Raw genomic sequence first — 136,004 nt, 5'->3', positions numbered from 1 at the left:
GAAGATCATAGAATCAGAGAACGGTTGGGGTTGGAAGGGACCTTTAAAGGCCACCCAGTCCAACCCCCCTGCAACGAGCGGGGACGTCTTCAACTGGATCAGGTCACTCAGCGCCCCATCCAGCCTGGCCTTGGATGTTTCTCCCACCTCTCTGGGCAACCTGTGCCAGTGTTTCATCACCCTCGTTGTAAAAAAATTCTTCCTTATATCTAGTCTGCATCTCCCCTCTTTCAATTTAAAACCATCACCCCTTGTCCTGTTGCAACAAGCCCTACTAAAAAGCCTGTCCCCATCTTTCTTACAAGCCCCCTTTAAGTGAGTAGGTGATGCTGAGGATTAGAGATTGATACAAGTCTGAAAGGAATAAATTCGTTAGTGTTCCTATGTTGAGGCAAAGTGGATGTTCCTGTGCATATTTTTCCCTCTTAAAAAGCAGTGGGTGAGCATGTTGTCGTAATAAAATGCAAGTTAGCGTGATCTGTTGAGTTCACAGTAGTGTTACTGCCTCTGACTGGTGAACAAATACTGTAATGAGGTGCCCGTTCCCTTCGCTCGCAGGCTGTGATGTGCTGTAGATCCTGCCTGTCCTGTTGCCATCTATCTAACTGTATTGCAACACATTGCTATGAACCTAGAACAGTCAGTCTTACTCCAAAACCCATGCTTGAAGTTGGATTTCATCATTGGCAGCTAGCGAGCTGAATTTTCGTATTTTGGGGTGTAGTATGTTCTTCTATTCATGCTGCTTTAATTCATATTTGACTTGACTAAGTCTGCTGACCCTTGAGCATCAGGTCTGATGTCCTCTTTTCCCCCACTCAATAAGATCTGTCAAATAAGGAAAAAACAGAGGTGTGCAGGTGGTATTTTGTACATAGGTTAACTCCGGCGTAGGCGTTGGGCTAGCGCGTAGAGCTGGGCTAACGTAAAAAGCGAAATGGGTGACTACTGCGAAGGGTGGTGGGCCTGGCAGTGGCAGGAGGGAAAGGTGAAGCCAAGGCTGGGTGTTCGACCTTGGCAGCGCTTCATTTGAGCGTGGGAGAGGAGGATTTTGGAGGTGGCCCAAGTGGTACCGGGGTTGGGTGGTTAGCAGAGGATGGGTCAGTGCGGAGGGAGACTTCTCACCGGGGTGTGGAGGTGGCATCTCAGGAAGGTGAACTGATCTCCTGTCCCTTCTCTGAGGCCAAGAAGAGAGGAGTGGTGCAAAGGGGTGGGAAGTGGAAATTCTGAATCATTAAATCACAGGGCGAGATAAGCGGTCAATAAATGTCCTGCTGCTGGCGTGTTATGGAGAGCTTCGGGAGAGCTTTGGGAGTCTGCGCGCTGGGTTGTGTCCTGGGCTATACGAGAGGGGAGAATATCAGCTCTGCTGAGTTTCAGGTTGGAGCTGGGAATTTTGCGCGCAGCCTCTGTCAGTAACACTGCTGATGTTCCCCCCACCCCTCTGTTGCTGAAGCCAGATTTTTTCAAATGAGCATTCATTTTATGAAAGCTTCATCAGGAAGATGGCACGAGAGGCAGCTCTGCGAGTGCAGGTGGCCGGGTTTGGTGTCCCTGCTCTGACCTGGGCAGCTCTCTCAAGCTCCATCTCTTCTCCTCGGCAGGAGAACGCCCTGGGCACTGGCTGTTGGCTTTTTTTGAAGTGGATGAGTCCTTCGGTGTTTTTCCACAAGAAAAAAGTTTCTGTGGGGATTGTTTTTTGGTTTTGTTTTTTTGTTTTTTCCCCTGTGCAGAGTTAACCTTGTGCTAAGCATTTTTCCCCCCCCCCCCCTTTTTGAAATCAGATATTTTTGCATTTGGGCACCTCTAGTTAAAACCCGCACAAAGAAAAAGAACAAGCATATGTCTTGGTGGTACATGGAAGTAACCAGCTAAAGACATGGTTGACCCAGCTAAATCACTGAAGAAGATCTGAATGCTTAATTAAGCCACATGTTTGTATAATGTTAATGGTTCCGCCTGGTTTGCCAGATAACTCTGCTAGACCTTGAGTAAATAGCACTGGTACTGCTGCTGTCAGCAGCACGACGTTGTTGTTTGCTTCGTTTCCCCTTTTAGCATGGAGAAGTGTCTTCAAATGGCAGTGGAAGCACTCTCTGCTGGAACAAACCAGCCATCTCTCTTAAAGCCAGTGCAATTGTGACGATTTATACCTGCTGGATGTTTGTCCTTTGTTCATAAATCTCTTAGGAGCAGCCAAAGTGTAGCCCTTGCCTTTAATCATTGTTCCTTTAAGGCCCCTTAGAGCTGTTGATTGTAGTGCATAAACCATAATTTATTTAGATGCTCGTGGAAGGCAGTGTTTTCATAGACCTCGCTTCTGTAAAATGTCATCTACTTGAGAGGGACAGAACTGTTTGGGTTTTTTTAAACTCATTTGGCTCTTTCCTGTGTGCTAGGCTCAAATCTGGTTTTGGATGCTGATACTGCAGAGCCTTGCTGGGCTACGTATGCCCTGCAGAGGAGTGAGGATGCGCATTAAGCTCTTAATCACTTTTTTTTTCTCTCAGCAGATGGTGGCAGAAATCTAAGCCTCGACTCCATTCCGATGGGCTTGCCAATGTCAGACCCAACTGCCTGGACCACTGCGATGAACAACCTAGGGATGGCTCCCATGGGGATGACGGGACAGCCCCTCCTGCCTGGTATGTGCGCTTACCCAGACCCTGCCCACCTCTTCTTTCAAACACGTCTTTGAGAAGAACCTATTTCGGTTGAGTTAGATAAACGCCTACTGCGTGCAAAAAACATTAATAAGCTGCGTTTGAAATGCATTAATGTCCACAAGTGATTTATTTAGAGGCCAGTGTTTTAAAACTGATGTCAGAGGAAATGAGAATACATGGTTTTTGATGCAAACCATGGTTATTGTGGGGTACCTCTAGGTCCTCTGAGCAGGAGGAGGGTCCCACGCAGAGCGCAGGAAACCTGTGGTATTGGGTAACATGTTATTGTAAGCTGAACTGGAACTGCTCAAAAGGAAGGGTGGGAGGGAGATGAAGAGGAAAGCAGTAGGGCACTAAAATGGATACGGCAGAAATTAATGGAGGTGTTTGCTCCAGCAATGACCACCTTGTAGTCCGGAGTACGTGTGCGTGGGTGAGTCATCCTGCCCAGGGTCTGTTAAAGAGCTCCTGTAGGAACAGAGCTGTGCTGTACCTGGTTTCTCAGCAGTGCAGGATGCCTGTGCATCAAGATCCTGAAATTAAATTACTGTTGCAGTGCTTTATTGCATTAAGCGCTTGAGAATGATGCTGCCTGAATAATTGCGTGCTCACCTGGGAAGGGAGTGTCTCTGCTGGCAGCACTCTGCAAACCTATTTCTGCTCTTCTGGTGTAGAGCAGGTAGTTTGCTGTGCAGCTGATACTGTATTTAACTACCAGCATCGCTTAACTTGCCGTAAGTTTTGCGTGCAGTCTGTACTCTTCTGTTCCCTAGGCCTTGTTTCACGTTTGTCTTTGCTGTAGGGGTGGTGTTTTCATGTCATTCTCCTGCTCCCATGCTTCCGTCAAGTAAAAATCAACAGAACTCTGTCCTAGGAGAGCACACAAGTTCGAAGCCAGTCTCCTATTCCCTGCTGTAACAGTAGGGGAAGGCTGCTGAGTGCTGTTCGTTTTGATCCTTTTCAGATCAGGAGGTTTGCACCCAACACAAACAACTCAGCATGTTTTAGAAGGAGCAAAGTATTTTTTCTGATCTGGCTGCAAGAGAGCAGGATGCTCTGGTGAAGGTGGATCAGTTCCCAAGCACAGCGATGGCTTGAAGTTTAGAGCAGTTGTATCTATAGTATCTATTAAAGGTGAGAGACAGTGGAAGCTTGATGTGCTTTGAGCCATCTTTGCTGAAAGCTAGGTGGGACTAAAGTTTCAGGACATAGTAGAAAAATGTCTAAAATGCTTAAGAATTTACCAGCCAATTTCTGTTCCTACAGATGAAGTAAAGCATATAGTTGTGAGATGCTTTAAGAGGACTTCAGTGTCCAAAATGAATGCACAGCACCTTTCCCTCCATCCAGCTACTGCCAGCTCTGTATAAAAAAGGTTATCACAGCTTTCAGCAAAAAGTACCGGCCAGGCCTGATGTTTTTTGAACTCTTCAGAGTCCTTGAGGACTTTTTTCTTCTTTTTCTGTTCTTAAAAATGGAGACTGGCTCTTCTGAATCTGCTTTTTACGCCTCTCGATGCTGGCCTGTAGCCATGGGCTCAGCTCCGTAGCAGAAGCAGCTCTCCGCAAGCTGGCACGTTGTCTTACACGTTGCTGGTTGAGCAATAACCAGGGAGGCTCGCCACGAATCCAGCAACCACAGGCTCTCTTTGCCCTTGCATGTGCACTTTCTACTTTTCATTGTAATGCCGTAGTTCATTACCCTGCTGGGTCTTTTGCCTTCTGATAATGGTATTCGTTCACGCTTTTAGAAAGCTGTAAGTCTTGCTTAATCAGAGAAACACCCATCTTGGCTTTCTCCTTCCTCGGATTCCCCAAGCTCCTCTGCTCCTGCATTAAGGATTTTCTCTGATTGGCATCCGTACCCATTGCTGTCAGCTAACCTTGAAGCAGTAACAAATTACCAGGACAAGGTGAGACCGCTCTCATTGGCGTGAAGAATTATAAAATGTGAAGGGACTGAATTTAGAGGCTTGCAAAAGTTGTAGCAGTGGGTTCACTTGCCCGTCCTTGACATGTGGCCAGTAGCCCAGCGTGACCCCCGGCACCTCTGGCTGCAGGGCTGGGGAGAACAGACGTCCGTGCCCTGAGACAGCGGTTGTGCAGGTGCAGCCTCGGTCGCTCAGGCCAGCCCCCGTCACTCCTTGCAGCCCCTTTCCTCTGGAGTCGCGTACGCGCCGTGGTCCGGGGGTCGCGTGGCACCGTGGCAGGGAGCAGTAAGGCTGCCGTGCTGTGGAATGGGGCGCTGTCTAAGGACAGACTTGCATCGTTTTTAATTTTTTTTAAGACAGGTGAAGATATTACTTAAAATAGCTGAAACCAGTGCTGTCTGCCTGATCTTTTTGACGGTATCATCTCTGAAATCTACTAATGAAAGTTTAACTATTACAATTCTGCAACTTTGATGTCATGCTTTCCAAGCCAGGTGTCATAGACCAGGCCATCCCAGCGCCAGCTGGCCATGGATGAAGACACAATTCACACGTGTCCCTACATCCGTATTTTACAGCTGGCTACAGGAAGATTTGTTGTGCCTTCCTCTGAAACGCCTGGTTCGTGGCAGAGGATTTGCCTCAGATCCGTGCTTTCACTGTGACTGTTCACGTGTGACGCGAGACGAACGGCAGCACTCGCACCGAGTGCGAGGAAATCCAAATTAGGCAGGCAAAACAGCGTGCATAAACTGTGTAGAAATGTAGCCCCAGGTAAAATATTTCAAAATACAAAGGAAAACAAAATTCAGCTACCAAACTCAACCATCCAGTCTGGGCCCTAAAAGTTGTCTTGCGTCCAGATTACTGTGAGTAGTGGTTGTGAAGAGAGGAACACAAAAATGCTTGCCTGCCTTAGGGGTATGAATAGCATCTGAAATGGTGCCAGCATTCAAAGGAAAGTGCTGCCTCTGCACCACTCCGTTCTACCTGTTTGTAACTTTTGTCTGTGCCTTGCAAACTTAATTTTATCCGTCTACATCTGAAAGAAGCAGCCAGATTCAGAGGCTCTGTAGCGCTCAGGACTGCATGTTCTGCGGTATTTTGGGATTGCCTAGGTCTTCAGAGCTGCTTCTGCAAAGAGAGCCGTGGCGGCGGCGGGCAGAGACGGCGGCGTGCCCTTGCAGGAGGGAGCTCCTCCCGACATCTCGCCCCGACGCTACCAGCCGGCCCTGCCGCGGCGGCGTGTCCTCGCAGCGTAGCTGCTCTTCTCAAACTCGCGAGCCTCCCCAGTAAGGCACCCAGGCGGGCTGCTTCCCTTTTGGTTGCCTACAGGCATTGCTTCCCCAGCGTTCGCAACTTCTGAACAGATGAAATACCCCTCCTTTGACAGCTCTGTTCAGTTTTATTTGGCGTTGGAGGCAAATCTAAGAGCAAATTCAAAGTAAAATGCTACCGAGATACAGTCAGAGTGCTAACTAAAGCCTAGACACAAGTTAAGCAGGGTAAGGCATAAAGTAAGGTGTTTCCTTAAATGCTGCTGTGTGTTTTACCCAGAATTATTCTGGTACGGTCTTAGCTGCTGAAATCAGTACGCTTGTCCAGCCTGCAAGGTGATGCCCTTAACCCTGCGCCCCGAGCCGCCTGTGCCGCTGACCTGTTTAATGAAACCAAAGCGGGCAAGGTTTTGCACTGCTTCCATTTACACCGCCACAGGTTTCTGTATGTGGATAAACCTTACCGGGGAAGGTTTTGACATTATAAGGGAGATGGTGTCTACAGGGTGGAAAAGGAAGTAGTTTATTTGAACAGAGAGCATTTATTTGGCTGAGGCAATCAACAATGAAATAGTTTTAAAAAAAGTTGTTTTAAGGGCACAGATCTGAAGTTCTGGTGAGTTGTATTGCGATGTTGCCTCTCTGTTGTTGTTTATTCAGCTAATTTTCACTCCCTTAATCTCTTGTCCATTTAGATTTTGATCCTGCTCTTGGGATGATGACTGGAATCCCTCCGATCAACCCCATGATGCCAGGCTTGGGGATAGTCCCACCGCCCATCCCGCCGGACATGCCTGCTGTGAAGGAGATCATTCACTGCAAAAGCTGCACTCTCTTCCCACCTAACCCACGTAACTGCCTATTTATGGTTTTTCCTGTTCCTGTCTGTCTGTATAGGAACACATGTACGTGTGTGTGTATATATATACATATAAAAACTGTGGGTATGGGAGAAGAGCCGTGCCGTTGCTCTGGGGTGCGTCGCTGTGACCAGACGCTGGCAAGCAGGTGACAGAGCAATAGGAAAAGCCCGTTCTTGTCACGGAGTGTTTGCCGTTACGGTAAATAGCCTTTTCGGTTGTTAGATTGGTAAGGGCTGGGAAAGAAGCATTCCGGCCCCTGGATATTTGAACTGTAGTCTTCATGGCGTGATTCCTGCATGTATCACCGAAGGCTTCGAAGGCAGCGAGCTCTTGGAGGTGAGGGGACTGGATCAGCCAGCGTGGGCCGTGCTCTGGGTTGCGCAGAATGTGATGGAAGGAGAGTAGAGGCGGTGGGAAATAAGACAAAACTTTAAGAAACAGGCAGTCAGGGCTCAGCAACGAACTGTTGTGGCCATGCGCCAATCTGCCTCAACTTACGGCTGATCAATATTTTTTATTCCGGCAGCCAGCCAGGCGGGAGCCGGCAGCTTGTCAGTGTTTTACCAAATATCGCTGCGAGACGTGGTGCTGCTTTGGGAGGGTGGGCTGTTGCACGAGGGAGGATATCATAACGGAGCAGACCGCTTTCTTCCCACTTCATCATGCTTCCTTCGTCACACTTCTCTTGTTTCGCTTGCTTTCCTACTTGTAGGCTTTAAGATGCTTTCCTCAGTTGTATGTATCGTGAAAAACGTGAACTGTGCAAGCTGCTCTCAGGGTGGATAATGCGCAGCTTGGCACGAATTAGGTGTTGGGTCTGCATCACGTCTGGTCGACGCTGCCAAGGCTGACCAGCCCGGCTTCCCTGGCTCTGTGTGCTTTGCAGATTTAGGAGGGACCTTCAATATTCTGTTATACATGGGGCAAGGTTTGGTGCGTTCCCTGTTGTCCGCCTGGGAGGCTGGCAGGACAAGGCTGTGCTTGCGAAGGGCACGTTAGGCAAACGTGTGCCTTAACCCCGTAACTGTATTAATCGCAGCAGTGATCAAGTCTGCCTCCCCAATGGGAAGAAGATATGAACTCTGTGGGGAGAGTTTGTTTTGCTGGGATCTCCAGACTAGCTGGGGCTTTGCTCGCTCCTTGTTACACACCCGTCTGCAGCACGGTGAGTAATTGTGTTTGACTTGGAAAGCCAAAGGGCCCGTGACCCGACCTGTTAGCCGTAGAGCAGGGTGTCGGGCTGTGGCACTGTAGTGCTGTGTTACTCCTCTGAGCAGGCCAGTGGCAGTGGGAGGCTGTCGAAGGTTGAGGAAGGACAGAATTCTTGGCAAAATCCAGATTTAGTAACGTACAGGCTTCCAGGAGCCGGTGCAGGCTGTCAGCAAAGCTCCTGTCTGCAAAGCTGATGCCTTCAAGCTGCAGGGACTGGTTTCGTAGCCAACTTAGCGGGAGGAGAGGCTGTAGCTCTGGTGCGGTGTTCTCAGTGGGATGTGGGCTCATCTGGCTTCGTTCATCGCTCCCTGGACTGGCTGATTTGAGGAGCGGGAGGTGCTGGCACGGGGGAGAGGCAAGTCTCTGTGTTCTATATGAAGAAAAGAGGAAAGATGATCCACCCACTAACACATCTGCCTCACCGGGCTTGTTGGGAGGCTGGATTTCTCATCACAAGATATTTACTTGCTAAGCAGCCTTGGGAAATGAGTTAACAGCTTTCAGTGGCCTGTTTGTCCCCCAGCGAATGGAGCAGGGCACCCCGGCTTGGTTCCCACTCAGTGGGATCAGCAGGAGCTGCACAGTCACGGTCCCCTCGGCTGCTCTCTGCAGCCTATGGCAGAGCCTGGCAGCAGGTCTCGGAGGAATGCACGCGGCTTGGCAGCAATCATTGCCCCGGTCTCGGTGTTCCCGAGACCTCTGTGTGCTCCTGGCCGGAGCTCTGCCTGCAAACAGGGCATTGCTTGGCTTGTCATCTTCAGGGAAGACGAAGAAGAAGAAGTCCGGTCCCGTGAGCTGTGCTTACTGCCAGGGAAGCAGAGGGTGGGAAGCATTCCACCCCGTAAAGCATTAACAGTAAATTCTCAAGTATAAGATTGACGGATGTTACAAACTGGGGAGGGGAGGGCCGTAAGCGCAGCCTCAGGCACGCCTCCCCCGCCGTGCCTGCGCAGCCCAGCCGCGGCCCCGCGCAACTCTGTGGGTCCGGGTCAGCGCAGGACAGTCTTGAAATTACCAACAGGACAACAAGGACTTAATTTTTTCAGTGCTCTTCGCTGGAAAGAAGAGGCTTTCGTTACGCAGAGAAGCCACGGGAGGGGTTTGTAACCGTGCCTGTATATAATTCATAAGAAGGTGCCAGCAGATGGCACCCGAGCCTGGTGGGCTCCGGCGGTGGGAGTCTGTGGTGCTCCCCTGGCCAGAATTTTAAATAAAACTCTTGCCATGCCCAGTCTGATGATTCCTCTCTTAGTTCACCATCCCCAGAAGAAAACCTGTCTCACTGTCCTGGAAGCAGTTTTGGGTTGTTTTTTTTTTTGGGGAGTGGTGGTGGTATTGTTGTTTTTTTAAATTAAATACTGGTTGATGAGGCAGTTCAAGAATTTCGAACGCTGTTAGAAGGAAGATGCGCTGTTAGTCCCTTCCTGGCCTCCGAGCGCGTACCAAACCGGTGCATCTCTTCATGCTGGCAAACAAGGAACCGTCACAGAAGCACTCGGACACGGCTTTTGAGGTGCGTGTTCCTCCCGGATTTCTTGTAGCCGCACTCACGGTGGTTTTTCAGCCTAAGTTCTGCGTGCGCGGTGTAGGCTGAGCTCCCACCGGGCTGCTCCTGCACGCACGTCTCCTCCTGCTCCCCTTCCCCTCTGCTTGTACTCTCCCTGCTCTCTGCTTCTCGCCCGTCGTTGCTTCCAGTGATCCTGTGTCTGCTTTGAAGACCTTTCCCTCCCCTTCTCCTAACAAACTGCTCTTGACTTCGTCCAGACCGTGCGTTTCTGTGCCCGGCTGCCTGAGACGTGCTTGGTCCTGGTTCCCTGGGATTTCTGTCCTCTCCTGGTTCTCCTCCTGCTTTAATCCCTCCTGTCGTGTGGCCTTGCGAAGGGATGCAGTCTGAAATGTCAATTCCTCGCAAATATCTGTCAGGGATATTTGCTGGGGGGAAATTTCTCTCCCTCTGAGCCAGTCTAGCAGAAAATTTTAAAGGAACTCTTATTCCCATTGTTTTGCTAAAGATTTAAAAACACATTTTTTGCAAAACACAGATAGCGTGGGTTCAGCACCCTCTGTTACAGCTGTTACCTTGTGTTTCATGCACTTATGACAGACCTGAGATATATCTCTTGGTCTGAGATACGGTCTGTGCAAGACTGTGTTCATACCAACGTTAGACTGTGGAGATTGCTGTTGGGATGCGATCAGGGCTGGTAATTTAGGAACTTTGCAAGAAAAATGGATACTGATAGCAAAGTAGACAGAGGGAATGTTTGATAAGGTTATGAGGTGTACTGGAAAGGGGGTTAAACTTGGTTTTCAGGGAAAACCTAGCAGTTGTGGTCAGTGTTATCCTGAGAGGGGAACCTCAGCATCTCGTAGAGGTTGTGGGTCCTTGCTGGGAGCTGGTACCGGGCCGGCGAGCTTCTGGCCAGGCGCTGCCTTCCAGCGTCTGTCCTTGTGAAGCAGGAGTAGGGCGTTAAAGGGAACGGGCGGCGCGGGCGGCCTGGGGTTTACAGAAAAGGAGGATAAGGAGGTTGTTTCAGAAGGCTGTAGCAAGTCAGTGGTCAGGCTCGATGTGGGAACCAAAAGAAGCCATTTCTGAACAAAAAGAAAATAATCCTAAGAATTGCTTTTGGAAGAACTTTGCTGGAAATATGCCAAAGAATTAAAAGAATGTAATACAACTGTTTTGTTAAATAAATATGTAAGTAGTGTAATTCTGTGAACTTAACCAAGGGCGATCGATCTCGGCTCTGAAGTTCATTTAGGATTTTCCATATATTAAGAAACACCAGGTAATGGGTAATCCTTCGCGTGTGGAGCTGGGAGGGTCTCGCTGCGCTTGCCAGGTGGGCACCTGAGCATGGAAACGAGCTCAGGGCTGGAGAGGAGAAACCTTCCGCAAGCCGCAGCAGCCGCACGCGGTCTCTTGTGTGCTGCAGTGTTACAGGTGGGGACGTGAGCAGGCTCAGCAACCTGCTCCTGGCAAGCGAGACTTCGCTTTCAGCCCGCTTTTATGTTCTGTGGCTCATTTTAGCCGTACAGGTGGAAAAAAGCATTAATTCCTTCTACACCTCTTGGCTATACCTGTTTCTTTCATCTCTTCCTTCTGTAATATCTTTTTAGTCTAAATTTGGTTCCTGACATTCCCTTAACGTTAGTGCTTCTGTACCCTTTACAGCCTGCTGGATAGCTTTTTGCCCTTTGCGATCCTCCGTATATGTTTTATCCGTATTCTTTATGTTAGGACAGTCCTTTAAGCTGTGCTTGTATAGCACCTCCCATGGCCGAGGTTTGAGGTCCTGGCGCTGCCCGTGTGCTGCGACAGGAGCTGAGTGAGCCTTTGCTTGTGCCAGGAGCGTGCGTGGAGGGCTTCAGGCTCCCGAGATCCTTTGTTGGGAAACAGGCTGGTAAACGTGCTTGTTCTCGCACGGCACCGCCGCGGTGCTCGGGATCTGCTGCGTGGCAGAGCGGAAGGCAGCGTAGCTAGGCGTCCGTTTGAAGGAAGCCGGGAAGGTACGGTCGCCTCTCGGGAGAGATGGGCAGAGGAAAGGAACGTGCGCTGGCAAACCCCAGACTAACCTGGTCTGCTTTCTCCCTCTTGCTCTCTTCAGATCTTCCCCCTCCAGCAACAAGAGAGAGGCCCCCAGGGTGTAAGACGGTGTTTGTTGGAGGACTGCCGGAAAACGGAACGGAGCAGATCATTATGGAGGTGTTTGAACAGTGCGGGGAAGTCATAGCCATTCGAAAGAGCAAGAAGAATTTCTGCCACATCCGCTTTGCCGAGGAGTTCATGGTGGACAAGGCACTCTATCTTTCTGGTAGGTGTATTTCTGTCTCAGATGGCAGCTTAAAGTTCTGGGCCAGAGATGTAATGGCTTCTTTACAGTTCCAGTGATCGGCTTTGTTGCGATTGGAAGGTTTGTCTAATACTGTGTCACTTTGCCTCTTTTTCTGCTGCCATTGCATTTACGCTTAAATACATGGAAACAGCTCCTGACAGGACAGATAGCAATGCTTTGTTACCTCGGGTACTGCAAACCTCTACAAAATATCGGGATGAGGTACGATCAGAGTCCATCCCCATCTTACCTGGATAAATGTCCAGTTGATTCTGTAGATAATGCTTGAGGGTCCTATAAAAATTTGCAGTTGCTCTCAATTGCTTGTTAAATGGATATTGTGCTTGACTTTCATCGATATTTTTCCCTGTTAGTCATCAGAGCTGAAGCACCGGGGCTCCTTTTGCCTAGGGAGCGCCTGTTCTGCGTCCGTAGGGTTTGAAGAGGTTTGTTTCATGGAGGACGGTCGGCGTTCGCAGACCCTGTGCGGCTGGCCGAGCGCGCGCGTCCAGCCAAGCCCGCATTTGCTGTGCTGGCTACGTCTGCCCTGAGCAGCCTGGGCTCTCCACCCGACTCTTTACCATTCTAGAAGAATACAGTAATACTTTCTATTTCCATGCTAAAATCCCTTCCAAATTCATTCTTTCAGTATATTAACAGTGTAGTGCCTCCAAAGCCCGTACTCTCTCCAGAGGGATGAGCTTGTCGAGATAAGTGAGGGAAATGCTCTTTGCTGTTTAAAATAATGGAAACTTTTCTGTCGTCTGTTTTGACTGATGGTAAGCATTGCATCTCATTCCAGAGACCCTTGAATTGAGTTAGACTTGCAGTGCCCCATTAGTAAGAGCAGTGTCTCTGCGGTTGCCCCTGCTGCACAGCCAAACCAGCCTCTTTAGCTGCAGGTATTCTTGTAGTTCCTGCGCCCAAAGCCGTGATCGTGTGCGCAGTCATCGGCGTCCTCCACACGCAAGCGTTGTTTCTGGGTTTGTTCTTTGTACAACGCCTCTCTCTAGTTCTGATTGTCTTCCATACATCCCACCTGTGCTTTTCCTAATCAGAGGAGCATGTTTGATGTGAAACTGCAGAAAGGGAGTCCTGCAAACCGTGCTGCTGAGAAGGGTTCACGCGCAGTGGACGTGCACGTTTGCCGACCTTATTCCCGTTCCCGCTGGATGATGGGGGCTGCTCCAAAGATTACCGCCATCCATCTGCTGCTCTTTGCCGTCTCTCACCCCTCATTCTCCCCTTCCCATCCCCAACTTCTGAAGTTTGCAAAAGTGTGGATCCAAGGCAGTTCTGCCTTCCCCATGTGAACAACTGGGCTTCGTCCCACGGCCCAAGAGGTTGTGCACAGTTGCAGTTGCTGTTTGAGACCCAGTACCTGCTGGCATGTAGAGGAGGAGCGGCCCATGTAAGACCTTGCCCAGCACGTACAGAACACAGGCAGACAGCAGCAAGCCCCCGACAATGTTTCCTTCTCCAGCATCTCTCTCTGTGCACTAAACTCTCCAGTAAACTCTCCTGTTCAGGGGCTTTCTGGCTCTGTAGGAGGGAGAGATGGGCACTGGTGGGTGGTCGGAGTCGGAGGTAGGGCACCTGTCCTGTCTGACCGCTGTTCTCATCGCCGCCAGGCTATCGCATCAGGCTGGGCTCCAGCACGGACAAGAAGGATACTGGGCGCCTGCACGTGGATTTTGCTCAGGCTCGGGATGATCTGTACGAGTGGGAGTGTAAGCAGCGGATGCTGGCGAGAGAGGAGCGCCATCGCCGGAGGCTGGAAGAGGAGCGCTTCCGCCCGCCCTCCCCACCTCCCGTCGTCCATTACTCCGACCACGAGTGCAGCGTTGTCGCTGAGAAACTGAAAGGTGAGTGGTTGTGCGGGCCACGGCCACCCTTCTGTGCAGATGCTGGGACAGAGATTTGTGTTCTGCAGTGGCCATCTTGCTGAACTGCAGTGATGGTGCCATCTAGACCTTACTGAGCCCTCAGCCTGCACGCGGCAGCTCTCCTAGCCCTCTCTTTTTCAGAATCGTTTGTCTTTTTGTAAAAACGAACCCATACTCAAGTACAACAGTTTCTTCCTAACCATTTTTGTTCATATTAAAAGGACTAGTGTAAGTCCCAAGACCTTCTCTGAAGCCTAAGACCCATGTGTAGCCTGATTATTTTGGAGCTGGAGGGTATTTTCTTTCACGAAAGAGTACATCTGAATAGGCATATGAAGTTTTGCAGTAGGTTTCTAGCAGCTGGTCCTCTTCTTGTTGCACCTCAGTAGACGGTTTGCTCCAGCAACTTGGTGTTAGACTTGCCTTCCTTTGTATCGCCTTGTGTTCAGATAATGCCGTGCTTTCAAGAACTGCGCTTAGCTGCCTGAAGTATGTTGACCCTTGAAAGAGAGCGGTTTTGTAGTGCCGGGGAAAGGATCTAAAAGCATTGCAGGTGACCCTGCACTTCTGTGGTGTAAAGGTGTCCTTTCTTGCTGCAGACGACACAAAGTTCTTGGAAGCCATCCAGACCTTGCTGACCTGGATAGAGCGTGGAGAAGTGAACAGGAGGACCGCCAACAACTTCTACTCCATGATCCAGTCGGCCAACAGCCACATTCGCAGACTAGTGAACGAGAAAGCAGCTCATGAGAAAGAGATGGAAGAAGCTAAAGAGAAATTCAAACTTGCTCTCTCAGGGATTCTGGTTCAGTGTGAGTAGTGTTTCCGTGCTGAATGTTGGTTGTCTGTTGTCGTAGGGAAGACGTTTAATTTCTAGAGCCCGGAGAGGCCACACTAAAAGGGCTCCAGGAAAAGAAGTAGCAATCGCTTCTGTGCAGCTACAGTTAATTTATAAGCATCTATCGTTAACTTGGCAAAAGTTTCTTGTGGTGCTTTTTATTGGAGTAAGAGTCCACATCTGGGGGGAGGAGAGAATGAATTCTTATTTTTTTTCCTCTTTTAATTATAGTCTGTTAGTAGTTCTGTCATCTTTTTCAACTCCGCTTCTGTGCACAGACAAGGTAAGTTCCTGGTAATCTGGTGCCGCAGCGAAGTGTACAGGATTTATTCGCCAAAGGTAGGATGCAGCAGAGTGTTCCCAGCACCCCGTTCTCAGTCACAACTGAAAACCTGTTGCAGAACAGCAGTTCGAACCTCAGTGCTTTATAAACCATGAAATCAAGGAAGAGGCATGGGCTGTATTAGTTCCAAGATGTGATTTATAACAGTTCCTCAAACCATTCATTGCCTCTTACGCATCCTTTCCTTAATAAGTCTGAATATGGTTTTTTACTTTTTTTTTTTAAGAGTACCTTTCAGAGTACCTTCTCCGCAATTGTCCTGTCTCCGTGAGCCCCTTGGCTAGGTTGTGAACATTCTTAACTTGTGGTTTTATATCTAATAATTTTGGCTGTTGCTTGTTTGCTACTTGATTTTTTTTTTTTTATTTTTTTTCAAATTCTGTTCATGGTAAAAAATATGGGCACACGGTCCAGAGGGAAATACAGTAAGCACTGCAGAGTAAGTAGTAATAGACGGTAGCATGCAACTCCGGTCTATAAACACCCACTGCTATCTCAGCCACTCTTAGGTTAATCTAAGTAGCAGAGAGCTGATTTTATTTTCTGAGAATTACGCCTACTACAACATCAGAAGCATAAAACATAAAAGCAGGTAGATGTGCTTCCTGCTGTTGGGTGAGCTCTCCTCCAAGGAGGGGCACTTTGTATTTCCCAAAACCTCTGCAAATTTTCTAGAGAAATAGAAGGGAAAAAAATCTCAGGAACCAAAAAAGTTGATGGCTGACGCCAGAATCCCTGTTCTGTCGTATGCACGGGCGGGATGCGGTTGTGCGCAGGCTGTGGCACTGTTCTTCGGGACGGCACCCACCGGGCAGAAGAACATCCAAAGTGCCGGCTTTCGCAGTCGTACTTAATCCTCCCACTTAGAGAGCGAGCGCTAGCCGGGCGTACTTGTTACACTCATAGACAGCATTGCGCAGCGTATTTAAATATTTTTCAGCGCGATGTGTGCCTGCCTTTTTTCCAGTTGAGAGCAGATGCCGTTTTCCCAGTTGCTCGTTACTCTGAGTGCTTGACACTGGCCTGGGGAAGTCCACACTTTTCTTTCCAGGCACAGAGTCCCTTCCCTGAGCATAGCTTCAGCACAGTACAGTGTTATAAGAAAAGGTTAGCCAAACCACCTGCCTGATTCCACTTTTTTACTCCTTTACTCCTCTTGTTCGCCCTCTCTGGATGATATTCTGGCCTGATTTGACTGCTGATTTGATACTACAGTCGAGCAGATAGTGGCCGTGTACCATTCTGCCTCCAAACAAAAGGCTTGGGACCATTTCACGAAAGCTCAGCGTAAGAACATCAGCGTGTGGTGCAAACAAGCAGAGGTTGGTAATTTTTTATTGTGTTAGATCCTCCAGCACAGTCTCTTGCTTGTCAGGAAATTGATGTTAAGTTTGCACAATGCTCGCGTGGATAACAACACCTTAATTCACAGTGTGAGATGGGAATTACTCAGTCGTCCCTTGTGTTACAGGTAATACGTTTTTCTCTTGGTATTTGTGTTACTAGTCGCAATACATTGAATCTGTATGCTGATTGAAGTTGTGCGCAATAATAATAATTATTGATCTCTTTTCTGCTGTTTTTAATGTTAAAGCAAGAGGGATTTCTAGAGAGATGTCAAAAAAAAAAAAAACAAACACCAAACCAAAAAAACAAACCACCAAAACCCAAACCAAACAAACCAAAAAACAGAACACCCAACAAACCCTAAGCATCATCAGAGATCTGTTTTATCACATTTTTATTGACAGGCTTGAGAGGTGGAAGCAGTCTGGAAAACTTGAGGGAGAATGTTCTCATCTTTGTGTATTTATCCTCTGCAGCGACATTGCTAGCAAAATACGGGATTTAAAGGTGGTGATGAGGATGGGGGTGATAGAAGAAGGCATGTCACTCAAACTGCTCTTGCTGCAAGGGGAAGAATAGTTCTCAGTCCCTTATTTGGTCTTATCAAATCTTACTGGATTCAGGCACAGTGTCAGAAAAACAAAGCTAAGGTAAAGAGAGGCTGTCTCTTGGGAAAGTGGTGGTTTTGGGAGATGTTTGTCCTGGAGTCTGTGATGAAATACGTGCTGCCTTCTGTCACCTCTCTAGTAGGGATGTCGCATTGCTTGGCCGCATCTGGTGGTGGAGCCCATCTTGATGTTTGTCCGGCCCGAGGAAGACGGGAGGAGATAGCTGTGCTCCTGGGAACGTGGAGGGCCACCAAGAGTGGCGGGAGGGCCCCGTGGTGGCTTTCCTGGCCAGAGCTTGTCTCCCCTGCGGTCTCCCTTCTGTGTCCCTTCCCTAGAAAGGTTAATGCTCGCAGTGGTAACAGAAGTATTGTCACCCTGGGGTATGAATAGTTTTGAAGGAAAGAGCAAGAAATCGTATTTTTCTTGCTCATCAAGCTTTTAAAGTGGGGTGGAGCTCGAATCAGTTTTTACTGCTGGCAATAAAGACTTCTTTGAAGTAGCAGGACCCAGATCTGAAGTGCAGAAAAGAACTGCTGTGAAAAATCCCTGCCTTTTATCCTAATCCAGGGAGACACTGCTGTGTTTGGAAATACTCTTTATTCACTGCAGAAAGGCTAGCAGTTTGGAGCTGATCTTGTCATTTATGTGTCAAAAATAAGGCAAAGCAGATACTTTCTCATCTCGGCATAACCTTAAGAAGGTTTCCAGCCCAGTGGGTTGCCAGCATTCAGCAAAGCCATGCTGGGAATATCAGTCTGGATGCGTAAGATGGCAGCCGTGGCTGAGGGACTGGAAAGGAGTTGGGCGTTGGGCACCGTTGTCCAAGTGTTCCCGTGACAGATGTGTAACCAGCCGAGAGGGTCTTGTCTGCACGCACGACTGATTAGTCAGCTTTGGGCGAGAAATCCTACTCTGCCCGATAGCTTTGGATGTTCATTTTTCTTTGTTTCGGTTCCCTTGCTTGGAAAGCAAAGGTTGCTGGCTGCTGGACCTCGTCGTGTGGCTTTCCAGAGCCCTGTGCAGCCAGTAGTGAATGTGCCCTCTTGAGATGGGGAGAGGGGAGGCACTGCGTGAAGAAGTGCTTGCCTGGTGTTGCCCAGTAATTCTCTGGAAGATGAGTTTTTTGGTTCCCAGTTGTGGATTGCACTCAGTATTTCTAGCGTTCAGCCATCCTGCCGGAGCGTGCCTGTGTCTGTGTAGATGAGGTAGAGCTCAAAGTCTGGAGATGCTTGGTGACACCCACCCAGGTGAAGGCAGTGGTAAAAGGCAAGGGTATTCTGAAGTGCTTGTTTATTCCTAGGAAAGAGGACTCGTATGCAAGCCATAGAGTAGCAAAGAGCGAGCAAGAGTAGCTTTCAGCCACAGCGTCTTGTTCAGCTACTGTTTCAGTACGATGCTGAAATCCTGTTCAGCTACTGCTTCTCAAATCTCTCTTCTGCAATATGCAGGTGTCTGTCTCGCGAGTAGAGCCCCAAGCCGGCGAGCACAGATATTCTACCCAAATCCCCGCAGTGTGCCAGTCCGTCAGGCGCGTACACCGACTTCTGTTACGGATTTGGAGGCAAGGCTATACTAAAGTCGCCTGTGCGGCACATCAGTGCCATGCGTGGTATTCTGATGTGTCTGGAAGAAATGAATTCCACCATCGCTTCTCTCCTGACAGCACTCGGAACAGGGAAGAAGAAATGGCACGCAAATATTTTAAAATATTCCATTTCCAGTAATACCTTTGTGTTGGAAAATGACAGTGTTAATTAGTCTGGGTCGTTAGTCTTTAACTCTGTTAAAATACCATCGGTTTTTAACTGAGCCTGTAATAATGAGCGTCTAAAGAGAAACGTGTTAGTCTCTGAGGGGTGTTAGTTTGTGAAAGACGTGGGATTGTCTCAGCCAGGGCATGGAAATGAAAGCAGCAGCTCACTATATGCTTTCATGTAGGAGGGATCTCACAGGGTTGCTTTTGGTGAAACAGTAATTAATCCAGCGCTCTTGGGTGTTAGTGCAAGTTGTTTGTGATGTACGTTATCCTTATTTTCTAGTGTGTGTCAATGTTAATCTTTCATGAAATGGTGACGCATTGATATTCCAATGTATGTGTGACATTAACCAACAGAAAAAGGTGCATCAACTAGCTGATCAAGTCTCTCTCCATAGATCTCATCTGCAAAGGCATAAATGACAGATTTGAGATAAGAACGTGATTTATAGACGGGAGAAATTGCTTTTCTGGAAAGAGATTGTACATCTATCATTCTTGTTTCCATAGAGAAAGAGGTCACATATAAAAGCTATATGGGCTTTGCTTTCTTAACCTTCATAATATAGTAATAAAGAACATTGAACTTTGTCTGCAAAGCAGAAACATGATAAAGTTTTCTGTTTGGTTCTGTTAGGAAGTCTCATATGGCTTCTTACAAGATTTGTCTTCCAGACTGCTTGTGCCTAGAACCACAGAAGGGTTTGGGTCGGAAGGGACCTTCAGAGACCACCCAGTCCAACCCCCCTGCCGTGGGCAGGGACACCTTTCAGTAGATGCAGTTGCCCAAAGCTCCATCCAACCTGACCTTGAACACTTCCAGGGATGGGGCATCCACAGCTTCTCTGGGCAACCTGCTCCAGCGCCTCACCACCCTCATCGTAAAGCATTTCTTCCTTATGTCCAGTCTAAACCTGCCCTTGTTTAGTTTAAAGCTGTTGCTACAGGCCTTGGTAAAAAGTCTCTCTCCATCTTTCTTGTAAGTCCCCTTTATAGATTGAAAGGCCATCGCGGGGAGTACAAATTTAATGATACCCTCTCTGCACGTTATAGATTGAAAGGCTGCAATAAAGTCTCCCCGCAGCCGCCTTCTCTCCGGGCTGAACAACCCCGTCTCTCTCAGCCTTTCTTCCTAGCAGAGGGGTTCCAGCCCCCAGACCATTTCCGTGGCCTCCTCTGGCCCCGCTGCAACAGCTCCATGTCCTCCTTGTGCTGGGACCCCCGAGCTGGACGCGGGGCTCCGGGGGGTCTCCCCAGAGGGAGCAGAGGGGCAGAATCCCCCCCCTCGCCCCGCTGCCCACGCCGCGGGGGATGCACCCAGGAGACGGCTGGGCTGCGAGCGCACGTTGCCGGCTCACGTCCAGCTTTTCACCCACCAGCACCCCCAAGTCCTTCTCTGCAGGGCTGCTCTCAATCCCTTCATCCCCCAGCCTGTACGGATACCGGGGATTGCCCCGACCCAGGTGCAGGACCTTGCACTTGGCCTTGTTGAACCCCGTGAGGTTCAGGTGGGCCCGCTCCCCCAGCCTGTCAGGTCCCTCTGCTTGGCATCCCTTCCCTCTGGCGTAAATCTTCACGTGGCTCTGTGTTTTTCTCGGGTATCGAGTTCCTCATTACAAACTTGGAAAACAAGTCTATCCCAGCAAAGCCAGAAGTCGTCTTTCACCTTTAAGGTTATTTAACATCAAAAGTTGACAAGCTGGTGATCCGTGATCACCCTTAGGCTGGGTATATGCAGGCCACCTTCCCCCATAGCTGTGACCTGAGAAAGGTCTGTAGGGTTGGATAATACCCAGCCAGCGGCCTCCTGGTAAAAAGCAGATGATCGATCCTCCACAACGTTGGAAAACTCCAAATGACTGTGTTTTCCTGGGAAGTTTCCAGCTGTGATCTCCCCATGAGACTGCACTTCTGGGACTTTCTTTCCAAATCCCACCGAGTCAAACCTTTCGTAGTAGCTAAAGGAGGAGCTAAGGTTTTGTTTTATACCCGATAAGCCAGGCGGGGAGCCTGATTCAGATGATGCCTCTACTTTGAGCCCTAGTGCTCCTGTTCTTCCCTGCTTACTGAGGTTGCTTACTATGCCTGGGGTGGGAGCGCTCTCTCCGTTGGGAGCTGTCTTTTGTTCCAAGGTAAGTTCTCCCGGTGGGAAGAGGCTGTGAGAGCACTGGTGAGGCCTCTTCCAGGAGTACTTGCTGCTGGGCTCAGCCTGCTGGTCTCCCCCAGCTTAGGGCCTCCTCTTGAAGGAAGGTGGACCCACAAGATGCATCTTCTTGGTACAGCTTTGGCAGAATTTAATCCCGTGGATCACCGCATCGGAGAGAAGCCTGGCGGGCAGCTCAGGGAATGGGTATGTGTTGGGCAGTCGTCAGGCTAGGCCAGGGTTTTATTTTTATCAATGGTGACTTAAGGTGGTTTTCCCAGGTAGTGCCGGCAGGTCCTGTAGCTGCAGGCAGCTCCTTAAGAAGCCGTGGAAGCTCGAGAGCTGGTGAACCGCCACGCTGTGGTAGCTGCCAGCCAGCGTATTCCCTTGCTCAGGAAGGGCCGAGCTCAAGTTATTTGGCTTCTCCGATGCTTTCCCCTCTCCCGCAGGGCTGCCCTCGGGCGCGCTCGGGGCGCCGGTGCACCACGGCACAGCCCGCAGTGCAGCCCGGCCCCGCTGCGCGCGAGGGGCTTCGGGGCCGCTTCAGGCTTTCAGCTGCTGAGCAGAGTCAGTTCAAGACGATGGGAGGATTTCCCCCTGATCTTCAGCCCAGCTGCCGTTTTACGGGTGGTCTCTAGGGCAGGCAGCAGTTGCTTTGGAAGCGTAGCCAGCGCTGCCCGTCGCGCTCGGATCTGCCTTGTTCTTGCCCTTTCCCTGCTGCCGTTCCCGAGGTGTCCGTTCATCCAAGGTCGTTTGCCCTGTTGGCTGCTCTTGGTGGACGTGTGCTCGGTGCTGGCAAGCAGAGTTTTTGTAGATTTTACTCTAATGGCCTAAAACTTTCAAAGAGCTGGACATTAATTTTATTTCATAAGCAAATCTTCTCTCTTTTCTCCTGTGGCTGTTTCTGGGGTGCATAATCCAAGTGAAGCTGTGGTAAATTGACATCGGGTAGGGACACTTGGCCGCCTGTGCTAGCCTCTAGTAAGTATTCTTGACATCTCCATCTCCTTGAATAACTGACTGCTGTCTGAACGTCGCTTGTCCTGCGCTGCAGAGGGGATGGGGAGGCTGAGCCAGGCGTTTCCTTGCCTTGCAAACGGGCTGATGCGTGTCTGTGCAGAGCTCGCTCTGGTTTGGTCTGGTCCCAGCTCAGGCTGGTGCTGTTAGCTCCTGAGAAGATACGGCCTAGCGCCATTTCTCGCGGTTTGCACGGCAGGGCTGGCTTCGGTCAGGCGTACTTGTCGGTGATGGCTGAACCAAAGTACTGCTCGCTCACTCGGAGTGGGGGCGTCCGTCCCAGGCGCCGAGCAGGAGGGCGCGGGGCGGGAGCCCGGCGGGATGGCGTCAGGGACGGGTAAGAGCGGCACAGCCCTCGGGTGCGCGGGGCAGGGGAAGCCCGGGTAGCAGTTGGTGGTGGCAAGGAGTTACCGATCTGGATGTGTGCTGGAAGCAAGACGACGTGAGGTAGCGACCCGGCGGAGGTTACGAGGTTGGGCAGCGCTGAATGTAGGAGAGGCGGTGGGTGTCACGCAGGGCAGATGCGGGGAGAGGGTTCACCGAGAAACTACAGTGGGCAAGGGTAGGTGCCTGCCCTGGGGCAAAGAGCAGGAGGGAGATGGAAGAACTGGTAATACCAGTATCACTGACCGATTGACTTGTGCTAGATATTTTCCTTGATCTCATAGTCTGTGCCAATTTTTTTTTATCATTTCCCTTTTCTTCTGTCATGGATTTGCATTTTGCAGACTTAGATTTCAGCATCTTTTTATCCGAACAATCTGTTCCTTGTAATCTGTATTTAAAAAACCCCTCTACTTTCTGAACCTTAGGAAATTCGTAACATTCATAATGATGAACTAATGGGTATTCGAAGAGAGGAGGAGATGGAAATGTCTGATGAAGAAATAGAAGATCCATCAGAGATGAAAGAAACAGAAGAATCAGGTAAAATCACTTTTTACAGCTCATAAACGAAGTACTTGCCTTTGCAGTGGTTTCTCTCGGGAGCCCCATTCCGACTGTTCTGTACCCCAGAACTGTCACGGGCAGAGCAATCGCCCGCAGTTCTCGGGAGCTGTTCTCCTCCCGGTGCCTGGTGTGAGGTCGCCTGCAGAGCCGCTCTGTCCCTCGCGTTTCTCCTAAGCAATGTAGTTTGTCCCTAAACTGTCTTCTGCCTCGGAAAACTGTGAAAGGCCCATCTCTCCAAACATTTCTGCTAAAAACATCTAGTCTTTTCTTCCTTCTGGGCTTCCTTCGCTGAAATAAGCAGGAGGACACCTGCTTATTCAGGCACCTCCGCTCTCTCAGAAGGTGCCTTGCTGAGACACCTGCGCTGTCTCGGAAACTTCTGCTGTTCCCGAGCATTTCACTGGCAAATAGGCACAAATCTTGTTGACTGCAGGAGTGTTTCGGTGGCGTTTGGGTACGTTTCCCACCGCCGTGGGCTATGCTAGGGAGACTGTTTATAGGCTGTAAGTTGAAGGCTTTTCTTGCCCAACGAGGGTCCCGCCTCCCCCTCGTTGTTGCTGACCTCGGCAGTGCCGGCACAGGCCTGCCTGCGTGCGTCTCTCTCAGCTGTAGTCGAAGCTTAGAGAATCTCCTTGCCTGGCCCTGCGCTGTGTGGCCAGATGGTGCATGGGGGCAAAGAGTAGCCCCGACGGCCAAGTGACCAGGCAAAATCTGTCAGCTCTTTGCATTCATAAAGAGCAGGGGCTGGAAACTGCCTTTTTTTTTTGTCCAGATCCATTTTAGGGAGTTAATTCATTTCCACCTTGATTTTCTGATATGAGGAAAGCAGTTTTTGATTTACTGAATGTTGCCCGCCGTCCTTCTCTCTGAAGTGTGCAGCTGCGCAGAGCGGGGTCCAACACCCATTCACTGCCCGGGAGAACGAGTGGGGGCCATTCGATGAAACCCACCCGAACCCCCCCTCTTCCCACGCAGCACGTCCCGTCTGTCTTCCCTGTCCTCCCAGTACAGCGCGCGCGTCCCAGGCAAACCTACCTCCGCGCGCTCCGGCCACGGCCCAAGTGCCAGAGGTTAACAGCAAGGCAGGCTGTGCCCTCCACGTCATGGGTGTGTTTTGAAAGCTGTCTTTGCAGCCATAATGTTGTATAATTCCATTCCTGAATTTATCAAGCCCTGCGTGGACACCAGACTGATGCCGGTGTTTCATCCCATGACTTGGAGACATTCTTCTGGCTGAAGGTGCCAGTGGAGCCTGGCCCAGAGTCTGTCAGCTTTGCTGGTTAGGAAACCTGCTTCCTTGCCGGCGTGGTCATTTCACCCCAATAAGTCCTTTTGCTGCTTTTTGTTTTTTCTTCCAACTTAAAGACCGCATTCATCACCGAGAGGTGCTCTTGTCCAGAGGAGCTTGTTTTCTAAAGAGACGTCACAAACAGCGGTTGGGACAAATTCATTTTGGTACTCTGGATTTGTAACTGGGCGGTGGGGGGGAGCACCCAAGGGCTTCTTGCCCCCAGTTCTTTGCCTTTTGATCCCTGCCTGCCTTGTTCTCCAGCGCTGGTATCGCAGGTGGAAGCCCTGAAAGAAGAAAACGACAGTCTGCGCTGGCAGCTGGACGCCTACCGGAACGAGGTGGAGCTGCTAAAGCAGGAGCAGGGCAAAGCGAGCAGGGACGAAGACACAACCAAGGAGCAGCAGATGAAGCTTCTCCAGCAGGCTCTGCAGGGGATGCAGAAGGTGGGCCTGGTCTCTTCTATAGCTGTGGCCTTGCTACCAAGGCAAAGGAGCTGTGGTGTGGGGCAGAAACACAAGCAAGGGCGTTTTGTTTTTCAGTGGGATCAGAACTGGCAAATGGGAGCAACTTTCTGTCACTTCCAGTCTTGCCAAAAACCCCCAAACAACCAAACAGGGAAAACAGGGATTGTGTATGAACTGATAACCATGGAGTGCTTTGGGATGGAAGGGACTGTTAAAGGTCATCTAGTCCATCCCCCCTGCAATGGGCAGGGACAAGATCAGGAGCTGATAAGTCACATGGAGACAATCCATAGCTTATGGATTCCTTACGTGCTCTTTGCTTGGCCACACTGTGACTTCTGAAGTACCGAGCCTGTGCTTGCCCCCTCCGTAACCGTGTGAGGTCCTGGTTCCCAGCAGGAGCAGGAAAGTGGGAAATCCCAAGCTTGCTTTGACACCTTTTCTGAACTTCCCTGGGCCTTCATTCTCATGGAAATCCGTAGGGCATGTCTTGTTCTTTGGGATTTCCCTGGGCTGAATATCAAGCGGTTTGGGTCCTCGTAAACCTTAACAGTAGCCCTTGGGATATTAAGCCAGACTGATAACCAAGCATATAGAGCATATCACAGTTCAGGTAAGCACTTTGTTTAAAATAAGACCCTGCAGCAATGCCGTGAAGGCTGTGGTCATTCTCTGGATGAACCTGACGTGTGAACTGGTGGCACTGGTGTTTGTGATGTGGGAGCTGGCAGGAAAAGCCTTCCGTCGTCACTGTCAGCCTCCAGCACGGGAGGAAAGGGCGGGAATTGCAGGGCATAACTGGTTTCCCTTTTTGCAGGTGTCAGGTAGGCCAAGTTTCTCTTTACACCGCTGCCAGGATGAATGGTGCTGGGAAAATACTCTGGAGGAGCTGCCTTGATGAAAAACAATGCTGTTTGTTTGTAACCGTAATGAATAGGATTATGAATCTTTTTTCTTTTTCTTTTTTTTTTTCCCTTCTAGTTGAGGGAGAAAAATATTAAACAACTGATTAGGGGTGTTTTAAGCATGGTAGAAAGCATTTGCTGAAATATATATATATTTTTTTTTTTTTCCTGGTGTGTGTGTCTCTCTCTCTCTCTCTTTCTCCTGGTTTGACTTAGGAAAGCTGCTAGGCTAGTGCCTTTGCCATATTAGCGTTTAAGCTTTTCTCCTCCTGGTGACTTGATCTTGCCTGCTTCTGGGAGGCCCGGTGCTGTTAGCAGTCTGCTGAGCACTGTTTTCTTCTGGCTCTAATGGGACATCGATCACGCTTTTCCTCTGTCGCCTGTGTTGGTTGGTTTAGTTAGGTTTTTGTACTCGTCTTTTCCCTATGGACACATTCAAGAGTACAGATTTTTTTTCTGAAAGCAGACTGTTATGTCCACAACCACAGCTTGGTTCTCCTTGATAGACGCCGGGTTGGCCTTGAGGATTTCATCCCGCGCGCCCCCGAGGCTGCGGTGCAGCGCCCGGCTGCCTCCCGGGCTCTGCCGGCCCGGGGAGCGCACCGCCTGCTGCGGGGTGGCCGCAGGCACCCTGCGCTGCTGGGCTGATGCCCGGGCTGCGGAGCAGTCGTCGCGTTTTCCTGCAGCGTGGAATTGTGCAAATAGCAGCGCCCATCTCCTCGCCCGTAGCTGTTTCAGAGTATTTTCTTAAATTGGAAGACATCTCCGTATTAACGGGGGGCTAGAGATCTAGGAAGACTTTAAGGTGACTTCCCCAGGTCACTTGTTTCTGCGCTGCTGTTTCCCATGCACTGACTGTTTGCACGGCCGTAGCGTGAACCAGACCGGGGGAGAGGACGCGTGGGCTTTAACGCGGGTCAGGCCCAGCACAACACATGCTGTATTCCAGGGACAGTGAAGGTTTATTCCTCAAGGAATTGCTGCCCCATGTTTACAAAGTCATGCTTTTTTTGTATGCTAGTAGGCAAAGACGTTTCTAAGGTACATTGTAGAAAAGATTTCTCTGTGTTGTAACCTTTGAATTGTTCTGAATATGATCTGTCTGGTCTTCATGGAAAAGCCCTTATTCATTTTATATTCTTTAAATAGTAGGAGGTGAAAGGCAGGTTAAGAACTGAGTTTCTCTTTTCTCTTCCAGCATCTTTTGAAAGTACAAGACGAATACAAAAAGAGAGAAGCTGAGCTAGAAAAAGTGAGAGAAGACAAACTAAAAATAGAAACATTATTGGAAAACCTGAAGGAGCAGGTATGTGCCATCCCAGTGCTTCCTCATCCTCAGTAGTAAATGCAGTCCTTGGGTGTCGTGGTCCGTCACGAGCGCGGTGAAGGACAGCGTAGAAGATGCCGAGCCCTGGCTTAGGAGCAGTTGGCTTTGGAAGGCTAGAACAAATCACCTGCCAGATCGGGGGATGTCTATCAGTAATGAACTTGCTCATTGCTTCATGTACCAGTGGGACAATCTACATAAGCGACTGTTATAAATAAAAGATTAACGTTTTGTAGTATATGGTGGTATTGCAGCTGAAATGTGTTTTTCTGCAACCTGAGCTTTAAAAGATAAGAAAAAAGGTTCTCAATTATCAAACGTTGACTTTTAGATTTGCATTCTAGGGATGTGTTTTGATTTGACCTCCATAAAACACTATTGAATTGAAAGTTTTTGTCAGTGTTAGAATATTCTTGTGCTTGCTGGGTTTATTCTAAACAGAAACACATACTGCTGCTTCTCAGGTGTGATCCACTCTGTCTTTTGATTGTGGACCCATGCATGAATCTAAACTTGCTTGGTCCTCTCCTCTGTGGCGCAGTCAGGGTTACACGGGACAGCCAAGGAACATGGGGCAGCACTTCTCACTGAGGACCACAGAGCCACGTCCTCGGTCTTGCCTCCGATTTCCAATCTTTAGCCCCACCTTTTTGTGCCATGAGCTGGGAAGATAACGAATGTCTTTCTGTAATTAAAAATGGCTTCATACCCCAGTGATCTTCAGTGCAGGAGCTTCAGTGATACCAAAGAACAGAAATAACAGACTGTCGTCGGTAACCTTTCCTTCTCTTCACCTCTCTGTAGCAAACCATGGCAGATGAAGAGGACAAGGAGAGAGATGCAATCGACTGTCAAGGGAATGTAAGTCTAAGAGTTTCTTTTCTGCTACTTTAGTCAGAATATCTTACTGAGGGAAGTAATGCACCTCGCTGTAAAACGAGCAATTTCTTAAAGCTTGGTTTGTTGTGAAGTGTATAAGCGTGGTACATACAGATTGTCTCTATGTACAAATTAAAACCAAGTTAGCCGTTGCTGGCAGCTTCTGGCTGGAAGAACAGTAGGTATTTGCAGCACTGCGGTGTAGAAATGGGTTTTGGTGTGCAGGATAATTTGTTGCACTGTTATTTCAACTAGCCTTCAAAAAGATCTGTTGGGTCTCCACGGGGAAGCAGGCACTGCGTTTCCAGTATAACGCTACCGGCTGAACTGCAGCCCCTGTGTCAGCCTGAAGCTGTCTCCGTTTCCACAGTGCAGACCTTTACCTTCTCCTGCAGAAGCAAATTACAGCCTGCTTAGGCCAGGACTGGACAGTTTCAGGCCGGAGTAGTTGAGAATTGCGCTGGCGTAAGAAGCTAAGCCAGCCCAAGGGACCGTTTAATTCTATCTTTGTTATTGGCCCAAGTCCAGTCCGTTTCACTAGTGCCCGGCGGCTGTTTCCCGTTATAGCTGCCTGTAGCGCTCAGACCGCTGGAATTCTGCATAAAACTTAGGAATAAAAGAAAGTCTTGCTTTTAGTGCACCCACCAAGTCTTTGCATCACTGGCAGCCTTGTGTTTATTTAGGGGATAATAAATTATGCAAAATTCTGTTTTAATTCTCTACCGCAAACTCAAGTCAAGGACAGTCTGATCCTAAACCCCTTGCAGGCATTGGGCACTTGGTTAATTGTATTGCCTCAGTTTCGGCATCTGAAAAGTAAATATCTGTGTCTGGATTAGTCACCACAAGGCTTTCTTTCTAGTTGTTTTTTTTCTTTTATTGTTTACAATAAAGCCCTTCGAGAGCAGGTATTGTACCAGCGAACAGGGCCGTTCAAGTGTGTGTTGTGGCGTCTTGCTTAACTTCCTGGGCTTTTAATCTGACTTGGTAATTCAGACAGAGCAGCACGAACATAGCTGTGCTTTGTTGGAAGCATTTTTGCAAAAGAAGCAGTAGCTACAGCAATGCAATGAATGCAGTGACTCACAGAAACGAGCAAACGAAACCACGGAGCCTGCCCGAGCTGCTGCCCGATGCGTAAGAGTGCCTGCTGTGCTGCTGCTGTGTGGAACGGGCCCTCCGTTTTTTTTGCAGGAGAGCAGTACGTCCAGAGTTTGTGTGTGCAGCCAGGAGAAGGACTGTCCGGTTGAGAAGACGTTGAGCAATAGTCCAGTGAAATCTGAACGAGAAGTTCTCTTAGTTGGTAAGTTCTTTTGATGGGCTTGGTGACGATGCCGGAGACCTGAACTTCCAAGTGGCCTCGCAGCTCCCGCTGGCCACCTCTTGTTCCTTTGGTTATGCCGATGGAGGTGGGAGTCCTGGCACCGAGGAAAGCCTCGGGCTGTGGTGGGGTCGGGGTTTCGCCTTGTGCATTGCTCATGTGGGGACCTCGTGCTGTGCACCTTCCAGTCAAAACCACAGGCGTGTAAAGGGGGCTCGTGTGCAGTGACAGGCCAGGTCGCATGTGCTGGAGCACAAGTTGCTCTTCTGGGAGGCATCACTGAAGGCAGTAAGGTACGGAGGAGGGTCTGCCTTCATTCGGTTAGAGCCTAATCAGCCTCGCAGGATCCTCAACAGTGTCACAGGCTCGAAGACTTTAACCAGCGTGAGCACTGCAGCACCTCCCGGTGCGGATGGCATTTGTGGCCCCGCGCAGCAGTAAGGCACGCCGTTAGGTCAGGCGTGGTGTACCGTGGACCCCGAGCAGACGAGCTCGTCTGGCTTTAGAAGCTGTAGCTGGAGTAGGAGGAAGGGTGGAGAGGGGTGGCAGGGAGAGAAGGCCGGGCTCAACGGGATGAGAAATATTGCCAGCAGTTTCAAGCGATGCTCACGAAGGGATTGGTGACCTCTGATTTACAGCGCAGGTGTATCGGCTACCCTTTTTATTTCCGTTCCCCTTGCCTGTTCCTAGTAATATTGAAAAATAACCTAATGTGGCACGCTGTGACTTTTCAGCCCAAAGCACTGGGTAGGTGGGGATTTTCTGGAGCATTGAAAAGGAAGAGCAGAAGTCCTTGTCTCGATGGGACAAGGCATTTTCTTTAGTTTGTTGTCACTCAGGCAAGTTCTCCTTAGCCATCCCTCTACATCAGGTTTGAGAACAATAATAAATCATTTATTCTTATCGAGGTGGATCTGTTTGTTGCCAGATCATGGGCTGGTTTCTGCATTGAGAGGGAAGGGACTTTGGGGAAAAACAAAGGCACAGCCTTTTTCTGCAGATGATTTATCAGAAATGCAGGTCAGTGTTTTTGATGTACAGTCCTGGCCAGGAGCTGGAAAGGAGTCTCTTTGTGACAGGGCGCAGACTGGGATTGCTCTGTTTAACTGGGTGCTGCAAAACTGTTGGGATGGGACACGCGTGCCGCCGCTGCTCTCCCCGTTTCACCTCTGTCTTTTCCTGCTCCTTGACCTTTGACGGTACCGCTGGAGGAGAGCTCTGCTTTCCCTCTCCTTGGGCCTTGCATCCCCACAGGCGCGATAACCTCGGTGCGGGTCATCATTGGGCACGTTACCGGTACTCGGCAAGGAGCGAGAGCGGTGAGGGCCGTTGTGAGTGCTAACCAGCAGCGTTGGTTAGCTGCTGTTTCCTTTGCAGTCTGTGAGCCAAACCTCGCTGTACTTAGAGCCAAAAATGCCTGATTGGATCCCTCTGTGCTGTGCCGGTAGTAACAGAGAGCCGGTGTTGTCGGCTGGCTCTTGTCTCCTGAGAATGACGCTTATGGTGTTCTTTCCCCAGGAATAATTTCGACGTTTCTTCACGTGCATCCGTTTGGAGCAAGCATAGAGTACATCTGTTCCTACCTGCAGCGCCTGGACAGCAAGGTAGGTGCAGCAGCACGTGCGGTTCCCTGAGCCGGCCTGGGCGGTATGTTTGTGCCCTGGGTGCGTTCGGTCTGGGCGGCTGGTAAAGAGCTTCGCTCCCTCCCTGGGAACGGTGCGGGGGCTGGACCCTAAGAACTGGTGGCTTTTAACGGGATAATTTGCTGGAAGAGGTCAAGGGAAGGGGTGAACTCTCTGAGTCACAGAAGGGGTTGGGTTGGGAGGGACCTTTAAAGACCATCTAGTCCACCCCGCTGCCGCGGGCAGGGCCCTCTTGCAGTAGGTCAGGTTGCTCAGAGCAAGCCAGCGTCTGGCTTAGCCCTTACACAGCCTAACGTTAACCTAAAGACAGAGCTGAAGGTGATGTTCTTACGGCAGATGTTCAGTGTGATCCTGCTCGTAACTCAAGAAAACCCTTTGACGATAGCTGTATTTTGCAGCAGTGAATTCCATCTTCAAAACCTCCATCTAAAATGTATTTTTGTTTATTCTGTTTAAGTTTACTGCCTGTGTTTCCCTTATCCTTATGACCTCTAAGGAAAAGAGCAAACAAGCTGCCTCTTCCATACTGTTTATTAGCTTGTAACATCTGCTGTGCCACTGTTTGTGTATATTCTCTCTAAACTGAACAGTCATACTGTTTTTGTGTCTCTGAGCGAAGTTTATCCATATTTCTGATCTTGTAGCCCTTTGCTGGGCCTTTTCTGTCTCTGTTTTGGTACTGCCAGTGAAGTCCTTTTCAGGAGGGTGCTGTGCAAGGGCCCTATACTGCAAAAGCACGAGCCCTGAATCACAGTCCCTGCTGCAGGGGTCTGTGCTAAGTGGAGGGATCGAGTCCTGGGCGCAGGGGTGGAGGAGGGCAATAACGAGCAGCTCTTGTGCCGTTTCCTTAGCACAAGGAGAAGCTGCTGTTTCCCGCAGTGTTTCTGTGTACCGCTGGCCTCGGGCTCCTTGTCAGAGTAAACGGGGAGGGACTGTGCAAAGGCTTTTGAAGGTTCAAGGAAATTACATCTCGCTACTCTTCTAGACCCTTCTTCGGTTGTCTTCCCTAAAGTGCCCCGGGAACGGGAGGCTTCCTAGCATGGGAATCATCTCTTGGGTTTGGAGCTTTTTCAGCTGCTTTTGTTTATAACTTACTGTTTAATTTTCCTCGTTCTAAGAAAGCATGGCCCGCTGGCCTGTGTTTTCCAGGCTCACTCCAAAGACATATCTAATAATTTATCTTCTTGTTCTAGTTCTGAATTTGTGTATGAGGCAAACAGCTCCTTTATTTTCCTTTGGAGCTGCTAAAGAAATGCCATCATATTATTCATCTGACTTCTGGCACGTCCTCTTTGGGATCTACAGTGTAGAAAGGGGCTACTGGAAGTTTCTGCACTAGGTGGAGCAGAAGGGCCCTGGGAAGGGTGCATCCTTATTTCTGGAGTTTGTTATCTCTGCAGCCATCTCACGCCGAAGTGCGACGGTAGCACAACTCACGTCATCCCAAGATTGTCAGCGTGCCTGTTTGGACAGGACGCCTAGGGAAAGCCTAGATGTGCTTTAGCAACTAAATGTGTTTGAGCTTGAATATTGCCAGCCGTTACAGGGCTTCCGTAGCCAAAAGCATCTTCATCTTTAGTGACGTTCTCCTCCTCTTTTCACAGATTTGCACCGCAGAAGTGGAAGTCCTCATGACTCGCCTCCAGAACACGTTCAGGCAGGAGCTGAGCGGGGTTGGGGCCAGCCTAGAGAAAAGGTGGAAGTTTTGTGGCTTTGATGGCTTGAAAATGACTTGAGCTTTGACTTAACGCTGGAAACAACAGCAGGATAAGTACGCCAAGACAACCTGGGATGCCTCGTACCTCTGTTCACGATGATTATCTTGCACGCATGACGGACTCGGGTGGTGTAATATGTAAGTGAAACTGTAAGTTCAGAGCAGCACTGGAAGAAACTTCGAGTTCTGTAGCTTCTTGGATCAGTTATTTGTTAATGGGCAAGTGCTGTTCAATATATTTTGTGAAAAAAGTTCATGTCTGATATTTTTAAGCACGGCGTGTTGAGTATATGTTTTGCCAATGTTGTATGTGTTTTGTGTGCCCAAATCTCTCATCCTGTACCTTCTTTTTACTGGTAGGAACAGCCATAGACTGTCCTGGAGCAGCAACAAAGAAGCATTTTCTGGTTTCTAGAACCACCAAAAGGGGAGAAAAAGGCATTTTTTTAGACATTTCTATGATTAAAAACGGAGGTATGTTTAAACAGAAGAAGATGTAGATGGCTCGGAGTTCTCTGAGCCAAGCAATTGGTCCTTTTTCATGCTATTTTCTCTACTAATGGTTTAACTGTTAAGCTGAGATGAAGGCAGTGTCACTAGGAGCCAAGTGTGATTCTGGCAGTGCCACTGGTGGTCCGTGCATCGCAGAGTCAGCCTGTAAATAATTTTTTTACGTGGGAAGGGTATTTAATTTTCTGTTGACCTGGGTGGAGCAGAGAGCCTACATCAGACCTCTGTTTTAGTCATGGCTTACCACCAAATTTCTCCACCCACTTTGCTTTGGAGACCGAGCTTCTGGAGGTGCTACAAGCAGCACAGACTTTTCTCCTCCTCAGTCTTCCCAAAGGCTGTTCCTCGTGTTGTCAGTAAATGCCAGGCTGCTCCCCAGCCCTCTGCAGACGGTTAGCAAGATGTAGGGTGAAATGCCTGGGCCCATCGGCCCAGCCTGGCCGGGTCCCTCTGCAGAGCCGTCCTGCCCTCCAGCAGATCAACGCTCCCGCCCAGCTGGGTGTCTGCAAACTGACTGAGGGTGCCCTCCATCCCCTCGTCCAGATCATCGATAAAGATATTAGAGAGGACTGTCCCCAGTCCTGAGCCCCAGGGAACCCCGCTTGTGACCGGCCGCCAGCTGGGTCGTCGAGCTCGAGACAGCCGAACACTCCCTGACGCACAGGGCTACCCCGCCGCCTCTCCGTCCTTGCCAGTCCCTTCTGAGGAGTTCGTAGCCGTCCATCGCAGCCCTCCGGTGGCGTGAGCAGCCCGCCACGTTTCCGTGATGGCAGCTATATCGTAGCTCTCCAGCTGCACAACAGCTTCCAGCTCCGCCTGCTCGTTGCCCGTGCTGTGCACGTTGGTGTAGACGCGCTTCGGTTGGGCTCTTGACCCTCCTGCCTTTTTCTAGGGGAGAAGCCCTGATTCCTATGTGACTGTTCTCAGGTGCTTCCGTGCTTTCTAACGCTTCAACAGCCTCGCGCCTTTGCTGCTGCGTAGATCGTGGTCCCCTGCCCGCGCCGAGACGGCTCAGGTGCCGCGCACGTTGGTACAGGGACATTTCACGTGCGCTCCCGTGTACTCCGTGCATCGTGGAGCGGATGGAAGGACCTCGCTAGCACACCGTCCCTCAAACATTGGGGTGGTGCCCCCAGGCTTATCTCTAGCGAGCCTGGTTTTATCCCTTTTCCCCTTCAAATCCAGTTTAAAGCTCTTTCAGTGAGCCCTGCTAACTCCTGCGCGAAGATCCTGCTCCCCCTTTGAGACAGGCGTACCCCGTCTGTCGCCGGCAGCCCTGGTGTCCTGTAGACCCAGCCATGATCAAAAGACTCCAAATTCTGCTGGTGACGCCAGGCTCGGAGCCAGGCGGGGTGGTCACGGCAGAGCCCGCCGCCGTTCCCCCCATCCCTTCTGTCGCTGCATTCAGCCAGACGGAGAGAGGACAGGGTAGGCTGTGTTCAGCAGAGACCTCTCCTTGGGAAAATCAGGAAGAAACTTTAGAAAACGGGGCAGGTTTAGAGCCCAGAGGGCAGGCGGGGTCAGGGCAGACGTGGTCAGAGCCCCCAGGAGCCGGGGAGGGCACGTCCTTGCCTCTGCAGCCAGGGGAGATGGGCTGGGTGAGCGGGGCGCGGTGGCTGGGTTTCACCTAACATGTGGCGGCCGATGCGGCAGCAGGACTCGTTAGGCTCCGGTCCTCCGGAGTGTCGGCCGCAGGGCGCGGGCTGGGAGCTGGGGCTTGGGCAGGCCACGCTGGGCGGCTGGAGACCCATCCTGCGGGAGCTGGCGCGGCCGAGACGTGCTGCAGTGCCGTGGGGGAGCGGGCAGGTGGTTGCGGGGCAGCAGGAGGGAGTGGAGCGATGGCTCTGTGCTGTGAAAGCCAGTGAGGGCCAGGTGGGTCCTGGGTCCTGCTGCGTCCCCTCTCCAGGCTTTCCTTCCCAAGGCCCTTCCCGAGGGACTGAGGTTTCCCTGAAGCCTTGTGTGCTCTTTGCCACCAGGAGAAATCTGTTCTGCCGCTGGGCTCCCTGGACGGTGAGGATGCAAGTGGGATGCCGCTGCAGGTCCCCAACCCCTCTGGCTCCGGAGAGAGCTCTGGGAGCCGGCGCCTCCTGGAGCTGGAGCGGCTGGCGAGGGCCCCGGGCACGGCTCGCGTGGGTGCCGCAGCGGGCACGGGCGAAAGGAGCCTTTCTGCCGGGAGCGGGCTGCCTGCTCTCCTGGCCTCTGGCACGGAAGGCTCGCTGTGCTGGAAGCAGATGGAAACCCTTCTAAAGAAATGTTCTGAGTAGTTGTGTCACTGCAGGTGAACATTGTATTTTTAAGGAATAAACATTTTTTTATGGGCAAACCTTGGCCCTGCTGCTTTCTTTTTCTCACCTGGCTTACCTCGCCCGCTGCAGGGAGGGAGGCGCTCCCTCCCGCGCCCTCCGCCAGCATGGGGCTTCGCTCTCCTCGCGGCACGTTGCCAGAGCCCTCACAAGTGTCGGGCCAGCGAGCGATCGGCAGCAAACGGCTAAGGAACGCTCCCCGCTTCCTCTCCAGCCTCTGCTGTGGCTTTACTCCACAGGCAGTAAATTGAAGGTCCGTGACCTCCTCCTTCCTTCTGCAGAGCAAACGGCGTATGCTAAACGTTTGGGGCGGCCGTCTGGTGCGGCACAGCGTCACCGGTTTGCGCTGGGTGAGGACGATGGGCAGTGAGGCGATGCACAGAGAAAGCGGGACCGCGGCAGCCTCCGCGCAGGTGCAGCAGCCTGCAGAGGGGTTCCCTGCCCCGGCTGCACGTGTTGGAGGGAGCTGCGAGCCTGGCTGTGGCCTCTGCAGATGCAGCTGCGGCGGGGAGGGAAGCGAGGCGGCCGGTGGCAACCGGTGCCAGCTGGATCCGGAGACGCAGGGCTCGCTCGGGCAGCTGGCAGCGGCAGAGCCAGGTCCTGGGCGAGCAGGAGCTGTCTAGTTTAGAAGGGAGCCTGCGGCTAACCCAGACCCTCCTGGAGATACGAGAGCTGGGCTGGGGCTGGGACGTGTCGTGGTGTGGGCATCCGAGCGGCAGCAGAACATCAGGGGGGACCTGGGGGGCAGGAGCCCGGAGTCCCCTCGCCCTCGTTAGCGAGCGCATCCCAGCATCCCGGGGTTCGGGTTGCTGCCGGGACGCCGGTGCTTGCAGTCCCGCGGGGGCAGGAGTGAACGCCCAGCTGTGGCGATGGCTGCAGCCCCGCTGCAGCCGACTGCGGGGAACGTGCTGCTGCTGCACCCCGAGCGTCACCGTCTCATGGACCAGGAGCCCGGCTGCGGTCCCCGAGGTGCTCGTGGGCGTGTTGGCGTGCAAGGAGGTGCCAATTTTGGGTGTTAATACGTGTGTCTTGCGGGTTGCTGTAGATTTGTAAGGCTCTCTAGGGTCTGTAACCCGCCACGTAGGACATGTCGTGCAAGATGCTAGCTGTGCATCTATCCCGTCAGCTCTGCGAGCTCTGCAATGCCAGAGCTTGGCAGGGCACCCTGCGGCCCCGCAGCCCCGTCGTGGGTGCAGAGGGCAGCCGCGCGCCTGGCCCAGCCGGCCCCCGCCTGACCGCGGGCCGCCGCGAAGAGGCTGCGATGGAGCCCTTGAGAGGCCTGCGTGGAGAGCCGGGGTGAAACCCTCCCCTGCCGCCATCGGCCAGCACCCGGGCGGCAAATTTCCCTTGCGGGTTTCCTCTGCCGGAGCCGCCGATGCTGCGGTAGGGGTCCTGGTTACCGGTGGGTAAGAGCGGGGAAAGCGCGGGGAGAGAGGAGGTGGATTGAGCAATGATCGATCCCCTGCCAAGGCCCAAACACTGTCAGGCGTGGGAAGAGCTGCTCCTTCCCATCTAACCCTGCCCTCTCTCTCTCCATACGAGGTTTCTGGCTCTCATTTCTTTTGGCAGAAAATTCACGTTCTCATCACCCCTCTCCTCCCCTTGGCCGCGTTCAGCTGCGGCATCTCCTCGCCGTCACTGCTCCGCTTCGCCGGCCGGCAGGGAAGGTTCTCCCGGCCGCTCGAGGCACGGTGGAGACGCTGCCTTGAACACCATCGTTCTGGAGGAAGAGGAGGGAGCCCAGGCTGCCGCTGGCCGTGCTGCGAGAAGAAAACGAGGAAGGTAAATGTCAGCCCTTCATTCCGGCTGGGAAGAGGGCGACTTTGCTGCTGAAAACGGGGGAGCAACTGCAGCTCCTTGGGAACAGAAGGGGTGGCTGCGCTGAGCCGAGCCTTTCCTGTGAGATTTCCTTAAATAAGCCCCAGTCCTAAAAATAAGCAGGGGAGTCGTTGCGGAGAGGAAGAGCCATGTTAACGCTCCCAGCGAAGGCATTTTAGTTCTGGTTTTGAGTTAGCAAGACGCCTTCTATGGCATCCCCCTCTGAAGGAGGATTTGCAGTGCTCTGGCTTTTGCCCCCGCTGTGTATTGGCGTTTTCCCCCTTGCAGGCAGCAGCGGTGCCTGCCCAGGCTGGAGCGAGCTCCGCTGCCGGCTCCTGCCCGCCCCGCTGCCGTACGGGGCTCTGCGGGGCATCGCCTGCTGCCGTCGGGGGGTGGTGGTCCCCATCTGCCTTCCTCCCATGAGCATAAACACACACTCCTTGCAAGAAGTAAGGCCAAGTTTTTCAGGGTTAACAGCTGAAGCACGAGTTTATCAGAAAGCTGGCGACGGTGGCGTTTTATAGGGTTGTAGTGGTTACGGTAGGGCCAGCCAAGCAGCTGCTTGCCCTGACTTCTCCTTCCTGCCTTCCCCCTGCTCCGCTCCCTCTCCTGCTCTGCCTTCCTCCCCCTTGCGCCAGGGCAGCCCCGTCCTCCGTGACTGCTCGGCGCTTCGCCTGCAGAAAGGTAATTTCCTTCCGTGTGTCTGTCCCTGGGGCTTGTCTGTCCATCCGCAGCATCTGCTGGCAGCAGCGCTGCTCCCGTCCTGCCGAGAGGCTCCTGCCCGGGCACCGCTCCTGCTCGTCCCTCGGAGCAGAACTCGTGCGGGGAGCTCGCGTCCCAGGATCTCTGCTTGCAAAGCTTGGCAGGACCAGTCAGTTATTTTAGTTTAAGACTGGCCTCTTACGTGCAGCCACTTTGAGGCAGTAAATAGAACACATTCCTCAGGGGCTGCTTCTTCCTTCCACAGATTTTCTTTCTTCTGCAGGATGAAAGCCGTGGTGAGGCAGGTATCGCACCCAGGGCTGATGGCGGAGCTCGCCTTGGGAGGGAGCTCGTGGAGGGGCAGAAAGCTGAAGGGCGGCCAAAGCCAGCTGCAGAGCCTAAAGAACAGCTCCTGAGTGGTTATAATAATTTAATAATGAAAAAGCCCCTTTTCAAGCAAGAGCTGAAAGCCTCTGTGGGCTCTGCCTCACCTAACACGTAACCGGGCGTTGCGACTCTCTGGCCCCTTTGCCAATGCATCCCCGGCGCCCGGGTGGGAGCAGCGCTGCCTCTGCCTGCCCGCAGCGTTAGCACCAGCCCCTCCTGGGTGATTTACCCCCGAGGCCAGCGTAGGAGGCGGTCGTGGGCACCCGGGTACCCCCCTTTCAGTCGTCCGGAGGTGTTGAGCTGTGCCAGGCGGCTCGGCGGTGCCGCAGCTCACGTTTGTCACCACGTCCGTGCTGAGGCACGTTGTTTTTGTAAGAAACATCAAATGCTTCAAGAATATCTTTGGTTGAATTCCCTTTTTGGTGTGCCCTTCTGGGGAGTTCATAACAACTCATTTATTTATCTATTTTTAATCTATGTAACTTTCTAAATATCTTTAGAAATGGAAAAACTGGCCAAAAGAAACACTGGCCCGGAGACCAGCCCTCCGCGGGCAGGGGGGATGGAGCCGGGCCGTCAGAGCTGGGCTGGGCTGGTACCAGAGCCTGTGCAGACCCCTCCCGCGGGTCCTCACCCTCGCCGCTGGCTCCAGGAGGCGGCCAGGCATTTATTTGTCATTATTGCCGTAAAGCCCTCTTTGGGAAGGCTCCTCTCCCAGCCTGTACTCTGACCACATCTTTTCTGTGCGCGTGCTGATAACCTCAGTCCTTTCTTCTATTTATGGCTGCTTTTTGCTCTTTGGACCGTGGCCGGGTGCGCTGGGTGCCGGGGAGGCGTCATGGGGCGCGGGCGGTGGCAGGCGCGGGGCAGGAGGAGCAGGAGGAGCAGCCGCGGCCCCTCTGCCCTCGGCAGCGGCGCGGGCACCCAGGTTGGTGTGGGGCGAGGAGCCCCGGGGGGCTGCACACACCGGGGAGAGCCCCCAAAGGGGCGGGAGGGGAGACGATGGGGCGTTTGGCCGTGACCTGCGTGGGGCTGTGGGCTGCCTGTGCTGGGGGTAAAGGCGTTGGTGAGGCTTCGGCAGCGCTGGTCGGTGCTGGAAGCGTCCGATTTACAAGAGATGAAGCTCGGTGTTAAGTACCAAATTAAGAAAGAAACCAATTTAAAATGCGGAAAAAAGGCAGAGAAGAAGAGCTTTTGAATAAAAGGGGCCGTAAGTCTTATTTAGTGGGACGTGTGCTGCTTTTCAGGTTTTAGAGGTTTTTTTATGACTAAAAAAAGCAAAACCCCACCCTGGAGGGAAACGCTGCGCCCACCTTCCCGCAGGGCGGGAAGCACCCGTCCAGCCTCCCCGCCCGACGGAGCGCCCGGCAGGAGAGCCTCCGGCGCGTGGGGGGATACGGGTGGAGGAGAGGAGGGGTGCGCATCCGCACAGCGTCCTCCAAAGGCCGGTCCGAGGCTGGTGTCTCGTCCCAAGCCCTTTCCACCCCCAGCCCACGGTTTTGCTCGCGTTGAGCTGCAGTCAGGGGCTGGCCGGCAGCAGCGTTCGGCGGATTTGTATGAAGATGGGCTGCTGGGACCCGTTAACGTAACACCAAAAGGTTCGGGCCGCTGGTGGGGAGCGTTGGAGGGCAGGGGCGAAGCAAGGCGGGTGCCTGGAGGGAGCTGGGCAATGCTCAGGCTGCCGCCGCGGCCAGGGGCGTTTCGCTGGGTGCCGCTTCTTAGGGGAGCAGGAGGGCGAAGAAAGTCCAAGTCTGACTGTACCCAGAGCTGATCCCGAGGCAGCCGCCAATGCCGGCGGCTGAGGGTCAGGTCTGCGGGCGCCGCGTGAGGACACGCTGGGATGGAGCCCCTGGCTCCGTGTGTTTGTTGTTTGCCGAGCAGCTCCCCGGTGGGAAGAGAAGTGCCTCGGATAAGGTGCCGGACCAGGCAGGGCGAAGCGCTGCTTACTGCCGTTCCCCTCGCACGAGCTTTTGTTGCGCTTGGGAACCGGCGGTGCCCTCCAGGTTTGGCGAGGCGCTGGGCGGGCTTGCCTCCGTCCTGACTTTGCCCACGTGGAGCGTGGTCTCGAGGCTGATGCCAGCCAGGAACTACGTTCCCATGGTGAAGAATGGCCAGGTCCCAGCATCAGGACCGCAGGCCCTGCTCTGGCTGCCCAGGGTGCGCCCCGTCTTGTGTACGCGAGCCTGATGGTGTTGGGCTTCGTGTGAAAACAGATGGCAGCTAGAATTGGCCAGGGAGCTCTCTGCCAAGCACCGAGGTGCCTCAGGGAGCCTGTGGGGTCCTGGGAGCCGGGGCCGAGGTGCCCCACGCGCTCCCTGGTGCCTCCAAGGCCTTTGCTTGGAAGGGCGAAGTGAGATGGCGCGGCTGGGGCACCTCCAGACCTGCTGGCTCTTCGGAGAGGTGAAGGAGGGCCAAGGGCGCTTGCAAAGACACCGTGTGGCATTTTCAGCAGCTTCTCTCCTAAAGCAAGCATCTCTGCCATGTGCTCCTGACTTATTTTTATATATATATGTTTTTCAGAGGACCTTTATCTCAGCTCTTCTGCCAGGAGAAAGCACCAAAATGCAGCCTGTGCCCCTGCATAGCCTTTCGGAGTTGGAAAGAGCCAGTCTGCAGGAGATTGCCCTCTACCAGCTGCAGGAGAAGCTGCTTGTTGGAGATCTCAGCCTGGCTAAAGGTAGAGGACGGGGGCGGACGGCTCCTGCTGCGGGAGGGCTGAGGTCGGCGCCATCATCGCTGCTCAGCCCCACGCCCGCACTTCGTAACGCGGGATGATGTTTATGGAAAGACATTTGTGACACATTTTGGTCTGTTTTATTTTTTGTTCCCTGCTTTGGTCTGACCCTCAAAGGCCTAATCAGCCTTTTGAGGAGGGTTTGTGTGTCCGTAGGAGTGTGAGAATATGACCTTGCCTGTTGTCTGCCTCTGATCCCCCTAATCCAAACCAGATGCAGTATGACTTGACAAGGTCTTCCACTGGGACTGTCTTAATGTCGCTGGGATGGGACAAGCTTTGCTTTTTGGATTAATGTCTAGCACAAAGTCCTGATGCTGGGGTGGGTCTTATGCAAGGCTAGAAGACGTGCTACTGAAATTAACGGGCAGATAAATATCAAGTTCGTTGGAACTGAGCTCCTCTGTCCTGCCTACCCAGACACGCAGGCGTTGGCTGGGTTCCCACAGCTGCCTGCGTCCCCCGATGCCTGCACATCGAACCACGCAAGCACAGCGAGCTGGGGATCAGCTCGCCCCTTCCCAAATTCACTCGTTACTCGGGAGCGGACAGACCACCTCGAAATGCCTCCTCTGCCCCGGGCCGTATTTTGGCATCCCAGCAGGGCAGGAGATGCCTCCAGCTCACCAGCCTGGTGGCGTGGTCCCAGCGGTGCAAAGGGGCTCGGGGGTCTCCAGCCCCACCGCCCGCTCGCAGCGGGGCTGTCGCCAGCACCCCAGGGCAGCTGGGGCTGGGACCTCCCAAGGATGGAGCCCCCCACGTCCCTGGGGACCTGTCCCAGGGGAGCGGCGTTTCCTAAGGCTCAGCCTCGTACTGGACAGCAAGTACTTACTCAGGGCGACATCCAAGTTTGGTTTCCTGTCTTAATTAATATTTGGAAGCTTTCATGCAATGAAATGCCTTCAAGAAGAGTAAAAGAAAGCTGCCCTCTTATTCCCAGAACTCCCAGTTCCCCCAGGGCTGCAGCACCAGCTGCCACAGACTGCCTTTAAGTCCCTGGGGGACTCTGACTGCAAACATCCTGGTTCCTTTTCTTTCTTTTCTTATTTTGAGCTGTTGTGATCCCATTTTCAGTGATACCCTGCAGCAGTAGCTTCTCTAGGGAACAGTGCAGTGCAAAAAAAAAAAAAAAAGTATTTCCTTCCTTGCTGTTAAGTGGGGTGCGTTTTGTCCGATGGGCTCTTCTCGTCCGGCGGGATAAGTGCAGAGGGCTGCACAGTCCTGATCTCATCCTTCTGTGTCTTTTGGACATCACTCTCATGCTCACCTGGGTTTTGAAGGCAGCAGCTGCTGTCGGGGAACCCCTCCTTCCTTTCGTCCCTCTCTGCATCCTTTAGGTCTCTACCTGCTCGTTGCTCTATTTGCAGTTAGTTGGCTGGGAGTCAATGTGTGATGCTGAGGATTAGCTATGAAACTATTGCACTTGCAACATCATTTTCCCATCCCAGCGTCTTAAAGGGAAGTTCCTGATGTTTGGAAATGCCTGGATTTGGGCTGCACGGTCTCCATTTGCGTCCATCCACCTGTCTGTGCTTGCTCCCCAACATCTACCCACGTGAAACTCCTGCCTTCTTTAATAAACAGCCATTGCACAGTTGTTATTATTTTCCTCAAGGAAAAGGTGTTCAGCACCTCTTTTTTTTAATCCTCGCATCTCCAGATACCTAGACGATGAGGATCACGGGGTGCGCATCCCCTTGAGAACCGTCCTTTGGGGCAACCTTCAGCTCGGATACCCTCTGGGCTGCTCTTTTCCTTCCAAGAGTTCTTGCCTCATTCAACCCCAACGAACTTCTGCGGCATCTCAGACCTTACAGCGACCGGCCTCCTTCAGCATGACCCTCCCGAGCTACACAGCAAACACGTCGCGGGCACGACATCTCGTTTTGGCCAAGTCTGCAGGAATAAGTCTGTGGTTTGAGCAGGAGATGACCAAGAAAGATAAAAATCTTTGACGGATGCACAGCATCAAGCTTGCTCTAATGCATCTCAGTGAAAAGAAGTTGTCCTCACCTCCTAGGGTTGCAGCGGATCGTGTGCGTTACGCTGGCGTGGAGACACCGGCTCAGGCTTTCTGGGCAGGGGGATCCTGACGGTTTCTTTGCTCTCTGCTGCCTGACGGTTTGTCTCCCTGCGGAACATCTGCGCAGCTTTAGGAGCGGGGTTGTGCCGACGCTCAGCCTCGGCACGTCGTGTCACCCCTCCTGACTCCGTGCTGAGGCGGTGGAGGTTTGCTGGGCTTTTGCTCCCTCAGCCGGGTGTGCTTTGCCGCCAGGGCGTTCTTCTTCTCCTGCTGTCTGGTCATTTGTATGAAACGACACATACGGTGCTGCAGAATAATTCATGTAGGCTACTCTGTTATGCACGTGTTGCTCATACCAGCTTTCGTAGCTGTCTCCTAAATCTTACGAAATAACCCAAACAATTATATGAGCCGCTTCTAGGAAGAGAATTCCTCGGGAATAAGGAGCACAAGCCAGAATAGGGTGATGCGTCCTGGAAGGAGTTAGCGTGGGCAGTGAATGAGTTTCCAGGTCATTGCTGCTGTCCCTGGATGTGCAACGTGGGGAATGCTTAGGAGCGGGGCTTGCCGCTCCAGGACCAGTACAGAATTTCTGGTGGTATGTGTTTTGTCTAACTTTATTTGTCTCTATGCTCTGTAAAACGTTCACAAAAGCATTTCTGGGGCTGTATTCCTTTTTCCAGTGTCAAGACCCGACCTCTGAGAATGAATTAGGGTAGCTTTCTGAGTCACTAAGTAATTGCTAGGACATCGTCATTAATTCAGAGTCATATTAACATGGACACAGAATCTGAAGGTGGCCAGAAGAGTTTTAAGCTACAGCCTTTGGACAGCTGAAGTTTTTCCACTGCTCTTTGCTGTGTGAGAAGCCGTTTGCTGGCGCTGGTGTTGGCCGCCGGCCGCAGTCTCCCAGCGCGTCCTGTGCACAGCCCGCGTTCGGTCGCCGCTGCGGCATCAGGCGTTTTCTCTGGCGGGGCATGGCAAGCTGGGGTGCCGCCAGAAAGATCAGCTGTGGTTCGTTTTGTCCCTGTTTTGTAACGCCAGTTCATTTGCTGGCTGCCCGATGGTTGACGTGCCCTGACCTGTAGCTTTGTGTGTTGCTGGAGTACACACCTGGATGGTAAGGCAGCAGTAAGCCCTGGTGCAGAGGTTTTACAGGGCTGTGGTCTGAGCCAGGTGGGGTGAATCCCACAGCTGGGGTGCCTTTAACCCACGGCTATGGTGTGGTGCCATGGGACCCCCCCAGTCCAGGCGCCTGAGTGTGGAGGGTCCCTTCCTCCACTTCGGGAGGATGGTGGCCCATCTCTGGGGCTGTTTGCCCCAGGTAGCTGATGGCCACCGTGCCATCCCACGTGGCCTGATGCATCCCCTCTGGGCCACGGCCACGTCAGGCCCACAGCGTCCCTCTGCCCGTGGGAGGTGCCCGTGGCCGTGCTCTGCCTGCGAGGGCGCAGAAAGGCAAATGTCCTCAAGGGGAGACTGTACTAAACCAGCCTCGTGATGCAGAACCTTTGCTTTCTTTTCTCCTCCTAGTTGGACCTAAAGGCAGTAAATCTATCCGCCAGAAACTGGAGAGCTTTTCAAAGGAGAAGAAAGGTGAGCAGCCTCCCTTTTACCCAGGTTTTGGTCCCTGCTCTCAAAGGGAATTGGTGATTTTTGATGGGGTTGAGCTGGGAGGTGCCCAAATTCAGCCCCGTGCTTTGTCCCGTGTTGTTTTGCTGTTCTCCAGAGTGGGGTGTAACGATACGTGCACAAGCATGAGCGTCTGGAAGGGACGCACGTGTGTGTGGACGACACGTGTGCGCGCATGAATGTGCATTTGTAAAGATGTACACATATGACTATTTCTATCTGCCCATTTTGCCCCTGGTCTCGCTGCTTTGAGCTCTGTTTTATTGTCCCTTGAAGGACATCGCAAACCTGGGGAAACCACAAGTGCAGAGCACAGCCAGCTGGGAATGAGCACTTCCTAATTTTCTTCACACCAGTACAAAGTCCGCTCAAGGGAATCATTGAGCCGCAGCCTGATATTTTACAAAATGGATTTGTGTCTTGTACTCTGGTTGCCAAAACCCCGTGGCCCAGGGTGGTGTGGAGGCTGGAAGTAAGGACAGCTCTCCTTGCATCTGCAAGGAGGTGTGGGGGGGGAAAGTTATTTGGGAAAAATGCCATTAATACCAAGACTGTTACTCTCGAACAGACATAGCTGATGCAAACCCTGTAGAAAACTGGAGGTTATAATTTGGTAAGAATCTTTTGTATCGAATATTTCTGGTGATTTGTGAAGTCTCCACTTCGTAGACGCTATGGCATCTTCATGAGGCTGTAGCCAACAAAAGGAAGGAAAGTTCAGGGAACACTGGGCCAGGCTGCCACAGGCAGGCTGATGCAGGACAGTTTTCCTGCCATCTTCCCAGCCCCCCTGCGTCTCCTGCCTCTCCCTCCAGCACGGCCTCTCCCGCGCCGTGCCCTCCCCGCTCGGCTGCCTGGCTGCCCTGCACCCCGAGTCCCAGCGCACAATGCCCCGGGGCTTTCCAGGGGCAGCAGCTCCCCTCTGGGTTTGCCCGGGGTGGTTGGGGATGCTCTTCCCACCCACCCAGGCACTCCCGGCTCCTGGGGAGCTGGAGGGGGAGCGGGGAGCAGGAGGGGACAGGGCGTGCAAGGGCACTGATTGCTATGGGACTGCCGTCCTGGATTCACGCTGCAGATCTCCTTGTCAACGGTTTTACACGTCCTCTTCACTCTCCTGCTGGTGGTTACCCTTACAGTAGCCTGGTATTCCCTTCTGTTGGTTAATTATTTTATCCAGGTGTGCACGCGTGCCCCTCCCTCTTGATTTTCCTGCTAGCGATACGTTTCCCTTTCTCCCATGTTTTTCCCTAGACTGCTCTCCTCAGACTTTTGGGATCCCCCTCTTCCAAGTCATCGCCAATGACCGCGCCTACAAGCAACTGCAGGAAGCCGTGAAGAAGAGCCGCCGGCTCTGCCTGGAGGTGGAAGCGACAGTGACGAGATTTCGGGCTCAGAGGCAGAAGAGGTCCCCGATGGGCAGGGGCTGTGGCCTGGCACCCTGCGAGGTCTTCCCAGAGGAGCCGCTTTCCCCAGCTCTTCTCAACAACAGCACCTGGAGCCAGCGACGGGTACGATTGCAAAAACGGGCTGCACGGTGATGGTGCTGCAGGTTGGGGGAGGCTCCGGCTTCAGCAATAAATATGGTTTCCCAGGGCCTTTTCTTAATGAACGTGAGTTATTCGTGCTGCATGGTGGGTTGGTCCCGGTCTGCCCTCAGGGAAATGGGGTGCCCCTGCTTCCCCCAAGAGATGGACTGTGAGGGGTGGGAGAGGCTTTACTAGCTCAGCTCTTACGGAGCCAAGGTTACCAGAAGGACCTGGCCAGGCAGCCAAAGGTAGGTAGGGATAGGAGGAGATTCATTATCAGTGGCATGGATTTTTCTATTCCTCCATTGCATTGCATCTTGGTGAGCAGCACTGCGAGCAGATACGACTTCTTCGTGAAACCGCGTCGCCTTTTTGGCACTGTCGCGGTTGGAGTCTGGGCCTCGCAGTTGCAAAATTCCCACCAGGAATCGTGGCCATCGATGGTGGGTCATGTTGGCTCCCTGGCCACGCAGCAGGGAGAGACCCCTCGCTGCAGTGGGGACATCCCCTGTGCCGCTGAACTGCTCTGCTTTCAGTAATGACTGCCCTTGCGTCAAAGGGCAAGGAAGATGGTGTCAGCCGTGGCCACCTCCTGGGCTTTAGTCCTGTTTCCTGCGAGGGGAGGTGGGTATTGGGCAGGGTTTGGTTCGCCTCGTCTCTTTGGAGTAGAGACCCACGCCTGCCTCTTGCTAAGTGCCAGTAACCCCTGCAGCTCCAATACAGGTAACTAAATCCAGTATATTGCGCAGTCAAAGGTGAAAGATTTGGGGATGTTTCCTCTTCCCCCATGTCTGCGCGCGGTGTAGGGTCTGCCCCAGTAGGAAGGCTGTGTTTAGAAACCCCTTATGCTAGGAGCCGTGCACGTAAACGAATGCACGGGAGATGAAAGGTCTCTCTGGTTCTCTTGCAAGCCCAGGCAGGTCTGTAGACTCTGTGTTCGTTTGGAGGTGATGCCTCCCTTTCCAAACAAACTTCTGAGGTCACAGCAATGATGATGTACTGGGATCTTGTGGGGTAATTCCTGCCACCCTGTGAATCACCTCTGCTCCGTCTCAGGGGGCAATGTCTGTGGACTCCATCACCGACCTGAGCGACAACACGTCCAAGCTGCTGGAGGCACTGCAGTTGTCACACCCCCATGAGCTGGATCCGCGGAGAAGCCTGGGCAAGAAAAACACGTTGAGCCTCAACCCCATCACCTGGCAGGTCCCGCGGATTGTGGACAGATGTTGCAAGCACATTGAAACACACGGTAAATACGCACGTCCCTCCAGCCTGTCCCACTCTAGGTTGGTAGAATCCCATCCTACGTGGTGGGCTGGGGCAGTTCGGCCCGGCCGCTCCCCGGGACGGCAGGAGGCAGCTGGTTCCCGGGGCAGGGCTTGCTCCTGAAAAGCCGCCCGGGGAGAGTCCTCTGGGCTGGGTGCAGCCCTGGGCTGAGAAGCGAATGTCACCGTGCCTATCAGTGACCCATCTCCTGGCGCGCTCTGGCCTTAACTCCCCCTGCCAATCCAGCATCTAGCTCGGGGGGACTGTACAGGTGAGTTCTCCTCCCTGACCCACAGACAATCAACGCCAGAAAATCTTATGACTCCAAAACCTTTCTTTTTACCCCCTCTGCCAGGAGCGGGGAAGGACGCGCTGCCTCACGTGCAGTGCTAGAGAACCACTTCCACGAGGCTGAGGTGCTCCAAGGACGGGTCGGGGCGGCAGCGAGCCGTGGAAAGGCAGGGCACTAACCTGTCTGTCTCCCAGGTCTCCAAACGGTGGGCATCTTCCGGGTCGGGAGCTCCAAGAAAAGAGTTCAGCAGGTAAAGTGAGACATTTGCTGCCTCCTCTGTAGCAGCACCGCATCCAAAGGACAGATGCTTGTATGGGCGGGGAATGAATAAAGCAGACATTGACGTGGAGAGGTCTAAAATATCACAGGCACGTGCTGGATCACAGACAGCCGGTAACCTGCTGTTGGGTCCTTCTCCCAGCCATGACAGCAGGCTTCATCTCTCCAAGCTGCCTTCAGCAGAGGAGCCTCCACCCCCTGGTTGGCACTTCAGAGCCTCCTCTGGGCCCCCTTCACCGGCAGCAGCTCCTTCTGGTCCTGTGGTCCATGCTCTGGGCAGCAGCAGGCCCTTGGGCTCTGGCGTGCCTGCTTTGGGGGTGCCCTGGGTCAGGGGGACGTTGGGAGTAGCCAGCCCCCCTGCCCTGCCATCGCAGCTCCTGACAGCACTACTCGTATAATGAGGACGAACTGACTTGTTGCTTTTATTCTTCTCCTTTCTTCCATCTTTAAGCTGAGGGAAGAGTTTGACCGAGGACTGGATGTTTTCTTGGATGAGCATCAAAGCGTTCACGATGTGGCTGCTCTGCTCAAAGAGTTTCTTCGGGACATGCCGGATTCCCTGGTTCCCAGGGAGCTCTACGCAGCCTTCCTCAGCACGGCCGGTGAGTGCCGGGGGTGGATTGCTCTCGCTCTGCACAGCCCACCCACCACGCTTGGTTTTGTAAGGAAAAAAAGGGAATTTTCTTCTTGTGCAATTACCTGGCTCAGTAGCAGGTCCCCGCACAGTTCAGCGTCTGCGCAGGAGCTCAGCCCAGCCGTTCGCGCTGCCCGTCGGGGGTCTGTGCAAATGCTCTGCCCAGTCCCCCTACCCTCCGTATTTTGGGTGACTGAGTCTTCAGGCAGTCTCCACTGCTTCCAGTGCTTCCAGCATCACTCTTTCTTGGACTCCTTCACCATCTCTTTGCTTCCCTTTTGCCATCCTTCCCTCCTCAGATTTAATTCTCCAAATCCAAATCCTTGAATCCCTGCTTCCACATCAAAACCGAGCAGCTACGCAGCAATGGGCTTGCTCTCAGGCTGTGCCATGTCAGGGAGCAAGACAGGGCATGTGGTGGGGTACAGAGGTGTACAGGGATTTCGGGGAGCGTACAAGGCAATCTTCTGCCCTCAAGCTCAGGTATTTGAGCACACAGCAGCCGTGCACTGTAAAGCAGGAGTGTAAACCAACCTGTCCTTGCTGAAATCACCCCAGAGCAAAGGCATGGGGCTACAGGTTGTGTCCTCTAGTTGTGGGCACGTAGCACTGGGTTTCTTCAGGATGAATACATCCTGAGGCTGGGGCACGTCTCAGCACACCATCCCCTTAGGGAGATCGGGAAAACCTGGGCGGCGGTGGAGATGGAAGGCTGGCTGCAGTGCCCATCTTTTCTAGCTCAGGAGCAGCCAGGGTCTCTTACTTACAGGAGTGTGTAAAAGCAGTGGTGTTTCCTCCAGTATTCCGCCTTCCTGTGGTCTCCAAGTAACCCGAGTAACTCTTGCTAAGTGACTCCTGTTAACGTTTTACAGCCTTTGGTGGATTTCTGTTCCATCTGCTTGCCCAGCTGCTGTTTCAGCCCATCCAGCTGTGTGGCGGACATGGCATTCAGCAGGCTGCAGGGCTGCGGTTTAGCTACACGCTCCGTTACGCGCCACTGTCACAGCCTGTGTCCTTGTCACTGCCTGGGTGCGTGATCTGAGGGGGTCTTCAGCTCGCGCCGGGTTTGTGACCCTCGCACCTGCACCGGGTCTTGCCAGCGATCTGAGGAGCCTCCCCTCGCAGCCAGCACCGGAGCAGGGTACGGGACCACGCAGTCCCCCGCCCGCTGCTCTTTCCTGACCTGCCATCCATCGCACAGAGCTTTGAACGTCCCTCGTGCATCACACCCTCCTTTCGGGTGTCGTAGGCACGCTCTCTCGCCTTGGCTGGCTCGGTGTTTGCCGTCCCCCATCCTCCTCCCTTGCCAGCTCAGCATCACCACCGCTGCAGCGAGGTGGCTTTCTTTCCCCTTGCTGACACTGTTAATAAAAGGGCCAAACGGCCCTGGGCTTCATGTGGACCGTGGGGTGAAACCATGAATTCACACCACACCGCGTACGATTTTTTAAACGTTTGCCTCGCAGATCCTTCCTTACCGCCCTTCTTTGCCCAAACCGCCCGGCAGCAGTGGGGTTAGCGACAGGCTGCCGGGCACTGCCACGTGCAATTGCTGCAGTCTGTGCTTTTTGATTTTTTTATAATTGGATTATAATCCCTCTGGTCTAGGACAGTCTTTGACTTTGGGGCTGTACAATACCAAATGCAATCACGTCGCAGCCCTTGCTGGGGTAAGATGCCGGTCTGGCTCCCTCCAGAGCTCGGTACCGTGGATGCAAACGAGGGCTGTCCAGCTGGAAGTGCCTAGCGGGCTGGGGATCGCGCTAATTAACGGGCTGCTCTCTGCCTAGCCATGGAGGGCCCGGGGCAGCTGGCCGCCCTCCAGCTGCTGCTCTTCCTGCTGCCCCCCTGCCACAGCGACACGCTGCACCGGCTCCTGCGGTTCCTCGGCGAGGTGGCCCGGCACGCCGAGAGCTCCTGGGGCCCCGACGGCCAGGAGGTAAGGCTGGCCCAAACGGGTCGACTGCATGAAGAAGGGGTTGCTTAAACTTTGTTGGGTAAAACCAAGCAGAGCTTCTTGCAAGCCTGGGTGAATCCTTTGGCAAAACCGAACTGTTGGTAAATCCCCTTGTCCGTGGCGGGTCTGGGTTGCTCTTGGTCCAGCTAAGTGATTTTCTGGGTTGCAGTAACCCCAGAGAGACCTGGCTGCGTGTCCGTAGGCACCGCAAGGGGCATTTTTTGTGGATTAATTCTAGTTTTCCACCTCCAGCTTTCATGAAGGACCTATCATCGTGCACTGAGGTTGCTTTTGGTTTCTCTGGACAATTCAAGCTCTAAGTCTCTCGATGATTCAAAGAGACTGGTTTTGGCCCATATTGTGCGATGATATAGGAATAATGGTTGTTACCTTCTGGTGGGTGTTGTGAAAGCGAGGTAGATGGGAATGGAGGCCCTGATGCAAGGAGGGGATGAACGTGTGCTCCAGCACCACAAACCCTTTGTGCTGGCCCTGCCACCAGCTCGGAGAGGACCAAACTGGACGCAGATCCGCACCCCGGCCTCACTCAGCAGCTTGTGTTCCCGTCCTGGGGTGGGTGAGGCTGTCCTGGGACATCTCATGCTTGTGCATCTATAATCTGCAATTTCCTTTTGTGTTTGCTTGCTAGATTCCTGGGAATAAAATGACAGTTTCAAACTTGGCCACAATCTTTGGTCCCAACATCCTTCAGAAGGAGAAGCCTGGGGAGAAAGATGCTGGTGCCATGAACTTTGAAGACAGCACTGCCATCATACTGGTGCTCCAGAGGTTGATTGAGCACCACCAGACCTTGTTCATGGTAGGTGAGGCTTTCTCAGGGCAGCTTCTCTAGACCTTTCCTTCCCCTCTGAACTCTTCTAATGGCAGCAGAAGGAAGGATGTATTCACAGCCCCGCTTAGCAGCGGCTTGTGGAAATGTGGATCATTCCTCATGGCAGGTGTAAATATTAACTTGGGGTGGTTTGTTACTGGCATCGTAAAGGCAGAGCTGAGGGTCGTGCCACGCAGTTGCATAGCTGCTCTCCTTGGGGACAACCCAGTGGAGGCTGTGCCGCTGCTTTGAAACCCTGGCAAAAACTCCCTGGATCAGCAAGAGCATACACTGAGCAGTCCTCCTGGCCCTGGTTTTAGGAGAGAACCTGGGAAATTCCCGAAAAATACCAGAAATGTCCGTTTCCTACAGGTCTATGGGAACGTGACATGTCAGGTCCCCCAAAAGCCTTGTGGCAATTGTCAGGTCTACAGGGAGCCAAAGGACCGGGGTTAGCGTGGGAAAAGCAGGGGCTGAGATCCTGCTCGGAGCCCCGGGAGGTGTGCGGGACATGACACCAACACAGAGGGTCTGCGAGCACGGGTTGGCCTGGAGTCCGCTGGCTGTGCTCGGCTGCCCCTGCTCCTCTTCCTCCGGAGAGGAGGAGCTGCCAAGAGCCAGCGTCTCTGTGTATCCCTCCCAGGTCTCTCCAGAAATGCAACGCGACATCCTAAGGAGGCTGTTTCAGACAGACCCCGATGTCATCGACTACCTTCTGCGCAGGAAGTTCAACGCCGTGCCGTAAGTCCCCGCCAGGCGCGGAGCCGCGGTGCTGCTGGAGGGCACCTGGCTGCACGGGGGCAAAGCCCTCCTGCTGCCACGCTCCCCGCGCCACTGGCAAGTGATGGAGGAGTCCCGCTGGTCTTCCTGCCCGTTTTTCCTGACCCTTCCAGCACTTTCGGTCATGAACTCCCCAGCTAAAATCCTTCGCTTTCTGTGCTAACACCTAACCGCTGAAGCATCCCAGCTTTTCTGTCCCCTGGAGCTCCCTGTTCCCCTTTCCCACCCCCCACAGCCTGTGCCGTGCTCTCTCCTTTATCCACATCTGCCCTGCATCAGAGCTCCTCCACCGCAGACACCTTTCTGAGTGCGTACCCACACAGCTCCTCTCCTGCTGCACCCCAGACCCCTCCGCTGCTCCGGCCTCTCGGGATCACACGCTGATGCCTGCTCCATTTTCAGCTCCATCACTAGCCTCCTCCAAATTTTTTTCACCCTTGGTGTTGCCTGCATTTCTGTGCATTTTTTGCCTGTCCTGTGCGCATCTGCGTGCACGTGCGTCTGTGCGTGTGACTGCCAGCTATGTCCGTACTTCTGCTTTTTGGCTGCAATGTAGGTCAGTCCCATACAGGCTCAGAATCTGAGCTCCTGCCCTTCCCCGTGATTAAAGAAGGTGGGGTGAAAGGGCCTCGTGTCCCATGATCTGGGCCCACGGCCATGGCACGCAGGATGGGAGGCATTTTGCTCCCCTGTGGTCTGCAGCAGGGCATGCTCGGCAGCCTTCCCTCTCCTTGCAGGGCTGGTGACTCCTTCAGCAGACGTGGGCTGTCCTGTGCGAAATGGTTTCCTGGAGCACAGAGCTTACGAGTCTTCTCTGCTCCTCTTCCTTGTCTGGCTTCATGGCCCTTTTGGGACGGTCCAAAGAGATGGCAAATGGGGTCACTGCTAGAGGCCGTTTGGGCGTGGAGTCGGCAATAGAAGCAGTTTGCAAATAGCATCTCTCTTTTTTAACTTTCTTAGGAGCACAGAGAGTGAGGATTCAGCAGAAGAGCATGCTCCATCCCCCCTGCCTGGTCGGACCTGCACCCTGGAGAGCAGCTCGGTCTCGTCAGAGCTCTACAGCAGCGTCTCATTCCTAAACCTGGACGTTGGCATCTAGCGAGCCTGGGCCACGTCCTCTGCACTGCCTGCTCCGGACAAAACTGGGCCACCTTTCCCCAGCAAAAATAAGTCCTCTAGCCCACTTTGGAGGAGTGGAGAAGTGAAGGGAGTATGAATGCCTGTGGGAGCATCTTTGCTGCCAGCAGACATGCCAAACGGTTCTGGTGTCGGCAGACCCACAGCAGCAGAGGCGTTTGCAGGTTGCCAGCAGAAAGGCTTTCCACGTGTGGGTTTGTTGCTAGATGGCAATCAAGAAACCCGCGCGCCCGTGCAGCGGCTGTGCATGCATGGGTGTGTAGGCAGCGGTGTGCGAAGGGGGGCGAGCCAGAAAGCCACGGGCGAGTGCTGCAGCCTGCTTGCGGGGCTGCAGTGCCCTCAGCGCGGCGCTGCCTCTGCGATCCACGGCTTCACAGGAGCGGGAGGCACGATAGTGCTGGCCGCGGGGCTGTGCGTGAGCTCAGGGCTCAGGGTTAGCAGCACGCTGCGTGGCAGCGCAGGCGGGGACTGCGGGGCGGCTTTGTGGCATCCCTGCCTGGGGCGGGGGGACAACCTCTCCCCTCCGAACGACCACCAGCCCCGTGCACTGGGACAGCGAACTGGTGCAGACCGGGGAGCAGCAGGCGGGTGTCTGACAGCTCGTGCCATGCTCGGCGGACGGGACTTGGAGGTCCAAACTGGAGCCCATCTGGTGCGCCTGCAGGCACGTGCTGGGCGCTGGTGGGGCTGGCTGCTGACGGGGCCGGGGGAGCGGGGCCCGGGGCTGAGACCCCCTGCGCAGAGAGGGAGGAGGCTGGCCTGAGGCAGGGGTGGATGGGGACTGTTCGCAGGGCGGTGAGGATGGAAAATGCGGTTTGACTTTGTGCAGCTGGTGCTTTGGGATCCCATTTACCCTGGGTGGTGTAGCCCGGGCTTGTGCGGAGAGAAGGCTCTCTGGGAGCTAAAGGAATGCCCGTGGAGCTAAAGCAGCAGCACCATCATTGCAAAGACACCCTGGCCTGCCCTGTGCAGAATGAATCACAGCTTGCTGCTTTGTCTGAACCCAGGTTTCAAACTGCTCATTTTATAGAGAGAAAACACTGCATCGACCCCAAAACGTATGGCTGGTGTAGTAAAAGGGAACAATATACTCTGAGGATTATAAACTTCAATTTTCCTTGAGATAATATTCACTAAGTAGACCTTCTAATGTATTTTACAGATTATGGTGTCTTTTCATGATCCTTGGCTGAGAAATGTCTGGTTTCGTTTGTTCCTGCTGCTCAGGCATTGGAAGTCAGCTGTATGCTGACGTGTGGGCATAGTTTAGTGTCTTTTTTTTTCTTGTTGTGGTTTAAAATGTTTCTGTTTGCGCTGGCACGTTGGGTAGAAGCTGAAGGACTTGACACCACTTCCCCTCCCAAAAGTGGCTGAAAAATAAAGGAGTGTTTTTGAAAAGAAAACCAGGCTGGAGTGTTTGGCAGACCCGCGGCTCAGGGAGGACGAGGAGGGACGGGGATGTTTAAAGGAGAGCCAAAGCTCCATCAGTGGTTCTGTCCGTGTGGGTTTTCCTATGTTTGCATCCAGAGTCGGTCCACGGATGAGATGTGGAATGGGGAATCGCGGCCGGGGCCGGTGCCCTGGGAAGCTTTGGGCCGGCGGGATGCTCCCGCGGTGGGGAGCGGCGGGTGCTGCCGGGGCCGGGGTGCCAGCTGGGTCCTGGGGACGGGGGGATGCGGGTCGGAGTCTGGCCTGAGGCGCGGGTTGCGACAGCACGTGGCGGCCGGGCAGGGGAGCGGGGCTGGGGCTGCGCCGGGGGACGGCCCTGGGGATCAGGCGTAGGGTGGGAGCGTCCCTGCAGAGCGAGCGCTGGGCGTTTGGGTTCTCACAGCCCAGCTCCTCCTGGGTGCTCCACACGGTGCCCACACCACCGCGGGTGCCTTGGCGGCCGTGAGAAATGTTTGGCTATGCCCAGGCCCCCATGTGAGGTTTGTCGTTAAGGTGAGGGTTAGTGTTGATTTTCCATGTAAGGTTATGGGCATATCCTCCCAACTTCACATTTTTGGGTGGGTTGCAGCTTTCTCAGGTCAATTGATTTGCTTTAGGGAAGTTTTTTAGGGTCAATAAACCCCGAATATTAGTTTCCACAGTAAAATTATTTTGCTAGGAGTAACGGTAGGTTGCTGTTTGGGAGTACAGATTTGGCAAGCGGTTAGGCTTTATGATAGAGATCGGATTAGAGCTAGGGTTAGTTTTAGGTTAGGACTAGGGGTAGGGTTGGCAATGAGATTAGGGTGACTACAGGGGCTGAGACAGAGTAAGTATTTGGGCCGTGTCTGTTGGAGGTAGGCTGGGTGTCCTCGGCATGCTTGGATGAAGTTGGTGACCATGGGAAAATGTTTTGAGGTCATGTAAAACACCAGAGTAGCTTTCCATTAGGGGTTGATTTAAGTTTTGGGTTATGAGTAAGGTTCAAGATTAGGTTTAGGGCTTTGTTTAGGGTGGGGGTAAGGCTAGGGCTTGCCTGATCTATAACCATTGGTGTTCAGGTGACTTTGGGAGCCAGGGAAAGTCTTTTGATATTGCTCAGCCTCTCAGACTAGGGACACTTTTGATGCTACGGTTAAGTTATGTTGCTGTTCTGGTTGGACAGAGGTACACCTCAGGGCAATGCTGTGATGCTGGAGAAGTGTTTCAGACAGAAAAATGAGGTCTAGTTAGGTCTAGGGTTACAAGAAGTTTACACTGGGGTGAGGGTAATCTTTGGGGCTAGGTTTAGGGTGAGGGTGGGAGCCCTCCCAGCAGAGAGGTGCGCTGAGGGCTGAGGGGGTTTGTGCTTTGCTCTGGCTGGGGTTAGGTCAGGGTTTGGGTGAGGCTCTGCGGCCTCCAGAGTGGGATTCCCAGGAGTCCTGCTCCACCGAGACAGCAGGGAAGAGGCTGAGCATCATCCAGTCACATCCAAAAATGGTGGCACCACCAGTACTCTACCTGAAGGCCACAGGGGACCGATGTGACCCACGTGCACCCGAAGTGAAGGACCGGGAGGGCCCCATGGTGGAACCATGCACGGACGGGACAAACTGGTCCCGTAGGGGAGCTGTGCCCAGGGTCCTCCTGCACCTCCCAGGCTGCTAAGGGCTCCGGGACCCATGGCTGCCTCCTTCCCTCCCGTGGGGCAGCCCCGTGCTCACAGCACTGACCCTGGGCAAGTACTGCTTTGCCCCAGTTGCAGGGAATGTGCCCCCAAAGGAGCCTGGGTTCCCATGGGGTCTGTCATGCGTGCAGGGCAGAGGCAGAAAGGGGTGAAGAAAGCATACTGGGCTTGGTCCTTGGTCGCTTGGTGGAAAAATACCCCAGCACAGTGGGGGCGGCCTTCCCCTGTGGCCTCACGGGAATGGCTCCATCACGTGGACCTCACTCGATGCACCCCAGGGGACTACGGGTGCGTTTGGTGCACCCCAGGCGAGCCCTGCCTCCATGGCACATTGGCGATGGGGGGACTGGGACAGGCTGAGCTCAGGCCCCGGACCAGTGTCTGCCCTTTGCTCCCACCACCGGCTCTAAAGGAGGAGGTGACAGCAGTTCCCGCAAGAGATGCGGAACAGCTACCCCTCCTTCCCCCAGCCTTGTGATTTGGCTCTGCGTGAGGCCTTGGTCTTCCAGCCCAGCTCTGAGCGTCGCTGAGGCGGCAGCAAGTTCCACGGAGCTGTGGCTGAAGGGCTCACTGTTGAGCTGTATACCTCTGCCGTGGGGTCTCCTAAGGATGCTCCGATTCCCCCACCGTGGACAGAGGGTCATCGGCTCCTGCAGCCCACAGGGGCCTCTTGAAAAGAAATGGCCCCGTACCGAACTGAGCTAAGGCAGCTGGATGTGAGCGTACAGAGCACGTGTTCAAGAGAAGCCACCATCGAGGCAGGCAGGGCCCAGCCGTGGCCCCGTGTGCCAGGACGTGCCCTCCGGCGGCCCTGCTCCTCGGGGCCTCCTCCCTGGACCAGTCTGAGGCGAGCTGGGCTGGTTTGGCAAACGCCACGCCGAGGTGCCGGGAAATGCTTGGCACCGCGGTGCGGACGCGTGCTCCAGCACTGCTGGTGTCTCGCTCTGTTTGCGAGCAGGGAGCCCACGGCTCAGCCCGTGTGCCTCACGGCCGTAACAGTGTCATGGCTTTGGCTACGCCGTGGAGCAGCAGGAGGATTATTAACGAATGCACGAGCCCTTCTGTGCCCCCTGATTCCACCATAGCCTCAGCTGCATCTCCCCCGTGGATGGTACCTGTCTGACGGTACTGCACCTCCTCAGCCGGGAAGCTCAGGGTTGAGCTCTTATTTTGTAAAGGTCCCTTCCCTGTGGATGGGCGCTGTCGGGATGGGTGGAGAAGTAGTTCCTGGAGAACAGGCTGAAGAGAGAAGTGTGTGCTGAGAGATAGCTGGTGAAAGCCTCCCAGGAACTGATAAGCTCCAGAGACGAGCAGTGCTGTTGAGTCTGCAGGAGAGAATAAACTCAGGACGCCGTGAGTCTGCTGAAGGTTTCTGAGGCCACCAGCACGCTCGAGCATCAGCTGTGTAACCGGCTCCGTATCCAAGGAGGCAGCGGCTGCTCTGTGCAGACAGACTACAGGATTACTCCTGCTGCAAGAGCAGACCCTCTGGGGCACCTTCCCAATTTCTCCCTAGAAGCCTCCGGCATGTCAGGGTGACTCTCCGCTCCTCAGTCAGCAGCTGGCCTTGGTCTCCCTGTTCCCACGTGCTGCGAGTGACTAGTTATCTCCTGTTAGTCCTAACAGCTTGAGTCCGTTAACGGTACCGCGGTAACGAGGACAAGGTGTTCCAGTAACTCTTGGCCGTGACTTGATGGTGGATCTCTCTGTGTCCCCGCTGAGGGCGAGCACTGGGAAGGGGGCAGCTCCTCAGGTTGGGAGGAGTTGTTGTAAATGTCCACCAAGAATTTTGAATCCAAGAAAAAGCAGGTGATCTTTATACCTTCAGTTGGACAAAAGGGCGCTCAAATCATTTTGCCAACACGAAACCTGGACTGCAAATCAGCTTTTTTGTCATCGTGGGGGAATATGAAGTGTCGGAGTCCGAGGTGTACGGGGAATGGACGGATAAGGCTCACTAGGTGCGGTGGGTGATGGGCCATCCTGGGGAGAACTTCCCTCCAAGCGTGTTGTACGTTGGATTCCTTGGGGACCAAAGAGGAACATATTCTAATGGAGAGGAAAGGGAAAGGCACATTTGTGCAGCAGTGGTGATATGAAGCCTGGAAACTTGTAACATGCGAGGGGGGAACAGAGACAAGCAGGATGGCAACACCGCTGCTAGCAGCGCTGGAGGCAACGGAGCCCACTGCCTGCCTGCGGTGATGGCAAGACTGACAGCCACGGACAGTGGATGGAGACAGCACAAACCTTCTGCATCCCTCACCTTCATCGTGAGAACATCACAAGCACTTTGCTGCCCAAACATTTCAGCGGCTGCAGCCGTTGGTCTGCTCATAAAGGAGGAAGCCAGGAGCATCAAGGCTGAGGTTAAGATCTCGAGCAGAGCACAGAACCAGCAAAGTGCTTCGTGCCTGGGCAAGGCCAGAGCTCAACCTGATGCCACTGCTTCTAGGCGTAGCCTTGACTTGTCGTTACTACCAAGAGCAACGGACCTGGCACTGAGGGCAGTGGTGAGAAGTCCACACAACCTCCATCGCATGTTTTTGATCAAATTTTTCGGTATCAAAAAAGAAAAACCCAAGGAGAGTGAACATTTCCTCATTCCCCATCACCTCAGCGAGTCTCTCGGGCAGCGGTTGTGGTGTAGATTGATGCCACCAACATCACTTTGGCTTCTCTCCCTTGATTCCTCTGAGCTTTAATTTGTTTTTCCACTGCTTTTGCCTTATACCTCTCTCTAAGAGCTAAGCACGGAGAAATTACAGTGGATAACATCTGAACTCTAATGCGTTCATGGCACTTGGGAAATGTGCACTGCAGAGCTACGCCACGTTTGCGGGCAGGAGAGACATGGGGGTTGCAGGTGCTTGGCCAACGGGTCTACACAAGACCGTAGCCTTGAGCTGTCTTTGTGTGTTGCCCCCTTGGAAGCCACACAAGGGCTGGAAAGGTGACTGAAAGGTTTGTGGTCACCACTGGGCGTTACAACCGGCACGTACAAGAGCATCAAGTCATTCCTTTGAAGGCTTCCCAACCAACGGGCTGGCCGCCCTCAGATTTTGATAGCTTATGCTACTCTGAATGGGACAGGGATGCTGAAATACCGGGCAGCGATTTGCTTTGCTTTGCAAGAAAAGTCCTTTCGAAGTTTACTTTCCCAGCGCCGCAATGGTGGGCAGAAGAGGGCACCAGGGGCTCGCCGGGAAGCACGCCGTCTTTCTCCGTTTGCTACAGAAAATATAAAAAATCACCGTAGGATTTTTCTACCACCGCATCGCAAGACGTGAAAACTGCTCAGCACCGGCTGCGGCTGCCGATGGGGATATTGCCAAAAACTCCACTTGAGGGCAGCCCAGCCCGGCGGGTGCCTCCTCCGAGCAACACGCAGGCTTTTTTCTCCCTCAGAAGCACAGCGGCTGTCGCTGCCTGGCACGCACAAGTATGTGCTTATGACTTGTTTTATTTCAGCCTCGCAAAATAAACCCCGCTTTACAAATCAGTTGCAAAGCACCGTCGCTCACGAAGCATTAGCATCGCTCCGGAGGGCTCTGAAAAAGCCGGTTAGCTTTTGTTATGCTTCAGATTTAGTTACGTCAGGCTCTTTTCCCCTCCTCCCCAAGCTGAACCTGCAAGCCTCTGTGATTTCCCCTTTTGAAACAACCTGAAAGTTTCTGTCTGGGTGTTTCTGGACCCCCAGTGCCGGCCGGGGGGGGTTGCTGCTGGGGGTGGGTGCTGGCTGGTTGTGAGCACCACCACAACCAAAACCATCTTGGGCCACTCAGCACGGGAGGGGTTTTTACAGCTAGAGTCAAGCTTAGAGAAGGGTACTCCCCTTAAGAAGGGTACAACGGGGAGTATCTTGCAGCGGCAGGATGAGTTACTCAGATTCATGAGCGAGTGAGTGATTTTACAGTCAGCAGCAAAGCAAGCAGGATCCTTTTTCTTCTTACGTCTTGCGTGACATCATGTAACACTTTATCAACTCAGGTTCCCATGGCAAACTGAAAGAACATAAGTGACTCAAAATGAGTTCCTCCAGTTTTAAGCAAAGCATTACTTTATTTGTATTTTTGAGACCAGAGGAACGGCTGGAGGGGTTAAATCCAGAGGGGAAAGGGGTCCCACTCACCCAGCAGATAATATTGCCCTGGTCTCTTGAAGCAGTGCTGAGTACCATGGGATCAATACTTGATTTTGTTTGACCTGAAAAGTCAGTGAGAGTTCACCCCAGCTGAAAGGAGCCATCAGCTGAAGGCGCAGCAAGGGCAGCGTTCTGTTGGCGATGGCTGAACTCAATGTTTCTTGCCTTTGGAGGCAAGAGATGGGGAGCAGAACCAGCCCAACGCTGGCTGAGCTCCCCTCACCACCCAGCGTCAGAGGAACGGCCCGGGGTTCCCCGCCTTCGCCGGGCTGTGTCCGTCACCGTGGAAAATCCCCGACCAGGGCATGGCAAACCAGAGCTGGGTCGCTCCCACTGCGGCGGGTGAGCCTGCTCCAGCGCCGCTCCCCGCTGGCATCTCGGCTGCCGACGTGCAACGCCTGCTAAATACAGGCTGTGCATCGGAGGGGCGAAATCACATCCCCGCGCTGGGAAGAACCGGGGACAGTGCCAAATGCTGCTGGCATGGGTCGATGGGTATGGTTACCCAGAACGTGACAAAAATGGAGATGAACAGTAGAGATATACTTTCCATCTGCAATAGTGCAGTAACTAGGCTCTTCTCCCCTGTGATGCCTGGCCTCCTGTACCTACGGGAGCCCACGCAGGCAGCCAGGTTTTGTCAAAATTGGATATTAGGAAAAATTTCTCCATGGAAAGGGCGGTTAGGCCCTGGCACAGGCTGCCCAGGGCAGGGGTTGAATCCCCACCCCTGGAGGGATTTAAAAGCCGACGAGATGTGGTGCTGAGGGACATGGTTTAGGGGTGGGCTTGGCAGCGCTGGGTTAATGCTTGGATTGATGATCTTAAGGGTCTTTTCCAACCTAAACGATTCGGTGATTCTATTCCATGACATCAGAGCGCCGTGAGGGAATGCTGTCCCCATCCACAAGCCAGCAGCTAACGGCGAGGGGTGGTGAATGCCTTTACTCTGCGGGAAGGACCAAAGGAGCCAGGAGGCAAAGGAAAATGGGGAAGGGTGGGGCGGGGTGTGGGTGGGGCAGTGGGCGGAGCCGCCTGTGGCGGCTCCGCCCACTGCCCCACCCACACCCCGCCTATATAGGGCGTGGTGGCCCCCGGGCTTTTGCTGGTCCCAGCCCCAAACCCTTCACTCCGCTGCCTTCTTGCCCCAGCGATGGCCGAGGAGCTCAGCGACCTGCTGCGGGAGTTTGACGAGGTGATGGAGGACTTCGACAGAGGCCCCGCGTGTCGATACGAGCAGCACCTGGAGGAGCTGAAGAGGAAAGCGGGGCACAGCGTGTACGACAGCGGCATCGATGAGCTGGAGAGTGAGTCCCGGGGCTGGGGAATGAGGATTTCTGGGGGAGGATGGTGTCCGTCGGGATGTAGTTGCTTTGGGAGTTGTGGGGTTCCCCCGTGGCAAACCTGCTGGTCCCGCCGGACTCACCTCTCGAGGGCTGGGTGAGTAGCATAGGGTGGTGACCGCTGGACCCTGGCCCAGGGCCTGCCAGCATCTGCTGGGGCTCCTTCTGCTGGGTTGGCTGCTGCGGGACTGCACTAGGCTTCGGATAACCGGGAGCTCAGAGGGAACCAGTTTGCTGTAATAACCCTGAGGACTCCCCGTGGCCGTGCCCAGGCAATCTCTGGTGCCGTTTGGCTTGGCAGAGAAGCTCAGTTCCCTTTTTCTAAGCATTCCTTGCAGCAGGGGAAGAGCAGATGGGCTGGCCGAGAGCCAGGGTGGACCAGGGACCCTATGCCACGCATGAGATTGGTCCCACAACTTGTTTATAAGGTGCCTGCGGCCGTGGACAGTGACCGATGTTTTGCATCCGCAGGTACCAGCGCGTCCCCAGGAAGCAGTCTCAACACCAGCGAGGAGGACATCAACACCCCTGCCAACGCCTACCCCTCCAAAGGTGAGGCTGAGATCTGCCCGGAGCGCTGATGCCAGGGCTTCCTTCTGCGTGCCCGGCTTGGCTCAGCAGCAACGGGCCTTCAGCTGCCCTGGGGGGGTGCCAGTGGGGCTCTGCAGGATTTGGAGGTGGGAATGAGCCCCGGGGTCCTGGCTGGATCCTGGAAGAGGGATGAAGTTGGACTGGTGTGTTCCAGTCAAGGCCAGGCTGAGCCCGAGGTCTGTTTGGGGGGGGCACAGGGAGGGCTCTGTTCCTGACCTGGGAAGCGCAGGGTGGTGCAGGGCCGAGGTGGCGCCGGGAAGGTGAGCGCCCTTCCCACCGCGCGTGGAGCCCGTCCCGCTCGGGCCTCAGCTGAGCCCTCGCTGACCGACCTCGTGTGCGTGGGAGGACGTGCCCTGCCTCGCCGCTGTCCCCACGGGGAGCCTGCCGCGCCGCCGGCTGGGTTACGGGGCGCTGACCCGCGCGGTACCCGCGGGCACCATCCCAGCCCCGGAGGCGAGGGGCAGAGGGGCGCGGGAATGCTGTGTGTCTGCAGGTCCGAGTTACTCCTGGGGTTTTCCTTCCTCAAGCAGCGTCCTCGGTGAAACCCCTCGCTCCTCAGCCCTGTAACCGCCAGCTGGGGGCTGTGCGCACACGGGGGGGCACCCTGCCCTGGAGCACCCTGCCCTGGGGACGGGGGATGCTAGGGCTGCCCTGAAGCCCCGTGCGAGCGCCGGACTCCGGAGCCAGGCGGTGCTGGGCACCCGCTTGGGAAGGTTTAATGGTGCTGTTTCGATGCCTTCCGCAGCTGGGTGCAGGCGTGGGCCACAGAGAGGTGTCGACTGGGGCTGAGGCATTTGGCTGGGGTTACTCCTGAGCTGTGCAGGGATCGGCCCCGCTGCACACGCAGCCCCCGTAGCCCCCTCCCGCCGCTGCCAGGCGGCCCCTGGCTGGCACCGAAGCAGCAGGCAGCCCGAGCAGTTGTGGTTAGAAGCAAGGGGTAGGGAACTCTCTCCTCCCACATTAGGGCTGGGCGGGAGGAATGGGAGAGACTGATGGTGTGTTTCTCTCCGCTAGCTAAGCTCGGAGACACGCAGGAGCTGGAGGAGTTCATTGCGGATCTGGATAAAGCGTTGGAGGGTACGTACACAGCTCCGATCTCTGTGCTTTCCGAGTCCCAGGCTGCAGCCAGCGTGGCAGGACGCCTGGGCTGGGGCTTCTCCGCTGCCTCTGGCTCAGCAGAGCCTGGCTTAGTAGAGCCTGGCCCAGCTACCCTCCTAGCTGGGGCTCCCGCTGCAGGGGGCTTAGAGCCTGGTTTTGGCTGCAGGGGTGGAATCCTTCTGTCTTTTCTTCTGCGGAGGGGGCTCATCTGGATGTCCCCCCCCATCCCCATTCCAGCTTTTTCAACTGGGGCAGAAATTCCACTGCGCGAGTGTCTTCCCTCGCTGGTGCCTCAGTTTCCCCCACCTGGTGAAGCAGAGGTGGCGGTGCTGTCTGGTGGAGGGGACCAGGGGTGTGAAGGCCAGATTGGTCCTGACTAAAAGGCCTGCAAAAAAGGTGGCCAAACAGTGCAACCTGCAGAGCTATCTACCTTTTCGGGAAGATGTACGGATGCTTGTGGCTCTCTGCCTACAGCACCCCTCCGACTGCTGCCCAAAGGCTTTTCTCTGCCAAGGGGGGGCGGGAAGGTGAGCAGGAAGAAAAGAGTGTTTTTCCTTGTGGTATGCCCCAGCCTGGAAAAAAATCAGCCCTGTGGAAGTGTCCCATCTGGAGGGAGGAAAGCGAGGGTTCAGACTCGCTGAGTGCCTGTGGCAGTGCCCCTCGGGGCGAAGCCGCGGGAGCTGCTCCAGAGGGTCTGTGCGGAGGCAGAGGGGAATCCCAGCCCTCGGGGAGCGCAGAGGGGCCGTGGTCTCCTGCAAAAGTTTTTCTCCTGGCTTGGCTGTAGGTACCCCTGGGGAAGGCGGTGATGCTGTGCTGGGCAGCTCTGCAGGCCTGTGAGGTTGGCTGGTCCCCAGTAGCTCCCTTGCTGGGGAAACTGAGGCAGAGGCCACCCTTCCTCTTCAAATTGGTCCCTGCGTTGCAGGCTGGAGGCAGAGAGAACTTGATTTAAAAAAAAATAATAAAATATTTCCCCTTAGGCAGGCTGCATAAGTCACAGTTCTCAGTATCTGTTCCCTTCCCTTTTCAGTGGTCGAAATGAGGTGGCCGGTGGGAAGCGCTGCTTCGGCTGCCCCTGAGCCATACTGGGAGGCAGCGAAGCAGGAGGGGGACCAGGGCCCCCCAGCAGATTTCTGCTCTAACCCTGCTGCTGGTGATGCCCGGGGGGGCCCAGTGCACCCTGCAGCCCTCCTCCCCCCAGCAGTCGTCTCACCAATCTTTTCTTTTTTCCCCCTTGATTGTCCTGCAGAGATGTGAGACGTGCTTTTGGCGGCGAGCTTGGAGAGGAGGACCCACAGCAGATGAGCCCCGTGCCTCCCCGATGCACCCCCTGCTTCTGCGCCCCTGCCACCCCCTGCCCGCGTGGGCCGCGGCTCTCCCGCGCCGGGCAAGGGCAGCGCCAGCCGCAAGCGGGGACTGATCCAGCCACGGGACGGGCGGCTGGGCTGCCGTGGTGGCTGGGCCGCACTCTGCTCCCGTGCGCAGGACGGGACTCTGCCGGCGTGAGATGGGATGAGCTCTGGCTGGCGGCGCGGGCTGTGCCCGGCGAGGGGGGCTGGCAGCCCTTGTGACTGAGCGGGTTTGGGGGTGGGGGGTCTATGCCACTGTTGAAGCCAGAGGAGAAACCCTGGGGGATTTTAGGGAAGATCAGCTTGCGATCCATCAGTGAGACCTTGGTGTCCCCTCCTGGGGCAGGAAAGCCTGTTCCCACTGCAGCATCTGCCGCGGGCAGTGACAACCACTGCTGGCCCTCCGCTTCGCACGGGTGGCCTCAGAGGCAGCCCCTGCCTGCACCCCAAGTGCCGCTGCCCTGACTGCTGCTGTAAATACTGTAAAAAGGATGTTTCGGACTGTACAGATGAGATGTATTTTTATGAAGGGGATTTCAAGACTCTCTGCTTGTCTGTGTGTGTGTGTCCAGCCTTTTCCCATGGGCTCCTCTCTGCAGCTGCCTGCAGGGGTGGGAGCAGGCATGCCTGTGCTGCGCCCCAGCCCTGGGGGCTGCCAGCCCGTGGGGCATCGGAGAGATGGGGGAGAGGCCTCAGGGAAGCAAATTAAGCAGCATTTGTCTGCCTGCAGGAGGGTGGGTGATCGGGGGACCCCCCTGGTCCTCCCTGCCTACGCCTGGCTGAGGTGGGGCCGGCTGGGCTGCCCTCCCCGTGCTCTGAGCCCTGTCCGTGGCAGCCTGGGAGCTTGGGTCTCCCTGGAGCGACCCCAGGAGCTGGCAGGGAGCCTGGCTGCTCCGACGGGGCTGGATCCAGCCCTCCTGGTGGCCCTGGCCCTGCTGGGGAGCGGGGAGAGGAGGGCTGGAGCTGCGCAGCCGGGGGGCTCGGCGGGAGCTGCAGGGCAGGTAAATGGCCGCGGCAGCTGCTCCGACATCCCATCGCGTGGGCTCTGGCTCCCGGACAGCGTGGGGAAGCCACCCAAGGTGGGGTGGGAGAGGAGGGCAGAGTCCATCCCTTTCCACCTCCATCTGCTAGGGGAGATGAGCCACCGCCCGCTCCTCCTGCCCCCGGGGTGCTGCGGGACCTGCCCCACTCCTGCTGATACTCTCTTTTGAAACCCCCCCTGCTTTACCCTAAAGATACGTTACAGGGAATATTTCCTGCTTGGCCTAAAGAAACAAGAGGCGAACGAGGTCCCTTGACGCAGAGCCCGGTTTGCAGCTGTGCGTTTGTTCCCAATGTGCTCGGAAAGGCTGGAGTGGGTGTCCGGGGGTGACGCTGCTCCGGGGGTGACGCTGCGCCGGGGTCCCGCTTCCCAGCGGCCGTGCCCTGGTGACGCTTCCTCTGGTTTATTGCCACTCACAGGAACCCCGGGAGCAGGTCCCCGGGGGATGTGGGTTTGCAGCCCCCTGCCTTGGGTGAGACCCCCTGCCTTGCTGGGTCGCTGCCTTCCCTGCCGGGTGAGGGGCTCGGTGGGGCAGGCAGAAGGTGCTGTCGATGCCGGAACGGCTCAGGCGTGAGATCGACCTGGGGCAGCTGAGCTTGGAGCAAGATTTGGCAGTTGTAAGGGATGCTCGGTCCCCCCAAGGTTTCCCCTGCCCAGAAGCTGCCCGGGAGCCGTGGGATGACCGGGAGGAGCCCAGGGGAGAGGAGGAACGTGGGGGCCAGCTCGCCTCTGGGCTGGCAGCGCTGCCTGCCTTCCCTGTGATGTCCGCGTGGAGCGGGGCCACGTGCGGCTCTGTCGCAACTGTCTCGCCTGAGCAGGAAACGAGACGGTTTTAGCTTCTTCCATCGCCCCTTGGTTCACGGGGTGCTGATCAGGAGGATATTGGTCATCTAATCCGCCAGCCTGGGGCTTAGTGCTGTCCCAGAAGTCTGCTGAACACGCATTAATCCTGCGAACTCAAGCGCTCGGGAGGGCGGGCAGGAGCGTGGGCAGGAGCGTGGCAGGGGCTTCTGAGCAGCCCGCAGAGCCCCGCGCAGGGCAGGTCACATCACGCGTGGGGACGCTTTCTGCTGTCGCTCTCCCCACGCTGCGTGACGCGGCCGCTGATCGGCCTCCCAAACGGACCCCCCGGCCCCGCCGAGGGGCAGCCAGACGATGGGGGGAGCGCAGTGCGGCGGGGCCGGGGGCGGAGGTGACGCTCGGAGATGTGCCCGTGATGCTCGGCTGCGCCACGGGGGCTGGAGCACCCCGCTCTGCGGGGAGACTCAGCCCACATCAACGGGGCCAGGGCAGCAGGAGCTGCGGGGACTGTCCCTGCCGCGCACGCTGGTGATGGAGGCGACCCTGATGTCACTCGGGACATTTCTTCCCCTCTGAGTCATTGCACGCAGGCGTTTCGCCCTCGCAATCTAGCTCTGACTCTGGTTATTTTATTCCGCCCACGGTCTCTTTCTGCCTCTGGGCATCACAAGCGCTCTACCAGCTTGTGTGGGAAGGGGATTTTGAACAGATCACCCCCGGCCCGCCCGACAGCGTGGTCTCTGGCTGGGTCGCGGCAATGCTCGGTGCTGGCCTGGGGAATCCCACGCCGTTGCCTTCCCTGGGTGCTGCTCGCACGAGCACCGCGTCTGCAAACGTTGCTAAGCAGCTGCAGATATAAATACTTTCAAGCCCCAAATCTGCTGCGGCTGATATACCCCTGTGACAAAATAACAGACTCGGTGAAGCTCCAGAGGGGTTGTTTGTTGTGGGGGTTGCCAGGAGAGGGGTGTGGGTTTCACCCCGCGTTTCCTCGAATCGGGCAGGCTACGTGGGTGCTGCCCGCACCGCGAGGCTGAGCTGTCCCACGTTGCGCGGGATCCTCTCCAGGGCTCGTGGTACCTCCCGCACCCGCTGATATAGCTGTCAGCATCTGCTTGGGTTGGTGCTGGGAGGATGGTGGGGCTGGCACCGGGCACCCCACAGTGCCAGTGCTACACGTGGGTGACAGGGTGACATGGGACCTAATGCCAGTGCCGTCCTGCCCAGCCTGCACTGACAACAGCAGCAATGGTGACGCTCAGCCCAACTCCCCAGGACGGACTCGTGCACATTGCTGCAAGGAGACCCCTGCGGGCACAGGGGCTCCGGCAGCTCCTCTGCTGGGATTTTTTTCCTGGGAACCCTGGGCAGGGGTTGGGGACACGCCTGGGTGGCAGGGTGGCACTGAGACGGGGCTACGGCATCCACCGGCCCATGGCAGTTGTCTAAGGGCTGTTGTGCAGCCCGGCGGGACCGCTGCCTCCCGGCCGTGCTCACGGGGCGGCTGAAAACCCACGGGCAGGGAGGGCCGAGGCTGACCCAGGCGGTCGGCGGGGAGGGTGGGATGGCCCCTGTGTGCATGTGCGGCGGAGGTGCTGCAAAAATAATCAGCGCGACCAAGCACGTCCTGCGGCACGTCAGTTCCTCCCCTGGGCCCCTCTTCCCACAGCAGCTTGGAGGAGGCTGGACCAGGGCCAAGGAGCCCTGGGAGCAGCAGGGTCGGGCTGGACTGTGTGGAGGGCTCTGCAAAGAGTCTTGAGAGTGCTTTGGACCTGCCAGGGTGGGCACCCACCCGCCAGAGGCACCGGGAGCTGAGGGTGCTGGAGGAGCCGGGGACGGTCAGCCCCTGAGCAGCACTGCCCGGGGGATGCTGGAGCCCCCAGCATCAGCTGGGAGCGGCTGGTCCGGGCTGGTCGGGGCGCAGGCAGCAGAGGGCAGGGAAAGCAGGCTGCAGCCCCCCGGCCCGCCGTGGTCAGTGGAGAAGAAACCCAGCCCTAGTCGGGCTGGAGCCGGCACGCGGTGCCTGCACGGGGCCGCCTGCGAGGCTGGCACCGCTTCCAGCTGTGCTTTCACCGCCCTGCGGTCTGCTGCCTGCTAACCGCTTGCTTGTTTTCTTAGAAGCGAGAGCAGTGCACGCGGGGCTGCAGAGGGACGGGAAGTGGCTAACCGGAGTCGAGGCAACTGCACGGGCCTCCTGCCTGCACTTTTTCCTTCAAGCCCAGCTGCAAACCCAGCCTTTCTGGAGCCCGCGGGGGCTAGTTACTCGCGGAGCAGGCTCTGCTCCAGCAGTGGCTCCCAAACGCTCTTTTGACAGGGTCTTCAGCAAGCCCCCTCCTCCAGGCCGGGGGCATTCAGCTCAGCTGCGATGCCAGCTTGCAGAGGAGCAGATCTCCTGGCGTCCTGGGGACCCGAACGGCCAGGCTGGGCCATGGAGGTGGGAGCTTTAGCAGAGGCGGCCCGTAGCCACACGGGCTGGAAACCGGCCACCTCCCTCCCTTGCCGCACGGAGGGCAACCAGAAACCTCCCTGGTGGCCACCGCTGTAGCGGCCACCCCTGGGCAGGTGTTGCCGTGCCTCCTCCACAGGAAGAAGGGATGGGGAGCCTTTTGCTGGACGGAGGCGTCCCTCGAGGCTCGCGGGGAGGCAGGGCAAGCATGCAGATGTCAGGGCTTCTGTCTGTGCGCGGAGGCTGGTGGAGCTGGGCACGCTCCCTCAGCCCGCCCAGGCTTGGCGTTCCTCGCTGAAGTTGCTCCCACCTGGAGGGATCTTCCCAGCCTCTGTGGGGGCAAACAGAGTCACCAGAGTTGCCCTGAAGAAATTACAGGTTGAATTTCCTTCGTCGCACCCTGCTGACCAGGTCAGCCATGAGAAAGGGACATAAGGCGAGGTATTCCTCCACCGAAACACCACGGCAAGGAGCTATTGCTCTTGCTGAGCTTAAAACCTAGCAGCAAGAGCGGCTCGATGTCTAACTGCAGAGAGATTTGGGTCAGGACCTCAGCAGTCCCACCAAAAGTTCTCCTTCATCCCCGTGTAACCACGGCTCTCCGGTCCTCTCCGGACCGCTGAGCTCCGCCAGCTCCAGCTGGTGCTTTCTCCTCCGGCAGCCAGCAGGACGCCGGCGCTGCCCAGGGCCGCCGGCGCTCGGGGCCGTCTGTGCCACGCTGCCTCTCGGAGAGGAACCGCAGCCTCCTGGGGCAGGGAAGTCCCTGGCCGCCCGGGCAGTCCGGCCCCGGCGAGGCACGAGACCGTAACTATTTTGGGAGGTGACCTAATGCTGGGGATGCCGTCTGCTGCTGCCTTTCTTTCCTGACAAGCCCTCTCATGTGTTTTAGGGGGGTCTTTCCACATTTACGGGAAGGGGAGAAGTGGGACGCTTTCAGGTCCTGACTTAAAAGCGTATTTTCCAGTATGCTTTTTAGCCGGAGCAAGAGCTGCGTGGGGGCAGGCACAGCTCTCAGCGCAGGTCACGTTTCCCCTCCAAAAGCCCGGCTCATCACTCCTCACCCACCCAGGCCCCGACTCGTCCCGTGCTGGTTCGAGGGTGCGAGGTGCCCCCGGGGCCGGCTGGCAGCAGCGAGGGGAGCGCCCGCGGCGGTCCCATCCTGGGGGAGCGGGAAGGAGCACCGGCTCCGTGGGACCGGACCGCGACCCCGGCTCCGCGTCCTCGTCAGCTCATCCTCCTCCTAACGAGTTTGTGTGAAACAGTCCGCAGCTGTGCGGGAATGCCAGGATGAGAGGAGAGGAGCTCCTCCGGCTCCTCGCTGAGGTTTCACCCAGGTGGAGACCGAGGCGGGTGCCTGCGATCAGAGGGATTTTGTGTTCCTTTCTCCTGGCCGCTGTTCCCCGCTCAACCCCCATCCCGTGCCCCTCCATCGGGCTGGGCTCTGACTTCATCCCCCAGGTATCCAAAGAGACAATGCCGGCGGCGGCGGCCAGCGCGGCATCCTGTCCCCTCGCCTCCCTGGGTCACTTCCCGGGATTGTTCTGCTCTGCTAGGACAAGGGCTGGCTGCCCGCTGGCCCCGGGGGCCGGGAACGGACGAGCCTCACGTGCCTCGGACGAGCCTCACGTGCCTCTCGGCCAGCGGTATTTCGTTTGGCGGCAGAGCAGGTCTGGGGCACGGGATGACGGCAGGGGAAGGTTATCCCATCCCTCTGGACTTTGTCCTGCTGCCTTTTCCCCCACTTCGTTAGGAGCTGCCCCCCTGCAGTCCCCACCAGCGGCAACGTCGGGCAGCCACGGACCGCGGGGCAGGAGCCCCATTTCTATCCCAACCAAAACCCTTTGGCGCTGCCGAGACCGGCCCAGGTCGGGGCGAGCACAGAGGAACACACCTGATCCGGGCCAGGGCTCCCTGCTGACTTAGTGAGCATTAACCTCAGAATTAAACTAATTAAACTAATTAAACTAATAGCAGGAGGGTCCAGCCTTGTGTCACCATTCCTCTGGCACCAAGCCTGCATTCAAGCGGGGAGCTAAGCCTGCAAATAACCCTCCTCGACACAATCACCCCCGATTTTCTGCACCAGAGGCTAGCAGTCTATTCATACAGTGATCTTTGGACTTGAAATATCTTTTTTTTCTCTTGTAATTCTTAATTCTTTATGGTTTGGTTAGTGCGCTGCCCAGCCACACGCGCCTTTCCTCACTGTGTCCCATGAGTTTTCGCGGCCTGCCTGTCCTACCGCTGTAGGGCATGTTTAGGTTTTAAAGTTCAATTCTTTTCCCATTTTGCTGTGATATTCGCTTTTTCTAGGGTGTGTTCCTTGCTATCTGTCGGCTCCCAGCTGCATGCTGGCTGTCAGTTCTCAGAAGGCCAATGCTGGCTAGATATCGCTGGTAGCCACTGCCTGCCAATACGGGGTGGATGAAGCATCCTCCCCCTCCCTGCAGCCTCGCGTGCTCCAGAGCATCCCCTCCCTCCCGCTCGCCCTCTGCGTGGTCAGCTCGGACCTGGCTCTCCGTCCTTCTGCCCCCGGTCAGCTCGCAGGGGCAGCAGCTCCATCCCCGCACGGTCGCGGTCCGGGGTTGGACCCGAAGCTGGTTGCTTCCTTTCTGAGGATCGCCTCCGGTTTTATCCCCAGCCCCGGAGGGCGCGGGGCTGAGCTCTCTGGTAGCAGCAGGACAAGGCCATGCCTTCTGCAGGCAGCAGTGACAGGCTGCGCCCGTCACCGGGATCTCCCTCTGGGTGTGCTCTCCAAGTGGGGTGCCGGGTCCAGGGTGGCCCAGAGCATGGCAGGGACGGGTCCCGGAGCTCCCAGTGCTTTGAACTGGGGTCTGCTGGGACAGGGTGGGTGGGGAGACAAGGAAACCGCAGTGGCAGGGGAGGCAAAGGGCAGCGGGCTCACCACAAAACGATGCCGAGGGGCAGAGCAGGGGCCGTGCAGACGAGGTGCTGGGACGCTGGGTGCTCCCAGCTCCGCTCCCCCAGCCACGTGTTTCCAGCTTTGGCTATTTCAGGGCTTCCTTTTTCCCTGAACTGAGCGGCTTCCCAGCACGCTGGGGACGAGGCAGGCGGCCCTGGGGATGTCCCTGCCTTCATGTGATGGATCTGACTTTCACATTCAGCCAGGGGGATTTTTTTCTTTCCTCTGGTGAAGCTCCTGGGCAAGCGGCGTAGAAAACAATGGGCAGGAAATCGGGGATGGGGTCCCGGCAGCTCTGCCCACGGAGTGTGGCTGCAAGTACCCCCAGGTCCGGGTTTCTCTTCCCGAGGCTCCCCCATGGAGCATCCCGGTCGCCGCAGCCGTGGCTGTCAGGACGAGCAGGACAGCGGCGGAGCGGAGCAGAGCCCTCTCCTTCCCTCTCTTCCCCGGCCCCGCAGCCCTGCTCCCCCCTCCCAAAAACCATGGCTCCGCAGAGCATCTGTCTGCGGCCCAGGTTTCCAAATTGCACCTCCCCGTCCTGTTTGCTTCTGGTTCTTCCAGGCCTTTTGCATGCTGTGCAAATGAGAAAAGAAACGCTGATTTTTTCCAGGAGGAAAAAAACGAGAAGTTAGTTCATTTAATGGGAAAGTGGCAAGGCTGTCAGTCCTACGGGAGCTGGACACGGGGCTGCTCCGAGGGCAAGGCCCTCCTCTGCAGGGCACGGGGGATTTCCCAGACCTGGGGACAGTAACTGGGAGAAGGAGGGAGAAGGGGACCAGAAAGGGACGGAACCAGCAAGCAGGGCAGGAGAGACCCCCTGCTGCCACGTGTGCTGGGCCTCCGGGCAGAGGACGGGTGCTTGCCATCCCTAGGGAGGGACCTGCTGCCCGCCTGCCCCTCTGCCTCAGCCCCGATGCCCGGAGCCCGGCGGGGGGAAGAAGGTGGAAGGCCAAATCCAGCAGCCCCTGCTCCCAGGGAGGTGGTGGGGGGCTGAGAGCAGGCCCCGGCTCGGGGCACGTCCAAAGGGTGGGAGCACCACACCGTGCACGAGGGCGAGGAGGGGCTGCCCGCATCCCGCGGAGCCGCCCGGGGCTGCGGCCGGCGAGCTGGTGCTCCGTTCTTGGCACTGATCCCTGGGGGAGCCCGGCCGAGCCACGCGGTCGCAGAGACCACGTGAAGCCAGGGTTCCCCTCATCAGGACTCGCGGCAGGGTCCTCCTCTTCTAAAGGCTCTTCGCTTACATGGCGTGATGCTGGTGCCATCTTCTAGGGTCGCTGTTATGGTAAAAGTAAGGTGTCTCTTGTCCCACGTCCCGAAAATGGGACATTCACCCTTTTTGCTGTCTCTCCTGGTAGGACACGGGAGCTCCGAGGGTACCGGGGCGCCGGGCACCGGGTGAAGCCTTTCGATGAAGAGGAGAAGTGGCTGGGCAGCCGCTCCTCGGGACAGCGAACCCACCTGCGCAGCACCTGCGCGCCTCCGTCCCGGGGAGAGCCGGGGGCCTGGATGCTGCGCTGCGCCGGAGCCCCCGCGCCCGCGGGGCTGCCTGCGGCCGGGGACGGGACAGGCTCCCGCTCCGCTCCAGCAGCGTCCCCGTGTCCTCAGCGCGGCTCCCTGCTCTTCTAGGCTGTCTCCCAGCAGGGACCAGCCACGCTTGCAGGCCCAGAGCAGAAAGCAGGCAGGTGCTGAGCCAGTCTCCATGGAGGAGGAGAAGACGCCTCCAAGGACGGCGAGGGATCGCAAGGACGGCGAGGGAGCTCAAGCGAGGTGTCCTGGCTGGTGGTGGACTCTGCCTGCGCCATTGCTGCCCTCTAGTGCTGCCGGCATCCCCGCTGCTGCCTGTCCCCAGGCAGACTGGTGGGACTGGTGAGGGACTGGGGGGCTCTGATGGCAGGGCTGCATCGCGGGGCTGGCAGCTACTGGGGGCACGACCCGTAACCACCCCAGCTGCAGCTCCAAGGACCTGAGTGCTGCTGAGGATGCTCATGGGCCGGGGGGGGAAATCCCCATGAAGAACTGCTGCCGCTGAGGCCTCCGTCACAGCGCCTGGCCCGCGGAGACAGGCGGGGAGAGGGGAAACTGAGGCACGGTGGCTCTCCCGCCTCCCCGGCCCACACAGCAGCTCAGTGCTCCGCTCCAGCGGTGCCCCCGGTTTGGCAGAAGGGCGGAGGGGGACCACGGGGACCGTCGGGGCAGAGGCCAGTGGGTGCAGCCGAGCCCGGGGGGTCTGGGCTGGGGGGGAGCTGGGCTTCGCCCCCGGAGCCCTGAGGTGCCCATCTGGTGGGGCCTGGGGGGGGAGAAGTGGAGGGGTGCTGGGTTAGGGCAGTCCCCCCGCACGGGGGGCACCCTGAGCTGCCTTTTCTCCTCCAGACTTGTCCATTTTGGGGGACGGGAGGGTCGGAGCCTCCCGGGGCGCGGGGAGAGCCGCCAGCCCCCCGCCCTGCCAGGCTCGGGGGTCCTGGCCCGGGGCAGGGTGCTGCCAGCAACATTCTCCTCTGCGGCCACGCCAGAAGCAGACCTGGGCGTAAAAAGTTGTTTTCCTGATGTTGAGCCCTTGTTTTCAACCTACTTTTTGTCCACCTTAGGTATTTTCTGCCCCAAGGGCCCCTTCCCGAGCGCCGGCCGGCTCCCCTGCGGCACGCCGGGAAAGCGGGGCTGGGGGCACTGAGCGCTGCCGTCTTTTGGAAGCGTTTAGTGGATTGATGGGGAAAAGCATTCCTGGAGCTGGAAATTTTCCCATTCCCGTGAGCATTTTCCCCTCACAGTCGGACACTGGGGGCTGGAAAGTGCCCATCTTGTGTGAGGATGTGTTCTCCAGCGGGAGGTGTTTGGGGAGCGAAACTCCTCCGTGTCCCCCGACTCCTCCGCGGCGGCCGGCCGAGGGAGGGAGCGATGCTTATTTTTAAGAGCGGGTGACCATCGTCCCCCAGCAGCGGCTCGGCAGCGGTGCTGTCCCAGCCCAGGGCTGGGGGCTGTCGATCAGCGGGGCCTGGGGAAAAGCAAGAGGGGCTGGGGTCAGGTGCAGCCCCCTCGCCCTGCGGGGTGGGATTTTCCCAGGGGGTTCAGCACGGGGGCCCAGCGGGGTCAGGGCGCAGGGCTCAGCGTCTCGCCGGGACCCTTGGGACCTGCTGCACCGGCCCGGCTGGGGGAGATGATGGGGGTCAGCGATGGGGGGGCGTCTGTGATGGGGGGGTCAGCGATGGGGGGTCACTGATGGGGGGATCTGCGATGGGGGGATCTGCAATGGCAGGGGGAGCAGCAATGGGGGTGCAGTGATGGGGGGGTCTCTGCTGGGGAGGCCAGCAATGGGGGGGTCAGTGATGGGGGGTCAGCGATGGGGGGGTCAGCGATGGGGGGGTCTCTGCTGGGGAGGCCAGCAATGGGGGCGTCAGTGATGGGGGGGCCTGTGATGGGGGGGTCAGTGATGGGGGAGTCTCTGCTGGGGAGGCCAGCAATGGGGGCGTCAGTGATGGGGGGTCAGTGACGGCGGGGTCAGCGATGGGGGGGGGTCTGCGGTGGGCGGCCAGCGGTGGCGGGGAGGGGATGCGGCAGGGCCGGGTCGGGGGCAGGGTGGAGGCGCGATTCGCGCTGTGGCCTCACGCCGGGACCCTCCGCACCCCCTTTCCCTGCCCCGACCCCGCCGTGCAGGACGGGGCGCGTACCGCTTTAAGAGCCCGGCGCCCACACTCAAGATGGCGCCGGCCGCTGCTTCCCCCGCGCGCCGTGCGGCTGCGCGCAGCCCTGCCCGCAGAGCGGAGCCGTCGCGCAGGTGCGGCGGCGGCGCTGGGGGCCCGGGCCCGGGCCAGGCTCGGCCTCGGCGGCGGCGGGCGGCGCAGCGGGGCCCGGAGCGGCGGAGGTAGGGGGCGAGGGGCCGGGGCAGGCCCGGGGTGGCTGTGGGGCGGGGCGGGGCGGCCCGGGGGCAGCCGGAGCTTCGGGCAGAGGCGGAGGGCATGGCGGAACGGGGGGGTCCCGGAGCCCCGCCGTGTCGGCGCCGCCGCAGCCCCCGGCCGGGGCCGGCCTGGCGGCGGGTCCCCGCTCAGCCGCGGCTCTTTCTCTTCCAGCGGCTCCGGGAGCAGCGGGGCGGAGGCGGGAGCAGCTGAGCCGCCGGAGAAGGTACCGATGCCGCTTGTCGGAGGGGCGAACCGTCCTCCCCGCGTCGCCGCCGGCCCGCGGGCGAAGGCCGGTGCTGCGGGCGGAGGAGCCGGGCGATGCCGTGAGCTGCCGGGGACCGGCACCCGCTTCCCATCCGTCCTCCCCGCTGGAGCGGCCGCGGCCAGGGCTGGCGTCCCGCTCCCTCGGGGGGCTCCCGGGGAATTCCCAGCCGAAGGAGCCGCCAGGCACAGACGGGGCGAGAAATAGGTCAGCCGGCGTCCGGGGGTCCTCAGCGCAGCCTGCTGCCGGCTTCTGGGTCTTGTGCGCTTTCCCTCCTCCAGGTTTTAAAGCCTTCGTTAAGCTTGGAGGTTGTCCCTCGCTTTCTTCGCGGACGGAAGGAAAGGAACGGCGTAGCTTTTCACGCTTGTGCAAAGCAGGTGTCTGTGAAAGGCACGTTTCATAATTTTCCAGGTGCCGGTGGTTCTGCTCCGGGCTCCCGGTGGCTGCGGGGCAGGGTGGCCCTGGGGTGGGACTGCGAGCGCCGGCACCGGGGACGCGCGGCTGCCAGACCCCGCTGTGCTCCGGCCCCCTTTGTTCCCAGAAGAACTTGAAAACAGGATTATTTTTGCTTTTAAAATACTGCTTGAATGACGGTTGTATGAAATAGCGAATTGTTTTTAATTCTTTGGGACACAACGGCCAAATCATCTTCTTGCCAGCCAGAGCCTTGCCGAGCTGCTCCTTTCTGACGTGGCCTCCCACCCTCTGCACGGTGATAGGTGAAGGTCTGTGGTATATGACCTTAAACATGGTTGCACCAAAATATCTTTTGAGGTTTGGCTTTGGTTTGCCCAAGGTTTTGTGGTGGTGTTGCTAACAGTTGGCTCTTCAGTAACGGTTTGGGAGCAGCACCCAACCAAAAGTGTTTTTTTAGTGGAGTTATGTCGTACCTGCACCTTCTAACCCCCCCCCAAATGCCACGCACACATGAAAACATAACAGCAAATTTCCTTTGGTCTCCCTGCGGACTCGTAGGTCATGATCTTCAGCCACCAGAAAGCAGCAGAAGGCAGAAAATCACCGTGGGCCCTAAAATACCGAAGCTCATCTCTCTTTGCTCCTGCCGTGGAGGAGGTTCTTGGGAGGTTGTGCTGCACAGACATACTTTTCTTTTCTCTCCTGTCCCTTGCCATACAGCCGTGCTGCTGCTTTCTGCTGCCGTCTGCTCTTGGCGCAACCCCATTGCATTTCAGGACTGGGTAACGCTGCGAGGCAAGATTTTCTTTCCGTCTAAATACTTTCAGTTGTTCTCCAGCGTTGTTGTGTCCGATTCGCATTTAATCCAGTTTGTTAAAAAAAAAAAAAAAAGCCGTGAAGCTGGTAATTGAGTAAGAAATGTGGCTGTAACACCAATATTTCAGGAAATATCTGTTAATGATACATTATTCTTTCAGCTCTGGATGTCTTAGCAAGGCAAAAAGCCGGTTGTGCAATTGTTGCAGGGTGCAATTAGAACGTGGAGTCTCTTGCTTTCTGGATGAAGAGCTGCTCTTCACGAACAACTGGTTTAATGGGAGGAACCGTGGAGCGAGCTCTTAGGTCGGCAGCCGTACTGTCGCGCGAGCCGGCGGCGGCAGGGTTCAGCAGAGGGGTTCCAAAAATCGGGGAAGCCCGACGGTGCGGGGGGCAGCGGCTCTGGCGTGGGGCGGTGGCGGGTGGCTTCGTGCTTGGGGAGGCTCTCCTGCTGCTGAAACATCTCCCGCAGCACCTCGGCTTCTGCTGCTGCCGCCTCCATTTGTATGGGAATTTTAAGTGCAGCGTGATGTACTCAAATTTTCTTTTTTAACCTGGGAGTAGCGTTTTCAAGGATGTGTCTGTGCAACGGTGGTGGCATCCTCCCCTCGGATCGGGGTGCTTGCTGCAGCTCCGTGGGGTTTTGAGGCTCACCTGCTTCTTCTACTCCTTTGCCCGGTGTCCACCTTCACCCACCTCCGCCTTCCCCAACACCCGTATTATTCCTTTCCCTCTGCCACGGTTCCTCATTTTCTTCTTCCATCCTTGGTGTGGGAGCTGGGTCCGGTCGCTAGTGAAGGCAGGCAAACCTGCCCCCCCAATTCGTTATGCTTACATAGGGATAGAGTTCATCCGTGTAACCCCACACGTCATTCGGGTGTTCTGGGAGCGGATGAAGTCCGACGGGGCGGCTGGCACCCCAAAGCACGCACAGCCAGGGCTGGCAGGGGCTGACGTTGCCATCGTCTGGTCTGAGACTCATCCAGCGGGTTTGTCCGGGAGTTTGGATTTGGGCCCGAGTGCCCACGTGCGGAATTGACAGCGTGGGTTTGAATATTTATGTGCATCTTGCATCACGCTTTTAATTATTCCCTCTGGAATAACAACTCGCCCTTGGTTATGCGGCACAGCTTCACGTGCAGTTGTTTCTGAAGGACTGCGAGCCCTGGTTTTGGAAGAGCCTTTTCTGAATGAGCCCCTGGAGCGCGGAAGCCCGCCCGTCTCCCCGGTGTAGCTTGGGCGGCGTCCGAAGGCAGAGCAGATGAGGGGCCCTGGGGCTCCTGCCGCGTGAGACGGACCGGGCGCCCCGCTTCAGCCGAGGTAACCCCGGGCGCATCCCTGCCCGCTTCACGGGAGAAGCTACGCAGCCGGGTGAAGTGGACTTGTGCGGTGCCGCGTGCCCGTTGCTGTCACGCTGCAGATGTCTGTGCAGTGCTTTCGGTTTGAGGCCAACGCTTGGATACTTGAAGTGGTGTGAAAACACCGTAACTAGCGTTTCAGGGCTTGTTGCGGTGACGCCGGTGGTGGTTCGTAGTTGTTCCCTTTCTGCGCGGCTGTGTCGTGGAGGGTGGGACGTCGGTGCGTGTCCCTGCATCCTTAGGGTGAAACCGTCGGGGGTTTCCTCGACAGCCCCTCGTTTCGAGGCTGAGGAAGGGGCGAGGCTGTCTCCGGGGGAGCTGGCTGCTGCAGCACCCTGCTGTTAGCTGGAGAAGAGAGAGGTGGCTGTGCCGTAGGGCAGAATCGGCTGGTCTCCAGCACGGAGCGGGCTGCTGTGGAAGCTCCTTCTCTCTCTGTACGGCTCTTTTTCGGTCTAATTTCAGCAGCTGACTGACTGAACTTTGGATTTGTCTGTGTAGTGGATGTATCTATTTTATTCAGAAGGAGGGAGGCTGCAGGCATGCTCGGGTAATGGAGTTAGGGGAGATGAGAATACCCACGCAAGTGCGTTGGTTGGATAGAGGCAACCGGTGCCTTTTGGAGGGCGGTAGATTTTCATCGTGTCCCTATTTTCATTTTTGCCTCTTCGTGGGTTTTTGCTTTAAGCAGAAAATCAAGACATTTCAGTACTGTAGCGACACCTACACAGGGCATGTAAAATTACCTCGATTTTTTTTTAATGACACCTGCTACAATATCACTTTTGAAAAAGTTTTAAATAAAAGAAATACTGCTGCAGTCAGTGGCAATCCATTTCTGTTCCTATGTGAGACTGAGGACCCTAATCCATCCAGGGAAAATCCTTTGTGGGTTTGTTTAGTGCCCATGATCTCCTAAGTGCTGCATGACAAAACTCCCGAAGGTGCCTCCTGAGAACCTGGCTGGAAATTAAGTAGAGGGTCAGGCTGCTTATTTCAGTGGCCATAGCTGCTTTACTCTCCAGACAAATTTCCCTTTTCCCAAAGGGGATATGGAAACCTCTTCGTATTTTGAGGCCGTTGGCGTCTTGGGTAGCTACAGAACATTTGGACACCGAAACGCTGCAGCTTCTGCTGTTGGAGGGTGGAAGGTGAGCTATCGACCGTGCGTCCTGGTTTTGCAGGGAGCCGAAACAGCTGTAGAAATTCAATGAGTCCCGAGAGCTGCTTCAGCATGGCAGTCGGCGAGTTAGCCCTGTTGTTTGTGTGCCAGCTTGTCCTGGTTCAATGCAAGGGGTTTCAGACCTGCGGGGTTCGATTCAGCGCTTCCAAAATGCCATTTTTATCCCTCCTTCTGGGTTTTTTGTTTTGTTTAAAACATCTAGTGACTGTACAAGGAAAGAGCGCGTATGCTTTGGATCGAACAGCCGGTCAGCCCGAAGAGCTGCCTGCGAATGAAATGTATCGCTTTGACAAAAATGGATAAAATGCGCTGTATCGTGCGCGCCGAGCGGCTCAGGAGGGTTTCGTGGAGGGGGAGATGCTGGAAAGGCAACTTGCGTGCGCAGCCCCGGGGGCCTGGCTGCTTCACGGCGCTGGGTGCGCGCCGGCTGTAACTCGCCCTGCGGTTTGGCAGCGTCGCTTTGGGTCGCGACGCCCACCTCCCTGGGGAAGCGGAGCAGCCGTTCTTGCCAGGGCCCCGGCTCTCCTCCTCTGACCCCCTTACCGTCGCGACGGGGAGGCTTTCAGGAGGCTTTTCTCACTGAGGATTTTGTGCGAGTTGGGTACTTTACATTCTCTTTGCGCCTCGGAAAATCCCCTCTGAAGTCTGTTGTAGCCTATATTTCAGTAATTTGGGCGTTCTCTGTGTTGTCAAGCAAGAAGCAGAACTGCAGCCTCCCCAGAATAAGTCGTAACTGTTGTGCTGTTTGAATTTCAGGGTGTGCTGTGAAGCGTCTCATAAAGCAAACAAAAAAGAGCAGGTACGCTGCTGGAGGAAATACAGTGCTTGGCACTTAACAACAGTATGAAATGACAGTTTTCCAGCTGAAACTTGATGCAAGCATGAAAGCAAACTGGACTATAAAATATAATTGGAAGTATTTGTTGAAATCTTGCTGTCATAGCCACAATGGTCCTTATTCTTTAAAAAATAAGGGGGAAAAAATGGAAAAAGGAAAGGAAAAGGGGGGAAAAAGTGGTCATGTTTGAGGAGATGATATTTTATCAGTGGCTATTTGGCTTTTTTTTGTCTGACACAGTTTTGGGCGTAAGCTTTTTCCGTTAGATCCGAAGGACCTCAGCCCTGTAACAGCAAATTCTTCTCCTTTTTGAATTCCAGTGAAATAAGTAAATGTAACAGATGCGGAAAGAGTGGGATGATTCTAAGTCACGTAATCTGAAGGGGAAGGTCCTCCGCATTAGTGTCGCGGAGCTCGTGGTTACGGTGTACGAATAGCCTGTGACTACGAGGAGTTAGGTTTTTAACCTGAAAGGTGGAAAGGAGTTTGCAAAACACTGGTTCTGTGGCTACGGTTAACTTATTTCAGTCGGGAGGCAGAATATTATCCGTACCTTTAATAAATTGACTTATTTTCTTGTTTGCCCTATGGGGGAAGCGGGAAAGGACCAGTGTTTAAGAACGCTGCTGCCTGGCCGGCTGCTCCACGTGGGGTGCGAAGCTGTCTGGCGCGGTTCGTGGCGCGGGGGCCCCGGGCGGGCGCCCAGCGCCTGCGGGTGAAGGCGGCTGCGGAGCGCTGGCCGCCTGATGTCTGGGGAGCTGTGCCGCTTGGGTGACCGTGCAGCGATGGGCTTTTGGGCATGGGGGAGAGGATGCAAGCCTCTTGCTGGACTGGGTCTTGGGATCTGCCTGTCGCAATATCAGGAATCGCATTCGAGAAACATTACTGAGCCTTGAAGTGTGTCTGGGTTTAAATGAGGCCGGCACGTATGCTCTCTGCGCTCCCCTACCATAAAGTGGAAGAAGAACGCTTTATATAAAAACCATATTTGGCCAGTACTATTGGTTTTCCTGCTGCTTTGAAGACTTTTCTGTATTAAAATCTTCTTGTCTTGCATCCAAGTCATTTTTCCTCTTGATTTTGGGGCGGAGGTGCTGTGGCTGGCTGGACGCGCTGCTGTGAACTGCTGCGCGTTTGCACCGCGCCGGGCCGAAGCCGCAGGTCGCGGGGCCGGTCCCTCCGGACCCCGCCACGGGGAGAGGACGCGGGCAGGTCCTGCAGCCTTCGGCCGCTCGAGCGCCTTCGCTGCCGCCTCTGCGGGAGCCCCTGGCTCCTCCCCGCTTCTCGTCAGCGTGGGCTTGGGCTGTAGCTCCTCGAGCACGGTCTGTGGCCATCTCACCTTGGAAACGGGCATCCAAGAAGAAGCGTACCCCCTTCATGAAAACGGGGCCTGTAGGGATGCTCTGCTTCTAGAGCTCTCCTAGGAGAGGAGTTGGCCGTGAGGACAGCTTTGGTTGTGATCCAGCGTAAGACTGGAGATTTTGGCAGGAGGTGGCTTTAGAGTCTTCATCCAAGACTTTGATGTTTTCAGCGTGAAAACCGTGTCAGATCTGTTCTTAATGCTGAAGCGGTCTCCGTGATGAAAACCACGTGCATTTATTCTGGCTGTCTCACGCTGGGTCATGCGTTAATCACGCTCTTCCCGTTTGCACTGGGAAGGCTGGAAGAACGGAGTGACTGCCTGTACGTTGTTGTAGATTTGCTAGCCTGAGGGTGGCCCGTCGGCACTTTGGAGTCATCGCTTACCAGCTACACCGGTACGTTTTAAAAACAAGGCTCTATCTCAGCTGACACTCCCGCGCGGAGACGTGCTAGGCAACCAGTTCCGCCATCCTGGATTTCCGAAGAGGGTGATGATGGCAGAGAAGCTGCCGGTTGTGTTGCAGTATGGAAACTGCTGTAAATAACTGACTTTAGTCTGGAAAATACAGAAAGCATAAAAACCAGTAGCCGAACCCCCTTGACTGCCTGTTGCATGGCACAGTCACAAACTGCCTGTAAATTTGATCTTTTGCATTTCCAAGCGAGGCTGCTTTTTGTCAAAACACGAACCTGAAAAGGAGCTGGACGTGTTTGTGAAGCAGCTCTTGGCTGTTAGAGACTCGTGTGGTGGTTATGCTTCAGGGCCTGGGAAGAGGTCGGTGAGCTAAGGTTGTGGCTTCTTAAATTAAAGTTAAAATGGAAATTACAAAAGGTTTAGGAGGAAAAAAAACAACCCAGCGAAAGCAAGGCGGTCTGACTTGCATCTCGGCATTCCTGCATTTCTATATGATGAAGCATCTTAAAAAAAGCAGGGCTTTCTGGAGAAAAGCACTGAAACGTCCGTGATCTCAGTAAACTCGCTGGCCAGGCTGCTTTGATCTGAACCCGCGCTCTCCCGACGGCTCGTGTTGTTCTCCTGACCGGAACGGCTGAGAAATCTGCAGTGCTGCTGGCGATGCCGTTTCTGGATAACGAGACCTGAAAAATCGTCGTCGTCATTGGGGTCGGCGGGCACGCTTGTGTGGCCTTCCTGTGGTGGGGACAAGGAAGAGCAGCCACGCCGCAGCAAGGCTACGCTGGGGCGGTGTGGTACAAGAGGATCAAACCGAACCTGTTGGGTGAGGAAACGGGAGGTGAGCCCGGACCCGAGAGCCACGGTCAGCGTCGCAAGAGAGGCAAATCGAAGCGTTGTTTGGTAACGTGAACGGCGACTGTGCGGGGCCTGGGCTGGCCTGCCCGCGGTCCTCTCCTCGGTCCCGGCTGGCTCACGCCGGCGTGTCTCCCTGGATTTGGAGCAGAGGTGTCCAGCCTGGGAGGAGGGAGAAGCAGCACGTAACGTTGGAAGCAGGACGTGGGTATTGGGAAACCCAAGGCGTAGTCTCTCTCTAAACAGGCCGGTTGTTGGGAGCATCACCCGTGCTTGCCCCTGTGAAACAGGAGAAAATCAGCCCTCTGAGGAGAGCGGCATGGCTGTTCTGGGGGAGGCTGGGGCTCTGTGCCTCTTCCCACGCTCATCCTCGGGCGTCCGCAGGCGCGGGAGGCTTCCCGTGCTCGGCGTCTCCGGTGCACCGGCGTACCAGCTTTTCTGTCCCGTCCCATCTCCCACGCAGCTGTTGGCTTCCAGCAGCCATAACCTGTATGGACCCAGCTTGCAGGTGCGGCCAACTGTAGGAAAAAAATGGCAATATCAAGGAAGATGTTTAAATGGGAGTTTACCGCTCTAGGGCTGGGAGGGGTGGTTTGGGAGCTGTGGCTGCCTATCGGTAATTATCAGCAGGAACTGCTTCTGGCTTTTAGGAAGCAGGGCAAGGTGGTGTAGTGTACCAAAAAGATGCTGTCGGCTGGAAACGTAATGCTTTTTTCTGATTTCTAGAAATCCCTTTTATGTAAAGCATCTGCAGCAGCAAAACCTTTAATCAGTGGTGGATGATTGTGGGGGATTTTTAGTCTAATAAATGAAATACTGGAACATCTAGCTTCTGGAGATACGCTTTTCTGGCAAGTATATGTGATTCTGTTAACACCGCTCCCAGAAACAAGGCTTTATTCAGAAGCCAGGTGTAGTCACTCAGGAGCTGGGGGTGAAATCAGCTGTGACTGATGTTTGCCTCCGCTGGCGTTTTGCACTGTACTGGGCTGAGCGACGTAAGCCGTGGGGAGCGGTGAATTATTCAAGAAGAGGTGATACTAATGAGGACTGAACGACATCAGCTGTAAGCGTCTGTGTGTCTGTCAGCACATAAGCATCCCGGGACGGCGGTGAATCCGGTAACACGCTGTATCAGCCCGATGTACAACAGCGCCAGGGAAACCCGAAGCGCCGCAGCATTCGCACGCCGCTTTCCGGCGTTACCGGGTGAAGCGCGAGGACGCGGGTTACCTTGCTGGAAGGGTGTCGGAGCAGAGCGTGGAATATCGTCTCCCTGGGGCCCCTGTGAGTACGTGTCAAGGAACAACAGAAGAACCCCAAGCAAGCCCTACAAACAATTCCAGTCTTTGTGCTCAGCTTGTGTTGGGAGGTTTCCCAGTTTCTCTAAAACCGTCTATTGTTCCCGACCCGCTTGGCCGTACGGCCCTTGCCTAACGCACACAGCTCGCCCGCTGTTTGTTTGCCTTGCTCGAGCGGCCGCGACGCTGCGCGGAGCTGCGGGGTGGAGCGGCAGGCTCCCGCCGGCCAGCTCAGCCGTGCCCCCCGCGCCGCGGCCGGCGGGGCTCCCTGCCGCCGGCTTCTCCGGGTCCCCGCTCCCGGGGGAGCCCCGGGGCCCCCCTCGGCCGCCCCAGGAGGGGAGCCGCCCTCGGCGAGGGGGAGAGGAGGGGAAGGGGAAAGCGGACCGATGTGGAGGTATTTAAAAGAAGGGCAGACGTGGTGCTCGGGGACATGGTTTAGTGGTGAACTCGGCAGCACTGGGTTAACGGCTGGACTCGATGATCTTAAGGGTCTTTTCCAACCTTAACGATTCTGTGATGCTCAAGGATGCAGCAGTCGCCTGCTCTTCAGAGGAGAGCCGGGCGGGCGGACAGCGAGAACCCGGCGTAGGTAAATAAATGCTTTTATGACCCTACGCTTACAATGCAATGGCAAAATGTCGATAATCTTACCTGAGCCGCTAAGCCCTTCTGATAAGGGATTTATGTGCTGTTCATGAGCCCGAGCCATTGCTAGTAGCAACATGTTTTATGTCTCGACAGAACATTCCGTTTTTCCCTGGAGATATTTGTATGTCCCGTACCGCGCCCGAGGGGGCCTGAAGGTGCTGTGAGATCCCTCTGGGTTATCGGCTCGCCTCTTGGCGTGGCCTCGGCCGCACGGGGGGAGGCTGGTGGCGGTCGCTTCAGGCAGCACGGGGAGCTGGAGGAAGGGACGGCGTGGAAAAATAGAAAAATAGCATCCTCTCTTTTATAAAGCTACAAACCGATGCCTTCAGGGGTTCCCCTGGTGTCTGAACCCCGGTTTGGTTTCGGATGAGGGCTGAAAACCTTGGAGCTCTTCTGTGAACGCTCACTCCAACTTTGTATGCGCTCTGGCTTGATTTTTTAGCAGTTAAAGAAGAAATTACAAATGTTTGTGGTTTTTTTTTTGTTTGTTTGCGTTTTTTTGTTTGTTTGCGTTTTTTGTTTGTTTGCGTTTTTTTGTTTGTTTGCGTTTTTTTGTTTGTTTGCGTTTTTTTGTTTGTTTGCGTTTTTTTGTTTGTTTGCGTTTTTTTGTTTGTTTGCGTTTTTTTGTTTGTTTGCGTTTTTTTGTTTGTTTGCGTTTTTTTGTTTGTTTGCGTTTTTTTGTTTGTTTGCGTTTTTTTGTTTGTTTGCGTTTTTTTGTTTGTTTGCGTTTTTTTGTTTGTTTGCGTTTTTTTTGTTTGTTTGCGTTTTTTTTGTTTGTTTGCGTTTTTTTTGTTTGTTTGCGTTTTTTTTGTTTGTTTGCGTTTTTTTTGTTTGTTTGCGTTTTTTTTGTTTGTTTGCGTTTTTTTGTTTGTTTGTTTGGGGTTTGTTTGTTGTTTAAGGTCGGTGCCCCGCTCGCTGCTCGCCGGCGGTCCGGACGCGGGGCCTGCGCCCGGCAGGGTTGCCCGTCTCGCGGGCTGGGGTACAGGGACATCCGAACCAGCTCGCCGCGTCGGGCCGTGCGCTGGAGCCTCTGTCTCCTGCAGTAACCTCCTCTGCTCTGAAAGAGAAACCTTTTTTTTTTTTTTAAGGGCTGAGCCTCTGGAGTGATAATATTGCAGCAGGGCTTTGCTCTGCTGGCTCCAAGCCAGGTACTTGGAGTATTGACATAACAGCTAAATTATAATTTATTTCTCTCCTTTCCATTTTTTTTCCCCAGTTACAGTTGGAGCACCCTATGTTTTTCCTTATTTGTGTACCGTTGGATCTGGTGATTGTGGGAAGGGACGTGCCTGCCCCTGTGGAGAGATGCGGTGGGGACGGGGAGGAAGACGTGCCCTGAACTGTCAAAGCTCAGCTTAGATTTGCTGATCTCTGAAAAAGGGACAGGCTTGTGATCTGGGCTTTGGGCTTTCACATGCAAGAGCTGCTAGGTGGTAAGCTCGCTCCTTCCCCCGCAGCAATGACTCATGAAGGCGGCTGGTCAGGATCGCTCCCTGTTCCTTTTTAAGTTTTCTTCTCCGGGTGCGATGTCTTTGTGGTGCTGGTGGAGCCGGAGCTGAGCCTCCCGTCCGATGGCGGGGAAAAAATCGCTGCGGGAACTTTTACCGCCCTCTGACTCGGGCAGCGTTGGACCTGCGCGCTGGAAGGGCTGCTCCGAGCCCCCGCCTCGCTGGCTGGGGGCGAGCGTGGTGGTGGTGGTGCCGGGGCTCGCCGGTGCCATGGCTCGCTGGTCCCGCTCCTCTGGCGGCCGCCCCTGCGGAGCAGAAGGGGCGATGGCGCTGGTGCCGCGGCGAGGCTGGGGGAGCAGATTTGCTGGGTACGCCGGTGATGCCGAAGCGTGAAACGGGGAGAAGAGCCTGCAGCGCCTGGCGCTGACTGAAACGCGCGGCGAGGGCTGAGGTCGCCGTCGCGGCAGAGGCTGGGGCTGGGTTTGCTCCGCAGGCTGGCAGCGGGGTGCTCCGGCTTCCTGGTGGCGAGTGCTGTCATCTGAGTCACTTCCAGGCATCGCGGGGCTGACCCCGTCAGGTTTTGCTTCGTTGCTTCCCTTTGCTTGACTGCGATGGGAGAGACCAGGACGGACGGAGACAGGCGGAGGAGGTGAATGGGAGCCGCTGGAGGAGGATGGCCGCTCGCTCCCACGAGCGCTGGGTGTACCAGCAGCCTTTCGGTACGTACGCCTGCCCCGGGGGCGTCCCGGGCACTGCCCCGGCCCGGCAGGAAAAAAGCAGCCGTTGCCCGGTGAGGTATTGCGGTAAATGAACAACATAGATAAGCGTGGGAACAGTCTTTTTTTTTTTTTTTTTCTTTTTTTGGTGCACATGGTTTAGCCTGGAAAGGCGTTGCTCGCCCGTAGAGGGAGCGGGGTAACCCTGTCTCCCCAGGGACTGCTTTAGGACTTGGGAGAGAAGCGAGCGCTGAATTATCATGATCTGCATCCTCTGTGTGCTGCATTCGGGCTGGGTGCTGCCTGGTCTCTGCTGTGACTGGAAGGCGGTGTGCTCGTTGGCTTGGTTTGGGGTTTTTAAGCTGTAAACGAGAAGAAACTGGCGATGGACTGGGGGAGCAGGAGGTGACGTTGCTGCAGTTTTCAAACAGGGACTTCTGGCTGGCCGTGCTGGCAGCATCGTGCCTGCTGTCCGCTGGGGCACTCTGCCTCTGGCAGGACTACGGATTTATGCTTGCGCGAAGCAAATATGCGAATACGGACATATTTAAACTTCCCCTCCCACACGTGTGTGTCTATATACACACACACAGAGCCTTATTGGAAAACACCTATGAAACTGGGTTATGCTGCAGACAAGCCCCGTGACACACGAGCACCGAGTTTCTTCTGTTCTCTGCCGGGGTGAAACGCGCCGTCCCTGCCTCCTCCGCTCTGCTCCCTGGAAGCAGCTTACCGGAGCTGCGCCACAGCGCTTTAATGAAATTTAATTTATTTTTATTGTTAGCTGGCAAATACTAGCTTTGAGTTCCTCGGTTTCTCCTGCCTCCGGTTCTCCGTGCTGACGGAGGGCTGCAGCCGTCTCCGCTTTCAGAGCGTGCTACGAGCGGCGGGGGCCTTCCCGAACGCCCGGTTCCCCTCCGCCAGTGCTCAGCACTTGCTTTGCTGGTTTACGCTGCAGTTTAATGAGTAAACGGGGCTGGAAGGTTAAGTAACGGCGTGTTCCACAGAGCAAGGCTCGGTGAAGAGCCCGGCGCGTCACTTCGTACAATGCCAAGGCTTTTTTTGTGTGGTGTCGTGGCTTTTTTTTTTGTAATAGGAAGTGCTTTCTGCCGAGTATGTAATTCATACTGTTTGCAAATGCTGGCTGGCTTTTTCCCTTCCTGAAATAAGGCTGAGCTGCATATTTGGTTCCTCTATAATTCTCTTGAAAAATACGTATGTTTGCAAGGGAGAAGCGAACACGGCCTGTCTTCTCATCTAGATGACAAGATTTCCACTTTCAGGTTGCAAGTGCTATTTTTGAGGCTGCAACCTGATTTTTTTTTTTTTCCCAATTTAGTTTTATTATTATGTTTTCAGAGTTTGTACTTTTGTAGTTGCCCTGCCATCCTAGAGGAGAGGAGAGACGACGGGTCTTGTGTCGTGGTCTGGCATGGGCAGCTCCTTGAGATGGCTGGGTCCGGCAGCAGGTCAAGGGTACTTAATTAAGATGATGTATGAAGTTTAATAGCACACTTCCAGATTGCATTTCGCAGCTTTGTGTGTGGGTGGTTAAGAATCATCGTTCCCTTGGGTTGTTTTGCTAGTTTGCCTGCATGTCAGAGGACGGGTGGGTGAGCTTGGCACGTCTGGAGAGCATCGCAGCCACATTTCTGCTGCGAGGACCCTTCCTCCACGATGGCCTTTGCACGGTGCTCTAGCAGTAAATGCCAGGGCACTGCGGGAGGTGAAATGGTCAAAAAAAAAAAAAAAAAGAAAGAAAAAGGAAAAAAAGAAGTGATTGCAAACGTGTTGAGAGCACATGCGGAAGTTATTCAGAAAATGCATCATCAGATGCCACTTGCCTTCTCTAACGTGGTGTTGACCCGAGTCGTTTTTTTACCTGCCGTTAGTGTGGATTTCTGATTGCTGTCTGGTAGTGATCAGCAGATAGCAATTGATTCACAGTCTTGGTGGGAAATACAAAGGAGGAAAAGGAAACACCTTGCGAGGCTTTTTAGATGAAGAACTTAGAAATATAGTTGGTTTTCTATAGAGAAAAACATTATCTGAGGCATTCAGGCTGCTCCTGTGTTTGAGATCATAGTTGTGGAGGTTAGCGTTAACTTGTGCACGATTATCCGAGACTTTGTATGGCACCTAAATTCCAAAGTGACGCCGGTCCCCCCTCCAGCGGAGCCGCGGGGCGGCCGGGGCGGTGGGTGGCACGGGACAGCGCACCTGAGCCGAGGCAGCTGCGCCGGGGGCTGTTGCTGGGTTTTGGGGTGGTCGCTTGCAGTTCGTCGGTCTCGTCGCCCTGATTAAGCCTGGCTCGTGGCTGGCAGCTGGGTATTCAAAATCCAGTTTGAGCCCTTTTCCAGCAGGCGGTGGGTTGAGGAGTAGAGGATACGTGGGTAGGATCCCTTATTACAGAAGGATTTTCCTCTGTGAGGCTTAACTTTGGTATGCAAAGTTTTCTAACCCTGTTTTCTTTTAAGAACCCGGGCACCCTAACGCTGCTGTGTTTGTACGTCTTTCCAGTTGAGTTCAGATGCCGTACTGGGACTTGATGTTTGTTTCTGGCACGTGGCAATACGAAATCTAGTGTGAGAGCTTTGCTTGGAGTTGTGAACATCCAGTTTTGTCCTGTTCTAGCCCAAACTTCAAGTGGTATCGCTGCATTTCTCCTTCGCATGGGAAGAGCAGTGCGGCCTCTTGGTCTTCAGGACGAAGTGTCAAAGTGGGCGTCAGTCTGCTTGGCTTAGAAAACGGGTCTTCATGCTCGTGCTCTAAAAAATCTTCCCTTTGCTCCCAGGTTTGGAAGCTCTGGCCATGGATCAGAAAGGCTACCGGCGGGGGAGTTTCCAGAGCAGCACTAGTGATGAAGATATGCTGGAAATAGCAGGAGCATCTCTGGACTTCTCCATGGCAGACGATGACCCGCCGCTCGACAGGGAGATGGGAGGTAATACCCGTGTGTCTCTTCGCTTTCTGTTTTTCATAATGGCTTTCGGTAGGATTTCACGTTAATATTTTCTGTATGGGTCCCACCGGCCTCCGCCGAGGCTGGGAGCCTAGCGTGTCGCGGCACCGATGTGAATAGTTTGCAGGATTCTGCGCTGCGTTGCATCCCTGAATAGACTTCTGCAGAGCAGCTGAGCGCTTGCTGACCTGCCACGTTTGGCTCCCAGCACCGCTTTGTGACGGAGGCTGGTGGGAGGCGCGCGCTCCGAGCAAAGCAGAAAATCTCCTTAAAATAAATGGCAATTGCAAGAAGCGTGTGAGTGACTTTGTTGTGGTGGGGAGGCACTGCTTGTCTGTCTGCAGCAACCGAGCTGCCTGATGGCGGGCTGTGCGCATCCAGTAACCTGTCAGAGGGGAAAACTGCTCTCTCAGCCATCTGTGTGGCTTCTTTGCTATTAAACGTAGCATATCCTCTCCCACCACTTTGCTTGTAGGGCTTCTGGATAGTCCTTTCTGGAGTTGTCAGAAATAAGAGCTGGCTGTACCGCAAGGGAGGTGTCGTAAGTGAGATGGGCAGGGATGACGGCGCAGAGCGATTGCTCGGGGGTTGTGATACGAGCAGAGGTTCCCCCCTCCCCTTCCCTTCGTCCTTACCTGTAATTTTAAAGGTTGTCTGTTGGGGAGAGAGTCTGGAAATGTAACGGCACGAAGGGGTTTGGTGCTGAGCTTGCGCACAGCCTGAGACGCTGGGCTTCCCCTGCCACCGCTCGCCTGCCCAGAGAGGGGCTGTTGCTACCTGCTCTGGCCTGAGCCCGAGGCTGTGAAATTAATGGGGGAGGGACGAATCCGCATGGTTTTACTGAGCTTTGGCACTCGACCAGCAAGATCTGCCTGATTTTTGTCTTCTGTGAATTATCATAAATTAGTTTAAAAGCAAAAATAGTTAATTTTGGACAGCAGGCTGCAAGTCTCCGTGACTTCCCATAAACCTTCTCGTCCTCTTCTTCCCACACCCCTGTTTACTGTAGGGCAAAAATTAAAAAGAAATCCTTCTGGTTTTGCTTCTCAGCTGTGTGGTCTGCCTCCAGGTAGTGCAAGTGAAGACAGACTTCCTCAAATGTCGCCTGTCGGTAGCCGAAACGGCCAGCTCTTCTGCTGCCGGAGATCCTCTAAGGAGCGTGTGGCCGTTTTCTGCTTGGCTTGGTCCCTCTCGCCTCGAGCTTTCGGGCTCAAGCGGAGGAAGGATCGCCGCGTTTTTGTAGCGGTCGCATTAACTCTGAGCGATAAGCAGTGGTTTGCGGTTAAAAACCCTCTGTCCGTGCGCAAAGGGGACGCGTGCAAGATTCGCATCCCGGGTGCGGTGTTGCCTGGGTTCCGTCCGACGCGAAGGAGGGCGGCTGGCTCGTGGGGGTCAGCTGCGGCGCAGGTATCGGGCAGCGGGCTCGCTCCGACCTGACCCGCTGGTGGGAGCGACTTTGAGAACTGGGCACGTCTGGGAGTCCACTTCAAAACTCCTCGCACAGAGCTTGAAATAATGACTTGTGACCCAATTTACTTCTGAAGATCTGTTAATTACTAGTATGTGCAGAATTAGGTACGTAGAAATAATCACGTCACGCACGTTGGTAATGGAACTGTAAATTCACGTTCTCTTACCTGCTGGTGAGAGTCATTGAGGTATCAGCTGTCTAAAGTTAAACATGTGCTCGTGTTTAATGTTTGAGGAGAAGGAGCTGAATTCTTTAACTTCTTGTAAGGAAATTATTATTCTATGGAGCTTAGGAGCAGCGGTGGGTAACTCGAGCTGGCCTGAAACAGCACTGGGTTGTTTCCTTCCTTGCTTAAATAGGCTTTCCCCATCTCTGCTCAGGGCGTTTGAAGGCCTGTGGCTACTTCTGTGATAACAGCTCGGGGACAGGAGCCCTCTCCGGTGCGGTGGATGTCCCTTCAGCCGGGACGGCACGTGCGGCTTGGAGCGACGGTGGCGGCGGCACTCGGGAGGGCCGCCCTGAGCCCGGCGGCGGGTTCCCCTGAAAGAGGCGCTCTGTCGGTGGGATGCTCCAGTCTGTGGGGGGTGGCACAGAAGTAAAAGAGGAAATTTAAAAGGGGAAACAGTTGCCTGCCCAAATACCAGTTTCACTTCACTCTACAAATTTCCCCTACTGACTTCAGGAAATGTTTGCTGGCAAATATTTGGGTGCCAGGCGCGCAGCCTGGAGATGGGGTGGCACGGGCTTGGCTGGAGCTGGCGAGGTGGTAACAGGTTCTCCCGTGGTGGAGCTGGCTGCAGGCCTCTGGCTGGGACCTGCTGCTTCTGCTGTCTGTCTGTTGGCGGATGGGGTGGGTTAGTGACAGCTTTTGGAACCAGAGCTCAGCCCTCTCTTGCCGCCTTCTCCGAGATGGTCAGACTCTCACGCAAGAGCGGTGGCGTCCCAGGTTGAACAACCAGCCACAACTGCAGCTTACGGGTCCTGTCAAGTGACCAGGGGAGGAAGGGTCCCCTGCTGCTCGGTAGATTTGTAAATCTGGAGTGCATTTGGCAGCCGGTGCTCCTCTGTGCTTTCCTTACGAGCCCTCGACTAATGAGTGACAGGACCTTGGTCCTGTGTCAGGTCCCCGATGGGGACCACCAGCCCTGCCTGCTGCCTGCAACACGGGATGCTTGTGTTGAACAACATCTTCACGCGGGATCTAGACTGACTGTGAAACTTTGCTCCTAGCTGGTATTTGCAAGAACGCGCCTGCTTCCCAAAGGCTGGAGCTCTTCCAGAGCTGGAGCCAAGATGTAGGTATTCCAAGCGCTTCGGGCTGCTTTCAGTCAAAACGGTTTAAAATGGACTGCAGTGGCTCTTCACGCCTGCTGCTGTGCTGTTTGTGTTGTTGAAAACTCACTACGAGTGGCACATTCTCTCACTCTTATCTCCTCGGGTTTGGACTTCAGCATTTCGTCAGTAAAAGGCCGCAGATAAGACTTTCCTTGATTATTCCCCCCCGGCTGTTAAGCTGTGCTTGGGACTCAGACTTGGCTTTTTGATAAAATCCCCGGATAGTTGCCTAATTTTCCTTGCCGTACTGAGGTGCTGGTGTTAGGCCAGGCAGCAAGCCAGCCTCAGCAGTGCTTTCTCAAAGTTGTTGTCAAAGCATAGATTTTAATCTTGGCCAAAGGGTTGCTGGGGTGGCACAGCCTCTGTAAGGATACAGCCCTGCTTCCCAGAAGTTGTTTCAGCTTATTGGCATCGCCTCCTTTCTGTGCCACAGTAAAGGTGACCAGGCCTACACGTGATGTTCAAGGTGCATTTGTACAGCAGGAAATCTTTTCTGCTTCTTTGTTTAAGGGATTTTTTTAAAAAAAAAGCTGTTTCCTGGTTGACTGTTCTCCAGTATTGAGCAACTGCTTGCAGAGCATTATCCGCAGACACTTGAACTTTTAAGTCAGACGTGCTGATTTAGTGCATGACACTGTTTGCCTTGGCTCTTCCCCCTCCCTTATGCCTTGCTTTCTTGGCACTGAGTCTCTTCTGCTCTCTCGTAGCCCAGCTGCAGGCCTTCAAAGCCCGCCGAAGAGATGCTGGTTACCCAGCACAACTTACAGTAAGGGCAGGCACCGCTTTTCCAGACCACTTACAAATACATTGACTAGTCCAGCACTAGCAGAAAGGAACGGGATTCCACTGTTGCCTTCCTCGGAGGAATCTGTGCCTTTAGCATCCTCTGTCTTCAGCCAGTTGCTTTTCTGTGAGAAAACTTTCCCTGTTACTCCCCAAGAGCTTAATTTGCTTCAGACCTTGTAAAGGAAATTCTGTCCAAAGCTTCATGGATACCCAAATACCTGGTCAATTAGATTATATCTGCAGTCCTGTCAATTTTATTTTTTTTTTTGGAAGAAATCTAAGATTTACGAGGCCTGATTCCTTTAGCAAAGTCTGTTGGAACAGCTGCCTTACCAAGTAATATCTCCTAGGTGAGGGGTTGCTTCTGTCAAGTGGTTTGTTATGAGGGTAAGCTGTACTGATTTCTAATTCCTTGATATCCCTTTCTAAAACTATTAAAATACAAATGGTTTCTTCTGAATAGGTTGAAGTAGTTCTGGCTGGGTGTGTAAGCTAGGCAGCGATGCCAGCTTATTTTGCGCTTTTCTTTAGCGGCCTTTCTCCGCTCGTGGCGGCGGCGAGGCAGACGCTGGGCTCGGGAGGAACAAGATGCAACGCCCGGGCATCGCGGCGGTCGCTGGATGTGCTTTAAATTGTAGGGAGCAAAGGCAGGACCGTGGTCCCCGCTTCTTTCGGAGGAAGACTTAAAACCGTTTCAATGGCTGGAAGGTCTCCTTTTTGCTGTAGGATTTAAGAAGGGTTTTTTTGGGCTCGAAGGGCAAGAATTGAGGATTGCAATAGCAACGAAGAACACCCAGAAGTGCAGCAGGGTTAGTGAACCTTAGTTTCATATGGATTTTTGGTTTTATCCACTAGCCCTGTCCTTCTCTGTGCTCTCCAGTGGGAAGCGGAGGTGGTGGCGTGGCTAGTTGCGGTATTGGGGCTGGCTGCTGCTCTGGGAAGGGTTAAATGCCTTTCCTTGGCTTGCTAGCCAGGGGCTTTCAAGTGCTGAAGGGCCGACAGCTATCTCCCCTGGCTTTTTTCTTCAACCGCCTTCCTCCTTGACCTCCAGACAGAAAGCCAGGGCTGCGAGAGCAGCCTCCAGCCGGCATATCAGGTGAGAGCAAAGGCAGCTTTGCTGGGGTGTAGTGTTTCAGACTTGCCAGACGACGTTTAAATGACAAGCTATCGCTAGCAAATTGGAGCCAGAAGAACTTAATCACCAGCCCCTTTGAACTCTTATGTACATTGACTGGCAAGATAAAGAGTGCTGATGGGGGCTGGGGAAAGCACTCTGAAGTAGGCCTGTGCAGAGAGGACAAAAGGAAAATTCAGTGCCTGCCTGCCTTCTGGAGAGCCGGTGAGCAAAGAGCGTTGCTACTAGCCATTTAGCAAGCAAAATGTCACTGGGTGGGAAAAGAAAGGCTTTTTCATACATCTGTGACGGACCCGCCAGCGCTGGGAGGCTCCACTGGTAAACGCGTGGTTCCTGTGCCAAAGCCTGACTTGGTCCAGACCTTCGAAAGCGTGCGGGTGCGGAGCAGGGCATGGCCCGGGCTGGTGGGCCAGGAGCATCGCTGGTCCGAGGTGGTGAACGGGGTGCTCGTGGCCGGGGCGTCCCGCCACGGACGGACCGCGGTGGGGTGGTGGAGTGCCGGTTTGCCAGGTCTTTGGGCTTGGACTGTCAGGGTGAAGGGGGTCTGGAGGTCTGAGCAGAGCTTTAACCTGCCTGACCTCTAGTGCTTATGAGAGCAAACAGCTTAAGATGGAGAATAGCTCATGCTAAAAGCCCTTGCGCAGTCAGCTTCAGCTTCAGCGAGTCTGTGCAGCGCAGCGACCCGGCGGATTTTAGCCCTGGGAATATATTTTGCCAGATAAAACATCCCGAGTGCTGCCTGAGCGGCTCCGCTCGCAGCTTCGGGGTGCAGCCCCCTCTGCGGGCGCATCGGGAGCCGCGATCCCCGGCTGTAGCCAGCCTCCTCTGTCCTTGCCCGCCTGCAAGCGTGAACCTCTCCCCGTGCCGCTCGGATCCTGCCCCTTCCAGCAAGGTGCAAGGGCTGGCTCATGTGACGGCCGCCGGTGACGACACGCCGGGCGTGCGGGGAGGGCCCAGCGCCGCTGCGGGCTCCTCTTCGGCCGAGTCCGGAGCAGAAGGATGCAGCAAGTGCCGCTGTAAGACGCACGGAGGCCCGCCGTCCCTCGACCCGCGCGGCCATGGGACGGATGGGCTCCCAGAGGTGCTCCCGCGGGAGGAGGAGCGGTTGAGCGAGGGTGAGGAGACCGCGTCCCGGGAGGAAGAGGGGGCGCGAGCCAAGGGGAGGGCGTCTGTCTGCGGGCGCGCGTTGCGGAGGCTGCGGGGCAGCGAGCTGCTGGCGGCGGCTCCGGAGCTGCTCCCGCTCCTCCGCCGGGACGCGGGGGTTTGGGCCGCAGCCGGGGTGGTCTGGTGGATTTCTGCTGTGTAATGGTTGGTTGTTTACTGCCGGTCTCCCTTTTGTCTGCAGACCCCTTTCTTTTTCCAGATTTGCTAGAGCCAGGGAAGCGGTGCGGAGGCAGACCTGTCCCAGGTGCCGTTGCTGTCGTCTCGCTGTGCTGGCAGGAAAATTAATAAAGCCCTGCGGGTTTGCTGTACCGCAAATGACAGATGCCTGTAACTTTAACAAGCACTGCCTTTTTTCTTTTTTTTTCCCCCAAGCCAGGCAGACTCTCTAAAGTGGAGCATTAACCCATCTTGGGGAGAAGAGGTGATCAAAATGCTAACAAATCTGTGTTTAAAAAATTGATTTCTCTGTCAGGGTCGCGTTTAACTTGCTGTCTCTAGGCATTAAACACTGATTTAGAGATCCATACGTTAGGACCTGGGGAGACCTATACGATCATCTTGATTGTGTTTTGACAAGGCATTACTGAGCTCATTTTTTTCCTTTATTCCTATCTGGTTATCCCAGGATCCTTGATTTGCAATAAGCTGAGGCAGGAAATATGATCTCGATAAATATTTATGGCTGTGAGCCATTTTATAGTTCAGTATTACTCCTGGAAAAAATATAAGGACATTTTTCTCATTATCTTCTGTCAGATGGACAGCTTACGCGCTTACATGTCTGCGAAATCGCCGTGCGTGGCTGGAGACCTCGGGGTTCTGATTTTGTGCTATAAACCCCTGCTGCTTTAGGGAGGGCAGGCTGGGCCGGAGGGGGTCAGTGTCTGGAGAGCGGGGTCAGTCCCCGGGCTGGAGCTGGTCCCCAGCGTGCGAGGCCAGTCAGACCGTCCCTTCCGCGCTTGGCCTCGTCGGGAGATCTCCCGAGCAGCCGCCGGTTGCGGTACGGCTGGGATCACGCAGGCTGGTACCCGTGGGCCTTCCAGTGCTGCGTAACAGGGTAGATCTGCGGATGCCACGACCTGCAGCCCCTCTTGCGTTGCGGGGCAGTGCTGTGTGCTGGCTTTGTGCCTTCGGGGTCCTGCTCCGTGGCAGCTCTGAGCTGGGAGAGTGTTCCCAGGACAGCGAAAAGTTGCTGGTCTGGGCAGTTATTCCAGACGAGTGAGCAAGGAATGACCCTGATCTCATCTCCTTGCAAAAATGCTTCTCAAAGTAGTCTCAGTTAACTAGGTTTAACGCTGTTTTATTATTACTTTTTTTTTTTTAAGGACAACTGTATCTTTTTATCGTTAGGAAAGATTGCGGTAGGTGTGCCAAAATAAAATTGAACAGACAGTGAAAGCCTGCTGTCTGCAGCGTGGGGACGGGAATTGTTGTTGCGCTTCTAGAAGGGTTGGTCGTTCCTGTAGGAACAAAAGCAAACCCTTCTGGCTGGGCTGCTGGGCTTTGAGCGGGGGGCGTGCAGGAGACAGTCGTTCATCTCCTGCTTCTCAGGGTGGACTCAGTGTCGTCTTCTGCCTCGCTGGGCTTGGTAGAAACCCGTCACCCACACTTAGCAAAGCCTCAAAGAGCCCCCCGCCAGGGCCACCTCGTCACTTGTATCTGAAGCTGCTGTGAAAGCGGTGTGGCCATGGTGGTCCCCTTGTCTGGGGGACAGAGCTAAAACAAACGCCTGGATGGATGCTGGCTTTCCATATTCCCAGGAAAGCAGCTGCTATCTAAGCACGGATGTTAAAAGTCCACCGTAATGTGAGAGGGGACCCTGGAAATGGGAATCGGAGCCAGGTGAGCAAGCTGGTGACGGTGGTGAGAACGCCTGGTGTGCCAGTGGCCCAGGTGGGCGTCGGGATGGTGTGCGGTCTGGGGGGTAGCGGCATGCTCGCAGCCCGGTGCCACCATCGCGCCGACAGGCTGGCTCAAACCCCGGCTTGCCTCTTTGGTTCGGTTGTTCTGCTACGGTGGTGGTCTCCACGTCTGTGGCCTTTGCTGCGAAGATCTGCAGCTCTGAAGTGTAGGTGTGACTTGGTTGAGCTGTGGTTGCCTGGGATGATGCCTCGTCTTGTCCCCTGTATTGAAGGACTGCTTCAGAGGGGGGCCGTTGCTTTGGGAGGCTGTGGGGAAGCACTCGTCGAGACGGCTTTACATGGGTAAGCAGGCTTGCAGGAGGAGTTGCAGGCATCTCGGCGCTGTACGTGCCGAACCTGGTTGTCTCTTGCTGTTAGGATGATTTATTCAAGCAGGTTTTGGTCCGTCAGATTTGTAGAACAGTGCTTGGGATTTCCAGTGGGGATATTTGAACGGGGAAGTCTCTGAAAGCATTGATGCCAGCTTGTGTATTTCCAAGCTGTTGGCCTCGTAAGTGCAAAAATGTTGTTAAGAACAGAGTAATTCCTCGAGGCTCTCGGCAAATGTGCCCCGTTTTCTTTGCAGCGCAAGTCGGGCAGGCGGGACTGGCAGTCTGTACGCTCAGCACTTGGGAAGATCTCTGGAGAACTTCAGTTAACCTCTTTTTCTCCCAAATGAAGCAAAGAGCCTTTTTAAAGTGGGTTATTTTGTGGTAGTTGTCAGTTATGCTACATGACTCATCTTGTTTTCCTGCAGGTTTTTGCCTGCTAAGAGGCAGCTGTGCCAGTCTGGGAGATGGGCTTGGGAAGACATCAGAGGTCTCTTTTCCCCTCTCTTGCTTTTAGATGGTGGGGCAGAGAGCCATTGTTTGAATTCCTTACTTCTCCCCATCTGAAGACATCTTTGCCCTGGTGGTATCTACAACCTAAATGTGCTAAATGAAATATTAAACGTTATCCTTCTGTATGGGCGTTTTAATACTTGTCTTCCCCACCACCTTTCAGTTTTTGACTGGATTTTGGGGTTTGAGTCGTTGTTTTTTTTTTTCTTCTGGATGACTGTAAATGCTTAGTGTCTTACAGAGCCACGATTACATTTATTCTCCTGCCCAGGTCTGAAAAACCGCCCTCCCTACTCGTGTCCCATGTGTGCACCCTTGGAAGCTTATTGTAGCAGCATATTGCTGGAGGACGAACACGCACGGCGTATGTGCTACTCGTACGGATTACTAGGAGTATGTGAACTCAGGCTTGCTCTGCGGAGCATACGGGGTGTAAGTGGCTTTGTGGATTGCCCAGGGAGTGATTTGTGATCATGTAAGGCTGGGGTTCCCAGCTCGGGTGAGAAATGGGCTGCTGAGGACTTCAGTCTCTTACTGCCTTCTCATGGATTTTCTGCATTCCACTTCTCTTTGGTTTGCTGCTGGCTGGCAGCTGCTTACGGAGATTGCTCACTGTGCATGTTAGCTGCCTGGCAGCACCTTGCTCTCCTCCTTTTCCGACCAGCAATATATGTTGTACAAGACTTTTTAAAAGGTCTTCGGAGCTGGGATGTCAGGGAGTTCATCTGTGCAACTCCCTGCTGCTTTACAGCTTGTTGCACAGCTCGGTTCCCTGTCCCCAGCGGCTGCGTCTCGCTGGTGCGCTGTCTGCCCGGACGCCGAAGGTGGAGGCAGGCTGCAGGCGCCAAAGGAGCGGTGATCAGCTGCATCCTTCCCTCCTTCACGCGCATCAGTCGCGTCCTTTCCTCCTCCGTCCCTTAAACAGAAAGGTTGCGCGCAGCAGGTAGTCTGGTGGGTCGTTGCTGGCTTCTTGTAGGGGCATCGGAGTAAAAGTGGTGACCAAGCACGCGGAGATGCCCGCGTAACTTGCTGGGTATCAGACAGCTCCAGAACGTGCACTCGTAATGCGCCGGGCTCGACGCAGACAGCGCTGCTCTGTCTCCAGCACGCCTGACCTCAGCTTGGTTTGCAGCTGCGTAGCGTGGGAAGGAAGGCTGCTGGGCAGAGGAGCTCAAGTCCTGCAAAGGAGGGGCCCGTCGGCAGCTCTCGGCAGCCCTTCCTCCTTCCCGGGCTTTTTTAGAAAGGAAAATTAAAAAAAAACAGATAGCAAAGGTAGGTGTAAAGCTTAGGAGGTCTCCAGCTGCCAGGGCCATAGAGAGCCTTTGGGAGGGCGCGTAGCATGGAAGGCCTCTTAAAGGAGTCACAAAATGGGTGTTCAGTGGGTAAAGTAGTGCCACGTACGTTTTCTGAGGGCGCTTTTGCACAGCGGGTAATAGGCTGCAGGGCACCTTTCATCTCCACTGAAATGTGGCAGAGCGTTTCTTGGAGTAACCCAGGGAATTTTTGCCCTTTCAGCATTCGATGGCTTAGAAAGAAAAATATATGGAGCAATTACTGAAGGATCCTCTTGGTGTTGACTTGGAGCAGGGGCCTCGGTGCTTGCGCAGCAAAGGAATGAAGCTTGGGCTGAATTGCACAGAAAAACTTGTTCCATGTCAGTTCATCTGTCAAGAAAACTGCTTGATTTCCTTGGACAGGGTTTTAAAGACCTTTGTTTTGTTTTTTCCTCGATGTGTTTCAACAGCTTCTTCAAACTGCTTGCAAGGGGCTTTAAGAAACCCATTTTTAAAGGAGCAAGTGTTACGTTAATGGGGGTTTTAAAGGTTCTTTTTCAGATCAAAGATACTCAATAGAGCAAATGAAAGCAGGAGTAGATTCATGGATGTTTTCCAGGTGGAAGAGATTTAAATGCATTTCCCAGGGCAGGGAAAATCCGCTCGGGTCCAAGGCTTCTGCCCCGGGTGCCGCAAGGGCAGGCTGTGCTCTGCTGCCTGCGGCTCGGCCGCCCTCCCCTCCGGGGCGCCGGGCTGCGGCGGGGGCTGCGGCGGGGGCTGCGGCGGGGGCTGCGGCGGGGCGGTGGGACGTCGCAGACGGAGGGGCCGGGAGAACGTCAGCTTGGCTGGGAACGGGCTGTAAACCGAGCACCTGGGGCCGGGGAGACAACGTTAATCCACCAGATCTGACCCGTTTTCTACGCTGGGGTCCAGGACTAGGGGGATTGGACTAGATGGCCTTTAGAGGTCCCTTCCAGCCCAAATCGTTCAACGATTCCATGATTAATGGATTTATTTTCTTGGCAGTGGATGGCAGAACCAGGGGCAATGACGCTTTGGAGGCTTTGCTTGGGTGCATGGCTTGTACCATGTGAAGCCCTTTTATGTTGTCTCCTGGCCAACCCTCGTCACGCTGTAGATTAATGGTTTTCTGTAGGCCCTGGCATTGCCCTGCCCCACACCCTTGGTCTGCGGCCCTAACTGGGAAGAGACTGGCTTGTGACCAAAATTTTGGGAACGTACATCCGCACTAAGCATCGTTTTCCATGGGCTGGAGCAGGTTAGACAGAACGTCGGGTGGTTTGGCCGAGTTTTTGACCTGACGGGAGGCTGCGAGCCCCGATTTGGGGCCTTCCCAAGCCCCCGTTTGGGACCGCTTTCTGCTTTTTGGGCCCTCCTGGCCCCCCGCACCAGCGGCGGCGGGGTCGGATGCTTTGCTTCCCCCGTCTCCCATCCATAGCCCTCCTCGAATATTCACCTTCTCCTCTCCCTCTCCCCTCTACTTTCCTCAAATGGCAAAATATCATCATGGCGAGTCCTGGATTTAGGGAAAACTTAACATCTAGGTGCTAGTGTTGGTTTACTTTGGTTCCTGAGCAGTCGTCTCCAGGAACGACCCCACCTCTGCGTGACCGGCTGGAGCTGGGGCGGGGTGTACCCGCGCTGCCCGGGTCCTCCCTGGGAGCTTTGCTTGGGGTATCTAGCTCGAGGAACAGCTCGTTAGCTCTTTGCTTCCACTGAAATCTGTGGGTTTCCCCCTAAGTTAGTGGTTTGGTGATGTGCATGGGTTTGGGATTTTTTCCTAAAAAGGGGGAAAACTAAGAAATGCTCAATTTTCCCCCTTCCTTCCCCCCCAGGCTTTTCCTCATATAATGGAGGAGGGATGAACGGCACAAGCACGATGATGGATTTCCTGGAGGAACCTCTTCCTGGCGTGGGCACCTACGAAGATTTTAACACTATAGATTGGGTGCGAGAGAAGTCCAGGGACCGGGACAGGCACAGAGAGGTAACGTTTCTTACTGCTCCTTGCTGGCACTGAAGGCGGAATAACGAACTTGCTAGAGCTAATCCTAGTTCTGATTGCCGGACTAGGGAGGCACTTACTAGAGAGATGCTTAGGATGGGGGGATTGCCCTTAGGATGGGAGCTGAGACCCTCTCCGTGGGATCTTTAGTTGGACGAAAAGGAACACTAAATTGAACTTGTTGCAGCTTATCAATTGCCTCTTCTCTTCTGAAGGCTTTTATTTATTTTAAAAGCTTTAGTGGATTTCCGAGACACATCTTAAATGCCTTAATGGCACGTTTTGTTATGCCATGTGAAACTTGCTCGACACTGAAGCGTAGCAAAAGCTGCAGTCCTGCTCACGGAAGGTGCCTGCATTATTTGGAAGAATTACGTTGCTATTGCATGGTTTGTAACGGAAGAATCTAAGCACCCACGATCCCATTTATTGGTGAAGAAACAGGCTATTTTTCTGCTCACACAATTGCACTTGTGAGTGATGCTCTTTCTGTTGGATTTTTTCTTTTTGTGCTGCGTGTTTGAGAAGCCTAGGTGCAATTCTTCCAGAATTCATTCCCAGGACTTCACCGCTCTCTGCAATTAAAGGAATCTGCTTAGAAAGCAAGGGGTGCTTTAAACAAAGTACCCATGTCCCCAGCATGCTCCTGATTCGTGAGAAACCCTTGCTGGCAGAACTCTTCTAGAGCGATGACTGAACTCAACTTGTCTATTTGCTTGCTAAAATATTCTTTAATTATTTTTTTTCCTGAGCCTCACAAAACAACTTGTGTCTTAATAACAGTGCACAAACTGAACCCGGTCCCTGCCCAGTGTGGGAGCACATGCCGTGCAGTATAGTGCCCAAACCTGAGCAGTGCAGGCCCGATTAAGGGGCTCCATGCCCCCGCCGCCTCCTGCCCACAAAACTGTTCCCATCTATGGATTAAGAGCACAAACCCAAAAGCCTTCTCACGCGTGTGCCCTCATGCACAGATGCGTGCATACAAAGGTGATGCCCACCAGCATGGAACAGGGCTATCTATTTCCGATCTGCGGAGAGACGCTGGTATAAAAAGACGGCTTCTGTCTTTATTGAGAGAAGTTGAACTCAGGTCAACTGAGGCAGAAGTTCCCGCTGGCCCCAGAGGTGTAGGGTTGGTCCAGTGAAAAGCAATGTAAAGGAAATAGCTGTGGCCCCCACCCCAGCCCCGCCTCGACTCAGCAGCAGTTCTACCCGTGATCAGCGCGGCATTTGAAAGGCAAAAATCCAGAGGAAAAAATAAACGATGCTCATTCAGGCAGAAAGGATTCTTACTTTCTTTATTCCTCATTTAGTGAGTATTAGTTGTTTGCATCAATGTGCCTTTTTATCCGGGAATAATAGTAGTGTACTGGAGCGTTTCCCTTGGGAGAGGCGGCCGGGGTAACCGGGACACAGTAGCTGTTGTGTCACCCTTTTGTCCGCCTGTCAAGAGCAGTGAGACTGACGGGCTTCCGCCGCCCCTGCCAGACGCGGCCCAGAGCCCCTGAGGAGCTGACCCTCCTGGGGCGCCTTGGACGGGCCCCAGTCCCACGTCCCAGTGCCACCAGCACAGCCTGGTTCCCAGCCTGACCATGCCTCTGGTTTTAAACCCGCCACCCGCCTCATGTCCGGCGGAGCAGCACTTGGGGGAGTCTCCTCTGCCCAGAGCAACGCCTGGTTTGTATTGCCGATGCCGAGGCAGGAGCTGGAGACCCTGCGGTGCTGGTGACAGCTTCTCTTTGCTCTCCCGGGTGGTGGGTGTCCATGCCCACGAGGTGACGGTGATCAGTTGCAGGGGGCAGAGTGCTCGAACGGTTTCTCCAGTGTTCAGATTTGCTTGTGGCATCAGGATATTGGTAACTTGCTGTTACTAACAAGTGATGGCTTTAAAAGATTAAGGGATGAATTTTGTCTTGGCTTCATGCAGAAGATGCCTAGGAGGAAAGCGTTACTTCAACACTTTCTTTTTGGCAGGGAGAAATGGAAGTATCCTTGATCTGTTCTTGTACGTCTCCTAACCAGAGCTGCATTTACTGCACCAGCTGCGAGAGCAGACCCTGCCTGGTACTTTTTCTCTCGCCCCTCGAAGCAGAATACGCCTTGATAGCTGCTGTTCTGAACGTTAGGGGCTGTCTTCCGCTAACAACGTCGCCATGTAGTTTTTAGAGCATTTACACCAAAGCAGATCAGTGTCTTACCGGATTATTAAACTTTCCTAGATCACCAGCAGAAGTAAAGAGTCCACGTGGGCACTGATACACAGCGTGAGCGATGCCTTTTCTGGCTGGCTGTTGATGCTCCTCATCGGGCTGTTGGCAGGTAAGAGCAAACCTCGATCCGAAACGAAGCCCTGGTTCTGCGCTGCAGCATCAGTATGGATTCCTCCCGCAAACCCCGGCAGGTCGCTGGGGCGGGAGACTTTGTCCCCGGAGCACGGGCTGTGCGAGGGGCTGCGCTGGCACTGAGGGCTCTGCCCCTGCTTCGCAATTTACAGAGAATTATTTTTAAATGCTTCGAGGCTGTGTTTGTGTAAATCTGAATCTGAATTCTCTCAGTGCCAGGAGGCACACAAGGCGCGAACATCATTCTTCCACTTCGATCGGTCTTCGGCTGCGTGCCGTGCCGCTCTCGACCTCCACCATCCGACGCCAGGTCGTTTTTGGGCGACCCCGCTTTCTTCTTCCCTCTGGAGTCCACCCAAGGGCCACAGCACAGTCTTCTGTCGTTTTTTTCACGACATGACCAATCCAGTTCCATCTCCTCCTCCTCACTTCGTTACTGATTTTCTCCATCCCCGCCATTTCTGACGCTCATCGTTTCTGCAACTTTTTATTTTTTTTCTGGGGGGAGGTAGTTGGCCTCCTGCCCATGTGTTTGTGTAAATACCCGGATAAAAAACTGAGACTGAAAGCTGTGCTGGGCACTGCTCTGGATCTGCTGCTGGTACAGAGCTCTGAAGTAAAAAAAAAAAAAAAAACAACAACCAAAAAACCCACCAAACCCTCCCCCCCCCAAAAACCAAAAAAAAACCACACAAAAAAAACCTAACAAAAAACCCCAAACAAACAAACCTCCCCCCCCCCAAAAAAACTTCATCAAAGCAGAGCTGATCAAAATGCTGGGTCAGAGGAGAGTGCCGTGCTGCACATCATCTTTGCTGAACGCTCTTTATTGGCACTGGAGAGGTTAAGGCGAAGGACTGCTCGCAAGATTTTCTTCTGTTTTCCCCCCCCTACTCCACTCGTACCGAAGAAGTGGGAGGTGTTCCCTGGGAAGGCAGCCTTCCCTCGGAGCTTGGCCGGCTGAGCCCTTGGAAGTGGCTTCAGAAGCAAAGCTTTGGACCCAGTGCGGCAGAAGTAAATCAGTTGGATACAGATCTTGCCGATAGAAAGCAGCTAAGCTTTCATCACAAGGAACGAAATTAAATCCTCTGTTAATATTTACATAGGAAAGCTGCTAGCTAGCTGCTAGTTTTTCATTAACTAGAAGATTTGCTAAATGTTTATTGCTGCCTCTGGAGCTTGTGCTAGCACTCGCTCCTCCAGATCAGAGGTCTCTGTTCCTGGCCTCTGGGTTGATCTGGCGTTTTAGTTGAGAACAGAGCTGATTGCAGCATTTATCTTTGGGGATTGTAGGAGTTATTTTTAACAGAAAAATAAGAAATTGCTTGAAGATTCCTCTTTTAAAATCTGAATTGCTTTCCGTACTGGCTCTCTGCTTGCTTTGTTTCACTTGCCACAGTTGTAACTTTCCCCTCTTTTTTTTCTTTTTTTCCCCCCAAATGTTTTCTCCAAATTCAGAGTTATTCCCATCACAGTCGTGGCGCTGTTAGTGTGGCTCCCGGCTTCCAGCCTTTGCGCTGGAGACCGCTGGCAGGTTTTGTCCGCGTCCTCCAGGAAGGCGGTGCGTCCCTCGCTGCCTCTGGCTGCTCCGCTGTATTTAATGAGCGCTCTTTCAGCCTAACGGAGAAGGATTAATTTCTAGTGATGCAGGGGAGGGGTTCGAACGCAGTTTGCCACGGTCAACCTTTGAAATGTTATCAGGCATGCTTTGTTTCCTGACCTACTCTTTTCAAGATATATATACTTAAGCAAATCTTCCCGTTTAGCTCTCTATAGAATAAAAGTGAATTGTAGGCAGAAATACCAGTACTGCTCTACTTGTTGGCAGGTGAGTCAAAAATTAGTAGGGCAGGCTGTAACCTTCAGATATTTGAGTCTGCATAAGGCAATTATTAAATTTTCTTTCTTTTTTTTTAAACTAGGTTCCTTAGCGGGTCTGATAGACATTTCTGCCCACTGGATGACCGATTTGAAAGAAGGAGTGTGTCTAGCAGGCTTCTGGTTTAACCATGAGCACTGCTGCTGGAAATCCAACACGACCTTCACGGACAGAGACAAGTGTCCCGAGTGGAAGAGCTGGTCCCAGCTGATCCTCGGCCACGGAGAGGTGACGTGTGCCCACCACCGGTTTTGCTGCCAAATGTCCCGTTTCCCCAGCCGGTGTCGTCCCTTGCTGGCGGTCTGGATGTAGATGCCAGAAGGGCAAGCTCTGGGTGGTTCAGTGGTTTAACATTCAGCGTTGGGGTCTTCCAAGGGTGTAAATAAACTCAAACAAGTTACTTATGTGTTGTCCTCGGAGGGGAAGCAAAACACTGACACCTTTACAAGTGCGGTGTTTTACTCCTGTGTCTGAGACCTGCTGCTTGGAGGATGCTTTGCCCATGAACGTTGTAGAGGAACGCCAGGCGAGCTCAAGCCGTGCGTTTCTGGAGGCTCTTCCCAGTGGAGCAGCCCGCTTGACTGGGCCGACGCTTACCCAGTACCGAGCTACTTGTGTACCTTGTTCGCTGTTTTATAGCGGTCTTTGGAGATACGATCGATTCGCATCCCCGTAACCCAGCAAATGTGACTTCTCCTTGAAACCTCAGACTGACTGTAGTTCTCATCGTTTTTGGCTGATAACTGTGTGAGCTTGCCTGCTAGTTCTGTGTGCGTGCTTCAGCGCGCAGGTTTGATGCGGTCTCAGTCGAAACGATCTAATTTGGGTAACTTTTCTCTGCATTTCAGGGGGCTTTTGCATATATTCTCAACTACTTCATGTACGTTATCTGGGCCTTGTTGTTCTCCCTTCTTGCCGTGTTACTGGTGAAGGGGTTTGCTCCTTATGCCTGCGGCTCAGGGATCCCAGAGGTGAGTGAGAACGAAAGTGGATTGGGTTTTTTTTAAGGCGGGGTAGGGATCCACCATCCAAAGATTACGCATACCTGCTACGGAATAATAATTTATTGCACTTTAGATGGTGGCTTAATATATGTTTCAGGAATAGTTTGGGAAAAAAACATATCCTAAGTACTTAAATCTCCATGCAGTCCCTTTAAAAACTAAAATGTTTTGGCATTTACTGCAGGAGGTACAAACAAAAGCACACCATTTGTGTAAGACGGGCTACAAAAGCCTCGGATTTTTCTTCAGCAGGGAGAGCAGCCCTGAAGCAAGGAGTCAAAGGGCTGTCTCTGCCTTTGCACGCAGGGCTATTCGTACCGACTCTACCTTTGGTAGCTGGGGGGACTCTGAAAGCTGTAGGGGAAAGCTGAGGGCAGGATTGGGAGCGCCCAGTAAAACAGGAGCTCTGACCAGGGCTTGAATGAAGGCCTGTAGAGCTTTGTGTGCTTGACTTCCAGATCAAAACTATCTTAAGTGGTTTCATCATTAGAGGCTACCTGGGCAAGTGGACGCTGATCATCAAAACCATCACCTTAGTGTTGGCGGTGTCCTCTGGGCTGAGCCTGGGCAAAGAGGGGCCCCTGGTGCACGTCGCCTGCTGCTGCGGGAACATCTTGTGTCACCTCTTCACCAAATACAGGAAGAACGAAGCGAAGCGCAGAGAGGTACGGCGAGACGCTGTCGGACTGCGGGGCTGGCGCGGGGAGACGGGTGGGTCTGGCGCTTCGCGCTGGATGTGAATTGCGCCGTTTTTGCACGCTCTCGGCGCGACGCCTCGTTGGGGCACAAGCCGTCTCGGTTAGGAAGCGACACCGCAGCGTCTCCCCAGCGCAGGTCGTCATCTCACTTGCGATGGGAGCGATCACTGGCGCTAACCTGCTGCGGGCCCGGTTCTGCAACGCTTGTTTGTTTGCCCTGCAACGCCATGAACTGTGTTGGGACTGTTTGAGGGACCCGGCCTTGGCCGTAGGAGTAGAATGAAGGGCTTTGCTTTCAGGGTCACAGCAACAGGCATGGTGTAAGAACCGAGCTAACGTCTAATGTGAAGCTCATGAGTGTTTCCTCCCACTGCTGTAAGGCTTTTCTCTGGCCAAGTCGCCGGAGAACGGTTACTGGGAGATGCGTAGCATCACACTGGCCAATTTACCTTCTGCTAAGCCAAACCCGACCGAATCTGCCCGGTGGGCCGGCGGGGTTTTGGGTGGCCCCGCAGCACCTCTGGTTGCTCTGCGTTACCTTCTTCTGAGAAATGGTACAAATACGAGACAGGCAAACGTGGCAACGGCCAGTGTGCCCTGGGGGGGGAAACTGCTGCTATTCTGTTTACTGAAGCTTTATCTGAGGTGAAAGCCTAGCCCTAAAGCAGCTGAAAGAGAAAAAGGTAATGGCCAGCGATGCCAGTTCTGCTGGTTTGGGGGTGGGACTGTTGAAATGCTGACACCAATGTTTTTGTGGCTACTTGCAGCCCTTCTCCCTAGGGAATTCGCTCACTCTATCTTTTCCCTGTTGCCTTTAGAGCAGGTCCGACCCTGGCTTACCGTGCGCTCGCCGGAGATGAAAAAATGCACAAATTTAAGTAAAGACAAACAGAAAAAGGGGGAAGGTTTGGAGGGGGGCTGAAAATGTCTGACTGTCTGTGGTTTCTCTCTTAGGTTTTATCAGCAGCTGCAGCTGCTGGTGTGTCTGTAGCTTTTGGTGCACCGATCGGAGGAGTGCTCTTTAGTCTGGAAGAGGTAACATCAGCATTTTCTGTTAGCTCTTGGCGAGCTGTTTTATTGCAAGAACTGAGCCCGCTCATTTAAAAATACAGTCCACTCGTAACTGCTTGGGTGTGGAAAGGAGACCCTGTTGAATACAGATTGGTGGTGTATTTACAAGGCCAAGCAACCTAAAAGCTTATTGGGGTTTCAGGTAATTGTTACAAATACTGGATAGTTTATTTTGGATGATGTCTCTCCGTAGCTTTGCAATAAACCTGTTGGTTTCCCCCAGTCTGTCCGTGCTCAGCAACACCGACTGCTCACAGCCACGGCCTCTGTCCTGTTTGCCATATGTCCACGCTCTCCTGACAACTCTGTCCCGGGCTGCCTGGGAGCAAACTCCTCTGGCTTATCAACCCCCTTTTCTTCCCAAGGAACTTCTAATCCTTGTTCTTTTGATCCAGACATGAAGTGGATCACCACTGCTTGCTTCAGGGCTTAGCTCAGAGGAGGAATGGGATGGTTTTGCTCAGCTGAGCAATAGTTGTGGTGGCAGCTATGGCAAGCACTGTTGTTTGGCACCTCTGGACTTTGCAGAGCACGCAAGGCAAATAGTTCTCTGGATTCAGCTCATAGCTGATTTGTAACAGCTTTTATTGTCTGCCTAAGTCGCCTCCACTTCGGGGCACTTGCTGCATTGGAAGTACGCAGGCCAGCACCCGTCCTGGTCACTGCAGTACGCATTGAACGGGAGCTCAGAATAAAGCCTGGGGTGCTTGGCTGGAGAGGAGGGTACGTAGCCAGCGCCCATCGATCTCAGTCCTTGCTTTTACTTCATGCAGTGGTGATTTTGTTACTGGGCAGCGATCGGTGTAGTGACGAGTGTTAAAGTGACCGAATCTGCTTTGGTTTTCCTTTTCAGGTCAGTTACTACTTTCCTCTCAAGACGCTGTGGCGCTCCTTCTTCGCTGCTCTGGTCGCTGCCTTTACCCTGCGCTCCATCAACCCCTTTGGGAACAGCCGCCTGGTTCTCTTCTACGTGGAGTTTCACATGCCGTGGCATCTTCTGGAGCTTGTGCCGTTCATCCTTTTGGGAATATTTGGTGGCCTTTGGGGAGCTTTCTTCATTCGCAGCAACATTGCCTGGTGCAGGCGGCGCAAGATGACCAAGCTTGGTAAATACCCTGTGCTGGAGGTGTTCGTAGTGACTGCCATCACAGCCGTTCTGGCCTTCCCCAACGAGTACACCAGAATGAGCACCAGTGAGCTGATTTCTGAGCTCTTCAACGACTGTGGGATTTTGGACTCTTCCAAGCTCTGCGAGTATGTGAACGATTTCAACAGCACCAAAGGGGATGACCTGCCAGACCGAGCTGCTGGCCCAGGAGTTTACACAGCCATGTGGCAGCTGGCTTTGGCCCTTGTAATGAAAGTCTTCATCACGATCTTTACCTTTGGCATGAAGGTGAGAACTGCCTGTAAAGGAGCTCATGTTCTTCTTGTCCTCTGCAGGGACCCCACATCTTAGAGTTTTATTTGCTCAATAAACAGACAGGTTTTCCTCCCCAAGCTCTGTTAAGAAGGGGGCAAGGTGGTAGACTGCAATTATTTGTTCTGTTGCTCATAACTGAGGGCAGTAGAGACCTTTTAGCCTGAGTGCGGGTGTCAGATGCAGTCACTAAAGCTGGTGTCCCAGGGCTTCAGGTCCCATGTTCCAGACACAGAATGCTTCGAAACTGTCCTGCCTTAAGCCTTTTTGATATATATGCAATATATATGTAATTGCTAATTGGAAAGCTGTCAATATCTTAATTTGTAAATGCTGACTTACCGTAGCTGTTCCTCGGTCGGATGGTTCTGAACTGGGTTGGTGGCAGCCTCCCGAGCTGTGGATATACTGCCTAGGGCTGAGCTTTCCTGCAGGGGGGTTCAGTGGGTGGAGCTGAGCATCCCTGCCTGCCCCCCCCTCCTCGAGTGGTCCAGAAGGTGACCCCACCACAGAGGTCTGGGCATCGCTGCTGCCATGAGGTGGTTGCTGACATTCAAGGGCCATCATCAAGCCCGTGAGAAAGATGTAAGACGTGTGAGAAAGCGGCTGACAAATGGGTGAAGGAAAGGGGGGCAGATCCTCTGACTTCAAAGAACAGGAGCTTTCGGTGTCCTGCGCCAGCTGAAGCGCGGAGGTGAAGCTGCCCGGCAGTGGCTCTGCTGGGCGTCACTTGTGCTGTCTGTGCTGATTCCGGGCACTCTCGCTTTCACGGTGGAGTTTGAATTTCTGCCGGGGAAGAAGGGTGATTCCGCTCCCGGTACGTGAAGGCAGCAGGGTGGGGAAATCCCGCGCCTGCGACAAACGCGTACTCGTGTGATCGGAGAGGCATGGGGGAGTGTTAGCGGTGTGCAGGTGGAGCTTTGTTATATTCTCCTGGGAAATAAGCTTTGGAGAAAAGCTTGTTCTGTTCCACACTGGCCTCTTGTGTGGCTGGTTCTCCTGCTCGGAAAGGAGTAAATTCAGACTCTTGCAGCGACTCGGGAGCACGAGGGTGCAGGAAGGGCGGAGGTGATAGAGCAAGGTATCCTCGCCAGTTGTAACTTCAGCGTAACCTCTAACTCAGTCCTGTTTCAGACTTCCCTCGCCGGTCTTTGGAGCGTCTGAGAAACGGCGCATTTACCGATGCGTGTTTTCGCAGGTCCCTTCGGGTCTCTTCATCCCCAGCATGGCGGTGGGTGCTATAGCAGGCAGATTGCTCGGAGTGGCCGTGGAGCAGCTGGCCTATTACCACCACGACTGGGCCATCTTCAGCGGCTGGTGCAGTCAAGGAGCCGACTGCATCACTCCTGGCCTCTACGCAATGGTTGGGGCTGCAGCCTGTCTAGGTAAGCGAGATGGCTTTTGAAGGCCGAGCTGTGCTTTGGGCTTGGTTGGCCATGTGAAGAAGCGTACTCGTGAAACGCTGCTGCTCTTCTCGCAGTCCGTAGCAGCGGGCTTCACCTCAAGAACAGGAGACTTTGTAGTGGAACATGCGATGTGTTCCTCGTCCTGTTTGCGTTCTTTTGCCAGCACCAGCCTGTCGTTGGACGTGACGGGTTTCGGCGGGGAGCCTCCTGAACAGGCAGCTAGGACAAATGAGGCTGGCCAGGGACTTCAGATTTTTCCTGTGGGGTTTTAATTCATTTTACTTCCCATTCTGGCCTTAAATCTTACGATGCAACTCTTCTTTCAAGTGCTCTGTTTTGTGGTAACACTTCTTCCATGTGGCCGAATTTGAGAAATCGGGTGCACGTGACTGAACTTCACTTTCACTGCAATTCCCAGTCCTCTCCTCCACTAATAGCGTGTTTAACTCCGAAGGGACTGCTTTACTGCATCAGGAGAAACTCTCATTTCAGGAACAATAAAAACATGCTACCAACAGCCCATCTTTAGTCTTTTTTAAAGGAGATACACCTTCTTGTTTGCATGTCATTGATAAAAAATAAATATTTATTATTCATTAACGTCATTAACTGTTCTGTTTACCTCTGGACAGCACTAAAGGGTATGTGCCCCTTTAGGAGATGGTTATTGAAGCAAAACTATTTGGGAGTAGCTTTGGGACTTGAATCTCACAAGCATAATTAAAATATGCGGAGACTAAATGCTGTTGTAAAAAATGATGTCAATGTTTAAGACGACTCTTGAAATGCCTCAACCGTTTTAGTGTTGAAAACCTACAAAATTGTAACGAATGGTGGTCAAAATGTCTAGCTGAAAGCCGGCAAACTTGGAAGGCAAGTTGTCCGAAGGCCTTGCTATTAGGGAATTAGCGTGAGTAACCAGAGGTGGCAGGGTGACGCTTGCCCTTTGCCTGTCACAGGCCGCATTTCATGAATCTGCCTATGGAGGTGTCTGTGAGGCCCTCCTGTGGCACGGCCAGACTGTTTTGCATCTAGCGAAGTAACATGAGAGAAAGTTAGCCGTCTTCTAAGGTTGCTTCGGAGTGCAGGGAAAGACGCCTCAAAACCACGTAGCAAACCCTTATAAGCCAGGCCATGGCACGATGTTCTGGAAGGGGCGGATGGTTTCAGTGCTGCGTTTCGCTCGTGTTTGGCTTCCACCGCAATGCTGAAGTGAGGCGGGGGTCCAGCAGTACGACTGCTTGCTGATACGAGACCTTCTCTAGACGCGTTGGCAGAGGACAGCCGCAGCCAAGCTCGGAACAGCTCTCCTGCCTGGAAACCCCTGAACTGCCTGTTGATGTCGTCTGTCTGCCTGTGTTCTGTTTGCAGGTGGGGTGACCCGGATGACTGTGTCACTAGTGGTCATTATGTTTGAGCTCACCGGTGGACTGGAATACATCGTTCCTCTGATGGCAGCAGCCATGACCAGCAAGTGGGTGGCTGATGCCATTGGGCGGGAAGGCATTTACGACGCCCACATTCGCCTCAACGGGTACCCTTTCTTGGAAGCCAAGGAAGAGTTCTCACACAAGACGCTTGCGATGGACGTAATGAGGCCGCGGAGGAGCGATCCTCCTCTGACTGTCATCACTCAGGACAGCATGACCGTAGAAGACGTTGAGACCATCATCAATGAAACCACGTACAGTGGCTATCCGGTGGTGGTGTCACGGGAGTCCCAAAGGCTCGTTGGATTTGTCCTCAGGAGAGACCTCATCATTTCAATTGGTAAGAGGCAAGGTACTGCGTAGGTAAATGATGCCATCTGAAGCCTTAAATGGCACCAGCTGTACTTTACTTGACGAATTAAACACCCAGTAGTGGGTGGTGGCTGTGCTTACTGGCACCTGCATCTCCAGCCCCGAGCAGCGTGGGGTCTGCAGGCACTGAGCGCGAAGGACGGGATGGCTTGCCCGGTGCAATTAGCATGGCTCTGCTGAATTCATAAACCTTAGGGCACGGTTGTGAAGCATGAGACTTCTTGCCAGCAAGAGCTAAGGCTTCCTGACTTTGTGGATGACAGGACATGGAAAGCTTTCTTAACTGCTAATGTCTCAAACCTTATTATATTTCATTAAGGAAAAAAGTCTGGTTGGTCCCTGTACTGAATATTGGGTCACTTCTGAGGTGGTGCTGTCAAACCTGTAAATATCGGTGCTGATGTTAAAGTCTTCCGTCTCTCTTCACCACTGAAAGCCAGCCTGGTCTTTCACTGGTGCGTTGGTGGTTGTGAGGCAGGTGGTGTGCGGTGCTGGCAGGACCGGGTAAGCATGCAGTTTCCATCTGCGATGTGAGTGGAGCTCCTTTGGAAACACCATTGCCATATTATAACTTAGGGCACGTTTAGGTTCCTCTTGCTCTCCAGTTTCTTACACACCTGCAAGTGCTGTTTCCCAGCATGGGACCCGAGTGGAAGTTCTGGTCACGTTGTCTCTTGCTGGCTTGGGCGGGACAGTATGTCTTCTCTTGATGGAGCAGGAGAAATCTGTGTGGTAGGGTTGAGGGGTACACGGGCACGTAAGTCCTTAAAAATTGCGCCTGCGCTGGAGTGAAGATTGGGCATAAGGGTACCCAGCCCCACGCTCTCAGGCATGTTGAGTCCCTGTGGTTTGTGTCCAGCTCTAGCTCAGACTCCAAGCGTCTGCGCTGAGCTTAGGTGAGCTGGAGCTGCTGACGCGCTTCCTCACGCCAGCAGAGTTCGTGCAAGCCCCGTGGTGAGCTGGATGCGAGAACTGATCCAGCCGAGAACCCGTCTCCCCTCCCTGCTGGGTTAGCTCCCCCAGCTCCGTCTGCGGGGCACGCGGATGCTGGCGCAAGCGAGCGGTGAGAGCAGTCCCCTTGGACAAAAGCAGAAAGCGATGGTGGGAACAGCGTGACCGTGGAGGGCTGGAGACGCGCGAGCTCTGCGGCGCGTTCCAGCGTGTGGGTAAATGCCCTGTCGTAGCTCAAGCTCGATGACTTTCCGTGCGGGTGGTGTGAGGGCTTGGTCCTGAGCCAGCTTTGTCCCATGGCAGAGTCGGAGTAGTTTTTATCATTACGTTGCCTGCGGCTATGAATCGGCCCCACGTGTTCCCTCTCTCTTTTAAGGTAAGTTTTCAGTGTCAGCTTTAGGATGTGCAATACGGTCGTTGGGAGCTCGTGAATATTGCTCCCGTTCTGATAAGTATCTGGCCGAATGCGTATGACAATATGGAACGAAATACAGAAAAAAGTGCACTAGCATATTGTAGTTATGCGTGTTGCCTTCCTTCTGTAAGGCTGCTTTGTGGTATGGCCGTGAATTCTTGCATTTGTGTTATTCCGAGTCTCCAGGGACTCGGTAAGAGTAATCTTTTCCCCAGGACATGCGCAGTAAAGCACTGTTGTGTGCCACGGGACGGGATTTAGCTTTTGATGGCCAGCTCCGAATATGCGGTCTGGTGTTTGGGCTGCCAGGCTAGCCCCTTCCCAGTGGGTCTCGGAATGCAGATATCAAATCGAAGCTGCAGCGTGGCAGATATCGCGATTGCCTGTGTAGCAGGCGTGTAATGCGCTCGTGTAAACATCTGAGTGACGGCAAGTACTTCACTTGTTTTCTATTCTTGGCCCTAGTCACGGGCATGGCGCCTGAGCCAGTAGGTTAAGTGCTTAAAAATGCTTCTTTAGCCACTCTGCATGGGGCCCAAATTGGTGACTGATAAAAGTACAAAGCATTTTATCTACCTCCTCTTAAAACTGGGAAGTTAAAGATCTCCAGAACTTGCGTTTACATGGCCAGAGCAAAACGCTGAGGTGCGTGGCAGCCCTGACGTTAGGCAAAGCGTGTGCTGATCTCGCCCCGGGGTGAAACTTCGGAGACCTTCGAGGTTATGGTGTAGTTATTAGAAGATAGGATGGAAACATCGCACCCTCCTTGGGTCATCAGCTGCCTTGGGAAACTGCGCGGCTGAAGGGAAGGAACGGAGGCCATCCCAGTGTGGGCAGAGAGAGAAAAGGGTCTGCTCTTCAGTTTGGAAAAGGAAAGGAGGGATGATATTTAATCAACTATTTCTTCTTCCAGAAAACGCCCGGAAGAAGCAGGATGGGATCGTGAGCACTTCAATTATTTATTTCACTGACCACTCTCCTCCGCTGCCTCCAAGCTCCCCCTCTATGCTGAAACTCAGGAGCATCCTGGACCTCAGTCCTTTCACGGTGACAGACCAAACGCCTATGGAAATCGTGGTGGATATATTCCGCAAGCTGGGATTGCGCCAGTGCCTGGTTACTCACAACGGGTAAGAACGCTGCAGGCAGGGCCCTGGGGTCCCAGGATTGCCCGTAGACCCGAGTCAAAACCTCCTCTCCTTCGAGTGAGCAAAGGCCTCTGATGTGCAGGGCGCTGAGCAGCAGCCGGAGCAATCGTTATCTGGAAAAAAGCAATTGTGGAAGCCCTGAGCCTCTTCCAGTTGCAGCAGTAACGTAGAGGCTGTATAGCGAAGAGAGGGCTCCGGGGGGTGATGGGTCTCTCCAACTGGTGGAGGCTCGCGGCCTCCTCCCAAATCTGGCCGCGTCTATCATGTAACTCCTTGAGTTTGCTTTGGGGTCGATCAGAAACGGTGCATTGGTGGGGTGGGAAGGAACGAGGGCAAGGACAGAAACCGAGCGATCTGTTCCCTGAAGCGCGGCACCAGCTCCCTGCTGCGGTGCGCTCGGGCCGGCCCAGCTCTTCGGCTCCGGACCGACAGCCCGCTGCCCGGCAGCGCTCCCCGCCGACGCGCTGCCCGGCTCCCTCGTTCTGGCCTGCCTTTCGGCGCCGTTTGGAAAGCACGGCTACTGGGAGTGCTGGCACTTAAAATGCAGCGCTAGGCATTCAGGTTGAGCTTGTCGGAGAAAGTGGCTATTAATAATTATTAATATTTGTCTTTTGGTTATAACCTCCGTACCTTTTTTAGTGCAAAGTACTGATGGAGTTTCCGTCGGGGCCTGTGAGCGCCACGCTTTGTGGGGGGCCTCCGCGCTGTGCTCCAAAAAGGCGCTTTAATGGCGGTCGCCCCGCTGACGCTCTGGAGAGCCGGGGGCCGCGGCGGGGTGATGCGCTGAAACCCTCTTTTCATTTTTCAGGAAGCTGCTCGGGATCATTACCAAAAAGGACGTATTAAAGCACATTGCACAGCTGGCTAACCAGGACCCGGATTCTATACTCTTCAATTAAAGGCAGACTAGTAGGTATTGTGGGTTCAACACGAAAGAAACTTTATAGAAGATCCTGGATATACTTTCCTATTTTTATTGAGACCATGGAACAGTTTTCAGCGTTTCCTTCCATGAAGCTGAAGAAGATAATTTTTTTTCTACCAGATAACCAATTGCACTACATAATCTGTGGAACATAATCTTCTTTTTAGAAGAAAAAAAAGACTTTATTTACCTTGCTTTTGTGAAGTTGCATTGGAAATATTCCATGAAGGAGTAAAAGCAAAATGCTATAGAATTCTATCTCCTCTTCTTATTTTATTTGAACTCTTGTTACTAACATGGGGAGGAAAAGACAAGGTCTGTACCTTCAGAAGCTTTGAAGGAGAAGGATGATTTTGCACACAGCGTTCAGGTGGTGGCAGAAAGACGCGGTTGTAACTCAGGGGTGGTGTATTCCCAATTAGCCACTTGGCAAAAATAAGAGCCTTGTAAAGTCAAAATAGGGGAGGGAAAAAAAAATTGGCTGGCTGAGGATGTTTTGCTGAAAGAAGGAAAAAAAAAAAAAAAAAACCCCAACCCAAACCCCCCAGAAGACCAGATCTCCTTAAAATTGGGCCCAGTTTCTGATTGGGAAGAAGCTTATTTTGGTTAATCTTCTGTGAATGTATTTAATTACTCTGACGCTGCCTTGCCAGGAGAAGCCCGAGGAGGAGGCAGAAGGCGTTAACAGTTGTCTTCTCATCATGATCCCTTTTTTAGGTATATGCCTAAGGATTTCTTCTCCTTGATTTCCCTTGAGCATGTCATTAAAATTGCAGAGGCTGAGTCCTAAGTTATTGCCCTGCCTTTACTGCGCTTCCCGGTAGCTCTGTCCGCGGTAGATATTGCACAACTGACCTCTTCCTTAATCAGCAGTGTCTTAGGCGGCTGAGGATGCCCTGCCGGAGAGCCCCGCGCCGGGACGGTTACGGGATGCGTGTGCTGTTCCCTGCTCCTCTCCTCAGCCCCGCACCCAGCTCAGGCCCGGACCCCGGCTCTAGGATTGGCAACACTGCCACTTCATGTACCGGCACCGCTCGGTGTCTCTCCTTTTGCCAACAACTATGCAATAAAGCCCTTCCTGACCACTGTCAGCCGAGTAACTCGTTCCACATCTGTGCTCCTCAAGTCCCGGTCCCAGATCTCATCAAATTATTTTCCTGTTAATAAAATTGTGACCGTTTACTGGAATTTTGAAGGTAAACGAATGCTTTCGGAGGTCGATGTTGTTCATCGTGGTTTCGGTCTGTAGCAGATGTTGTTCTGTGGTCCGCGGCTGAGGCTCGTCGGTGGCAGCGGGGCTTCCTCTCGCCCCTGGCTCATCACCGAGGCTGCAGAAGGGAGCCGAGCTGCTGAGTAATGGCCAAGAAGTGAGGAGTGGGGGCTCCGACTCCCCTTCCTGAGGGACAAACCTCCGGCTGTGGAGCGGGCGTTGCGCTTCGCATGGCCTTGGCTGCGGTAACGGCTCCCCTCGTCCCCCCGGGGCCTGCAGAGCCCGGCTGGGGCTTGGTGGCGGGGGGTGATGGGGTGTCCGTGCTGCTGCTGCTGCTCAGCCTCATCTCTCCTCGGAGCAGAAACCAGCTTATTTATTTCCCAAAGCCACCCAACAGCGAGTACCTGCGGCCGCTGCTGTAACCTGGCAATGAGGTGGTGATGTCTTGAATTCTTGTGTAGCTTAAAGCTGAACCCAACCAAGATGTTACCAATGGATCAGACACCTTCTGCTTAGAAAATAAATGCCTTGACTTTGTCTGTGGTGGCTCTGTACAGCCGGAGGTGGTTGCTGAGTTGAAATGAGGACCGCAGCCTGCCCGTAAGTCGCTCGCAGCTCGAGATGCTTCGCCTTCTGCCTCGGCCGTGGCTGGCAGCAGGCTTCGCCTGGTGGCAGCAGCAGCTTTGCCTTTAGGTGCTTTTCTGTCCCCTCTGGAGAGGGTTGTCCCCCTCTGCCGGGTGGGCGCTCTGCGAGTCCGGGTCTGCGTCCAGGGAAGAAGCCGCCGCCTTGCGCTTCCCTGGGGGCTCCCTCCAGGGGATCTGCGCTGGGAGAGCCCATCCCATGCGCGCAGGCTTCTCTTCCAGCGGCGTGCTTGGGATGCCAGAAAGACAAAGCTTTTTTCCACTTTTCTGCTTACCTTACAACATGCAGGAGGGCTCTAGCTTGAAAAATACGGTCCCTGCTTCAAGTAGATCCGCAATACCTGAGAGCCCCTTCCTCTCCTTCTTGTGGGACAGCTGCCGTGGCCCCGTGCGGAGGTAAGGGCAAGAGGTGCCCAAAGGGAAACCGGTGCGCGGGCCGGGGCATCGCGGCTGGCGGGCGGCTCATCCCAGGGCCCGGGGGACGCGGCGGGGCAGGGAGCGCGGCGGGGGGCCGCAGCCGCTCCGCCGTCTGGGGCTGGGAGCGCTGGGACCAGGGGAGCTGGGGCAGGGAATGCCTGCCCAGCAGCGCAGGGGCTCGGCTCCGCCGGCGGCAAGCTCCCGGCTCCGCGGCAGCCGGCGGCGTGCCTATCGCCTGGCTTTTTTTTGCGTGGGAGAGGTGTCCTCGGGAGGCCGGCCTGAGAAGATCCTGCAGAGGAAGGTGAGAGCGTGGGAAAACGCAGCCCCGGGCTTTGCGGGAAAGCCCGGTAGCGCTGGGCTTTGGGGAGGCTCAGTCCTTGGCGCGGGCAGGATTTGGAGTTCTCGTGATGCCAAACCCAACGTGGTGACGGTGGGCAAGTGAAGGAGAAATGGCGCAATGGCGCAAGACCTTTCTTTGCCTCTGGCTTGAGCAGATCTCTCCGCTCTTGCTCCTTTCTAATGGGGAAAGTGGTACTTTTCCTGCCAACGGGGGTGCACGCTCCAACGCTGCAGGGCTGGTACGCGTGGGCGCGGTGGAGATCGGAGCTTGGAGCGTGACTTCGTGGCTGCTCGCTCTGTATGCGAAAACCTGCTCACCCCATTAACCAACCAACCAGTGTCCGTGTACGGAAAATACTCAGTTCAGCTCCAGACCTGTTTCGAAGCCGTAGTTCTCTGTGTAGGGAAACTTGCAGGAAAATTCCCCGGCCGTCGATACTGCACGAGCTGCAGCAGTGACGCTCCGTGCCCAGAACGCCGGCCCCCGCGGGCGTCGCGCAGGTGCAGACGTATAGCTCTGCACTGGGGCGCTGCCTGCCCTTCCCCGGGGAGGTGGGCGTTACAGAAGCTCCTGGCTGTTCGCTGTCTGCCTTTATTGAACTTTAATTCCTACAAAAATAAGTTCAACTCTTTCATCAAAAATTCCGTGCAGGGGAGAGACCGTACTCGGGTTTTTTAACTCGAGCGTTTTCTCTGTTGGCCCTAATCCATGGCGCTAGCTGGGAAGGGGATCCCCTGCCCAGGGCAGGTTGAGCCGCTGCGAAGGGTTTTGCCCCGTCCAGTTCTTGCTTTTCCACTGCTTTGCCTTCGGAGCGACTCCAGGAGGAGCCCTGGGGTTTCTCTTCAGCCCGGAGCTGGTTATACAAGTCGGAGCTGGCGCCAGTCCCTGCACTTGATCAGTAACGCCAAGCCTGTGATCTCCTTAGCTAAGCAAGAAACGTTGCTTGCGGCGCTGGGTTGAGCAACCAGGGACGAGGCTGGGGTTGATGCTCTTGTAAAGGCCGTTTTCCTCTGCTGCTGACAGCTCCGCACCCCGGGGCGAGGAGGCGGCCGTAGGGCACCCTCCTCTTGGCCCTCGCCCCGCGGAGGAGGGGGCCTGGCGGGGGTGTTACGGCGGCGAGTTTATGAAGCGCGGTACTGGGGTCCCTGCTCCAGCTGCCGGCCTCCCTGGGGGCGGGATGCGAGTTGGGGTAGTTGGCTTCGCGCTGGGGCTTGAACGGGATGCAAAACGCACGAGGGACTTTATTACGGCGGTGCGGGGCCAGCGGGCTCTCCCCTACGCTCCGCTGCTCACCTCCTCTCCTCTGCCTGCCCACGGAGAAGCTCCCGTCCTCTAAGCTCTGCCTTAATGCAACGCAGCGGATAAGGGAGCCCGATGCCGTCCCTTTCCACCCTGCCAGGTTCCCGGCTGGACTAAAGCAGGGGATCGGGGGTGGCCGTGAGGGGTGGGCCGCTGTGGCTGTCCGGGCTGGCGTTAGCAGCTTTGTCCGGGTGCCCGGGGCCGGGCTCCTCCTGCCTCCCCTGCCCTGCAGGCAGTAGGTAAGCGGAATTATTTTTTCCTGGTATCTCCAGCTTGTCTCGCTTGGGGAAATAAAGGGGAAAACTGCGTGTCCTTCGCGCACGAGATGCGTCAGCCTGGATCGAGCTGGCTCAGCGTTTTCCTGTGTAGGGCTCGCTCGTCCCAGGGGCAGAGCTGGGAGGTGTCCGTGCTGGCAGGGGAGCCTGGGACCGCGCCAGGCGGCGGCGGCGATGTGTCCGCGAGTGAAAAGGGAGGAACGGCCGAGCTGCCGGCATCGGCTTCCCCGCTTCGGCAGCCCTGAGGTCTTGCTCAGAATCCAGGGCCTGAGCAGCAAAAGTCAACTCGCTCTGGAAGGGGAGGAATCGCCCCCGAAGCAGCGCCGCTCGCCGTGGGGCTGCAGCACTGCTCGCCGTGGGGCCGCGGCCCTGCGGGAAGGCGTGGGGAGCAACGCGGCTGCGGGAGCCCGGGCAGGGACGGGAGGGATGGAAGCGGGCTCCTGCCCGCAGCAGCGCAGGGTTCCCCCTGCTCGCTCGCGGTGCGAGCGCGTTAAGTTTTATTAATGTTGTCCCCTCGGTTTAAGGAGCATCCTGCCTCCTGCAGCTCTGAGTCCTTGCTGAAGGAAAGATCGGCTGGCTTGTTTTCCTCTTTTTCAGGCGTAGTTAGTGCTTGGGGGAGAGCCCCGGCTGGGTGGGACGTCCCGCGGTGCCCCCGGGGCGGCTGCGCGGCAGGGCAGGGCCGTGGGTGCCCCTGGGTCTGTGGTGGGTGCCAGCGGCATCTGCGTGCATGCGACAGCGGGGTCACAACCCCCGGCTCGCTTGCTTTGTGCGCTTTATTTACAATGTCCCAAGAAATGATTTCCTGGGGTGTTGACGTGTTTTTCAGCGTGGATTTCCTCCTTCCCACTGCGAACTCGGGCTGGGCTTGGGACTTGAAAGTAAAACAAGATCTTGTTTGGAAGGGAACAAAGGACTCGGATGTAGCGATGAACTGGTTAATAACAACAGAAGGGAGGAAAAAAAAAAGAGATTTCAGGCCCAGAATGCGTTCCCAGAGGCAGGGCGGCACGGCCAGCGCTGCGGACGCCCTGGGCTGGCTGGCACCTTCGCTGCGCTGAATCGCAAGCAGAGGTTCGCGGTGGCGAAGATAAGAGGCTCCTTTGGCAGCGACTACAAGGAAACAGCGTGTGTCTGGATCAAAGCGACGCAATGAAGCCACGAGAAATAAGGTCAACCTGAAAATGTTATTAGAGCTGTCGTCGCCCCCCCGGTCTCCTTTAAAGCAGCAGAAAGGGCAGGGAGATGTCTGAGCCGTCACCTGGCGGGACGGGGCCGAGCGCTGGGGAGCTGGAGCGGCTTTTGCTTTCAGTTGATATTTTTTTTCCTTTTTTTCTGTGCGGTTCTGTGCTTGACGGGCGTGGTGCTGGCAGAGGCCCAGGAAAGGCCCCGGCGAAGCGCACGGGCTGATCCGTGCCGCCTTCGGCACGGGAAAGGCCAACTCCTTTTTTTCACTTCGGGAGTAGTTTTGCAACCGGCAGCGAGGTTTAGCACCGATCCTCTTCCCCGAAACCACGCGTTCCTCGGGCAGCGCGGGCAGGCAGCCCGGCACCCGCCTGCCCCCTTGCCCCCGCGCTGCCCTGGCAGCCGCGGCGAGGCACCACCGCAGGGCAAAGCAACCGGGCCACGGGCAGGTGATGTTTTATACCCTACCAGGGGCCAAATGCTCTGTATGTATTGATATACACACACAGAGAGACTTTTTGGTGTAAAATCCATGACAGCGAGTGGAGAAGAGGAGGCTGAGGGGAGCCCTCATCGCTCTCTGCAACGGCCTGAAAGGAGGCTGGAGCCGGGGGGGTCGGTCTCTGCTCCCCAGGAACAAGCGATGGGACGAGAGGGAACGGCCTCAAGCTGCGCCAGGGCAGGGTTGGGTTGGGTATTGGGAAAAACTTCTTCCCCCAAAGGGCTGTCAGGCCCTGGCCCAGGCTGCCCAGGGCAGGGGCTGAGTCCCCATCCCTGGGGGGATTTAAAAGCCGGGGAGATGTGGTGCTGAGGGACATGGTTTAGGGGTGGCCTTGGCAGTGCTGGGTTAACGGTTGGACTCGATGATCTTAAGGGTCTTTTCGAACCTAAATGACTCTACAAGTGGCTCAAGGTCGTTGCCTGGTGGTGTCTGTGCCACCAGAAATCCCCCCTGAGAGGTGGGAGGCTGAGCCCCGGGCTCCTCCAGTCTGCTCTTACCTGCGGGTCTTGGAGCCTTTTGCAAAGGCCGATGTCCGCAGGCATCTCGTACAAGTGGGGAAACTGAGGCAGAGAGGCTTAATGAGTGACCAGGTCTCCTGGTGAAGAATTGAGTAGTGCCCGCCTGCGCTCTCAGGGCTTGCCCAGCTCCATCTGCTTTCTCCATCCCCAGCGGCTGTAGCAAACGCAGGCGGTGAGGGTGAGCAGGTTACGGCTGTGACTCCAAACCCCCTTCATTAAAGACTCCCCGTCCTCTTCGCACCTCCGGGCTGTTCTGCGTGTGCTCCTGAAAAAACCTCTTTGCATGATGTTGTGTCAGCGAGCTCTCAGCTGGGAGATGGGCACGAGCCGGGTTCTCGCAGTCCCTCCCTAAAGTGAAATGCTCGATTTCTGAGGATGTTGCACACGTGGCCGCTGGGTTGATCTTGTCCAGCCTTCAGGACTTGCCATTAACATCAAACTTTGCACAAGCACGCAGTGAGGCAGCCTTGCCTGGGGCCGGGAACAGCAGCGTGGCTGCGGGAACGGGACCAGGGTCCGTGCGGGGGCCGGGGCGGGATGCGCCGGAGCGGGAGGCTCTCCCGTGCCCACTGCGCGGGCGCGAGAGGGTTTTGCCTCCCTTTGCTGCTTGTTGTTACATTTCAAATTAGTTTGGGAAACTGAAAACCGTCTTCCAGTTTGGCGCATGTCAAATGTGCATCGAATTCCCCGGATTGTTTTGTTTTGCTTTTCTCAGCCTCTTTTTTTTTTTTGCGTTCAGCCTCCGCTAAGCTCACGCCAGGGCCGGGGCGGGTGAGGGTGCTGTGAGAGGGGAGGTGTCACGGGGGGAGAGATGAAGATGAAGATTCGGGACCCGGTGACTCTCCTGGAGCAGCCTGTGCCTCTCAAACCCTCGCCGGGTGCCGGCGTGCTGGGGCTGCTCCCTGCGACAGAGCAGGAGACCTGGAAAAGCTGCAGAGCCGGGACCTGGAGAGCGAACGCAGGCTGGGGCCAGCCTGCACCCCTCCCTGCCACCTCCTTCCCCCAGTCCGTCCCGCCCCATTGCCCGGTGCCGCTCGGCTCTCGCCCGGCTTGGCGAGGCTGCCGGTTGGCCTGATGCTCGTGGAGTTCGTCTTCTCCAAAAACATCCGCCCACGAGTTTTTCTCCCTCCCAGGAAAGCGGAGCGACCCGTCGCCCCGCTGGCGCTGAGCCCGGCTCTCCCAGCGCACGCAAGGGGCTGCTTCACCTGCGTGGCAAACGGCAACCCCCCACCCGCTCCGCCAGGCCGGGGAGCTGCTTTAAACTCTATTTCAAAGAAAAACTTGGAACCACCTGCTCCGTTTCCTGCAGCCCCGGGTTGTCTGGTTCAACCCTGAGCTCCCACAGCTGCTGCCAAAGGCCAGGAGCCAGGATGAGCTCGGTGCTCCCCAGGGGCAGGGTTTCAGGCCGATGAGGATTTTAAGAGCCCCGGGAGCCCGATCCCTGCTGTTGGTCACCGAGGAGGCTGAGAAAACAGGAGGAAGAACCGAGAGGTGGAAGAAAAAGGGACCATTTCAAAGGTGGTTTTGGAAGGGAGGGTTTTGCGGGGCTTTGCTAAGCGATATCGCGGGGGGACCCGGCTGCGCTGTGCGCTTTCGGGTTTTGTTTGTGTTGGGCAAGAGCACAACGCGGGGCCGGGGCCAGCGCGGGGGCGGCCGGGGGGAGCAGGACCCCGCAGCCCTGCCCGGAGCGGGGAGCAGCCGTGTCGCCCCTTCTGCAGGCGCGCTCTGCCTGGGAGGCTTTGGATGAGCTGGGAAAGCTGCCCCTGCCTTCGGGGCTGCTGTGCGGGGGGACGGGGCCACACCGTGCCCCTGGGGGGCTTTTGGTATCGGCCTCGCTGGAGCAGGAGCCTGCAGGAGCTGGGGTCTGGTGAGTGGCCACGGCCAGCGTCTGCGGGTGGGGGGACACGGGAGCCACCTGGCCCAGCCCGGCACCGGCTCCCAGCCTGGCCAAGGCTGCAAAGAGAGGGGGCTCAGGCCTGGAAAGCTGTGGGATGGAGAGCGGGAGCAAGGAGCAGCCCCTGCCCGGCCCCGGCGTGACGGGGCACAAGCCCATCTTGGCTCCCCGGGGTTTGGCTGTGCCTCGGGCTGGGCTTGGCAGCCCCAGAGCGGGGAGAGGAGGAGCAGCACCGGGATCCTCCGGGGCAGCGGGGCGAGAGGTAGCCCCCAGAGCTGATGGGAGCCGGGGAGGAAGAGGAGCAGGGCCAGGCTCAGGTCCTGGGATGGGCTCTGCCGGAGCTGGTGCCGGAGCAGCCCCCGGGAGCGTCTCCCAGGGGAGATGAAGGCAGCGGGAGCGGGAACGCATCTCCCTGGGAATGCCCCGTGGGGGAGAGGCGGCAGTGGAGCCCTTCGAGGTGCTCCAGGTGCAAGATGAGGCAGGACCCGGTTCTTGCCAGCGGCCTTCGCTGGGCTCTGTCTGCGGCTTTCGGGGCCAGAGCTCCTGGGAACGGCAGGAGCCCGTTGCCCCGGGCCACCTTGGCACCCGGCAGCCCTGGCACCGCACCCGCGCTGCTCCGCTGCCGCCGCCGGCGTCCCAGCACCACCGGGCTGGCGCGGCAGGACCTGCTCCGGCCGGCGTGGGAGCACGGGGGAGGCTGCAGGCGGCTGGGCAGAGGCTGCCCCCCTGCTCTGCCCCGTGCAGAGCCCCGCTTGCAGCCAGCCTCCGGGCTGGGGCCGGGGCAGGGAAAGGGGGGGCAGATGAGGCTGAGCTGCAGCGAGTGGGGTGCGCAGGGGAGCTGCAGCGTGCGCCAGCGGAGCGTGGGAACCGGCCCAGACCTCAAAACGCCTGGTTTGCACAGCACCGCGGCTGCTCAGAGGCCCGGAGCGCGTCGCCTGGGGTGCCTGATGCACAGAGGTGCCAGACCAGTGCTGGAGTACAGGCTTTATTTAAACCAGCACTGAGAGCCCCCCGCCGCCGTGCCGGCACGGGGGGTGCTTGCATCCGTCGCGGCAGCCTGCGCTGCCGTCCTGTCCGTACACACCAACAGTCTTGCTATGATACAGAGAGGATACAGGTAATTACAAAAGGGGGCTGCGTCCCCCCCAGCGTCCGTGGGCCGAGCCAGCTTGCCCACGCTCTGCCCTGCTTGAACCCACCTTTTGCATCTGGCACGGCCTTTAACACCGAGGGTTGGCCGTGGCCCTCCCGGTCCTGTGCTGCTGCCGCCGGGGCTCACCCAGGAGCTGAAATCCTGCAGGTTAACGATTGCTGGGGCTGAAGATGCGAGCAAGCTGGCGGCTGCGCTGGCCCAACAGGGCTGGGGGGACCAAAAACCCCAAGGAAAGAGATGCTTGGTCAGGAGTGAAGGGGTGTGATCCTGGGCCGGATGGTCCTGTGCAGCTCGGCTCGGGCAACATGCCCCTCTCTGCCACGTGCCTAGGTGCGGTTGCTTGGGCTGGTGATTATTCCACCTTCATGGTCCTGCTCTTTGACCTCCCCTGAAACCGATTCCTTGGAATCGCTCCAGGTTTCCAATTAGCCGGAACTGAAACTCCTTCACTCCTTGCCAGAAGCCGATGCCGGCCCTGCCTCGTACCTGCAGGCTGGCCCTGGCGCTTGGCCCCGGGGCTGCCAGCCCTGCGCCCGCCGTGCCGCTGCTCTCTGCTAACCCCGGCTGCTGGCCCAGCGCCTCCAGCTCGGGGCCCCCGCGCGCCCACAGCCTGGCTGGGTCTGCCCCTGCCGGACGTGGGCTCAGACTCATCGAGGGCCATCCCGCCACGGGGACGCTTTGTCTTGCGGTTGCAGATGTGACCCCGGTGCCTCTCCAGCTCCGTTTGCTCAGACAGGAGCCAGGGAGGTGATGTGCCGCCAGGGCTGGGACGTCCCCCCTCGTGCGTGTCCCTGGAGACCCTTCCTGGCTCAGGGCTTCCTCCGGCTGGATGGCGCGGCCCCGTGCGGCACCGAGCACGGATTCGGCTCTTGTCCTGTTCGAACGGCTGCTGCCCCGGGGCCGTGCCGGAGCGTCGGTGGGCAGGAGCAGCGGGAAGGGGGGAGGCGGAGGCGGCTGTCACAGGTCCAGCCGAAAGGCCCCGAAGTAGCTGGCTGCTGCATCGTTGTAGTCGATGGCCAAGGAGGAGACGGAGACAAAGAGCTCATCGCCGGCCTTCAGCTCAAACAGTCCCCCCTGGTAGAGAGCGTGGAGCCCGTAGTCCGCCTCGGGCGCCCAGCACTTGGTGCCGACCCCTTTGAGCAGGAGGATGGGCTGGCTGTAGGAGGTCTTCCAGTTGATGCACTGGACGAGCTGGGGGACGGAGACGCGGGCGCTGGCCCCGTCGCTGGGGTAGCGGAAGTAGATCTGGGAGTAGACGTAGTACTTGCCCGCCTGGTTGACCCGCAGCCGGCCATCCCGGTAGGTGATGTTCTGCAGGTGCGAGTGGATGGTGCTGTCTTCCCAGCGGGCGATGGCATGGCGGCAGGACTGGGAGAGGTTCCCGAAGCGCTTGGAGTTCCCTGGGGAGAAGGAAGGGTCACCGAGGGGAGCGGGATGCTCTGGGGAGCACCCGTCGGGGTCTGGAGAAAGGGACGGGGTGGCTCTAAGCCTCTCCCGCAGTCACCCAGCTTGGAGGCATGGAGAAGGCGGTCTTGGACCCGACAGGAGAAACATCCCCCCATCTGCGACTAAGGGCATCCTCCCATCCTGGTCCCCTGCCATTCGGGTGAGAGCTTCCCCCTGTTCCCATCTCAGAAACCCTCTGGTGCCCAGCGGGGCTGCCCGACTCACCGTCCTGGGCCAGGCTCTGCGGGCGGAGGGTGAGATGTGCCGAGGGCTTGCCGGCCGTTTTGGGAGGAACCTGGCCCTCCGAGGCGTTGAAGTAGCTCCGCCGGGCCTCTGCGAGAAACGGGACACGCGGCCGTAGGGGACAGAGTGCGGGGGGACCCCCAGCCCCGCGCCGGCAGAGCGGCTCCTCACTGCGCAAGCAGAGCGAGCAGGGCAGGGAAATGCCCCAGTGACCCATCAAAGAGGGAGGTTATTTGGGGATGGAAAGGTCTAGTCAATCATTATCTGACATTTCTGTGCTGTCCCCTGCGGCCCTGGTTCCCCAGACTCCAGACAGACAGACACGGCCGGCCGTCCAACCCGTTCCCCGGGGACGTATGCCCTTCACCCGCCCAGCGGGACAGCCCTTGCCCTCCCCTCTCTGCCCCAGCTCGCAGCGCCGTGCCCGGCGGAGTTTGCCCCGGGAGGGACCGAGCCCCCCCGGCCCGCTGGCATCCCCGGCCGCACGCCGAGCCGCGCACACGTGGACTGCGGCTCCATCTGTCCGTCTGTCCGGCTGCAACCCGGCCCCAGCAAACGGGTTGCTGATGCTTTGCCGTGCCGGCGTGCGGCACCCCGGCTGCCACCCCGCTGCTGGGCCAGGAGGGACTCACCCTTCATCACGTTCCTGCGGATAACGTTCTCCGTCACCTGGACCATCAGAGAAGAGAAACAGGCCCACGGTTAACGGTGAAACGGGCGTTCCCTGTGCCCCAGCTCCTCTCGTCTCTTCCACGCCTTCCCGACCTTGTCTTTCAGGCCATGGCTCTGGGCCACGCCAGCTCCTCGCTGCAGAGGGCCTGGCGTCCAGCCCCACTCCTCCGCCCCCCTCAAACCATCCTTGCGATTGCCCTCTGCCACCCCTCCGGTGAGGCGGGTGGGGAAACTGAGGCAGGGAGGCAGACAGGAGCTCTCCCATCGGCTGTCCCATCCTCTCCTGGTCCCCAAAGCTGGCGGGTCCAGGCTCACCGTGGCCACGTAGGCTTTGATGGTGTTGGCCAGCTTGAGGCAGGACTGGTTGCCAATCAGCTCCTCCAGGCTGGAGCCCTCCTGCTGCTGATTGATCACCTGCAGGCACCGCAGCTCCTCCGCGCTCCCCGGCGCCTGGGCTTTGAGCTGGAACAGAAACACCGGGGCGTCCCCGCGTCAAGGCGGGCAGGCGAGGGCGGTGTGCGCGGCTCGGCTGGAGGCAGCAGCGGGGACGGCCGGCGCGGTGCGGGCACGGGGCGGCCACCGTCGGCCCGGCTCCTCAGGGGCAGGGCGCTCGCAGCCGCGTCGCGGGGTGGAGAATAACCCTGAGCTGCCCTGGTCCCGGAGCTGGTGGGGGGACGGGTACCGCCGGGATGCAGACACCGACTGTCTCTCCTGTGCTGGGATGGAGTTAGGTGGCGGGAGGCTGGGTGGATCCAAGTTCTGTCAAAAATCTCTTTTTGTGAATTGGACAGCTTAAATCTCATCTTGACCCCTGGCAGAAGCAAGTCTTGCTCATCCCAGCTCTTTGGGAAACACAGAAGCACGGAATGGTTTGGGTTGGAAGGGACCTTTAAAGGCCATCGAGTCCAACCCCCTGCCATGAGCAGGGCCATCGTCAGCTGGACCAGGTCGCTCAGAGCAACGTGACAGCCCCTTTCGTTCAGTTCCTGCACCGAGCGTGCGGAGGAGGCGAGACTCAAGGACCCTCACAAGCTGCAGAGCACCAGGTAAAGAAAAGAAACCCAAATTTCCTATTCTCCATCTCCTTCACCTCTTCCTCTCCTGCCCTGGGGGAATGAGGCTTCTCAAGCAGTAAAACCCAGCCCCAGCTTTGAAGGAGGCGTTCGCAGCTCCTGGGGAAGCGGGCGCCCGGCGCGGCTCCCCACGGCGCGCGGAAGCAAGAGCTGCCGCTGCAGGCTGGACGTGCCCGGGCAGCCTGGTCCCCGCTCTTCGTGCTTTCCCGCTGCTGAGCTGAACTGGGGTTGCAAAACAAGCTCCCACACAGCTCTGCCCTCCCAGCTGCCGAGCCGTGCTGGCCGGGGCCGGGACCCCGCGCGCTGGCGGTGCTGCGTCAGCCCAGGCGGATCTCAGACGCTTTCTAGCCTGTGCTGGCTTGCGGTTTGGGCTGGGAAGCCTTCCCTCCCCGTGACGCGGGCTGCTGCCCGGCGAGCTGCCCCTTCCCGGGCTGTCCGGCGGCTGACCCGGCCCGGCTCTGGCCGTGGCAGCGCAGCGGGGGACAGGCATGGCTGGCTGCAGGGTCTCACCACACCGTGCTGCTGTCCAGGGCGTGGGGAAACCGAGGCACAGATGGGACGGTTGCCCTGGAATCGGTGTGCCAGGAGCTGGGAATGAACACTGGCACCTTGGCCATCCTACCTTTATCGCCTGGGTCATTCCCAGATCCCAGGACCCAGGAGTCCTCGGGCTTGGCCACTTCATCACCTGGGGCTTGGCCACCCACCAGACTCCTGCCCGCCTCCCTTGGCCACAGTTTTGGCTACTCACTTGCCTGGTCCCAGGATGCGCCCACATTTGGGATCACTACAGACTCCAGTAGCAGCAGCAAGACGGTGTGAGGGCAGATGAAAAGGGGCTTGGGGCGGGGGTTTTGCGCTATTGGGCCAACTGTCCCGGCGCTGGACCTGCCAGGAGCACAGTGGCTGGCAGATGAGCTGCAGGGGCAAGCTCGGAGGGACGGATGCGGAGGCTCGCGTGGCTGCAGCAAAGCCCGGCCTTCCCGAGCGGGCGGGTGCGCGGCGCCCGCCGGGGCAGTAAATCCCCAAGCGACGACGGGGCCGTTCCCGGGAAACCCCAGGCCACGAGCGTGTGCCTGGGCAGGGCCGGCGCGCGGCTCCTCCGTGCTGCCGGGAGCGCCAACGATGGCGCGTGCCCGCACCGCATCCCACCGGTCCCGGTGAGGTGGTGGCACATCCCCAGCGGGTCCCAGTAAGGTGGCGGCACGTTCGCAGCAGTAGGATGGGGACTGCAACCGTGTGCCTCGTCCCTCTGGGTCCTAACAACCACCTGATCACACTAATTGCCTTGATGAAAGCTGGCTGCGACAGGCTGCAGGCAGCACCAGCACCTCTCTCTCCGCAGGTAAGCCCTCCGCCTGCCCCCTCCCTCTCCCCTCCTGGGGACCTTGTGCTGGGCGGGGTGTTTAAGGAAAAAGTGGGAAAGTTTTGTAAAACTGGGGGCACGGGAAGAACCCCACGTGAGGGGGCGAGGGCTGGCCGTGTCGAGGGGTTCAGTGTCCCGGGAGGTGCTGAGCTCTGCGCGCCTCTCCCCAGCACCGACCCGTGCAGGGATCCAGTGACCAGCCTCCCAAATCAGCCCAAAGAGCTGAGTTGAAGCGGCGTTCTCCTCCCTTCAGCCCTTCCCCGGGGCTCGCTCTGCCCGCATTCCCCTCCTCTCGCCAGTGCCTTTCATGTAAATCCCTCGCAGCGGGCGCCACATGGGATCCAGGGATGGAAACAAAGCCCGAACTGAAGCCCGCTCCCAAGGATGCTCCGCGGGGCGCCAGGCAGGCCCTTCCCCCTGCATCCACGGCAGGGCTTCTTCCCCTTTTCCCCTGCCTCTGGTGTGGCTTTGGGACACGCTGGGCTCTGCGGGACCGTTTCTGGCTGGGCCCTCCAGCATCAGGGACGACGGTACCACCAGCGGAGCTGCCCGGCAGCCCCCAGTTTCCCTCTCCCGAAGACCCCCCCCGTTTGGTGTTTCCCCTCCCTGACCCTCCCGCGGCTCCGGGGTTGCTGGGGGCCTGAATCAGCTGCTGGGGGGCAGGATCAGGCCTGGCACGTCCGAGTTGGGGAACGGTTTGGCACGAGGGACACGGCGGGTAGGTGGGAACGGCTGGATCCCGGCAGGGTTATTTGGGGTGATGAAGCTGGAGCAAGCACCCAAGAGCTGCTGGTATGGGGGGGGTTTCCCAGTTTCCCAGCCAGGCCACTTCCAGCATCTCACGACGGGGGTGAGGAGGATGCGGCGGGGCTGGAGCGGGGGTGGGACGGGAACGGAGGGGGCCGGGGGGGGGAGACGAAGCAGGAACCAGGGGCGAAGGGGGGCAGCCCCCCCAGCCCCAGCTGGGGCTGCAAACCCTGCGGGGGCCCCAGGGCAGGGCCCCCCCGCCCCGCTGCACCCTCGGCCCGGGACAAAGGCTCCGTCTCTCCACATCTGGATCCGCGGCTCTGGGCGGAGCCGAGGGCAGTGCCCCCCCCCCCCCCCCAGCCTCCACATCTGGATCCGCGGCTCCCAGGGGAGCCGGGGGCGGTGCCCCCCCCTCCACATCTGGACCCGCGGCGGGGTCGGCGGCGAGCCGGGGCGCGGGGCGGGCAGAGGCCTCCCGCAGCCGCCGGGTCCCCGGGGCGCTGCCCCCCCGCCCGCTCCCGGCCCCCGCGGCCCCGCCCGCACCGCAGCGGCTCCGCGGGGGGGAGGAGGCCGCAGCCCCCGCCGGCGGGCTCACCTTGGAGATGGCCATGGTGAAGTAGACGAAGAGGCCGGTGGTGGAGGCGATCTGCAGCGCCAGGATGGCCATGACGGCCACGCTGCCCCACAACGGCCCGCACCGCCGCCGCCGCCGCCGCCCCCCCCGCGCCCCGCCGGGGTCGCCGTCGCCGGGGCCGGGGCCGGGGCCGTCCGCCAGCATACGGGCCTCCGAGCCGCCGCTGTCGGAGCGCAGGTACTGCCCGGCGCTGGGCTGGTGCGGGGCCATGGCCCGGCCCGCCCCGGCTGCCGCTGCCCAGCGCCCGCCGAGCTCCGACGGGGCCGCGGCGGCGGCGGCGGCGGGAGGGACCGGCTGGGGGCGGGGCCGGGGCGGGGCCGGGGGCGGGGCCCCCCGCAGCCGCCTCCCGCCGCGGGGGACCCGGGACCCGGGGGGGACCCGGGGCGCGGGGGGGGGCCCCGGGGCCGGGCCGCGGGCGCCCCGTCGGCAGCGGGAGGCGGGCGGTGGGAGCCCGGGGCCAGGGCTGCGCGCCCCGCGGGAGCCCCCGGGTGACCCCCGGGTGACCCACGGGCGGCGTGGGTGCCGCTGGGGTGGCCCCCGCCAGCGAGGACCCCCCCGTGCTGCCTGGGCGGCGAACGGAGGGTGTCAGGGCGGGGGGACGTGAGCTGCCACGGCTTCAGGCGGTGGGCCACGGTGGGGCACGGTGGGCCAGCAGGGCTGGCCGGGGCGCAGCCGGCCACCCCGAGAAGGTAAAGGTGTGCGGAACGGGGGCCAGCGGCTGCTGAGCATCTCCCCGAGGCCTTGCCCGCAGCGGGACCGTGCCCGCTCTGCCCGCCGGTGGGAGCCCACCCTGGGCTGGGAGCTGAGCCCCGGTGCCGTGTCCTGCGGCGGGTCGAGTTCCCAGTCGCTCCGAAATGGAACTGTTGAGTTGTTTGGAAAGCAAACAGAAAGGCTGGAGAAATGGCTGTTACGTGACGACGGCAAGAGCCGCTCCGTGGTCAGGTGAGTCTGTGGGTTTAGTGCTTTTACCTCCAAAATGAAAGTGAGATCTTGATAAAACACAGGAGCACTTCGGTCCTCCGAGAGCCGCTCCCTCTGCTCTAAGGACGGGGTGCGGGAAAGGCGGGCTGGCCTCAGCCCAAACCCGCAGACAGCTCTGGTGACCCCGAGCCTTGCGCCGGGGCGGTTTAGGATTGATGGCGAAACAGGGACCTGCCTGCGAGCGGGGGAATTCACACCCAGGTGAGACCCGTGATGGAGGTGGCTGCCCAGTTGCCCAGCCCGTGGCCAGGGCTTCAGGCCCTGCAGCCGTCCCCGGGCTGGGGCACGGCCACAGTTAGCCATGGGGACGTGCCGCAGAGAGGTGGCCACGAAGCCGGAGCTGCTCTGAGTCCCCAGGGCTGCCCTCCCTGCGTGTCCCCAGCTAGCGCTGCTCTCCCTCGGTGACCGCTGCGAACCAGAGCCCTGCCAGGCTGAGCTTTGATCCTTGAGGGGCTTCCAGCTGTCTGTGATATTTCGGTAATACCGTCGGTTCAGGATTTGGCCCTTAAGCCTGGACTTTCTGGGCTGGGTCTTGCAGAGCGGGAGTCATCTCAGGACCCCCCCACCTGGGGAAGGGGGAGAGCTGGTAGGAAGAGGCGGCTCACCCGCAGCTCGCTTCTCCAGCGCTCTCACACAATGAAGGGCAGGGTTTTTTTCCTTTAAAAAAGGACCTTGTCCCGCTTCACATCCTGCCTGCCAGGAACACCGCTGTCTCCTCCACCGAATCCTCTTGCCTCCCCCGGCTTCGTGCAGACCAGTTTCCTGCAGGGAGCCCCAGCGGACACCAGGGATGCGGGAGAAGGCGGCTGTTCACAGGTACCACCTAATTCAAAGGGAAAGAGCGGGTCCAGTTTCTCTTTTTAATGGTTTGTGGGGCTGGGGGGAAGCAGCAGCTCCCTCGCAGGTCCCCTGGGCTGGGGCGGGGGACAGAGCACGGCAGAGGCTCAAGCAGGTCCTGCCTTTTCTTCTGCCTGGTTTGGAGCAACCCTGCCTGCGAAGCAGGGTGGTCCCCGTGCGCCGGGAGCGACCCCTGGTCCCGCTTCTTTCTCCGTTCCCGATCACCCCCGGGCTCTACCTGGTTGTGGCAGCAGCCGCTCTTGGTGGCCCGTGGGTGTACTGGCCTGCGCTGGTGGCCATTCCTGGCAGCGGCTCGCACCCACCACGCAGGCGCTGCACCCCGGCACGGGGCTGCTGAGCACCGGGACAGGGGAGCAGGAGGTTGAAGGTGGCCTTTGCAGAGGGAAAGTTGTCCAGGAAGGGCCGGCAGGGCTGCAGCAGCGGTGCTTTGGGAGCGACGGCTGCCTGCCCTCGCCCCTGGGCAGGGCTGCCTGCGGGGTCGGCCCTGGCGCTCCCCGCGCTCCTCGGGCTGCCGTTGCGGACGTCTCCTTCCTCCCGACCCTTGCTCTCTGGACCCGTCCCTGCACCCTGGCTGGGTTGGCATCGCACGTACCCCAGGAGTGGTTTCGAGTGCGTCTCCTCCACGAGCCTCCCTCCACCCACGCTTGCTTTGCCACGAGGTGAGTGTGGGGACACTTAATCTCAGCACTTTGGTGTCCCCAAGCCCGATTTTCTCCTTAGGCGTGCACAAATGTGCAGTAGTCCCTGCAGCACCGGCCGGGCATGTCGGGCTCCTCCAGGCTGCTGCTCTGCCCGGCACGCAGCGGAGCCGCGTGACCAGCTATCACGACCTCCCAAACGTGGGAAAGTGGGTAACTAGTCACCTTATCTGCTTTTATTGCTTTTATAAAAGACTTCGCCAAGCCTTGAATAATGCAAGCTCCATACAAATGTCTTTAGATCACTGATCTAATCACTCGCTCGCTGCACGAGCGTCTCCAGTGGACTGTGATGGGAGAGGGTGGGGGGATTGTGTGTGGAGGATGCTGGTGGTCTGCTTGGCGTCTTCTGGGTAGCCAAAAGGCCTTGCCTCTTGCTCTTTTGGCAGAAAGGCAGCACTGATGCTGTTTGGGGGCTAAGGCTTCCCCCGTTCCCCACCTCCTGCTGAGCTGCACCGGAGCCTGCTCAGAGCAAAGCTGCAGGAGCAGGGCGAAGGAGGTGGGACCGGGCGCGGGCAAGAGACGT

General features: G+C 55.8%; 5 protein-coding genes across 22 annotated transcripts in view; 4 read left to right on the top strand and 1 right to left on the bottom strand.

Moving 5' to 3' along the window:
* The window catches only part of ENOX2 (ecto-NOX disulfide-thiol exchanger 2), a 52,870-nt gene extending 17,889 nt beyond the window's left edge, over positions 1–34,981 (top strand). For 7 of the 14 annotated variants that reach the window (XM_082323629.1, XM_082323630.1, XM_082323636.1 and 4 more), the window contains 13 exons: positions 2,511–2,645; positions 6,569–6,724; positions 11,557–11,763; positions 13,416–13,649; positions 14,270–14,482; positions 16,067–16,173; positions 22,535–22,649; positions 24,226–24,407; positions 26,532–26,639; positions 27,465–27,521; positions 28,734–28,842; positions 30,379–30,464; positions 32,108–34,977. In XM_082323629.1, the coding sequence (XP_082179755.1) occupies positions 2,549–2,645; positions 6,569–6,724; positions 11,557–11,763; positions 13,416–13,649; positions 14,270–14,482; positions 16,067–16,173; positions 22,535–22,649; positions 24,226–24,407; positions 26,532–26,639; positions 27,465–27,521; positions 28,734–28,842; positions 30,379–30,464; positions 32,108–32,239 (1,803 nt within the window). In that variant the 5' untranslated portion in view covers positions 2,511–2,548 and the 3' untranslated portion in view covers positions 32,240–34,977. Of the gene's footprint in view, positions 1–2,510; positions 2,646–6,568; positions 6,725–6,747; positions 9,462–11,189; positions 11,459–11,556; positions 11,764–13,415; positions 13,650–14,269; positions 14,483–16,066; positions 16,174–22,534; positions 22,650–24,225; positions 24,408–26,531; positions 26,640–27,464; positions 27,522–28,733; positions 28,843–30,378; positions 30,465–32,107 lie in introns of those variants that run through there. The other 7 variants (XM_082323634.1, XM_082323635.1, XM_082323628.1 and 4 more) reach the window with 4 other exon arrangements.
* A 1,662-nt stretch (positions 34,982–36,643) lies between these two features.
* Positions 36,644–54,163, top strand: ARHGAP36 (Rho GTPase activating protein 36). Its single transcript, XM_082323603.1, has 11 exons — positions 36,644–36,815; positions 40,461–40,617; positions 44,231–44,293; positions 45,581–45,837; positions 46,912–47,107; positions 47,611–47,666; positions 48,147–48,297; positions 50,120–50,268; positions 50,936–51,106; positions 51,762–51,859; positions 52,859–54,163. Exons 2-11 carry the CDS (start codon positions 40,503–40,505, stop codon positions 52,995–52,997), a joined length of 1,395 nt encoding a protein of 464 aa, XP_082179729.1. The 5' UTR covers positions 36,644–36,815; positions 40,461–40,502; the 3' UTR covers positions 52,998–54,163.
* Positions 54,164–61,361: 7,198 nt separating this feature from the next.
* On the top strand, positions 61,362–65,196 carry LOC309595693 (regulator of cell cycle RGCC-like). Its single transcript, XM_082322952.1, has 4 exons — positions 61,362–61,580; positions 62,088–62,168; positions 63,222–63,284; positions 64,552–65,196. The coding sequence occupies exons 1-4, from the start codon at positions 61,427–61,429 to the stop codon at positions 64,557–64,559; spliced, it is 306 nt and encodes a 101-aa protein (XP_082179078.1). The 5' UTR covers positions 61,362–61,426; the 3' UTR covers positions 64,560–65,196.
* An 8,438-nt stretch (positions 65,197–73,634) lies between these two features.
* LOC309595863 (H(+)/Cl(-) exchange transporter 5) lies at positions 73,635–118,526 on the top strand. 5 transcript variants are annotated; one of them, XM_082323336.1, is made up of 14 exons: positions 73,635–73,729; positions 75,925–75,976; positions 90,164–90,313; positions 102,096–102,247; positions 104,488–104,587; positions 106,533–106,717; positions 107,338–107,460; positions 107,952–108,158; positions 109,146–109,226; positions 110,116–110,658; positions 111,881–112,067; positions 113,460–113,858; positions 116,170–116,386; positions 117,213–118,525. In XM_082323336.1, exons 3-14 carry the CDS (start codon positions 90,181–90,183, stop codon positions 117,301–117,303), a joined length of 2,418 nt encoding a protein of 805 aa, XP_082179462.1. In that variant the 5' UTR covers positions 73,635–73,729; positions 75,925–75,976; positions 90,164–90,180; the 3' UTR covers positions 117,304–118,525. The 5 variants fall into 5 exon arrangements, with proteins under 5 accessions (XP_082179462.1, XP_082179461.1, XP_082179463.1 ...); XM_082323335.1 differs by lacking the exon at positions 73,635–73,729 and adding an exon at positions 75,626–75,719 and having other exon boundaries at positions 75,925–76,222; XM_082323337.1 differs by lacking the exons at positions 73,635–73,729; positions 75,925–75,976 and adding an exon at positions 75,659–75,719.
* Positions 118,527–126,584: 8,058 nt separating this feature from the next.
* Positions 126,585–133,187, bottom strand: LOC309595689 (tumor necrosis factor ligand superfamily member 10-like). Its single transcript, XM_082322947.1, has 5 exons — positions 132,903–133,187; positions 129,437–129,583; positions 129,082–129,118; positions 128,432–128,539; positions 126,585–128,160 (listed from the first exon to the last, which is right to left on the bottom strand). The coding sequence occupies exons 1-5, from the start codon at positions 133,149–133,151 to the stop codon at positions 127,718–127,720; spliced, it is 984 nt and encodes a 327-aa protein (XP_082179073.1). The 5' UTR covers positions 133,152–133,187; the 3' UTR covers positions 126,585–127,717.
* Between the last annotated feature and the right edge of the window lie 2,817 nt (positions 133,188–136,004).

The sequence above is a fragment of the Platalea leucorodia genome, assembly GCF_965183815.1.
Source record: "Platalea leucorodia genome assembly, chromosome: 10".
In the NCBI taxonomy this organism is placed as follows: Eukaryota; Metazoa; Chordata; class Aves; order Pelecaniformes; family Threskiornithidae; genus Platalea; species Platalea leucorodia.
Note: the sequence above shows the minus strand (reverse complement) of the source record. Positions and strands in the feature narration are given on the sequence as shown.

Bases quoted from the DNA above. Each gene is read 5' to 3' on its own strand.
- LOC309595689 (XM_082322947.1), bottom strand. From the start codon at position 133,151: ATGGCCCCGCACCAGCCCAGCGCCGGGCAGTACCTGCGCTCCGACAGC. The intron at 129,584-132,902 runs GTGAGCCCGCCG...TTTCTGTTCCAG, and splicing joins TCACCATGGCCATCTCCAAG to CTCAAAGCCCAGGCGCCGGG. The intron at 128,161-128,431 runs GTGAGTCGGGCA...CCTTCTCCCCAG, and splicing joins GCAGAGCCTGGCCCAGGACG to GGAACTCCAAGCGCTTCGGG.
- ARHGAP36 (XM_082323603.1), top strand. From the start codon at position 40,503: ATGCAGCCTGTGCCCCTGCATAGCCTTTCGGAGTTGGAAAGAGCCAGT. The intron at 47,667-48,146 runs GTAAAGTGAGAC...TCCATCTTTAAG, and splicing joins CCAAGAAAAGAGTTCAGCAG to CTGAGGGAAGAGTTTGACCG. The intron at 50,269-50,935 runs GTAAGGCTGGCC...TTTGCTTGCTAG, and splicing joins GGGGCCCCGACGGCCAGGAG to ATTCCTGGGAATAAAATGAC.
- LOC309595693 (XM_082322952.1), top strand. From the start codon at position 61,427: ATGGCCGAGGAGCTCAGCGACCTGCTGCGGGAGTTTGACGAGGTGATG. The intron at 61,581-62,087 runs GTGAGTCCCGGG...TTGCATCCGCAG, and splicing joins CGGCATCGATGAGCTGGAGA to GTACCAGCGCGTCCCCAGGA. The intron at 62,169-63,221 runs GTGAGGCTGAGA...TCTCTCCGCTAG, and splicing joins CAACGCCTACCCCTCCAAAG to CTAAGCTCGGAGACACGCAG.
- LOC309595863 (XM_082323336.1), top strand. From the start codon at position 90,181: ATGGATCAGAAAGGCTACCGGCGGGGGAGTTTCCAGAGCAGCACTAGT. The intron at 102,248-104,487 runs GTAACGTTTCTT...AAACTTTCCTAG, and splicing joins ACCGGGACAGGCACAGAGAG to ATCACCAGCAGAAGTAAAGA. The intron at 116,387-117,212 runs GTAAGAACGCTG...TTCATTTTTCAG, and splicing joins TGCCTGGTTACTCACAACGG to GAAGCTGCTCGGGATCATTA.